At 42.0% G+C, this 141,226-nt stretch overlaps 6 protein-coding genes across 15 annotated transcripts; 5 read left to right on the plus strand and 1 right to left on the minus strand.

The window, feature by feature from the left end:
* Positions 1-1,195: 1,195 nt before the first annotated feature.
* MVB12A (multivesicular body subunit 12A) lies at positions 1,196-6,511 on the plus strand. Of its 2 annotated transcripts, XM_074261227.1 has the most exons (9): positions 1,196-2,273; positions 3,125-3,238; positions 3,722-3,818; positions 4,065-4,191; positions 4,417-4,533; positions 4,669-4,766; positions 5,122-5,183; positions 5,805-5,861; positions 5,998-6,511. In XM_074261227.1, the coding sequence occupies exons 1-9, from the start codon at positions 2,184-2,186 to the stop codon at positions 6,058-6,060; spliced, it is 825 nt and encodes a 274-aa protein (XP_074117328.1). In that variant the 5' UTR covers positions 1,196-2,183; the 3' UTR covers positions 6,061-6,511. The 2 variants fall into 2 exon arrangements, with proteins under 2 accessions (XP_074117328.1, XP_074117339.1); XM_074261238.1 differs by lacking the exon at positions 5,122-5,183 and having other exon boundaries at positions 1,204-2,273.
* Positions 6,512-7,229: 718 nt separating this feature from the next.
* Positions 7,230-16,821, minus strand: NXNL1 (nucleoredoxin like 1). Of its 3 annotated transcripts, XM_074261267.1 has the most exons (4): positions 13,070-13,690; positions 12,587-12,640; positions 8,522-8,912; positions 7,230-7,901 (listed from the first exon to the last, which is right to left on the minus strand). In XM_074261267.1, the coding sequence occupies exons 1-4, from the start codon at positions 13,143-13,145 to the stop codon at positions 7,601-7,603; spliced, it is 822 nt and encodes a 273-aa protein (XP_074117368.1). In that variant the 5' UTR covers positions 13,146-13,690; the 3' UTR covers positions 7,230-7,600. The 3 variants fall into 3 exon arrangements, with proteins under 3 accessions (XP_074117368.1, XP_074117377.1, XP_074117360.1); XM_074261276.1 differs by lacking the exons at positions 12,587-12,640; positions 13,070-13,690 and adding an exon at positions 16,504-16,821; XM_074261259.1 differs by lacking the exon at positions 13,070-13,690 and having other exon boundaries at positions 12,587-12,810.
* On the plus strand, positions 15,447-33,504 carry SLC27A1 (solute carrier family 27 member 1). 2 transcript variants are annotated; one of them, XM_074261177.1, is made up of 13 exons: positions 15,447-16,079; positions 18,172-18,339; positions 20,985-21,379; positions 21,892-22,053; positions 22,223-22,292; positions 22,625-22,716; positions 22,825-22,934; positions 30,595-30,804; positions 31,048-31,174; positions 31,296-31,433; positions 31,704-31,868; positions 32,014-32,160; positions 32,290-33,504. In XM_074261177.1, the coding sequence occupies exons 2-13, from the start codon at positions 18,173-18,175 to the stop codon at positions 32,445-32,447; spliced, it is 1,941 nt and encodes a 646-aa protein (XP_074117278.1). In that variant the 5' UTR covers positions 15,447-16,079; position 18,172; the 3' UTR covers positions 32,448-33,504. The 2 variants fall into 2 exon arrangements, with proteins under 2 accessions (XP_074117278.1, XP_074117268.1); XM_074261167.1 differs by lacking the exon at positions 15,447-16,079 and adding an exon at positions 16,924-16,968.
* A 429-nt stretch (positions 33,505-33,933) lies between these two features.
* On the plus strand, positions 33,934-40,668 carry PGLS (6-phosphogluconolactonase). Its single transcript, XM_074261247.1, has 5 exons — positions 33,934-34,316; positions 37,541-37,648; positions 39,587-39,688; positions 39,930-40,070; positions 40,324-40,668. Exons 1-5 carry the CDS (start codon positions 34,014-34,016, stop codon positions 40,459-40,461), a joined length of 792 nt encoding a protein of 263 aa, XP_074117348.1. The 5' UTR covers positions 33,934-34,013; the 3' UTR covers positions 40,462-40,668.
* Positions 40,669-45,161: 4,493 nt separating this feature from the next.
* On the plus strand, positions 45,162-93,805 carry NIBAN3 (niban apoptosis regulator 3). Of its 5 annotated transcripts, none has more exons than XM_074261321.1 (14): positions 45,162-45,671; positions 48,061-48,191; positions 49,676-49,801; positions 52,992-53,088; positions 53,451-53,618; positions 54,874-54,989; positions 55,336-55,440; positions 56,546-56,708; positions 57,003-57,193; positions 60,372-60,530; positions 60,723-60,839; positions 61,615-61,722; positions 65,381-65,492; positions 93,604-93,805. In XM_074261321.1, the coding sequence occupies exons 1-14, from the start codon at positions 45,617-45,619 to the stop codon at positions 93,621-93,623; spliced, it is 1,668 nt and encodes a 555-aa protein (XP_074117422.1). In that variant the 5' UTR covers positions 45,162-45,616; the 3' UTR covers positions 93,624-93,805. The 5 variants fall into 5 exon arrangements, with proteins under 5 accessions (XP_074117422.1, XP_074117415.1, XP_074117400.1 ...); XM_074261299.1 differs by lacking the exon at positions 93,604-93,805 and adding an exon at positions 76,491-80,044 and having other exon boundaries at positions 45,165-45,671; XM_074261289.1 differs by lacking the exon at positions 93,604-93,805 and adding an exon at positions 76,485-80,044 and having other exon boundaries at positions 45,166-45,671.
* A 2,025-nt stretch (positions 93,806-95,830) lies between these two features.
* COLGALT1 (collagen beta(1-O)galactosyltransferase 1) lies at positions 95,831-132,817 on the plus strand. 2 transcript variants are annotated; one of them, XM_074261335.1, is made up of 12 exons: positions 95,831-96,367; positions 96,459-96,569; positions 96,854-96,971; positions 100,565-100,699; positions 101,189-101,393; positions 101,620-101,739; positions 109,132-109,208; positions 109,310-109,416; positions 110,653-110,785; positions 113,616-113,743; positions 130,110-130,316; positions 131,128-132,817. In XM_074261335.1, exons 1-12 carry the CDS (start codon positions 96,093-96,095, stop codon positions 131,393-131,395), a joined length of 1,884 nt encoding a protein of 627 aa, XP_074117436.1. In that variant the 5' UTR covers positions 95,831-96,092; the 3' UTR covers positions 131,396-132,817. The 2 variants fall into 2 exon arrangements, with proteins under 2 accessions (XP_074117436.1, XP_074117444.1); XM_074261343.1 differs by lacking the exon at positions 131,128-132,817 and adding an exon at positions 116,074-116,152 and having other exon boundaries at positions 130,110-130,313.
* The last annotated feature ends 8,409 nt before the right edge of the window (positions 132,818-141,226 follow it).

Consider the following 141,226-nt stretch of genomic DNA (forward strand, 5'->3'; position numbering starts at 1 on the left):
AAATTTGAATGGTGCAAAACAGAGGAGAGGTTGCTGAGTGATGGTGGTAGGAGAGTGTAAAGGCAAGAGGAATAAATATCCTGATTCTCTACCCTCAAGGAGTTTACTATCTAATGGGAGAGATATACACAAATATATACAAAGCAAAGTATATACAAAAATAATTATAGGAAATTAGCAGAGGGAAAACACTAGAATCAAGAGGGAAAAACAAGAAGCTAGGGGATGTCTTAGTGCATAGAGCACCAGGTGTGAAATTAGAAAGATTTCATCTTCCAGCTTCAGACATTTCCTAATCATCAGTTTCTCCTCTGTAAAAATCAGCTAGAGGAGGATATGGCAAACAGCTAAGAAAATCTCCAATGGACTCACCAAAGAGTAGGGCAAACTTAAATGACTGAACAACAGGCAAGATAGAAGTAGGAGCCTGGGGGACGGATGGAATTGGCCTCTACAGTAAGAAGGAAGGCAGAAGAGGGGGAGTTTATGAGGTAAGCTAAGAGTCCACTTTAGGTATACTGAGTTTAAGAAACATACTGGACTTCCAGCTTGAGATTTCCAAAAGGCAGTTGGAGATGCAAGACTGGAGCACAGCAGGTTTGGGGCAGAATGGGTAGATTTTGGAATCAACAGCACGGAGGTGGTAAGTCCACTGGAGCTCATGAGATCAGCATGTGAAGACTGGAAGAGAAGAGGGCCCAGGACAGAACCCTGAGATAGTTGGAGGGCATGATCTGGAAAAGGAAAAAGGGCAGAGGAGAACAAGCAGGCCAGTGGGGTCCCAAAAACCTAGAGAGAGAATCGAGAAGTAGTGATTAACCGTGAGAAAGTCAGCCAAGAGGTCGGGGAGAGTGAGTGGAAAAAAGGTCCTGATTTGGCAGCGAAGTGATGCTGGGTTGTGGGGGAAGGAGGCATCCAGAAGCGGCGTGGTAAGGGATTTAGGGGAGAGAGGTACGGGTTGCAGCCGGCCCCATCGCTGATGGCTTAGTCTGGTGGGCACGGGCCCCGGGGCCAGCACCGGAGTCTGGAGGTGGGCTGCTTGGCTCAGGTCTGAGGGGGGTTTTCCTGGGAAGTCTCCCGGGAGAAGGGGCGGAGTGGTTCGGATGGAGATTTAGGAAGGATTCCTAAAAGGATTCTAATGCTTGACTTGCATCCCGAGAGCGTGAGCGGTCACACCCCGATGTTCCGTGGATTATTGGTGGTAGAACACGGGGCGCTCCGAGTGGTCGGACCCGCCACAGGCAGCCGGGCGGGAACAACTCTTGCCCGGGGATGGACACCCCCTGGGCGAGCCACGTGAGCTCCGGGCTCCCCGAGAAGGCTCGGAGGGGCCCTGCCCTCTTGCACCGCCGGCCGCAGGGAGCGTGCGGACGGGTCGGTGGGAAGGGGAGGTGCGTTACTAAGAAGGCTGGGGAACGGATCCCAGGGGAGGCGGCTCTGGGGCCCTAACGGCGTCGGAAACGGGGAGCCGAGAGCGGCCCTCGAGCACAACCTGCAGGCGGGCCCTAGTCGGCAGCTTAGCAGCAGATTGGGCTCCGTCCCTCGGCGCGGGAGCAGCGCAGCTCGGGGCGGGGCGCTTGGCAGCTGAGGGAGAGTTCTCGGAAGAGCGGGACTGCAGGCAGGGAGCGGCGGGCAAGCGGCAGGGGCAGGCCGGGGGGGGCGAATCCCCGAGAGCGAGCCCCGCTGGAATACACTCGGAGGTCCCTATCGCAGGAAACTTCCCGTCCCTCGGCTCCGTCTCCTTCCGCGCACAGTGCCGGGCGCCGGCCGGAGCCCCGGGTTCCCGGAACGGGCGGTGGGCCGTGGGCAGGGAGGTTTGCAAGGACCTCTGGACAATGGAGTTCTTTCCGGACACATCTCTAACACGTCGACGCGTCCCAGGAGTTGCGCACGCGCAGGACGCTTTACGCCGGAGCTGTGCTTTCTGAGCGAGTTTTCCGGGGAGTAACTTGGGCTGTTTGGTTCGGTAGTTGCCGTACCTCGCAGGCAGACGCCAAGGACTTATGGGAATGTTTGCGCAGGCGCGCCCAGTTCGCCGAGTTGATTTCTGGTCGCTGTAGTTCCTCCGGCTACGGACGGGCCCGAAGTCCGGCGAGCTGTGGGCGGGACCCCTGGCCTCTCGCTTCGGTGGCCCTTGCACCTCTTCATTCCGCCTCCTTTTGCCTCGATCCGCAGCCCATACGATGGATCTCGGGCCCGGCCCTGACGGGTCTCCGATAGCCGGCCTGGGCTGGGCTTTGGCTTCGGCTGTGCCGCCCCGGGGTTACAGCGCGGTGAGTGACGCCCGGCCCGGCCCGGCCTCCGCTCCCTCCGGCCTGCGTTTCCCTCGACCCTGCGGGCCCCGTTCACGTGATCCTCTACCCCCCTACTCTCCTCCGTGTCCCAATGGCGCCACCCCCCACCCCTCTGACCTCTGCCCCTCCGCTCCCACCTCAGGCCTCCTCTGGCCTTTCCAGCCTCAGTTTCCTGGGGCTTTTCAGCGATCCTTGCCCCTCCCCCTCAGCGCCCCTGAGCCTCCTCCAGGCTCCCCCACCTCTGCCCCTCTCCCTCTAGCCTCAGACTTCCTGTCCTTTCCTGCCCCTCCCCCACGTTCACACCTGCCTGTATCTTCTTCCTGCCCTGGTCCCCATCTCTGTTCTCTGCCAATCTCTTCTTGTGCTGCCCCTCCCCCCACTTCGCCTCCTATTCTCACTCGTGCCCCTTTCCTTCCCCCAGTGTTCGCCTCTTTGCAGGGACTTCTCCTTCAGTGGCCGCCCTCCCGCCCTCCTCTGGCTTCTCCAGCCGCCCCTGTGCTCCGTTCCCACCATCACTCATCTCCCGCCTGACTCCTCTAGCCTGGGTCCCTGATCTCACCCAGCCCACGGGGCTATCCTTGCCCTCCCCCCCTCCCGCTCCCCTCTCCCCCCATGGGCTTCTTTTCCAAGCCCGACCCCAGAGTTTCCAGGCTCAGTATTCTTGTCCAAGGCATTAGTGGGGGAAGTGGGGGTCTGGGGCCTGGGCATTGAAAGGCAAGATTCTTTTGACTGATGGGAAAAGCCACGGAAGCCCAGGGACCAAGCTTGGGCCACTAGTGCTGCCCCCCCCCCAAGCTGCCCGTCAGTGACCTGCTTTCTCTGACCCCTAGATCACAAGCACAGTGGAGGGGACACCTGCCAACTTTGGGAAGGGATTTGCACAAAAGTCGGGCTACTTCCTGTGCCTCAGTCCTGGGGAAGCTGGCACTGGCAACGGCGGTGAGGTAAGGAATAGTAATAGGGGTCCCTGCTCCCATCTGCTCTCCCCACAGCAGTCATGGCTGGGCACTATGGCTACTAGCCTCATTTTGCAGATGGAGAAATCACTGACTAGCAGCTAGAGCTGGGCCTTGAGCACGTGTCTGGGTGTCTAATGTTCTCAGCTACACCCCGTCAGGCCGACATTCACTGACAAAGACGTGGCTCCTTATCCCTGTGGCACCCTGTGCTCCTTCGTGCCATCCCGCACGGGGTCTTTTCTAAGCCCAGGCTGCCAGGGCCCCTTTCCTGGCTGGCCTTACTTTGCTCAAGCTGCCCTTTGTCCTGGGCTTTTTCTCCACCTAAAATTGCCCTGCCAGTGGTTTTAAATTACAGCTTTACAGGACATTCTGCTGCCCCTTCCACAGAGCAATTGTGGGTTCTCCCTCCTCCGGGCTGGCTGATCCCTAATTCTTTCAGAACTCCACCTGCCTTTTTTCCCTTCCCAGACTCTCCAAGAAAATGTGGTCACAGATATCCAGATCCTAAATGAGAAAACCCCTCTTCCCATGGGCTTCACCTACATCAGCGAGTTCCTAGATGCCAGTAAGGTCATTCTCTCCATTAGGGAGGGAGGGAGGGAGGGTGTGTGTGTGTGTTGTATGTGTGCGCGTGCGTGCGTGTGCGTGCATGTGCTCGTGCTCGCGTGCATCTGGCACACTTGGGGCAACGGCCACACTGTGAACCCTGAGCCCTCATCCCATGGGAGGGCAGGTGCCACAACTAGCCAGGGATTCAGTTGACCTAATGGAGTTCGATATGGACCTCTCTTCTCCTTCCCCTCCTGCCCAGAGGCATCAGTATCAAAAAAGAAACGGGTCTGCATGAAGCTGGTCCCCCTCGGAGTGGCTGATACGGCTGTGTTTGATGTCCGGCTGAGCGGCAAGAGCAAAGTGGTGCCGGGATACATTCGCGTTGGGTAGAGTTGCCCCTCAAGCCTCCTTCCACTCCTGCTTCCCCTAACATGATCCCATATACACAACCCTCTCACCCCAATAGCCCTTTTCATATCCCTTTAACTGCCTCTAAGATGCTCTCACACACACCCTCTTATCCACAAAGAGGAAGCAGTCTGGGTCCCTAAGGCGTTTTCTTCTTTGGGCATCAATGATGATTTTCTTCTAAAACATGTCTTACTCTCTAGGGAAATAGGTGGCTTTGCAGTTTGGTGTAAGAAAGGTAAAGTCTGCAAGCCCAAACCCCTTCCTAAACCTCGGAGCATCAGCTTGGAGATGAGAGGCCTGTCCCTGGATAAGTCCAGGTGAGGCTGGCAGGAAATGGGGATGCAACCAAGACCTGGACTGGAGGGGAGGAGGGATCAAAAAACAGCATTTTACTGGAGGTTGGGGTGACCATCCCTGCTTTCTACATGGGCATGGGTTGTGGCACCCCACAGTGACAGCCCAGGGAAGCACTCCACATTGAGCTCAAGACAAGGGACCATCAGGAGGAGTGATTCCATCTACGAGGCTTCTAGTCTGTATGGCATCTCAGGTAAACTAAAACACTGCATTCCTACTCAGCTTTAAAGGAGCAGAGATGGGCACATGGGAAGGGCAGGGTCTGGATAGTAGCAGAGTTGACAAGGTACCTCGAAGTACCTTATGGATGAAAAAAGCCTTAGACTGGGAAAAACCCAAGTTCTAGTCTTGACTCTGCTGCTTGCCCACTTTGTAGCACTCCCCTCCCGACCTCCCTTCAGTGCCTCACTTTCCCCTTCTGTAAAACAAGGAGTTTAGACTAGAGAATATCTTGGGTCCTTTCCAGTTTTAGTATCCTTGGGGAGTGGGAGGGCAGTTCTGGTTTTCTTGCCATTATCCTTCAGCTCATTGGCAATGTTTTTTCTCAGCCATGGATGGGGTTCCCTTCACCCTGCACCCCAAGTTTGAAGGCAGAGATAATGGTCCAATGGTGAGTGGGCCCCCAGGAGTGAAGCAAACCTTGGGTTTACTATTAATAAATAAGTTTGGTGATACCTCCCACGAACATGTAACATTTGAGGGTTTTAAAAAGAATTTCCTTACAATATATTGTTATGGGCCCTCATGCTGAGAGTTGCCCCACTTTTGCATTAAACTCCTCCATCCCATGAAGCAATCACTAATACCATTGTTGGACCCAACTTTCCTTGTGTCATGAGATCTTTACCATCGCCTTCATGACCCACCCCCATGACACGTGACCCCAGTCCCTTTCCCTTGCTCGCATCACAGTGTCACCTCATAGACCCCTTGGGCGAAAGGTAAAGAAGGTTGAGATGGGGTGGGTGCAGAGGATATCAGGGAGGCTCTGAGAGGTATGAAAAAAATCTGGGGTCCCTGGGCTGGCTGGGGGCTCTGCAGAATAGCCTGAAGGCAGGGGAGAAGGGGGTTGTGGCAGGCTCACTGGAGACAGAGGGCAGCCAATCTTCTAGATTTATGCTCCAGCATTTGTGACTCCCAAAGAGTTCTGTGTTTTCTTGTGTCCTCTGAAGTTTTCAGAGGCAGGACTCGACCTGCCTTGGGCTTGACTCTTCTCTGGCTCTTCCCCCAGGGCTTCTCTTCCTTTGCAGACCTGACCATTAAATCTCTAGCGGACATCGAGGAGGAGGTAAGACCTTTGCTCATCGGTCCCATAGCCAGGTCTTCAAGGTTCCAGGAGACAGTGGGAGGTAGGGGCTGAGGTTAGAGCTCCCGTGTCTGTTGGCCTGAAGCTACCCCATCTCTCATTTTGTATGTCATTCCAGTATAATTATGGCTTTGTGGTGGAGAGGACAGCAGCAGCGCGCCTGCCTCCCAGTGTCTGTTAGCTCCCGCTGGAGGAGAGATCAGCCTTCAAGATTCTGGGATGGCACAACAGTGTACTGCTGATGACCACAGTGCCTTTCTTCTTCATCTTGCCTTCTCTGCTTCTTGGGTGACACTACATTCCATGGTCCCTTCTGATGTCTGGAAGTCTACAGCCTGTCCCAGCATCTGGGACAGGCAGCTCAGCCCCCTAACAGGAGCCTGAGAGTTTGCCACTGAAGATGCCTGGTGAAGGTGTGGGGAAGGGAGGGATCCTAAAACTCTTCTGCCAAATACCAGAGGTTATGCTCTGGCACAGGGATCTCAGAGGGTTCCCTGCCCTTAAGGGCCTTAAACTGACATCAGGCTCTGGGAGGCAGGGAGCAAAATGTGTGCCTTGGACTTTTTTTTTCTGGTGATAAGCCTGCAGGACTGGCTCAATTTGCTCTTAGTAATAAAAACTTCTTGATCCCATTATTCTTGTCTTTGATAGCCTGCTATGCCCTCCCCCTTCATACCCTTCGAGAGAGAGAGAGCGGAGCATCTCCTTCTGGCCCTTAATCACAAAATTCAATGCAATGAGATGAAACCATTTCAGGTATATGAAAGGCAATTCATAGACATCTAGTGGGTTTGTTCCCAGAGGCTATGAGCAGCAAAGGGTAGGAGTTGGAAAGAGGCTAATCAACTTTAAGGCTTGATGTCAAGAAAGACTCCCTGAAATTTAGAACTCTTTCCCAAGTGGGATGGACTGTTATTGAGAGACCCTTTCTAGAAGGTCCTCAAAGGCTAGAAAATTGCTTAGCGGGTACTTTGTCCAGGAGATTCTGATTCAAGTATGGGTTAAATTAAATTATCATTAAGTTCCCTTGCTTGTTGTTTAAAGGTTGGTGTTACAGATCTACTTTTTCATTCTCATCTTCTGCCATGAACTGCTTGTCTTTAGGGGAATTTTGTGTTAAGCCAATTTTCTGTAATCTACTAGTCTGAGGGAAAGAAACGGGTCCTGATGTGAAGACTAGAGTTCAGGTGTCATTCACTTATTTGTCTTACACAAGTTGAAGGTGTATCTGATCTTCTTGCTCATATTCCCTTCAGGTTATATTCATTTTGGGGAGGGGGGGGGCTGTGATAATGTGACTATGGTCTTTGTGCTCTTTGCAGAATTGTTAACCATTGTCTTAGCCATCTCTAAGAACTGTTTCCACTATTTATTTTTCCTTCTCTATAAATATGGGCCCGTCTTATATATATATATATTGGTGTTGGAGTGTCAGCCCGTGGCCTCTGAAGCTCCAATGGTATCTCCCTAGGAACAGTCATGTCCCTTTGGGGCCCAATCCTGAGAGGAGGAGGTAGGACAGGAAGCAGGCAGGAAGGGAAGACTGTCCCCTGAGATTTCAAGGTTCATTCACTCTGCTGCTTGCACCTCTGTTCAGTGTCTTTCCTGCCTCTGCTCCTACAAGTTTCTGTAGGAGCCCAAACATCTAGCAGTCAATAGGCAATTTCCTCTAGGGTTGGCACCTTCCAGCCAGGGCCCATTTCTGAGCCCACTCAGTGGGCTCAGAAAAAGGCTTTATCCTCATGTTCCTCCTCTTTCAAATCATCTTTAGAAGATTCCTTCTCTATCTTGTACTTGAGTCGTCGGATGGGGTCAGTGAGGCTCCTGGGTGGCAAGTCATCAAAGTCTTCAGCTAATAGGAAGTTTCGGTCTATGACCTCGGAGGCCTCCTGCCAGTTCCAGAAACAGGCGGGCCCAAGCCGGCCAATTTCCTCCACAGCATCCCTGGTGACCACCTCGCCACTAGGCTTCAGCACTACTACCATGGGGACGTGGTCCACAGCAAACATCCGCCCAAGGTCCCTGCAAATAAGTTGGGGGGAGGCCTTATGTCAGGAGTGAGATGGGACAGGACAGATACAACAAAAGCCCCTTTCCTGCTTACAACAGGGCCCTGTGGTGAGAGGAGGGCCCCTTAAAGAAGAGAGCTGCTAGTGGAAGAAAGGGAGGGCAGGACCTCTGGGCTCCTACTTGTGCCCTTATAAAGGGCACCCCCTTTATAATGAAAGGGAGCATGGCCTCCATGCCTCTTAGGAGGTGTTAGGTAGGGCAGCACAGGACAAGAGAAGCAGCTAGATTGGCCCTACATTACTGGGCCATAAATATGGAGCTCTCTGCTCAGGTCTGAGCCAGGACCCTAGGTCCTACAATATAAATTGTTAAATATTGATCTCTTTTCTGTTCCCCTGCCTTGTTCTTCAGCCCACTTTGACAAAAGGCCTGATTCTGGTAGCCTTACTTCAGGAAGTTTCTGTTTCCCTGGACCTTCTATTGAGGGCCATGAAGGGACAAAGGGCAGAGCAGCACTGAGGGGAGGGGGCGTCTGAAGGGCCCACTCTGGAAAGGCTGTGTCCCCTGCCCCAGCATGGCATCCTTGCCCGCCTCTCTCTCCCCAACAAGGGTCCCTAGCCACTAGGGCTTACCTTTTCAGCTCATCCTGGAATGGCAGAAACAACCACTTCCTGGGCATATCTTTGAGGAATGACTCCTGTTGCTCTTGGGTCTGGTCCTGGGAGATGTACACCAGTGCAATCTGTGAGGCCCTGTTCACGTAGAACTCATCCGTGAGCTTCACAAAGAAGTCCTTGAGGACAGGGGCAAAGGCCTGGCACTGAGGGCACTCCCCAGACCCAAAATACAGCAACAGCACCTTGTTGTCCAGCCTGATGCTCAGCTCCTGCTCTGTGTCCACCTCGTCACAATCACTGTTGTTCCTTATCAGAACTTTTCCGGTGAAGAGAGAAGACATTCCTGTCCTTTGGGGCTCCCACCGGCAGCTCCGAGTCAGGCCCGACTGAATTTTTGCCAAAGCAGCTTGTGGGTAAAAGCAAGGAGTAGGATCTGAGGTGGTTTTTCAAGAGCTTGGTAGGGGCCCCTCTATGAATAGAATGGCTTTGAGAGGACAAGTCCTCTGCAAGGTTAATCCCTCTAAACCTCTGACCTCTAGCTAAGTGAAGGTAGAAAAGGCTCTTATGAGCTAGAGGGAAGAGGGACTCATGGTAAGGGATGATCAGCAGCAGTGGGACTGAGTTTTTACCCCTGTGCACCAGTGAACACCTTAGTTTGGGCTCTTATCTTCCTCCAGTGAACCCTCCTTACCCAGGTCAGCCCCTGACTTGTCTTCCTTTTGGGCTCCAAACTGGGTCAAACTTGCTAAGCCTAAGTCCTTGTCCTTCAGAAAGCAATATCTGATTCAGTGATATAAAAGGGTATTTGGTACAGCCATCTAACCCCAGAGAACCACAAAGTCCTCATCATTAAAATGTTAACTTTCATTATAATGTGATTCATCAAACATTTACTGAACCCTTACTATTGGGCAAGGCACTGAAGGTACTCTGCATTTAAGGGTGAAAATGACATCCATTGCCTTCATTAGCTTAGTCTCTGAGGTCCAAATTAACACAGTCCAGGGTAGTATGTAAAAGTGAGGTAAAGCACAATGACAAATTGGAGGAAGGAGCAATGGGGGTATCGGGCACCTGGTTCTGGAAAGGAGAGATACTTAACAGAAGCAGATAAGGAGGAAGCTTTCAAGTATGAGGGATGCCATGACCAAAGTCACATGGACAGAAACTGGACACAAAAAGAATCCAGTTTAACTACAAGAGTGAGCTAGATGTTTAGGTTGGAGCCAGATTGTGGAAGGCCTTAACTGCCAGGATTGCAAATTTAAATCTTTGAGTAGATATCTCATAATCATGAGGTACACATTGGATGATTAATGAGCATCAGAGTGAAGGATAAACTGGAGAAAGAAATGCAGCAGGAAGTTGAGTTTAATGAGCTATGATATTAGGTTAGGTAAGGAGAGACAGAGGCCTGTAGGGCTGGGGGAGGCGGACATGATAGAAACTGGATGCCTGAGATAATTATAGAAGCAATAATGTCAAGACTTGGCAACCCACTAGATGTGTACAGTGTACAGTGAGAAGTTTCAGAATTAGTTGCAAGGTTAGGAACCAGGGAGACAGGGGAAATGGTGAAGCCATCAGAATGAGGACAGAAGTTGAAAGGAAGGACACACCTGGGAGGCCACTGTTTAGAATTACAGGATTTGAGAGTTGGAATGGACATCATTGACCAACTCGTCCAATGCCTAAAAGGAATCCCTCCTAGAACTTACTTGTTAAGTCTGTGCTTCGAGACCTCCAAGGAGTGGGGACAAGCTGCTCTAAAAACAGCCTACTCCACTTTGGGATGGCTCTTATTTGTCTGATTTTCAGAAGAAATTGGAGCCATTTCTACTCATATGAAAAGGTGCTCTAAATCACTATTGAGCAGAGAAATGCAAATTAAGACAACTCTGAGATACCACCACACACCTCTCAGACTGGCTAAGATGACAGGAAAAGATAATGAGGAATGTAGGAGGAGATGCAGGAAAAACTGATGCAGGGACACTGATACATTGTTGGTGGAATTGTGAGCTGATCCAACCATTCTGAAGAGCAATTTGGAACTATGACCCAAGGGATATGTAATACCCTGTGATTCAACAGTGTTTCTATTGGGCTTATATTATATAAGAGATCTTTTTTTATTATAGCTTTTTATTTACCAGATATATGCATGGGTAATTTTTCAGCATTGATAATTGCAAAACCTTTTGTTCCAACTTTTCCTTTCCTTCCCCCACCCCCTCCCCCAGATGGCAGGTTGACCAATACATGTTAAATATGTTAAAGTATAAATTAAATACAATATATGTATATATGTCCAGTTATTTTGCTGTACAAAAAGAATCGTACAATTAGCTTATGAAGGAAATCAGAAATGCAGGCGGACAAAATTAGAAGGATTGGGCACTCTATGTAGTGGTTCATAGTCATCTCCCAGAGTTCTTTCACAGGGTGTAGCTGGTTCAGTTCATTACTGCTCTACTGGAACTGATTTGGTTCATCTCATTGTTGAAGAGGACCATGTCCATCAGAATTGATCATCATATAGTATTGTTATTGAAGTATATAATGATCTTCTTGTTCTGAAATCATCCTACTGATCATTTCTTATAATATTCCATAACATTCATATACCCCAATTTATTCAGCCATTCCCCAACTGATGGGCATCCACTCAGTTTCCAGTTTCTGGCCACTACAAAAAGGGCTGCCACAAACAATCTTCCACATAAAAGTCCCCTTCCCTTTTTTAAAATCCAAAGAGATCTTAAAGGAGGGAAAGGGCCCCATAGGTGCAACAGAAGGATTTCAGAAAGGGCTGGAGAGACTTAAATGAACTGATGCTGAGTGAAATGAATAGAACCAGGAGATCATTATATCTGGCAACAAGATTATGTGATGATCAATTCTGACATGACTCTTTTCAACAATGAAATGATCCAGGCCAGTTCCAATGATCTTGTGAGGAAGAGAGCCATCTACACCTAGGAGAGGACAGTGGGAACTGAGTGTGGATCACAACATAGTATTTTCACTCTTTGTTATGGTTTGCTTAAATTTTATTTTCTCATTTTTTTCCCTTTTTGATCTGATTTTTCTTGTGCAGCAAAATAACTGTATAAATATGTATGCCTATATTGGATTTAACATATGTTTTATATGTTTTCACCATGTTTAACATATATTGGATTACTTGCCATCTAAGGGAGGAGTTAAGGAGAAAATTATAACACAAAATTTTTAAAGGATCAATGTTGAAGAATTATCCTTGCATATGTTTTCTTTTTTTTTCTTGCATATGTTTTGAAAATAAAAACTTCAATAAATAAAAATTTTAAAAAAGAAAGATTTATCTGATGTAGTCTCTTTGCAACTTTTATTGCTCCATGTTTTCAGCCTTCTAGCACCAAATGGGATAAATCTTAACAATAGCCCTTTATAGTTACTATGTACTTGGAATCTTTTCTAAGTTAAACACTCCCAGTTTCTTCAACTTATCTTCAAAATAGATGGACTCAAGGACTTTGTCCCATCAACTTGTGTCCTTATTAAACTGGTGTCCAGAACATAATGCTCCAGATGAGATGCCAGAGTGGCACAGGGGGCTTGAGTACTACAATTGGTGTCACAGAAAACCTGAATTTAAATCCAAACTGTGACATTTCCTATCTCTGTCACCCTGAGCAAATCAATCTGTTTCCTCATCTATAAAATGGGGCTAACCATAGCACCTACTTCCCAGGGGTTTTGTGAGTATCAAATATTTTTAAAGTGCTTAGCATAATGCCTGGTACATGGTAGGCATTATAAAAGTGCTAGTTATTATTGGTAGATGGGTCTGACCAGTACTATGGGACTATCACCTCTTGGAAGCTGTACTTCTCCTAATGCAGCCCAAGATGCTGCCACATCAACTGCTGACTCAATGAACCTACAATCTACAAACATCCCTAGATTTTTCTCAAACTGCTGCCTCACCATAGATCTTCATCTCATAGTGGTGAAGTCAATATTTTGTTTTCAAGTGTTGGACTTTTACCATTATCCCCTTTACATTTCATCTTATTAGAGTTAACCTAATCTTACCTGTCAAGATATTTCTGTCGTCCCATGTTTGCCTTCCTCCCGGCATCATGTCAACTGAACATTTGGGAAACATTTCGTCCATCATTTTAGCATCAATTAAAACCCTAAAGAGCCCAGGGCCAGTCCCAGATCCCTGGAGGATTTTACCAAAGACTTCCAGGCGCCTCAACTCTAAACAATTAACAACTCTTTTTTGAGTACAGTTATCTAGTCATCTCTGAATCCATCTAACATCCAGTCCACATCCATTTTTCCATAAGAATAAAAAGAGATATTTATCAAAAACTTTACTAAAATCTAGACAAACTATCCCTAGCATTCCCCAAACCATTTAATAATCCAATCAAAAAAAGCAAATGAGATGGTCTGGTATGACCTGCTCTTGATGATGAGGCTGTGCTGGCTGGCTGAATGTAGATGCTCATCAATTAGCTGCTTATCCGTCCTAGAAATTTCCCAAGACTTGAAACCCGGCTCACTGACCTCTCCTCAGCAGATGGCTCTGTTTTGTTTTTTGAAAATGAGGGCAGTTGCCCTTCCACAATGATGTGTCTCCCATTTTCCACAGTCTTTCAAATAATCCTTGCAGTAGCCTTAGAATGTGAGGGATTCCCTGACTCTAGTTCAGAAGTACTCTCATGCAGTTGGGAACAGAAAACTGGGTGTCTGGGAGAGCTGAGGACAGAGAAACAGTCAGCTGGGTGCATGGGTGCAGAACTGAAGTTAGTAGGTATGAGGTCACTACAGCGAGAGAAGAGGGTCTAGGATGGACTCTTGTGGAGATGAGGCAGCAAAGAAAATGGAAGCCCTCTTCCACTGGGCCAGGAACCTTGTTATGCTCTGAGGGCTATGGCCCTGTGCCCCGAGGGATGCCCATCACCTCCCTTGGGTAAGTGCTGTCTGTCACTATTAATAGAAGCAGCCATGGAGGCTTAGGCCAGAAGAAAATTCCTGGTGCTCAAGTCTGGATCCTGTGGGAAGTCTGTGAGGAGCCAGCCTGCCTGTGCTGAGAGGTCAAATAATATCACAGAATTTAAGGTGGAGGGGACCTTAGGGTTATCCGGACCAAGTTCCTTATTTTAATTGAGACTCCTGAAGAGCGAATGACATTCAAGAACACAGAGGTAATTAGTGCTCCTGCCTCTCAGAAAGAGCCGAGTCAGTCTTTCTGGCGGTGCCATGCACTGTGCTAGGTACAGGGATTACAAAGAAAAAAAACGAAACAGTCCCTGCTCTAAGTATGAAAGCCTTTGTCTGAACTTCCTCCATGGCGTGCCCACTGACTATGAGTGTCCCCCCAGCTCTGTTCTGGACTCTTTTCTCTCTCCCCTTTTTTTCAGCGATCTCCTTATTTCCCATGCATTCAGTTATCTCTATGCTGAGGGTTCCCACTTTGGCACAGCTGTCCTGCTTACTCTCCTTATCACCTGCCTTACTGGAACTTTCAAAACGGATGTTTAAAACGCCACATGGCCAAAACTGAATTACGCGTTTGTTTTCGTTCCTTAGTCCCATTCCATAGAGCCAATCATTTGCCAAATTTTGTCATTTTGATCTCCATAGCATAGTCTATCACACAGCCATTATCTCTCATCTAGACTATAATAACAGTTTAATTGGTCTTCCTGCCTCAATTTATCCTTCACACAGCGGCCAAAATGATTTCCTAAACCATGGGTCCGATCCAGCCTGTTCCCTCCCGGCCATTCCCCAGGCCGTCCAAATTGTCTCCCTGTTATCTCCAGATCAAGTACAGGCTCGTTTGTCTGGCATTTACATTTCTTCCTGATCGGGCCCTGTACGATGCTTCCGGCCTCCATGCCCATTATTTCATTCACGCCCTTGACGGTCTGGCCCCACTGGTTTACTTGCTATTCCTCCCCCACGATATTCCATCTGCTGTGGAAGATGAGCGCTCCCTCTGGAGAACGGAAGGTCTGGGTTCAAATACTACCATCCTGGGCCAGTTCACTTAATGTCAGCACCAAGGGGTTGTACCTGGTGGCCGCCACGACCTCCTCTGGCTCCAAATCCGTGTCCTTGCCTTAGCTGTCCCCGGGCCCAGAAGGCGTTCCACTTCTGAGAACCCCTGGCTTCCTTCCAGACGTTTAACCATCTCCCTCTGCAGGCTGCTTTCCTAGTTCCACATCTTGTACGGATCTGTCAATCTGCGCGTTGATCTGCCCATCGGGATGGAAGCACTTTAAGGACCGGACAGTGCTTGGGGAAAGGGCTTGCGCTCTGTCACCAGGGTTAGCCCAGGACGAGTGCTTACTGATGGTTGCTTGATCACAAGGGCCTTACTTCTGCCAGGGGGAATCACGTATGTACACGAATACAAGAAAAAAGCTGGTGAGGGCAGGTGCGAGCAGTTGGGGGCACAGGGAGGGGCTGCCAGGAGGGCTCCTGGGAAGAACGCTGAGCATTGTGGTTTCACTTATAGGAGCCAAGTTCAAGTGCTCGTCTGTCACTCACTGCCGGGTGGCCCTGGGCACACCACTGGATTACACATTGGGGATGTTTGCTCTAGGTGACCTTTGGGTCCCTCCGGGCGCTCAGTTTGAGGTCTACACAGGAGCACTACAATTCCAAGCCGCCAGGAGGGGCTGTAGGGCGAGCCGTTTGCCAGGCTCAGTTTCGTTGTTTTGTGGAGCTGGGGGAGGAGGGGGCACTCGGTGCAACAGTTTCCATGTAGTTTTCCCCACTCCACCCTCCCTCAAGCTAAGCTGCCCACACTCTAGGGACCAATAGGAGGCTATGAAGTGTGCGCCTGTCAGCCCCCTTCTCTAAAGGGCACTGGACCAAGGCCAAGGCTGCCTCCCCCGGAAGGGAAACTGGGGGAAAGGTCATAGATCTTGTTTGAAAACAAGCATCCAAAGGATCGGGGCGGAGCTGGGGGGCGGGGGTAAGGGCGGGTTGGGGGAGAGGAGCCCGTACAACTTTGCCAGAGAACTTGAAATTGCGGAGTGAGGGCTGGGAAGGCTCTTCCAGGCCAGGCGGCACCCAGGGTTGGGGCTGGTGCTTCGGGCCGCCATAGGTGCCCCCCTCCCCAGATGCCTAGTGCAGCACCACAGGAGCTGCCGGGCTAGCGGAGGCGCAGGCTGGGGGAGGCCTGGAGAATAAAGCGGCCTCGGGGACATCCGCTCGTGATATCGCTGAAATCCTGCAGGGAAGTTGCAGCCGGAGGAAGCCGGGATTGCGCCCTTCTCCAGCGGGCTGGGCGCCCTCAGGACCAGGGATGGAGCCCTGCGTGTGCCCCGGGCTGGAGCCGAGGCTCCCCACGTGCGGGCTCTGAGGCCCCCTGCTTATCCACAGGCCTCGAGGAGCTAGCGCGCCCCAAGGGCGCCCGTGAGTGTGGAGGGCCGGGTCTGCGCCCGTGCGGAAGGCGATACCTGGGGCGGAAGAGCCGACCTTGCAGCCGCGGGGACTGCCTCCGACCGAGGGCCTCGGCCCCTGGCCTTCCCTGAAAGCTGCGCTGCAGGACTTCTAGGAGGTGAGTGATGCAGGAGCGGGAGGAGCGGCCCGGGCCGGAAGCGCCCTTCCTTCGGCATCAGGGTACTCCGGCGCGGGATGTCTCGGTCACGTTATCCCCGAGACTGGCGCCGGGGCGCAGGGGCCTCCCGCAGTCATCCCGGAGAAGCGGCGCTCCCCTCCCCGGGTCCGAGCGAGTGCCGCTGGGAATGGCTGGGAGCGCGGGCTCCGGGGCAGGCCGGCGGCGCCAGAAGCACTTAGGGAAGCGCTCCATCTCAGGCGGGATTAGTGAATGTCGGGGTCTGCGTTTCCCCGCCCGTCCAGGTTCACAGCCTGTGGGCTCCGCCGGAGCTCAGGCGGTTTCTGAGAGGGGATGGCCGGGGTCGCCGTGGCGCACTCGGAGAGGTCAGGGAGGACGAGGGCTCGGCGCGGACACACGGACTTACCCACACCCGGCCCGGTGCTTCCGCGCTGTCCGCCGCCGGACTAGCGGAGCGCACACACCTCCGCCAGCGCGGGCTCATTCATTCTCTGAGCATTAGGGGGCGGCCGCCCGCAGCGTGCGGGCGGCGAGCAGCCTGGACCCCCGCGCGGGGAGCGGGGGCGTCGGGCCAGCGTCCACCCCGGACCTCAGGGTCCATCTCTGCCCTGCTGGGGGAGGGGGAGGGGCTGGCGAGAGAGCCGGTGCTCCGCTCTCGTGAGAGGCCCCCTCTTATACCCTCCCCCCTCTCGGCGCCTGCCTGGCGGCGGGTTGCCGTGGAGACGAAGGGTAGCTGCAGGATGACTGTTCTAGCCGCCGGATCTCGGAACCGGCCTCTCTGGCCCCCCAGGTGCTCTATGATCCGGACCTCCGGAAGCCTAAGAGGGGGAAGGGAGAGGGTGGGGGGCCTGGGGGCGGACCTGGGAGTGAGGTACGTGTGCACGCGTGCGGGTTTGTGTGTGTGTGTGTGCGCGCGCGTGACACGGCGTGTGTGACACTGTGTGTGTCACTGTTTGTTCCAAAGCTCTCATTGTTCCCTCATCGATGCCCCTTCCCGTCCTCCCCTTGTTCCCCATCCCCTCACTGGTCCTCCTCACCCTCACCGTCCTCCCTTCCTGTTTCCAGAGAACCCCTGTAGCTCCCGCCCCCACCCTCGCCTCCCGAAGCCATTGCGGGCACCCTCCAGCGGGGAAGAACCTCAGAGGTCACCTCGGAGGTGTGCCAGAAGCTCCTGTCTCCTCAGTGCTCCCTCACTGTCTCCCCAACTGTCCCTCCAGGTCCCTTTCACTTCCTTCTCACTGCCCCCTCCCCCACTGCCCTCACTGCCCCTCTTCCAGCCCCCCTCAGCGTTCCTTCCCACTGTTCCCCATGCTGTCCCCCACCGTCCTCCCCCCCACACCGCCCCTCTCAGTGCTCTCCCACTATGGTTACCCCTCAGGGTCCCTGCCCTTCCTCCTCCCTGACCCTCTGCTCTTCCTCTTCACTGCCCCTCTCACTGCCCCTCACAGCCCCTTTCCACTGGCTCCCTCTTCTCCTTCCCAGCCCCCCATCGGTGACACTGGCGATTTGGCATCACTAGATCAGTTAGAAAAGACCAAAGATGGTCCTCCCTCCAGGCACGCCCCCGCCCGTCCCAGGAGTCACTGCAAAGCTAGGGCAGATTTCAGAGGCCACGGGGGTCCCTGACCTCCTCCCCTGGGCCCCTGCCCCCTCCTCGCCGCCGCCCCCGTGCCCCCCTCGGGTGTGCCATCTTTCCCTCCCCCCCGCACTGTCCCCGTTATTTTGTCCCCACTGTTTCCGTCACCCCCTTTTCCTTGTCATGCTCTCGCTCTCACTGCCTCCTTCCGGATGGTCTCCCCCTTGAGTGCTTCCCCTCCCCCCACTCTCTTTCCTCCTGTTCTGCTTCACCTTTTCCGTCTCTTGTGCCGTCCTCCCTCCCTCCTCCCCCTCCCTCATCACTTTCCTTCACTCTCCCTGAACGTTCCCTCACTGCGGGGCTTGCTGTGACTTCTCCCCGCTCTCCCCCTCCCGCCATTCTCCGGCTCTCTCACTGTCTCTCTGCTTCTCTGTTCACTGCCTCCCCTCCTGCCCCCCACGGTTATGGCGGGGTGATGACTCTGCGCTCTCTCCCCAGGATGCGTGCTGCAGGTCTCTGTACCGCTTCCCTGGCCTCCGTGGGCTTCCTCCGATTCCTGGGACTGCCCTGGTCGTGGGGCCTGGCGGCTGCTCTGACGGTCTATGTGGGCACCGGCGGCTGGCGTTTCCTGCGCATCATTTTCAAGACAGCGCTAAGGGACCTTTTGTAAGTGAAGAAATGTGAGGTGCCAAAGGCGGTGGGGGGCGGGGACCCCGAAGCGGGCGAGGGGGCGTGACGGGGGCAGGTGGCAGCCTTCCATGCAGACTTAGCTCCGTGGCCCTGGCAGAGTGGGTTTGTGCAGCTCGCTCTGCCTGACCGCCTCGCTTCTCTCGCCCTGCGTGACACAGGGGCCTAACCTAGCTCAGCAAGAAGCGGTGGCACGGGGGAGATGTGCGGGCTTCGCTTAGTCTCCCATATCTTCCCGGAGACACTGTGGCTTTTTCAAAATGGAGTCTGCCCTTGGAAGAAGCGATTCGGAGGGGGGGGAACCGTGTCTGGGGCCGGGCCAGAGAGCGGAGAAAGGTCCTTTTATCCGCTACAAAGGAGTGTAGGCAGTCCCTGGGCGCCTGATGCCAGCAGATGGTTCCCTGCCGACTGGGAGCGAAGATCTGAAGAGAGGCTTGTTCCCTCCGGAGGGAGGTGAAGGGGCAGTCCCAAGGGGGGGCAGGAAGGCGGCGGGAGCCGGACTCCGAGGCTGCCCCCCGACGCCACGTGCGCTCAGAACCCACCCCGGCTTCCTCCTGGCGGCTCTGCCCGTCCACAGGGTGCTGCAAGGGAAAGGGGCGTGAGGAGAGGGACAGAAAGTCCGGGCATGAAGATGGAGAAGGCAGGGGAGAGGAGCATGGGGTGCAGGGGCTCTCCCCGAAGAGCAAAGTGCCCCAGCCCCAGGACCCTGCCTGCAGGTCACTCACATGAGCTAGTGTCCCCACCCATCCCCCTCCTGGGCCCTCTGCTTTCAGGGGTGCTTGGCCTGGGCTAAAATGTAATGGCGCTCGGGGTGAAGGAAGAAAGGGGTGAAGGCAGAGAGGAGAAGTGGAGCTGGGACAGCTGGTTAGGGGGAGCAGACGTGGGAAGGAGAGGGAAGCTAACGCCAGGGGAGAGCTGAAGCTGGGGGGCAGAGGGAGGAGGCAAGGCAAGGGAGTCTCCTTAGGTCTCCCAAAATAACTGAGCCCTCTGAGTACTCATGTTACAGCACAGAGTATCTATATTCTTTCAGGGCCTTTAAAACTTGATTCTCCCTCATCAAATATTTAATCAGTTTGTGGGCTTTTTTGTTGTTGTTCCCTATGGCCCACCTCCACCCCAACCTGTAGATAGCTTTTAGCCCTTGTACATCTTCTTTCCAGCTTTCGTTGATCCGAGGCATGGTCTCCCAGGTTGCCATCCCGATCCCTCCTGTAATTAGCCCTCCTTGCTGTTCTCCTCATTCTCAGTAGTTATTTATTTCAGTCACTGAACTAGAAATTTTGATCTAGTTTATGTTTTCTACACACATTGAAGTAAGTGGGAATGCATGTTCTTCATGACTCAAAAGAGAAAAAGATGACCATTTAAATGACCATTTAAAATAGGAATTTACCAATATACCCTTGTAGATCGTCCATAAACTATCTCAGAAAATTGAGTGATCATTGGTGGTTGTATTTAGAGAAGCTCGGTAGCATGAATTCCCCTGCTGAACAGGTTAATCCTGTATTTGGGGATGCATCCATCAGAACAGTACATGTCCCCAACATGACATTTACATTCTTTGGTTTAACTAGAAACACCATTATTCAGTCCTCAGAAATCTATCCCTCACAATGTTTTCTAGACTGTTTGGGTAAAAATGCTCCCTCTCCTGTTCCTGCTCCTCCTTGCATTTATCTTTATATTCCTCCTTCTTGGTCAGACCTACTTCAATCCCTATCATTCAACAATCACTTAAGTCCATGACATTTTTTTTTTAAAGAATTGAGGACTTAACCATATATACATCCTTTCAGAGAGTCAGGAGAGCTGAAAGAATGTCACCTCTCGTCTTCCTGTACTGTAGTTTAGAAGCTTGTCCTCTGGAAACACAAAGTGTGAGAACCAGAGCCATGTACCTCTTAGTTTAATTCTTCTGCACTGAATGGGTTCTAACTAAACAAGAGAAGATATCTTTAATTATACTAAATAAACTATAAAGGAGCTTTTGTAAGTCCTAGAAGGTTGGTCCTCAAGGTAAGACTCTTCTCTGAGATTTACAGAAACATAGTACCTTGAGTTGTATGCAATTAGAAATTATATTATGAAACTTTCTTTGAGTAAAAGATCTCCCTGTGGAACTAGGAATATGGTAATTAGATACTATTTGACTACACAAATATATGTCTTATACTGAAAACATTTTTCCATTTTTCATATCAAAACATTTTAATTAAAATATAAGATATTATATACAATTTTAAAATTTTATTTATCTACCCAAACTTATTCAATGGGGTCAATCAATATGTGTTTCTTAAATGCCTTCTACATGGGCGCTGTATTAGGTCCTAAGAATACAGTAACAGAATTGAGACAGTTTCTGCCTTTAAGGACCTTGCTTTCTGTTGGAATTCCTTTTTTGTTTTTACTTGCCTCATTACTCCCACAAGATGGGCCAATTTCCAGAGGAAAAAAACTGAAGTAGAAGCTGCTCCAGTCCCGTGGCAAAAGCTGCGGTGGCCCTTGCCTTGCCCTCCCTTGCCTTGCCGCTCGGCCTGTCCGATGCAGCCCGGCCCGGCTTCGAGGCTGCTGCTCCGGCTCCTGTTACAGGCTCTGCTTGCTCTCTTCTCCCCCTGCAGTGGTCTCTCAGTGCTGATCAGTGTGCGATATGAACTCCGGCGGCACCAGCAGGCCAGGCACACCATTCCCTACATCTTCCAGGAGGTGGCCACCCGGCAGCCCCAGAAGGTGGCCCTGGTGGATGCGGTCAGTGGAAAGCAGTGGACGTTCCAGCAGCTGGATGAGTACTCCAACGCAGTGGCCAACCTGTTCCTGCAGCTGGGCTTCGGGTCTGGCGACGTGGTGGCCATGTTCCTGGAAGGGCGGCCGGAGTTTGTGGGACTGTGGCTTGGCCTTGCCAAAGCAGGCGTGGAGGCTGCCCTGCTCAATGTGAACCTGCGGCTGGAGCCCCTCACCTTCTGCCTCAGCACTTCGGGGGCCAAGGCCCTGATCTTTGGGGGGGAGCTAGCAGCCGGTGAGACTGGGAGTAGTGCAGAGGGCCAGGCCCCACAGTAACAAGACAGAGATTGCTTTTGTGGTCTGGGGGAGGACTTTTAGAGGTAGGAGGAGGGAAACCATGGCCAAATCTGGGGGTCAGTGGGGTCTTGGGTGGGAGGGAAACTGCCTGGGCAGCTCCAGCTTTACAAAGCATTCCCTGGCTGGACTATTTAGGCAGGGAAAGGGATGGCTTGTGCTCAGGAGAAAAGGCAATTACACACCTGTCCAGGTATGTCTGTAGCCCGGGGCGGACAATCAAGTTGGTAAGCTAGTACTTGCAGGTATGTCTGGGGCTAGGCCTAAGAAGCAGGTCTAGTTTTAGAGCTGGAACATGTCTGTTGACTGAGGGTAAGAGGCATGTCAGTGGACTGAGGAGTGTGTCTGGAACTAGTGCCCGGAGACAAGATGCCTTCAGGCCAAGGTTCTCAGGAGGGCTGGACCGAGGTGGGCCAGGTTGGGGCTAACAGGCGGACTTTGCATATGTTCCAGCTATTTCTGAAGTGAGCATACAGCTGGGGAAAAACCTCGTAAAGTTCTGCTCTGGGGACTTTGGGCCAGAAGGTGTCACCCCTGATACTCACCTTCTTGATCCTATGCTGAGTGAGGCTTCCACAGCACCCCCGATGCAAGTGCCCCATAAAGGGATGGATGGTGAGTCTGTTTTCAGGGGTTCCCCGAGAGTCCCTGCGGGTACCTTTAGTTTTGTTCTATTTCTGTTTGCCTTTTCCCTCTCCTACCTCCACCCCGTAGTCCCACCTCCACCAACAGTACCAAAGGGTTCCCGGCCCCTCCCACCCCTAATACTTCCCTTTCCTTCCAGATCGTCTCTTCTACATCTACACTTCTGGCACTACTGGGATGCCCAAAGCTGCAATTGTAGTGCACAGCAGGTGGGACCGAAAACCGAGTAAGGGTCTGTAGTCAATGGTGTGTGCCTGCTCCTCCAAAGTTTCCCTTGTGCTTTCTACTTAAGCCCTCTCTACTTTCCTAATTTATCAGCTGTACTTCCTCCTGTTCTTACTCATTCCCTTCCACACAATCTTTACCCTCCTCTCCAGCCCTAACTCCATTTCCACCCCGCATCCCTCTTGGCTTCTGCCCTGTGATTTCATGGGTCTGAAGCATGAGCCTCATCCTTTCCCCATTTCATAGCTCTCCACCCTTTAGCCCTCTCCACATCTTCCCAGGCACCCCTCCAGCCTCGTCTCCCTTTCTCATCCAGATACTACCGAATCGCAGCCTTTGGACACCACGCCTACAGAATGAAACCCTCGGATATCATTTATAATTGTCTCCCTCTGTACCACTCAGCAGGTACGGAAGGAGGGAGGCTCACCAGAGTGGAGCTTGGACAGAAGGACAGGAAGGGGGTGAGCAGAAGGGTCTGATGACACTTGAAGCCTGATCCCAGTCTCTCTGCAGGGAACATCATGGGGGTGGGGCAGTGCCTTCTCTACGGGCTCACAGTCGTCATCCGGAAGAAGTTCTCGGCCAGCCGCTTCTGGGATGACTGCATCAAGTACAACTGCACGGTCAGTGCCCCCAACAGGCTGGTGCCCTATCAACTCTCTCTACCGTGTCTGTTTTCCCCTTAACACCCCATTTGGCTTATTCCTTCCGTGTCTCTTCCATCTCCTCTGCACATAGCTACTACCATTTCATCCCTCCCTACTTTTTCTAGCTTCCTTGTCAGTACCTGTAAAGGGCTAGAACTGAGCCGGATGTATTTAACCTAGATGCAAGGTAATCTAGCACTTAGGGCTAATTACCAATTGGACAATTCTCTATTAACATGTTTAGAGGATGACCCTACTCAACTCCATGCTGGCTTGATCTGTGGGTGTGGTGAGAGAAGGGAGGAGAAATCAGCGGGTGGAGGAGGAGGAGGAGGATCATTTTTTTGGGGGTAGAGAGAGAGGAAGGTGGTGTGGAGATTGCTAGATCTAGTCCCCTGACAGTGACCCCAAAAGACCAAGAATAAAGACTTTTGCTTATCCTGACTCTGGCTGATTCTAAGATATCCAGGGTCACAACAAGTAGCTGGGACCAGCTGCTGATCCCAACATCTGGGGATCCTGTGCAGTCCTGGATTGGACTTTTTCATTTGGCCCAGGGATTAGTCCACCAGCTCCTCTCTCAATTACTATACCTTTTATTGCTGACTGGCCAAGGCTTCCATCCTGAAGGGCAGTGAGGCTTCTCAGATTTTCTTCTGCTTTCTCCAAAGTAAATAGTCAGTCCTTTTGAGGACTTTAAAGGTTTTCTAGAACCCACAAGAGAACAGACAATGGATAAAATAATTAGCATAAGGAAGGTTCCTCTTCTAAAGCTTTCTTCCAGTGTCATGTTATAATATGGAGGTGCCAGGTTTTTGAAGGCTTTGCCAATGGAACATAAATTCTGGCTTTTTTCCCCCCTGTCATTTTAGTCTTGTCTGATTTTTCATGTCCCTATTTGGAGTTCTTTTTAGCAAAAATACTAGAATGGTTTGTCATTTTCTTCTCCAACTCATTTTACAGTCAGGGAAATTGAGGCAAAGAGGGTTAAGTGACTTGCCTAAGTCATAGAGCTAGTAAGTATCTTAGGTCAGATTTGAACTTAGAAAGATGAGTGAGTCTGACCCCAGGCCCATGTGCACTATGACACCACCTAGCTGCCCTTAAGCTCTAGAGAGCTTACCAAGCCAGAAAGCCTATGACTAGAGAGCTTCATCACCAAAAGGTTGGCCACCAGGTAATAGATGATTTTAGCCACAGATCGTGGAAGAGTACCTGCTAAGGGAGAGAGGAGGGTCGGGTCGTAGCTTGTGCCAGCAAGGGGAGTGCTTCCAGGGAGAAAGTCCGGACCCTCAAAGTATTGAAGTAGGTGTTGAGAGAGTTAAGAGAAGTCTTCAAGCTCTCCCAGGGAATGTCCCCAGGATTGGCTTCTCTCTTGGCTTTCTCACCAGCTTCGTTGCCCCTGGCTAGTGGAATAATCTTGCAATCCAAAAGGCTAATGTCATAGTAGATTGTGCTAAAAGAAGGATGAGCATACTATCTACCACATAGTAGGTGTTTAGTCAGTACTGGCTCCTTTCCTCTTCCCCTTCCTGTTCTACTTAGCCTTGGTCAGATGACAGCCAGAAGCTGAGTTCAGTGCCACATTTTAGGAAGGCTCTCTGTGAGCAAGGAGGCAACCAAGTTGGTGAAGAGCCAAATGAACATAGGTTGCCTGATAAAATTGAAGAAGTTTAGCTTGGAGAAGAAAACATTTAGGCTGGGCCTTGATAGCTGTCTTCAGACATTTGAAAGGCTGTCCTGGAGCAGAGGTATTAGATGAGTTCTGTTCATTCCCATAGGGCAGAATTAAGAAAATAGGCAGAAGCTGGAGAGTCAGAAAAATTCCTAATAACTAGAACTGCCCCAAAGGGAAAGCCCTGTCTCTGACTCACTAGAGGTCATCTCTAGATAAAGACTTGGGGATCATGTGTCACATTCGGGGTCAGGTGCGGACAGCTGCACGAGATGGTCTCTGAGACTTCCAACCCCCTGGCTCTGTGACTGCTCTCCTGGGTCATCCTTCCTTTAATCAATATGTCCTCCTCCTTTTACAGATAGCAAACTGAGGGCCAAAGGTGTGAAGTAATGTGTGAAGTTGGGAGACCAAACTCAGTTAGGTTGAGGACTGCCAAATCCATTCTTTGAACATTCTCATTAGTCATCTGATAATCTAGCTGAAAAGTAGTAGTACACTCTGTTCTGGGAGTGGAAAGGTCTAGAGCTCTTTTTTTGAAGGTCAAGCAGTTAAAATGCTTCTTTGTCTTCAGTTGCTAGTCTACAAATACTGTATTTGCATACTCATGGCCTTCTCCAAAGTATGTTGTTAATATGACACTTTCTAAGAAGCAGAAGTTGAAAGGTGCCTCACAAATAGGCTTTGTGTTTTGGGTAAGAGTTGGACCTATGAGGGCCTTTTCAGCTCTAAGATTTTATAGGCCCCCATTTTGTGTTTTCTCCTGCCTTCTGTCTTGTCACTAATTCCTGTAGCATAAAATACAGGTGTCAGGGCTGCACCTTTGCATTCACAGGCAACTGAAGTGAGCGACAGCAAATGTCATACTGTTTCCATCCCTACATGTTCATAGGAAAGTAAAGTTAGATTAGTTGCTGGATACCACACCATCACTATGTGTGTTTCCTATCCCCTCATGTCATGCTGAACTAATGTAATTTGAAGATGGGTTTGTTGGGTTTCTTTATCTCATTAAAGCATTTGAAGGGATTGGGGTATTAGATAAAAGGTTAAAAGATTTCTAAGATCTCTTCCAGGACCTAGAATATGAAAAAGTCTCATCTTCTTGTAATTGTTATCTTGATGTGTGGACTGGATAATAGGATGGATAAATGAATTCAGAGCTGGCTGAACAACTATTCTGATAGACAGTTGCCTAATCAGTCATTGTCAGGCATTGGTTACTAAATAGGATTTTTTTTGAGCTATAACAACTCAAGAAAAGAAATAATACAAAATAACTCCTTTCTGCTTTGTCACCCGGTGATGGAAGGGGAACAAAGGATCCTAAGAATCCCAGTTCTTAGATTGCCTGTAAATATTAGTTTACTTGTTGGATCTTTTTATTGGAATTATACATTCCAATGACCAAAGTGGCATACCGCTTGAGCAACTGAGTTATATCTCTGTTTATGTCAACAGATTAGGATGGACTTTTTGAGAGGTATGATCTCTTTGTTGTACTTCACCTAGTAACTGAGAGCTAAACCCAATCCAATCAAATGAGTGGGTTTTTATCCTACTAAATACAACCTTCTCATCCTGTGTTATCTCTTTTAAGCATACCATAGGGCATTGATATAATATGTTGAAGGCCTTCCTTCCTTCCATTTTCCCAAGTACATGCAAAGATACTTTTCAACATCCATATTTTTCTCCTTCCCTCCCCCTTCCATTTTCCAATAGATAGCATGCAATCAGATATAGGCTGAACATGTGGAATTTTTCTAAAGCTATTTCTGTATTTGTCATGCTGCACAAGAAAAATCAGATCAAAAGGGGGAAAGAATGTTAGGTTCTTATTAAGTGCTAAGTCAGTACTTAACAATTCTCTAGTTCCGGCCTTTAGGGGAGTTTTACTCTGGCTGGAGTACTCTGGGACAACAAGTGTCTGCTGTGACAACTCAAATCTCTCTGATAGATTCTTCTTCCTATAGAGAGCCCTTGTCTCCAGACAGTTACTGCCAACTCTGGTCCAGAGTAGTGACTTCTTCCTCTGGAGAGCGGCCTTAAGTCTGGCCCAGACAAGAGAGTCTCTGACTCTTGAGTGCCGCCCTCTTTTATCCTCCCAGAGAATGGGCGTGGGATAATGCAAGGGCTTCTGGGAAAAATTACTTCAACCAATGAACTTGCTCCTCCTAAGCATGCAAGCTCCTCCCCAGGAGTTCACAGATTTCCTTGAATAATCTCATTGCTAAAAAGAGCCAAGTCCATCACAGTTGATCATCATATAATCTTCTTATTGCTATGTGCAATGTTTTCTTGGTTCTGCTCACTTCACTTAATATCAGTTCATCTAAGTCTTTCCAGCTTTTCTGAAGTTAGCCTGCTCATCATTTCTTACAGAATAGTAATATTCCATTATATTCATTTATCTGGTCATATTTTTATGTGATATCTTTTGTTCTCCAATTCCTCAATTTCAGTGAGCCTGTCACATCCACTATGTACCTCTCAGTTGCCCTCTGGATGAGCTTTACTTTTTAAGTCTTTAGACACTGTAGTATTCCATGATTCACTGCCATATCACTGGTCCATTAATATTTTTTAAAATGATAGAAAATTATACCAGAAAACATAAAGGTACAGGTGAATGGAAAGATGATTCACAGGTTCTCTTTGGAGAGGGAAAGGAAGGAGTTGGCAAAGTTGGATTAAAAATACGCCTAAATGAAATCAACAAAAAACATAGCTTCATAGGATAGGTTGGGGTTCTTACAATGAATTAAGAAAACATCCCCATGTAGACAATATTGCTTTTGTTCCAGCCTTTATTGCAGATAGTAGAATAATACAGAACTTTATGAAGAACTAGATAGAACTCTCCAAATTATGTATACACATACTTTGATTTAATATATTGGATGCTTTTAGTGCAAAGATAGACAGGGCAGATGATGGCGAAAACATTTTTTGAAAATAGTTTGAGATTGAGAAATTGGATACCTTATACTGCAGATTCATGAATTCTTTTAGATGGGTTGAAAAGCTCTGGACATAATGACATTGAAGAACATCATAATACTTTAAAAAAGGAATGAATTGATGATCTTTTTTATTAAAGCTTTTTATTTTCAAAACATATGCATAATTTTCAACATACACTTTTGCAAAACCTTGTGTTTCAAATTTTTTTCCCCTCTCCCCACCTCCTCCCATAGATGGCAAGTAATCCAATATATGTTAAACACGTGCAATTCTTCTATACAAATTTCCACAATTAGCATGCTGCACCAGAAAAATCAGATTAAAAAAAGAAAAAGAAAACAAAGTGAAGTAAACAACAAAAAGTGAAAATACTATTTTGTGATCCACACTCAGTCCTCACAGTCCTCTCTGGGTGCAGATGGCCCATCTATATCTACATCCATCACAAGGCCAGAGTCACTTTGCTATTGAAAAGAGCCACATCCAGCCCTTTCATAGTGGCTAGAAGCTGGAACATGAATGGATGTCCATCAATTGGAGAATGGTTGGGTAAACTATGGTATATGAATGTTATGGAATATTATTGTTCTATAAGAAATGACTAACAGGAGAAATACAGAGAGGCTTGGAGAGACTTACATCAACTGATGCTGAGTGAGACGAGCAGAACCAGAAGATCATCATACACTTCAACAATGATACTGTACGAGGATGTATGCTGATGGAAGTGGATATCTTCAACATAGAGAAGAGCTAATCCAATTCCAATTGATTAATGATGGACAGAACTACATCCAGAAAAGGAACACTGGGAAATGAATGTAAACTGTTATTTTTACCTTCTGAATCCAATTCTTCCTGTGCAACAAAAAATTCGGTTCTACACACATATATTGTATCTAGAATATACAGTAATATATTTAACATATATAAGACTGCTTGCCATCTGGGGGAGGGGGTTGGGGGAGGAAGGGAAAAACTCTGAATAGAAGTAAGTGCAAGGGATAATGTTGTAAAAAATTACCCATGCATATATACTGTCAAAAAAAATGTTATAATTATAAAATAAAATAAAAAAAAAAAAAAAAGAAAAGAGCCACACCCATCAGAATTGAGAATTGATGATCTTTTGAAACAGGAGATGACCTGATTCCTAATAAGGGCATCATTTCAGAACAGTTGTCTTTGTATAGTCAGATAAGCTGATTAGAGAAAGGTCAAAAATCAATCTTGACTCTGCTACTTGTGTGATCTGTCAGCTCAATATGAAGAACTGTTATTTAACAAGTGAAGACAAAGGAACAGGATTTGAGTAAAATAATGAACTCCCAGGTATTAGAAACAGTCAAATGGAGGCTTAATGGCCATCTTTAATTGGACTGGATGATCTCTAAGGATCCTGCTAACTGATCTTCTCTGAGGGTGTCTGCTCATGTTTGGGGCTTCATTGGGTGCTAGAGAAGATGCTCCCTTCCTTCTCTATCCCCAAGCTGGCAGAGAATATAGAGCCCCTCATGTTTGCTACCCGTCCCTTGATATTTTTTTTATTAATTTTATAATTATAATATTTTTTGACAGTACATATGCATAGGCAATTTTTTTTTTACAACATTATCCCTTGTACTCCCTTCTGTTCTGAGTTTTTCCCCTCCTTCCCTCCACTCCCTCCCCTAGATGGCAGGCATTCCCATACATATTAAATATCTTATAGTATATCTTAGGTACAGTATATATGTGCAGAACCAAATTTTTTGTTGTTGTTGCAAAGGAAGAATTTGGAAGGTAAAATAATCTGGGAAGAAAAACAACAACAACAAAAAAATGCTCACAGTTTACACTCATTTCCCAGTGTTCCTTTTTCTGGGTGTAGCTGACTCTGTCCATCATTGATCAATTGGAATTGGATTAGCTCTTCTCTATGTTGAAGATATCCACTTCCATCAGAATACATCCTCATATAGTATCATTGTTGAAGTGTATAATGATCGCCTAGTTCTGCTTGTTTCACTCAGCATCAGTTGATGTAAGTTTCTCCAAGCCTCTCTGTATTCCTCCTGCTGGTCATTTCTTACAGAGCAATAATATTCCATAACCTTCATATACCACAATTTACCCAACCATTCTCCAACTGATGGACATCCATTCATTTTCCAGTTTCTAGCCACTACGAAAAGGGCTGCCACAAACATTTTGGCACATACAGGTCCCTTTCCCCTCTTTAGTATTTCCTTGGGATATAAGCCCAGGAGTAGCACTGCTGGGTCAAAGGGTATGCACAGTTTGATAACTTTTTGGCCATAATTCCAAATTGCTCTCCAGAATGGTTGGTTTCTTTCACAACTCCACCAACAATGCACCAGTGTCCCAGTTTTCCCACAGCCCCTCCAACATTCATCGTTATTTGTTCCTGTCATCTTAGCCAATCTGACAGGTATGTAGTGGTATCTCAGAGTTGTCTTAATTTGCATTTTTCTGATCAATAGTGATTTGGAACACTCATATGAGTGGAAATTGTTTTAATTTCATCATCTGAAAATTGTCTGTTCATATCCTTTGACCATTTATCAATTGGAGAAAAGCTTGATTTCTTATAAATTAAAGTCAATTCTCTGTATATTTTGGAGATGAGGCCTTTATCAGAACCTTTAACTGTAAAAATGTTTTCCCAATTTGTTACTTCCCTTCTAACCTTGTTTGCATTTGTTTTGTTTGTGCAAAAACTTTTTAATTTGATGTAATCAAAATTTTCTATTTTGTGATCAATAATGGTCTCTAGTTCTCCTTTGGACACAAATTCCTTCCTCCTCCACAAGTCTGAGAGGTAAACTATCCTATGTTCCTCTAATTTATTCGTCCCTCGATAATTAATGTATCTTAACTCTTTTGTTCCTGCCACATCTCCAGGACCATATTCATGCCCTTTGCTGGGTGTGTCCCCCAGCGAATCTCTCTCCTGCCACAACAATTTCACTCCTGTTTCTTCCCTCCGATCAGGTGGTGCAGTACATTGGTGAAATCTGCCGGTACCTTCTGAAGCAGCCTGTGCGCCCAGCAGAGAACCAGCACCATGTGCGCCTAGCTGTGGGCAATGGACTCAGGCCTGCCATCTGGGAGGAGTTCACCTGCCGTTTTGGGGTCCAGCAGATTGGAGAATTCTATGGGGCAACTGAATGCAACTGCAGCATTGCCAACCTAGATGGAAAGGTGGGGAGGGCAAGTAGGAGCTGGGGAGGCATGTGAGAACCAAGGGGGTAGTGGTGGCAAGACTGGTCATGAGCATATGGAGCATGTGAAGGATCAGAGAGAACTCTGATCATGGTGAATATATTTAATTCTGGCATGAAAGATGAGTGCCAGTGCCTGTGGGCCAGAACCTCTCTCCCCTCCCCACCACCAACTTCCTTATTCAGTTTGAGAACATCACATTTTCTCTCCCATTTGGCCTAGGTGGGTGCATGTGGTTTCAATAGCCGGATCTTGCCCAATGTGTACCCAATCCGCTTGGTGAAGGTGAATGAGGATACAATGGAATTGCTGAGGGATGCCCAGGGGCTCTGCATTCCCTGCCAGCCTGGTGAGGGGGAAAGGAGGAGTATCCACTCTAACATCCAGTGAAGTCCCCATGTACTAAACCACCCCCCCTTGCCCAAAATCCCAGATCTATACTGTGGCTGACATTTGCTTCTGATTCCTAGGAGAGCCTGGCCTTCTAGTTGGGCAAATCAATCAGCAAGACCCACTTCGCCGGTTTGATGGGTATGTCAGTGAGAGTGCAACCAACAAGAAGATAGCATATAATGTGTTCCGGAAAGGAGACAGTGCCTACCTGTCAGGTACTGCTAAACTTATCTCAGAGGTACCTCTCAAACCCATGTACTTCTCATGTACTCCTTAAGTCATACCCACTTTTCAGGAACTGTTTCTCTCTTCCTCATGTACTTCCTTATATACTCCCGAGATACTGCCCCACCTACTTCTTTGATATTTCCTGAGAATGGTACCCTCAATAGAGACTAGTCTTGAATAACTAGGACAGGGGTTTGGGCATAAGGTACCTAGCAGTATTCCACAGTAGTTCACCTTTTCTATCTCCACCTCAACAGGAGATGTGCTAATGATGGATGAACTTGGCTACATGTATTTTCGGGATCGGAGCGGAGATACATTTCGCTGGCGTGGAGAGAATGTCTCCACAACTGAGGTGGAAGGCGTCCTGAGCCGTGTTCTGGGCCAGACTGACGTGGCAGTTTATGGGGTGGATGTGCCAGGCAAGGAGCCCGGGTGGGATAGGATCTGGGTGAGAGTTGGGAAAACAAGATGAAATGGGAAGTGGTTTGGGGAAAACTTGGGGATTGAAAGGCCTGGAGAAGTCTAAGGGCCTGAGAATGTTCTCAGCATATAACCACATTGTAGGAGTGGAGGGCAAGGCTGGAATGGCTGCTATTGCCGACCCCCATGCTACGCTGAACCCCAACGCCTTGTACCAGGAGCTTCAGAGAGTACTTCCACCTTATGCTCGGCCCATCTTCCTACGCCTCCTGCCTCAGGTGGACACCACAGGTATATTCCCATCTTTTGTTTCACTTCATACCATTGTGACTTTTAGCTCTAGGGCCTTGCCTTGTCCTGGGGGTCTCATTCGAAATCATCATTTGCTGGTTGTGTAGTTGTTATCTCCACATCCCACAGGGACTTTCAAGATCCAGAAAACACGGCTTCAACGAGAAGGATTTGACTTGCATCAGACATCAGATCGACTCTTCTTCCTGGACCTGAAGCAAGGGAGATATATTCCCATGGATGAAAATGTCTACAATGGCATCTGCACAGGAGCCTTCTCCCTTTAAAAGAGCCTGCTGCCCCATCCCTTGCCCTCTTTTTCCCTGGCAGTGATGGATGGGACTGAGGACAGCAACCATAGCCTTGCCCTGCCCTACCCTGCTTTGGATCTAGCCAGTCTCCTTCTCAAAGAATGGGTGTGGTGGGGGAAGGGCATAATTTGGTCTAATGGGATTTATCAAAATTGCTTCCTAAGCCCCTCCCTGACCCTTCCTTCAGGTCCAGGGCTCCGCTCCATACTGGAGCTGAAGTTGGACTGGACTTGAAGAGGATCCGCAGAGGATTCTCAGGGTTGCTGGAGTATTTGAAGATTGGGTTACAGCCAAGACAAGGTTCTAAGCATTTCAGCCCATATGGTTCCTTGGATGTTTCCCCATCGTAGGATCCTGAGTTTGGATGTGTCTGGCTCTTCTCCCAGGCCTTCTGGGACTCCTGACAGCCCAGGGGGTGGGGTGGGGCAGGGTCTGGGGAGCTGCCAGAATTAGTCAGCAAGGGTCATTTCTCCCCTTTTTTTTGCTCCATACACTGCCCCAGACAGGGCTACAATGTCAATGCCTCTTTTGCACAGAGGGGACCATTCCTGCCCATTTGATTGGTTGTGCCTTAAGGAACCCTCCGTCATTAAGTCACTGTGTTCCAGTACTAAACTTTTAACTCAAGTTTAAGCTTCAGGAGTGGACTTGCCTCCATTCCCTTACTCAGTGCTGTGAGCCGTGGGGACAGTGCTCCTGTGGACAAGAGTGGATGGGCCTGAGAGGCTGCAGGCCAACATAGGGGTTTGTGCTTAATCCAAGTTAACTGGAAATCTCCTGTAGCTGACCTCTGACCTCCAGAGGAAGCCTCCCTCCCAGCCCTGCTGCCAGTTACCTTCAGAAGCCCACGCTTGGCCCTTCTGGTAGTGACTATGCAGATAGCCTGGTAGCGGCCAACTGATGATCCAAAGGCTTCCCTGGCTGGTGATGAGTACATGCTATTTCTTGCAAGTGTTTTCAGGCATGGCAATTTTATTTTTTAGTTTTGAGTTAAAAAAAATAAATAAACTTGAGAACAAGCTCTGACAAAAAAGTTCAGCCCCGGATTTTGTGCTATTATAATACTCTGGGATTCTCGGTCGGCTTTTCAAACTTTATTCAGAACCCACCCGAGTGAGAGAGGGCGGAGAAGAGTAGATGGGGTGGGGGGAGGTGTCGGGAAATGAGCCCCAGGCTAAGTGCGACGGGAGGATGCGGGTCCCAGGAAGGCGCTCCGCCCCCCCGCCCACTGGAGGTGCGTCTCCGAGCTCTTGTTCAGAAAGGGTCAGAGACGACGCCCTGGGATCCTCTCAAGAGCTGCCGAAATCGATGGCTGCTCAGGGCTGCGGGTTGTGACGGCTCGGCTCGCCCGACACACACGAGCCCCGCAACGGTTCTCTGGCAGTGCCGCTAATAGTGCGGAAGCGTTGAGGGGCATCTTCCGCCCAAACTGGAGCCACTTCCGCCCGGGCGCTGAGGCCGCGCCCCACGCCGCGCGCCGCCGGCTCCCCTGCCCGCACCCCCGCCGCCGCCGCCGCCGCCGCCGCCGCCGTCACCGCCGCGATGCCGGGGTCAGGCTCCCGCCTCATCTCGGTGTTCCCGAGCCCGCAGGAGCTGGGCGTGTCGCTGGCGCAACTGGTGGTGCAGCGGGCGGCGCAGAGCCGGGCCGGGGCCGGGGGCGCCGGGGACGGGGCTCGCTTCTCACTCGGGCTTTCGGGGGGGAGCCTGGTGCAGCTGCTGGCTCAAGAGCTGCCTGCGGCCGCCGCCCCCGCCGGGCCCGCCGCCCCAGCGCACTGGACACTGGGATTCTGCGACGAGCGCCTCGTGCCCTTTGACCACGCGGACAGCACGTTCGGCCTGTACCGGGTGCGGGAGGGATGGGGGAGGGGCCTATCCCTGAAAGGGGGGAGGGTGATCTCTTTACAAGGAGGGCGGGGAGCCCACGGACTTGCGCCTCAGTGTTCTGTGGAGGGGGGGGAAGGGCCGGTGGGAATATTATGAGCCGGGGGGGGGGGGGGGGAAGTGTAAAAAGAGAGCCTCGAATCTTCGTGGTGAACTCTCGGGGTCACGTGAGACCCAGGGTGCCGGTTATGATCCTAAGGCAGGCATAAAAAGGCATTTGTTAAATGCTTTCTGCGTGTCAAGTACTTCTCTAAGCGCTGCTGAGCGTCCCTGCCTTCAAGGAACTTGAATTCCCGGCAGGGGGGGCGCGCACGTGGAGGAGCGGGGCGGGCTGAGAGCTTCCAGGCCCACAATCACAGACACCCAGTCCTAGAGCACGGAACCCCGGACTCGATCCTGCAGGCGCCCCGGACGGGTCCTTGCAGGCCAGGGCTTTGGTCACTGGATCCAGTCGGGGAGTAGCTCATGTGGGAGATTGATGGCGAGATGCCTTCTTGGGACGTGGTGCGCAGACTCGCTGGACTATGGAGGCCGCCCCTGGCCATCCCTTTTCTCTGGGACTGGCGGGGCCTGTGAGGAGTGGGTGTGGTGTCCAAGGTCTTAAGCGTTCCTAGGGCGGGGCCTTTGAAGGGCTGTGTTCTTTATGTACCTGTCTGGGTCTGAGATCTTACCGGTGCAAGGAGGGGATGGATGCTCCCCTCTGAGTGGTCAGCGCCTCACCTGGGAGGGGGCGCTCAGGAGCCAAGCAGCTCCCCGGTCCCCTGTGGCTCGCCACTGCATCTGGTGGGAATTTTTCCTGCAGTTTCATGCTGATGTCTCAGTCCGGTCAATTTCACTTTTGGTGTTTCACTTTGGGAGCCTGATTTCAGAGAGAGACCAGCCTGTAGATGTCCCAACGGTGCTCGCTGACATGGCCCCGCAGGGCGCTGTGTCGGGCTCCCCAGACAGTCTTCTGCTGACTGCAGGAAAGTTATCCGACTGCACCGTCCAAGTCTCAGGAGGGGCTGTGCCGGGGTGACCCAGACTTGTGCTGGAAGTCACTTCATGATCCTAAAGGCCTCAGGCTTTCAATTTATATTCTAATCAGTTGGTGACCTTGGCTCCAGATAGTTTTAGAGCTTCTGTTCTTTTAAGGGTAATTTTCTATCGTTAATTAAATTTCTACAATTTACCGTTGCACATGGTAGAAACTAGGCTCTTTGCTATTCTATCTCATGGAGAAGAGTCTTTATTGAAGCAGCCCTTCCCCCACAAGATAGCCTGGTACACAGGTATAAAACTTCACTTGAGACTAGAGAAGACTTTTGACAGTTCTCTTAGCAGAGGTTTTCAACCATTAAGATTTGTTGGCTCCAAAATGAACTAAGAATTATGTTGACATAAAACATGTCAGGGCCTGACAGGTAACATCCCTCCCCATGTGGATCACACTTAAGAGTTTGGCTGGCTTTCCTTAGTCCGAGTGGTAAGACGCATCTACCTAGGGTGATCTAGAGAAGAAGGGGGTGCATAGGAGGCCCTGCCTTTGCGTGTGCCCAAAATTGTGTTGGACCCTCTAAGGTCGATGGCTGTGTGATGGCATGAGAGCAGTCGTTGTGTTCACCAGTGTTGAATCCAACCTGTCCTTAACACCTGAGCACATAGTTTCACCCTAGCATGAAGTCACATGTGAATGGCCATGTGTGGTCGTTGTACTTATAGCCACTCTTCTCGTCCACCCTCTGCTCACCCCAGAGTGGCTCCCTTTCACCCTCCACCGCATGGTCTCGGCTGTGGCAGGGCCTTTGTGAATTTTCTCAGTTCAGCTCTGTCTGATCGTGCCAGTGGGTCACTGGTGGTCAGAATAACTGATGAACGCACTCTTTGGTCCCCAAGCCATATTGTTGTGCTGATACAGAATAGCTGAGCTATTGGTTGGAGTTTGTTCCTCTTTCCAGTATTTCCTGATGCATTGCCTAAGACAGCTGTAATCACTTGCAGCCAGCTCTTGGCATCTCCTGATATTCCTGAGCTCTGATCCCAGAACATCTGCAGTTGTTCAGTCCAAAAGAGATGGAGTAATCATCCTTCCTCCCTCCCCCCAATATAAGTTGTTTGTACTATCAGCCTACTTCTAGACACACTGATCTGGACATTGTGGGTTTGTCAAGAAGCCCCTATTCTCCTTCTTCCTCATCTAACAATCTTTCTTCTGATTTCATATACCCTTAACATCCTTTTCCACCATTTTCTCCTCTACTTTAGCCTCTGATGAAGTGACCACCCCTCTTACCTAGGCCTGTGGGAGGAGAAGGAGTTTTAGGAGAAGAGAATAATTTTAAGTCCACGACCTTGTCAGCATAACAGAGAGGTTGGGGAGTGGGGTGAGCCATAGATATAAAAAGACCAAAAATGAGTAATGAATCTTTTGCCTTTTTTTTTTTTTTTTTTTTTTTTTTTTGCCCTTTTGCCCATATCTGGGCTTCTCAGGACCCATGAAGAGGCCAGCCTCTTCCTGGGGAGAAGGGGATCGTAACCCTGGCCTTCTCTTTCCCCTTTCCCTAATCCTAGAAAGAATAGTCTGGATGTTCACCCTGCTTAAAGTCACCAACTCAGATTCTTCAGATGAGATAGAAGGTCTTTCTTTACTCCCTGCCTCTGTCCTCTAGATCTGAAAAATTCAGATCTTTTCTCCACTCCCACGCCCCACTTCCTGCCATCTTCTCTGGTCTGCTAATTCATCCTAAGGACCCTGGATCTCTCCTGGCCTTTTGTTCCATCTCATTCTCTTAATACTGCAGGAAATTCCACAAGTTGTGCCCTTGAACTCCCTTTCATCCTCTCTTCCCTAGTTTAGAGTAAGAGCTTCTTGAAAGCAGGGACTTTTCACTTTCCCAATTTTATCCACAGTGCTTGGCATGAAACACGTAATGAATGCTTTTTAATTTATTCATTTAGGGATGACCAGATTGCAAACTGTGGAAGTTACTTGTTCATAGTAACTTTTTCATCTCAAGGCAAAATGAGTACTGCCAAATCCATGGTGCATCTAGGCCTGGAAAGTGGGAAACTTTAGGGGTAGTAGGAGTGGAGGAGAGATAAACTGTGGCCACTGTCGAGAAACAGAGAATTGAAGCTTAGACATTAGTGGTTGTGGCGGTTGTGTCTTGGATGTGGGTGTAAAGTTGGATTTTCTTTATCTGCTATAGACTCATCTTCTTTCCAAACTGCCTATCCCAGAGAGCCAGGTAATCACCATTAACCCTGCACTCCCAGTGGAAGAGGCTGCCTCAGACTACGCAGAGAAACTTCAAGAAGTGAGTAGTGGGGTTTATGGCAGGGGGAGCCTAGGAAAGGCCCTTGTACCTTTTTTGTTCCTTTTCTTGGGCTTCCTTTCCCCAGGGGACTCTGCTTGGGGACATGGGTACAAATGGGAAAATGATTGCTTGCAGTCTGAAATTCAGTAGTAGTGAGGCAGGTAATGAACAAGCTCCTGGCCAACAGATGTCAAAAGAAATAAAGTAATGAGCCAAATCTGGAATAATTAGTATAGAATTCACAAAATGATAAGGAAAAAATCATCTTACAATTATCATGGTACTAGACATTAGACAATTGATGATCTTACTCAGTATTGAAGCTTATGCAAGCCTAAACTGTGCACATAACTTTGTAAACTTGTACTTCAGGGATTTGAGGAAACAAGTTGAACCAACCAGTTGCCTCCCTGGCACTCCCTACAAATTTCCCTAGAACAACTCTCCAGAGATTCTTGCAACCTATGTCCTGCTTCCATTCTAATTTTTTGGTTTTAAGCACTTCAGAGAAACTCTGGGAGTTATGTGGTCTGATTTTTATTTTTGTTTTTGATTTTTGGTTTAATTTTACTCAGATCCAGATTGGATCTTGGCCCTTTTCCCCAGTAGGAAATATTGTAGTGAATACACTCTTAAAAGAATAAAAGTTCTCAAATGGGAAAATACAGATTTGGATTTTTTTTAAAAAAGCAGAAATAGAAGAAAATTTGGTAAAAGAGAAATAAAAACTAAAAATACATATAAAAGTCAAATCAACAAACCTGAAATGAGCAAACATCTGTTAAATTCTTGCTTTGTATTGGATGCTGGGAAACAGTCCCTGTTTTCCAGGAGTTTATATTGAACCTTTAAAAAATAGGGGTAAAAGTGCTGAGTACTTAAAAGGACAAAGGTAACTTAAAAATCATGGCTCTCCTAGGAGAACAAGATAAATTAAAAACCTAGAATACCACACTTCAGGAAAAAAGCTAAAAAGGCTGCCCAGAGCTTTTGACTAGCCAAATTATTAAATCCACAGATTACCTCAAGAGAAAACCACCCTTTTTAAAACTTTGAAAAATGTAGTAGTTAATTACATGGTTTTTATGCCAAACAAAAATTTTTAAAGGTAGCCAGGAAAAAGACCTTCCATTGGAATTAAGATTCAACAATGATATTCTGAAGGATATTGGGTTAAAAACCAAATCATCATAATAATTATGTGAAAGAGAATGATATTGATGGGATAAAATTTGGGGAATGTAGCTAAAGCAGATCTCCGAGAAAAAAATTTAAATGTATGAAAAATATGCTTTAAGAATATAGAAGGAAATCAGTAAGCTGAGTATGCAGTTAAAAAAACCTAGAGAATAAACAACTTAAACTCCAAAAAGATACATAAAGGAGGGGAAAATCTAAACAATTGAAGTAGATAAACTGGGGAAAGGAAACGATAAATAGAACTGACAGCTGCTTCTCTGATAAAGACTAAGATGACCAGGTAGTCCACAGCCTTGGCTATGAGGCAGCAGCACAGCCTGCCTGGGCCCCACATCCCCTCTTCTTGACCTGGCTCTCAAAGGCCAGATGTGTCAGTGGGTTAGACGGTAGGCTCTGGTGCAGAGGAATTCGTATATTGCCCCTGTTGGGTCTTAGCCCCATGACAAGTTCTTTTGCCCCCTTTGAATGTTTCCTTCCCTGTAAAACAGGCGTCATTACTGCACAGGCCCCAGTCTGCAGGGTTATAAGTCTCACGTGTGAGGTCTGAGACATGCTCACGGACCCCTCAGAGAAAAGCTGACTCGGGAAGTTCAGAAGCATCGCAGCCCCTCGTCTTCCTGCACACTCTGCTCCTGGGACACCACAGGCCTTGAGTCAGAGTCTCTCATTTGGCAGAGCTGGGCTGGTCATCTGACTGGGGCGGGTCTGGCCCTTCTTGTGTTTGTTTCTCTCCTTCAGGCTTTTCAGGGTGACACGATCCCAGTTTTTGACCTTCTGATTTTGGGCATTGGACCTGATGGGCACACGTGTTCCCTTTTTCCCAATCACCCCCTCCTGCAGGTAAGCCATCTTTGGTATTTGGGCTCATCTGGGCTTATCTGCTGAGCTACGCCTAGGGCTGGGCAGTGACTTCCAAGATGCCCAGGGCACCAAGATGAGGTTGGAGCTGATCAGCCCCTTTACAGGCTCTGGGCATACTTGGATTGGGAGCTTTCCAAATTCAGAGTTTGTTTGAGGTCTGTGGATTATTTCCTCTGATATCATCTGCTTTATTCTTACTATTTGGACTGATTTCCCTTAGGAAAAGGAAAAGATTGTGGCCCCCATCAGCGACTCTCCAAAGCCACCCCCTGAAAGGGTGACCCTCACTCTGCCTGTACTGAACGCAGCACGAATGGTAGTGTTTGTGGCTACTGGAGAAAGCAAAGCAGCTGTTTTGAAGGTAACAGGCACAGTTTGGGTTCTGCGATAGTAATGAGGAGTGGGAGTTGGGAGGACAGGATGAGCACTGTTCAGATTAAGTTCCCTGGTGTGGAAGTTTTTGAAATGGCAAAGTCCTAGGATCTCCCATGTCTGAATGATCCAGGTCGGGGGGAGGGCCCTGCAGTGCCCTCATGATTCCCTCTCCTGGGAAATGAATGGGGCTTGGGGGTAGGCTTAGGCCTCATGAGCTTTTTCTTGGGATGGGGAAACAGCGCATCCTGGAAGGTGACGAAGAGAATCCACTTCCTGCTGCGCTTGTGCAGCCCCACACTGGGCGGCTCTGCTGGTTCCTGGATGAGGCTGCGGCAAAAGAGTTGACCATTCCATTTGAGAAGCATTCCATTTTGTAGCAGATGAGCCCAGATGGGCCCAACCCAGAGTTGACCTCTACACACTGCTTCCTTCTCTTTCTCCTGATATTTTTACAAAGACCAGCGGGTATGGGGCAGCAGAACTCTCTCCTGAGGAGGGAGTAAGTGAGCTTGAGAACAGGCTCATGAACTCTGTATGGTCTCTCTTGTGTGACCACCAATATTAAAATGTGAATTTAAGCCCCATAACTGTCTCTGAGACTCTTGACTGCCTATGACAAGGATTGGGGGAAATTGTGGGCTTTGGTGGGGGGGTTGATTACTGCTCTGGCTGGCCAGTGGGTGCTACTTAGCCACCAGAAGGTCCTCGAGGTGCTATTCCATCAGGTGATACCTGGGCACTGTGCCGTGGATGGGGTTCTTAGGGTCAGGTGGACAAACCCTAATTGGGTGCCTCCTGAGTCACATTCTAAAATAGATTGAAATACAAATATGAAAAACCACATAGTTCTGGCCTTCAGTGAGCCCTCCTCCCCCATCCAATAAGGGGTCTATAACCTGTAAATAAATATTTACTGATGTAAGGAAGAGGATGGAGGAAAAGGAAAGACATTCTGACTGGAGAGGAGAAAAAAAGATGAGGCTCTTGGCTGTTGGGAAGGAGGGAAGCCTCATGAAAGAAGCAGTATCTCAGCTAAGCCTTGAAGGAAGCTGTGAATGGGGAGAGATGAGGGGGATATGTTGCACTGAGAGGTCAGGTAAGATTGGGAATTGAGTCGTTCAGTTTGGCTGAAACAGTGCATAGAGAGGACTAGTGTGAAATGTGGTGAGGAAGTTAAATTGGAGCCTGAGTTTGGAGAGCTTGGAATGCCAGGATAAGAAGTTTGTATTTGATGCTAAGGGCAGTAGGGAGCTATTGCAAGTCTTTCATCAGGGAAGTGATGTGGTCAGACCATTAGGAAGATTACTTTAATAACTTGTGAAGGCTCAAGTCGAGAGACTGCCACTGGGAACACGAGTTTAAGATGCTATTAGAGTAATCTAGGAAATTTTCAGTGCTATAGACTGACCTCCACTTTGTCCTCTCCTCTTCTCAACACTTTGGTAATTTTGAAAAAAGTTCTCTTAAATTTGGAATCATTTCTGACTCTTTCCTCCTAGCCACCCCTCACACTTTGTCCAAAATAGGTGTTTTTTTTTTTTTTTAAACACTTTACTTATTTGATCCTTACAATTTACTCCACAACATAGATATCACCATTTTATAAATGGAAAAAAAAAAAAAAAAAAAAAGGAAAGAAAACCAAACTCAAAAGTTAAATGCCTTGCTTAGAATCATATAGTTAGTAATTTGCCAAATGAGATTAGAAGTTCTATTTCCTGACAACACCCAATACAGTATTTTCTTGTTTGCTATTTTATATTTCCCAGTTACATGTAAAACAGCTTTAATATGTTTTAAAAACTTAAAAGTTCCAGATTTTTTCCTTCCTTCAACACCCCCATAGAGAAGACACATGTGAAGTTATGTAAAACATTTCCATAAAATCATGTTGAGAAGAAAATATATATATGTCCCCCGCAAAAAAAAAAAAAATCCTCAGGAATAACAAATTTTTTAAAACTATGTTTCAATCTGTATTTAGATACAATCAGTTCTTTCTTTGGGTATGAATAGAATTTTTTGTCATAAGTCTGTCAGAATAGCCTTGGGTCACTATTACTGAGAATAGCAAAGTCATTCACAGCTGATCATCCCACAACACTATTACTCTGTACTCAGTACATTTCATTTTGCATGAGCTCATGAAAGACTTCTGGGTTTTTCTGAGAGTGTTCTGCTCATTATTTCCCACAGAACAATAATCCATCATAATCACATATCACAATTTCAGCCATTTCTTAATTGATGGGCATCCCCTCAATTTCTAATTCTGCACCTTGAAGAGAGCTGCTGTAAATATTTTTGCATACATAGGTCCTCTTCCTTTTTAAAAAAATTTCTTTTGGGATACATACCTTGTGGTGGTATTGTTAAATCAAAGGGTATGCATAATTTTGTAGCCTTTTGGTCATTGTTCCAAACTACAGAATGACAGAATCAGTTCACAGTTCCACCAACAATGCACTAAACTAATGTCTTATTTTTCTCACATTCCCTCCAACATTTGTCATTTCCCCTCCTCTAACCTATTAACCAATCTAATGGGAATAAAGTACCTCAGAATTGTTTTAATTTGCATTTTTCTAATGCCTCTAGATAGTTTTTTTCTTCTGAAAATTACCTTGTTCACATCTTTCATCATTTTATCAATTGGAGAATGACTCACATTTTTAAAAATTTGACTCAGTTCCTTATATTTGAAAAATAAGTGCCTTAGGAGACACTTGCTGTAAAATTTTCCCCAGTTTCTTGCTTTCTTTCTAATCTTGCCTGCATTGGTTTTGTGTGTACAAAAATTTTCAGTTATCCATTTTACATCCCATAATGCTGTCTATTTCTTCTTTAGTTATAAATTCTTCCCTTATCCTTAAGTCTGACAGATAAGATATTCCATGCTTCTCCACTTAGTGATATTTACCCTTTATAGCCAAATCGTGTACTCATTTGGACCTTACCTTGGTATATAATGTGAGATGTAAGTCAGCTTTTCTTGGTTTTGTTTTTTTTTTTTCTTATCATGGACACCTTTGACATTTTTAATGAACCTTAGAATGTTTGTAAGTGCATAAAATAAAATGTAGATTACAAAGGAAGCCAGAGGTTAATGAAAATAAAGAAGTACTTTTTTTCTCTTGGTAAACCCCAAGATAAGAAATCCTGAATTAAATGATCCCTGAGATTGCTTCTGGTTCTCTATGATTAATTAGATAAAAAATTACCAGAGCCCAGACCAAGATTGGCCAGAAGAGCACATATAAAAGGGGAGGATTTGATTGATAATTATGTAGGCAAGACTTGGCCAGGGACAGGGCTGTAGAGTGAGGGACTGAGAGGGGAAAGAGGCCCAAGAGTATTGTCCCTTGCCACTGTGATGGGAAGATGGACCCAGAAGAGCTTCATGGAAAATGGAAGGGTAACATAGCCTTGGTCAGTGCTGGAACATCCTGATAACGGCATCCAACACAAGGATCCAAGGCTTGCAGAGAGATAGGTGTTAGGATTACTAAGTGAGAACTCAGGTTGTCTGGATGGTGACAAGGTGAGAATTCAGGTTTTCTGGACAATTACAAGGTGAGAACTCAGGTTGACTTGATAGAGGGGGCAAGCTCATTGGCTGGGGTGGTTCTTCCCAGAAGCCCTTGCATTATCCCACGCCCATTCTCTGGGAGGATAAAAAGAGACAGCACTGGGCGCAGAGAGCAGATCGGCCTGGAGAAGGATAGGAGCAGATCGGCCTGGAGAAGGATAGGAGCAGATCGGCCTGGAGAAGGATAGGAGCAGATCGGCCTGGAGAAGGATAAGAGCTGGAGGAGATTCAGAGCCAGGATTCAAGAAGAAAGACTCTGAATTGTATCAGGCTTGACGGGGCTCTCTGCAGGAAGGGAAGTCACTTCTTTGGACAAGAGTTAACAGCAACTGCCTGGAGACAACGATTCACTACAGGAAGAAGAATCTGTCGGAGAGATTTGAGTAGACACAGCAGATCTCTTCCCAGAGAGCGATCCGGCAGCTTCTAGAGACGACAGCTCGCTACAATAGGGAGGAGGGGAGTTACAAAACAGAAGGGACATTGTCCTGGTTATCGTGGGAGGAAGATCATTCTGGGAAGGTCACAAAACACAACTGGAGGTGGGGTGGATCATGGACACAGTTTTAGGGGTAAGGGCAGGGCAGGTCACCAAACAGAGGGGGTACTGTCCTGGTGGATAAGCGCAGAGCCCCCTGAGCCACCCTAAGCTGCTTGGTCCTGCTGGAATTCTCAGAGCTGTGTTTGTTCATGCCCCATTGGCAGATTCCCGGTGTTTTTTGAAGGACTGAGCTGGTGGGCATGATGGTACCGTTTGAGTTCTGCTCACTTTCCTGGGCACACTCATACCAAGGGAGGCATTTCAGTCTCCGTCCCTGCTTGGGTCCAGGTTTGTCTCTTGAGTGTGGACTGGAGCCAGTGACAGCTCACTGGTCTCCTACTCTGCTACTTTTGTTTCTTCTTTCTCACATCTCTTTCCTTCTCACTTCCTTTTGCCTCTTCCTAATTCAGGGGCACACATATACACACACAACCTGGTCTTTTCTCTGTAAACCATGATAACCCAGGTCCTATGCTTTGGATTAGTCCCTCCCCATCTCTTAAAGGCCTTTGCCCATCACCAACAGGCCTCCTGATGATGGGCTGGTCATTTGGCCCCACGAAGATGGACACGTGGTCACAACCATCTGTGGAAGATCTCCACCCTGCAGGAGATAATCTTGGCCTTGGAAAATCTCTAACTGAAACAGAGAACAGGTGCAGGGTGGGGCTGGAGGCATTTCCCCGGAGCCGATAAGACCAAAACACGCTTCCGTTTCACCAAGTTTAGATTAAAAATTGCCCTTTCATCCATCACACGTTCCCTTCTCTATGGTCACCTTGGACACTGCAGCTTCCATAGGCAAGTACTCAGCCACAGAGCCAGATAAGAGGGTTTGGAAGGAGACTGAGAAGCCAAAAGAAAGCTTTCAACCTTTATCACAAATTCTTTTTCTAAGCACATGGGTGCTCTCAGTCGCCTGTGGGTGGAGGTGTGGCCAGAGCATCCCCTGATGAGAGCCAGTGCCCCACTACTTAAACGTTCCTCTCCGACATGTCTCTGGAGAATTAACAATTTTCAGAGTCCCCCCACCCACAACACAAGGTTCACTTCTCTCATGGAGTGGACCAGTTTTTTTTAGTGCCATCAAAGAGGGGTTCAGTTCCCCTCCACGTCTTTCTTGTTGCAGAGTTGGCTCTGCTAGGGTGATCTATCAGGACCTGGTGGCTTAGAGTCACAGGACTTTATAAAAGATTGCTAGAACTGATTTCAAGGAAGCCTGCTCTTTATGATATTAGAGTTTATTTGGATTGCAGGAGCTGTTCAATCCCAGAGAAATTCCCTACACATTTAATTTCTCTGAACTGCCAATTAGGAGGTGCCCTCGGGGCTGAGTGGGATTCCCTGAGCAGCTATTCTGTTCTCACCAACCTTCCTGCAGGACCTTTGTGGAAAAAGAGAGATGGGGGCCCAGAGCTCGAGCCACCTGGGGGAGAGACGGCGCCAATACCTGAGAGGTAAGGACGGGGGAGAAATTTGCATTTCTTGTCACAGGTTATTTCTGGAGTCCTTCTGACAGCGGGAGACGGTATCTAGCACCTCCTCAAACCAGTAAGTGTTTCTTTTCCCTTCCCTTCTCTTTTCCCTCTCTCCTCTCTCTCTCTTCTTTCTCTCTGTTATTTCTGCATCTCTCTTTCCTCCTCTCTCCTCCCCTCCTCCCTTTTCCCCCTTCCTTTCTCCTCCATCGACATTTGGACAGTGACTCAGAACTACCATTCAACACTGCCTCGGGCCCCATTATCTGCAAAGAGTTGGCCCCAAAAAGAGAAATTCCTTCAAGTACCAAACCCTGGGTGTGACTATAGTTAATGTGCCATCCACATGTGGACCACAGGATTCTGTCTGAACTAGTCCCTATTAGCTTATGGATGGGAAGGAGCGTTTTAGAGCTTTGGGGGAAAAAAAAACAGAGAATTCATTTTTCCCTTTTTCCCTTTTTGATCTGATTTTTCTTGTACATCATGATATTTGTGGAAATTTGTATAGAAGAATTGCACAAGTTTAACATATATTGGATTATTTGCCATCTAGTGGAGGGGATGGAGGAAGGGAGGGAAAAAATTTACAACACAGGATTTTATAAGAGTGTATATTGAAAATTATCCATGCATATATTTTGAAAATAAAACCTTTAATTAAAAAAAGAAAAGGACGGAGAATCACAATTCTTTACTGAGTCATTTGAGCAGAAGAAGAGGTGGGTTAGAAGGGAGAAGTCATAGAATCTCAAGGTCTGAAAGGGTGTTAGCAGTCCCTTAGTCTGTCAACAAGCATTTATTAAAAAGTTACGATGTGCTAGGTATTGTTCTAAGTACTGGAGATGAAATTACCCATAAAAAGAAAGTTCCTTGCCTAATATTCTTGACAAATCACTTAGCTGAGGATATTGGATTGTGTAGAGTAGGTATGTTGGAAATTCCCTGCCTATATCCTTGACAAATCACTTAGCTGATTATATTAGATTTTGTAGATTATGGGGTTATTGCTAAAGCAATACTGGCTAATTAGTCTTTCCTCAAGCTTACTCTGGTTTTGGGGGATTTGTGGCCCTAAATATACAGCTCACCCTGTCAAGAATGAACAACCAGCAATGAACATGTATGTTGCTGATCACTTGCATTCTTTGGTTGTCTCTGCTGGCCTGTTCTGGGAACGAAGAGATATGAAGATGGAGAGAGAGCTAGAATGGAACTGATGGCCCAGAAACCAACAGAGCTTGAGCTCAGAGCCAAATCTGGTTATGCTGTGTGTTAAAAATATATAACGGTTATACAATATACAATTAAAATAATAATAATGGCTACCATTTATAAAATGCTTTATAGCTTACCACCCTTACTTTCATATTTCTTTTGAGTCTTAACAACAAACCCTGTGAGAGAATAAATATGTTAGTATCCATACAATGGAGAGGACGAAGAAACAGAAGCAGAGAGAATATGACTTGTCCTGTTGTAAATAAGTGATGGAGTTAAGATTTGAATCAACTAGGTGGTACAGTGGCTATAGTGCTGAGTCTGGGGTCACAAGGCTTAAATTCAAAGCTGGGATCACATTTTTACTGGCTGTATGATCCTGGGCAAGTCACTTAATTTCTATCTCAGTTTTCTCAACTGTAAATTGGTATCTCATGGGGATGCTGTGTGGGGCATGAGAAAATATTTATAAAGTGCTTAGCATAGTGCTTGAAACATAGTAAGTGCTTAATAAATGTTTGTTTTCCTTCCTTTCTCTAACTTTACTCTCAGTAAAATTGGTTTTCTGTGATTTTCCTCTCCTTTCCTCCTTTCCCAAATACTTTGTGATTCCAAGTGTAAACGAATTGGAAGAAACTTTTGTTTGCTCTATCTCTGTCTCTGTCTGTCTCTGTCTCTCTGTCTCTGTTTATGTCTCTGTCTCTCTCTGTGTCTCTCCCCACCTCTCCCTGCCCCCCCCCCCGCCCCCGCCATTGGGATCCCCATCCATAAGCTCCTTTGCCCGGCTCTCCTGGTGCTTCTCGAGGATACTAAGGAGAAAGATTTGAACTCCAGTCACCTTTATCCAACCTCTCAGATCTCTGGGAGCAAAACAACAATTGGGGATGAAAGCTGCATGGGAGCAATTATCTTTCACATGCACTTAACGCCTCCAGATTCCAGGTGGAAGGTGTTTTGCCCATCACTTGCTTCCCTAATTCAGACTATGTTTATTCAGGTGTGTTTTACAGATCTGTCAAAAGCAAGAGGAATCCAAGGGTGTGGTCCTGGGACCTATGAGGGGACTTCCACCTCTTTCAGAATAAAGTGAGATCAGCTGGAGGGAAAGGAGACCAGCTCCTGTTTGTGCTTGTTCTTTGTCCCTTCCCAGGCCGGACAGAAGCTTTCCTGAACGACTTCATGCCATATTACCGAAGGCAGCTTGCTGCAGCCTTTCTGAGGCAAATCTCAAGAGAACTGATGCCCCAGGGAGAGCCAGGCTTCCAGCTATTGAAGAGTGAAGTAGGTGCTGGTATAGCGGAGCTTTGACATTGACCCTGAGAGTGTCACCGGCTGGGATAAAGTGTGGTTTTCTGCCAGCGGCCTCTTTTCTGAGTCTAACACAAAGAAACTGGAGATCACATAGAGTCCCAGCATAGTCTCCTGACATGGAGAGGAAAAGGGAACACTGAGTGAGGGCTCCAAATCCACCCTCAAATGGTAGAGGTTTTAGAAGATGAGAGAATGCCCTCTTCTATACTGAACTCTCCTGTTTTGTATCTAGTTGTACTTATTCTATTCCTTTTTTTAGCTTAAAAAAACATCTTTGCAAGTATTTCTTATCTATCTCTTTCCACTGCCCCTACCCAATGAACCATGAAAAAGGAAAAAGGGTCCTCAAACAAATAAGCATAGTCCCGCAAAAGAAATTCCCACAACGGTCATGTCCAAAAATGTGTTCCATTTTAACAGGGCCATTGTGGGGATTTGTTTAGCTGGACTATGCTTGTCTCATTTTGCATTTTAACCTCATCATTTTTCTCTGGCAAGAGGTGAGCAGCATGTTCAGGCCTGTGACCTCCAGCTTTATCATTGGCTCAATATTCTCAAGCCTTTCAAAGATATTTTCCTCTATATAATGTTGTCGTCATATGATTTGTTTTCCTGTTCTGCTCATTTTGCTCTTGTCCAATTTCCTCTGAAACTGTCCTTTTCATCATTTCTTCTAGGAAAGTGATATTTTAATCTTATGGCACATTCCTATACCACAGTTTCTTTAGCCATCCCATTAGGTCTTAGCTCTTTGTCACTGTAGAGCTGCACTCTCTCTCTCTCTCATATATATAGATATATAGATATAGATAAATATAGATAGATAGATCTATATATAGATATATTAGGTTCATATGATTCCTTTTCTTTTCCTTTGATCTCTTCTGGGGTAGATGTCTAGTATTGGTATCACTAATGTTCTTTTCTTTCTATGATTAGAGCAAGTTGTTGGAGATGATATTTGTGTAGCTTGTAATGTGATTGGAGTCCCCTGCCTCCAAAAGGAAAGGCTGACTCAGGAAGACCCCAAATGGCTGTTCTTTGAGACCTAACACCTTGGTGGAAGGGGGAACCAAGACCCTCCTTCTTCTAGGGTCCAAAAAAAGCGTATAAATCAACCATTACCTCACAAAGGGCTGTCCTTTGGTTGTGGGGATGGATGTTTAAAGTGAAAGTCAAGTGAAAGTTCTGTACCTTCATGCACTGCTGCTTCTGCCTCAGATCTCTGGAGAGATGGTGGATGCACTGTCCTTAGCTCAGCTGTCTTTAAACACTCACACTAATAGCCTCCATGTGTTTGGAAAGCTACTGGTGTGCAGCTGTGGCAGCCCCAGGGAGTCTGTTGAATGTGGGGGAACAGAATGGAAGGCATCTCTCTGTGTAGTGCTGGAGTTTTTTTCTTAAAGAGATGTCACTTGGTACAATGCCATTTTTGACCAAGATTCTATTCTCAGAAGCCTCCCCGGGACGTGATGCATGAGGGGATTCTGACCCACTTGCAAGGGAACTCCCCGAAGTGGAAGGAGAGCTACTGGGTCCTACGTGGAGATTCTTCTCTAGACTGGTTTGGCAGTAAAGAGGTACAAGTGTCTGCCTTATTTCCGTTGTTTCCATTCAAATCTGCCACTTCCAATGTCCTAATCCCAATATTTCGGTCAAGTTGAACATTTCTTTCTAGATCCTTTGCAGTTTTTTACAGAGATAATAGTAGGAAGAATGCTAGACATAGAGCTAGCAGTAAATTTGCTCCTTGTTACGGAATGACCTTGGGGAAGCCATGTCAGAGCAGAAGTCAGAGTGAATATGAATTTATCAAGTACTTTGTATGTGCCAGTGCCAGGGACCTTGCCAAGTGCTGGAGAGACAAACAAAGGCATAAGATGCTATCTGCCCTCTGAAAATTCACATTCGAATTAGAGAAGAAGCTGGAAGGGGGAGGGCCATAAAGTCATGGAAGAAAATGATCTAAAAAGATAGGAATTTCCAAGTTGATTTTATCTTGCAGAATGATGAGTTCCTGGAAATGATGGCATTCAGGAAAGTAGCTGGGTGGGAAATGCTGAAGAGAATTCTCTGTGTGCCGTCTTTAAATAGTGGAGAATCTGGGAGAAACCCTCCAATGTCCATCTTCCATCCTCTTCCATGAGAGAGAAGGAGGGAGGACCTCCTCTCTGGGACCTTTTTGGCCTCTCATCTCCATTCCAGTTCTGATTTATGACCTTGTGCACTGGCTTTGAGTCTTAGCTCTGATATTGCCCATTGTGTGCCCCTGAGCAAGTCAATCTCTGGAAGCTTCACTTTCCTGGTCAATAAAATGGGAAAACCATATTTATGCCAGCTACATCATGCAATTTTGTGAGGCAACCACTTTGTAAACCTAAAAGTTATCTTCTAATCCTATGAATTTTGACTCATTAATTTTTTGTACTAATTGTATAGCTATCCCCTTCTTCTTGCCTCAGGCATTAGGTTCCTAGGTTCCCCTTAGCCAATATGAGGAAGACATGAACATTCACAGGATCCTAGAAAGTCAGAACCTGGAGAACTCTTAGAACTCATTGATCAATCCCCTCACTTTACAGAGAAGAAAATTTGAATAGTTCTTGTCATTGGTTGTATTTTCTATTTTGAAAGGTCACCTTGGTTTTTCTAGAAGTTCTCTGCCATTTCAAATAATTTCTGAAGAATTTTGAACTTTGCAGTCCCAAAAAAATCAATTAATAAACATTTATTAAGTGTTTACTTAAGCCAGGCACATACGAAGATAAAAGGAAATAGTTCTTGCTTTAAAGGAGCTTATATTCTAGTTGAAAAAGTAATAGTGTGTATGTAAGCCCACACAGTTCATATACATGTCAAATACTGGGTAACCAGGGAAAGGAAAGTATCAGCAGCTGAGGGGACTGGGAATGGCCTTATGCAGAAGGTCAGTTCATATTGACTGAGCATTCTGTGGAGTTGTATTGAACCACATATTCAGTAACTCAAACCAACATGGCATTTGGAGCCCACTAACCATGTAACTTCCCTACACAAAGACCTCCAGAAGCTCTCCACTACTTCTAGGATAACATGAAGATCCTGAACCTTCCTTCAAGATTCAATGAAAGGACCGCACTCTCCATGAAGCCTTCCCTTTTCTTCCCTTTCTTCTAGTAACTTGCACACCTTCCTTCTTTAAATTACCTTGTATTATGCTTAATTTATGTACATAATATGATTCTACCAGCACATTCAATAGAATATAAGCTCTTTGAAGGCAAGTAATGTTTTCCTTTTTTTTTTTATTCCCAGCACCTGGTAGAGTATCATATACATGATAGCTACTTAATAGATTTTTTTTGGTTTGACTAATATTGATAAGAAATTTAATCTAAATTAAGATATAGATGCTTAAAGTATGTCATTATATCAAAGGTGGAGGGTACCATTGCTATGGGCACTTCAGGGTAGGAAAGAGAGGTTCATAGAGTATAATTAATTCCAAATATCTGTGAGGAGGACAGCCAGATAAGAAGTTTGCTTCTCCCACCATCTTTGTAACTGCCATTTTTCACTAGACATAAGCTGGCTTGCCCACACATCCCTTTTCACTCCCCATTTCCAAGTTACTTTGTCTCCATAGAAACTTTAGGTTAACAGGACACCAAGTCTTGTATTTAAAATTGGCAAATGTTTAAATTAATCTTTAAAGAGTGGATTTGAGGTAGAGGACCTGAGTTGAAATACTGAGTCTTCTATTTACCGACTGTGTGATTTTGGGCAGGACATCCACCATCTTTAGTTTTAGTCCTAGATTCAAGTTCTAGTCCTGGACCAATAGCTAACTTGTTGAGTAGCCTTGCACAAGCCACTCTCCCATCCCTGCATCTCAGTTTCCTCATCTGTAAAATGAGTGAGTAGGACTTTTGAGACTCCATTCAGCTCTAACTCTAGATCTTGGGATCTTGAGGAACAGAGGTGATGGGAAGCTTCAATAAAAGATGGTCTCTGCCTTCATGGTGGTTAGAGTCTAGCCAGAGTATAATTATTTTAAAAATAAATGATGAAATCATTGGAAAGATGTATAAACTAACATTGAATTCTTGATGCCAGAGTACCATATAAAGACTGAAATTGTTTCCAACTGGGAAGAATTTATAAAAATGTCCTCCAGGAGGTAGCATTTGAGTTTTAAAAGATTTATAGGAATTTACAAAGGTGTTCTAGGAGGAAAAGTGGGGCACTTTAGGGTATGTGCAGACATAGTCCAATTTGGCTGGAGTATAGTGTACATGGGTGGGGTATTGTTATTGTTATTGTGATTTGTCCTTCATTCTTGAAGAGGACTGACATCAGGAAGGTGATTTATTACAAATCAATTGGATTTAAGTGAGGGAAGGCTGTGCAAAAGTCACCACCTTTACTCTCTCCTCTAGAGCCATCTGGGTCCAGTGGCAAAAAATGTTGGCGCTGGCAGGGCCTAGACCATTTAATTCAACTCCTTCATTTTACAGGTGAGGAAACTGAGATCTAGAGATTGGGGAGTGACTTGCCGAAGATGACACAGAAAATTATAATCCTTCATTCAGGTCTGGGACTAGAACTGAGTCTTCTGATTCCAAGCTTCGTGCTAAAGCACCATGCCTCTGTGATGCTTCATTGAAAGTGTTTCATGAGTGGATATTTTGGGGAGTTCTTGCTTCATTAGCTGCTAATCTTTCTAAGTTTGGGTGAGAACAACTTGTAGTGGAGAAAATTTCTGAACATATCTTTTGGGTATTTTTCTAGGAACAGAAATGTGGCGATGAGCCACAGGGGTCTGTTGCTTTGACTGGTTACAAACTAGTGACCTCATGGAAGGAATGTCTCTATCATGGTTCCACAGGTAAGACTTTACTACTAGAGAATAATCACAACTGCTCACAGTCACATGGTGCCCCTTAGGTTTCCAAATCCCTTTCTAACAACAGTCCTTTGAGGTGGGCAGTGCTAGGTTATGTAAAGAAAGAGCATCATTCCTTGGTTCTAGGTTCCCTCAGCAGCCTCAAGAGAAGAGCATTCTGAGGCTTAGAGATCCCTTTTCATAAGGAGAGAGATAAAAGGTCAATCTTTTGAGCAAAATGGCCCTCAATTCCCCATCCTTTGTAGATAAGGATATTTATTCTTGATTTGTCTGAGACAAATCAAGAATATCCTTCAAGAAATTTTCTTGACTCTAGACAAAGGTGAAATCTTTCTCTTTTCCAGGGAACCATCTCATTCAGGATCCAGATCCAATCATTGAGCCCCCTTTGGGATTTCCCATCTATCTCTGTCACCCTTTCCGACAGCCCCTTTGCTTATGCACAGACACAGTAGAATCCCAGGACAGCTGGAAATCTGTCCTGAGAGATGGGATTCGGCGCCGGGGTACAGGTAGGCCTGGGCCCAGCCCAAGAGAGATGAATTCTCTCAGGAGCTCAGTCAGAATTATGTCTGTGTCCCATGAGTTGGTCCTTGCATCATAGACAAAGCCTGGACAAGTCCCTGAATTCTTTCACATACACCTGAAGGATGGGACAGTCTCTCAGGAAAGTGCTCTGTCACTATGGAGTAGTTCATTCAACAACAGATGGATGACATGGTATTAAGATGACCTACTTTATCTAAGATCAGAGAAATCACAGAATCATGGACTGAATGACTAAAAGGGTCTTCAGAAGCCACCTAGTACCATCTTCCCATTTTACAGATGAGGAAACTGAGACAAAGGCAGGATAAGTGACATATCCAAAGTCACACAGATAATAACAGATCTGGGAATCCCACTCTCATATGCCTAACAAGTGATCAGCCAGTCCTTCCTTGAAGATCTCCAGAGGTGGGGATTCCTTTGAGAAATGGGTCAAGCAGGATAGTCACTGAGATCCCTCCAATACAAAATCATGATGTAGACTCCTTGCTTCCCAGCTATGTTATTTACTACCCATGATGGACTAGTCACTTAACCTCAGTTTCCCCATCTGTAAAATGAGGGAGGGCTTGGACTCTGACCAAATGTCTTAATTTTTAAAAAATTGTTGGGGGTGGGGGAAAAGATAATATTTTTAAACAACTGAATTTGCTTGCTTGGAAAATTCTAAACTGTATTATGTACCGCTTGAGGTAACATCCTATTTTCAGCGCAGCTCTTGTGGTTAGAAAGTTTTTCTTGATATCCGGCCTAAATTATCTTTTTACAATTTCCACCTCTGGGGTCAAACAGAACAAATCTAATGATCCACAGAGCAGTCCTTCAAATACTTAGACACCCCACCCTCAGCTCATGCCCAAACTCACCCCCCAGGCTTCTCTTCTCCAGGCTAAATATTCCCAGGTCCCTCAGTCAGTCTTCCTGTGTCAGACTCCAGGCCCTTGGTCATCTTTTTTGCTTCCTTTTATCAGTGCTCTTCACAAGCTGTAGTGGCCAGACCTCATGGAGCTCATAGTCAAGGAGGATATGACACAAACATAAAATTAATGCTGATGATGTGTGACCAGTAGATTAAGGGGGGAGGTTTCTTTGAGATCAAAGGAGGTTGCTGGCCAGGAAGATCAGGAAGGTAGGATTTCAGTGCCAATAGCAACCTCTTTGAGTTGACTGCCATGTGCAGACCAAAGCATGGAATAATGACAATAAAATGGGCTTCAGTTTTACAGAGAAGAGAATCCCCCGGCATGGAGGCTTTTCTGGAGGCAGTAAAGTCTTACAGGCAGAAGAAAGGCATTTATGGAGTCGACAGCCTCCTTTTGGGCACAGATGCAGAGGTTTGTGAAATAAATGTTGCTGGGTATATACATATATTGTATTTAATTTATACTTTAACATATTTAACATGTATTGGTAAACCTGCCATCTGGGGGAAGGGGCCTGGAGGAGGGGAAAAGTTGGAATAAAAGGTTTGGCAATTGTCCATGCTGAAAAATTACCCATGATATATCTTGTAAATAAAAAGCTATAATTAAAAAAAAGAAATTAAAAAAAAAATAAATGTTGTTGGGAGGTGGTTATCCCCCTCTGCTTGTAGGGGCTGTGACCCAGGGAGGAACTGCCAGGGGAGAGCCGGTCTTCTCCAGCCATAAAGCAGTTACCTCTGCCTTCCTTTGGCCTTAGGTTCTCACCAATCTGCTGATGCGGGATCTGTTGCCGAAGCTTCGTGCCCAGAAGCCAGCCATGCTCAGGGGTGTGGGAAGTCGGAGGAAATGGGCCTGGAGGAAGGTAACTTCTCCTCTCTGCCTCCTCTTATGCACAGAATTGTCATTGCTTGAGCCCACAGGTTTTTGCCTCTTGCTCAAGTCCAGTGTCTTAGGGTTGGTGGGCAAAGGGTAGAACAGGGCTTCTTTAAGATCTTAACCGTGGATTGACTTTCTGGGATCCGTGGATTCATGAACTTATACAAGAACAAAATTACACCTTCATTTTCACTAAACTCTAACCAAAATTGAGCATTTCCTTTAATTAATTAAAAGCATCATTCTAAGAAGGGATCCATAGACTTCATCCCCAAAGAGGAACCATGGCACAAGAAAGGTTAACAATTCTGCTGTTTGGTGATCCTGTTGGTGATTTGTGGGAGACCATACACAGAAACCCCACAGCTCTCAGAGCTTCTCTGGTGGGGCAGGCGCTCGGTGCCTTCAGGGTGTCAGCACTTGGGATTGTGGGAATGAATGGATGCTATGACCCCTCCTCTTCCCTTTCCAGTCCAAAAAAAAAAAAAAAGCAAACAAAAAGAACTACAACCAACATTTTTGCTATGCGCTGGCACTGTGTTTGTTAAGTCAGCACTTGGGAACTTTGGGAGTAAGAAAAAAACACTTAGAAAACTGACTCTTTTCAAATACTTCTGCTGTGATCTATATATAATTTTTGAATCCTCTCTCCTCTCTCTCTCTCTCTCTCTCTCTCTCTCTCTCTCTCTCTCTCTCTCTCTCTCTCTCTGTCTCTCTCTCTCTCTCTCTCTCTCTCTCTGTCTCTCTGTCTCTCTCTCTCTCTCTGTCTCTCTCTCTCTCTCTCTCTCTCTCTCTCTCTCTCTCTCACACACACACACACACACACACACAAACCTATTTCCTTTATTTCCTTCCTTTCTCCCTTTCCATCTTTCTCTTCCTCTCTCTTACCTTCTTTCTTACTTTCTTTCTCTCCCATTCTTTCTCCTCTCTCTCCCCTTCCTTTCTCCCCTTATCCTTCTCCCACTTTTTTCCCTCTTTTCTTTCTTCCCCCTTCCCATGCCCCTTTCTCTTTTTCCTCTGTTTCCCTTTTCTCTCTTTCCCTCACTCTTTAATTCTCCCTTTCTATCTATCTGTTGCTGTTTGAACAGTTCTTAGATGAAGTTTACATTCTAGTATTAAAGCTGGTCTCCTCTGAACTCCAAAATTTCTATCAAGAAAAGGAAGAACTCCAGAAAGAGTTGGAGAAGAAAATTCGTCCTGATGCAGATCAGATGCTTGCATTAAGCAATAAGATTGCTCAAAAACTTCAAAGTGAGAATTGGTTGGAGGAGGAAGACATTGCTTTGGCCTGGAGCAGACTGGCAGATGGGCAAGATTCAACTCCCAAGTGTCTCTGCCACCCTTCCCACCCCAATCCCTGCCTCCCACTTCCCTTCCTCTTGTTTGTTCACTTCCCAGGCTGAGCCAGGACCTTATTGATGAGTCAGGGAACAGACCTGTGACCCTGTGTCTCCCCCCCAGATCCCAGATACCTCCTCCTTCATGCTTCAGCCCAGGCTTTCTGCCAGGCGTAGGGCCTCATAAAACATTCTGTTCTTTCTTCAGCAATGGTATGTGGCCCTGTTGAGGCCTCCCTCAGCCAGGAAGTAGAGCCTCAGCTGGCCTGGGTGATGGAAGAGCTACTGCACCCTGTTCACCAAGGGATTGGTATGATTGGCACCCTCCTTGTCCATCGAATGGACAGTCTGATCAGAAATGTGCAGAGAAGTCGGGTTGTTGCTGTGCTGAAAGAGGAGGTGAGACTTTCTCATTTGGTCCCAGCTTATATCCTACAAACTTCCCTTTTTTAATTAAAATTTTTTAAATTATGAAAGCATTTATTATTTCTCCTTCTTAAAAATCGAAAACCCTTGTAACACTTATAATTAGGAAAAAAATTTCCATATTTTCTACCTCCAAAAATGTGTTTCTCAATCTATACAATCTTATTCTCAGTTCAATACCTCTGTCAAAAAACAGATAGAATTCTTCATCAGGATTCAGGGTGAATCATTGGATTGACTAGAGTTTTTTTAAGTCTTTCAAAATTATTATTTTTCCAGTTTTGTTATAGTCGAATTTGTTCTCCTGGTTCATTCTGCATTGTTCATATAAATCTTTTTCCAGTTTTGTTATAGTCGAATTTGTTCTCCTGGTTCACTCTGCATTGTTCATATAAACCTGTTCGTTTCTCAAAGCACAGTACTGTTCTATTATATTCATACTGCTATTTGTTCAATCATTCCCCAACTGATGGACACCAATTCATTCCATTTCTTTGCTACCATAAAAAATTGTTATAAATATTTTTCTATGTTTCCTCTTTTTGTTGTCTTTAGTTTTAATTATTTATTTTCTAAATTACATTTTATTTTTCAATTAATGAAAACAATATTTCCTCCCTCTCATTGAGAAAAATAAAACCTTTATTATGAATATACATAGTCAAACAAAACAAATTCCTGAGTTGTCCATGCCTTCCCAACATATATCTTGGTCTGTACTCTGAGTTCAAGACCTGTCAGGAAGTGGTAGCATGTTTCATCATGAGTCTAACAGGCGTGGTCTTTGGGTTGATGAAAGTTCCTAATTCTTTCAAAGTTGTACGTCTTCACTAGACTATTGTCCCTCTAACATCTTTAGTTTTTCTTTTCTGTCAGTTTTGCCAGCTTGATAGATATGAGGCATAACTTTTGTTTTAAATTCATGTTTTTCTAATTATTTGTGATTTGAAGCATTTTTTTCCATTTGATTATAGTTTGGATTTCTTGCTTTGAGAACTGCCTGTTCATATCATTTAACTTTTACCTGTCAATTTAACTTTATGAATATCAGTGCTAGTCCTGGAGTGAGGAAGGCCCAAATTCCAATCTGGCCTCAGAGCTAAGAACTACATAATTTCTATCTGCCTTAGTTTCCTCAATTGTAAAATGGAGATAATAATAGCAGCTACCTCACAGGATTGCTGTTAACCTATTTTAAAAAAAGACTTAGGCACATAGTAAGTGCTTAATAATTGCTTATTCCCTCCCCTTCATCCCAAAAGCTTCCTTTCCAGGGAGCCTCATTGCAGTGGGAAGGTATCTGATAGATATCTTTAGACTGGACATTGTCCAACTGGATGCCTAAGGAGTTATAGAGGCTTAGGGCCACAGCCTCTGATTACTGTGACTGAGTCAGGCAAGAGTGATCAGGCAAGGTTCTTGTTACTCTCTGGTTCTCGCTTAGTGCATCCTTGGCTTGATCCACACTTCCTTCAGCTGTTCTGTAGGATGCCATCACACATCTTGTGCTTATCCTGAGGGGAGCTCACATTTCCTAGAGCTAAATAAGATAGCAGAAAGAGTGCTGACCATGAAGGCTGTTTGGGGCACTTCCTTGGCACAGAGAGGAAGTGAGTTATAATAGGAAACATGTAGAAATCTCCTTCCTCTAAGGGCCACAATGTGAAGAATCACTCAGGCTGGAAGGGAGCTCAAAGGGCATTTGTTGCTTAAACAAGAATCTCCTCTAGCCCCCTGACCTTCAGTTTGCATTGAAGACCTCCGATAATTGGGAAATAAGTACTTCTAAAGGCCACCCAGGTCACTTTTGGACAGCTCTAATTGTTAAAAATTTGTCTTTGACCTTAAAGTTCTTTATAACTTCCATTCAGCCTGAGGCCACAGGGAACAAACAAGCCTATTCTTCCACTTGACAGCCTCTCATATTCCTGGAGAAAAATTTCACAGACCCCCCTCACCCCAATCTTATCTTCTCCCTAGATCCTTCAATCAATGGTAGCAATGAACTCGAGCCTCTCATTGTTCTTCCTAGAATGTGGGGCATCTAGGACTAGACAGACCCTTCCAAATATGTTCTGAAGTGGGCAGAATACTTTGAAACTCCAGCACTATGTTACTTTCTGTAACATTAGAATGTAAGCTTTCTGAGGGCAGGGACTATCTTTGTTTCAAATGGCTTTTGTACCCTTAGTGCTCAGCACAATGCCTAGCATATGCTATTGTTGAGTCCTTTCAGAACCGTCTTACTCCTGGGACCTTTATGGAGTTTGGGGGGCAGAAATACTGGAGTGGTCTACCATTTCCAACTCCAGCTTATTTTACAGATGAGGATACTAAGGCAAACAGGATTAAGTGACTTGTCCACGGTCTCACAGCTGGTATGTGAGACCAGATTTGAACTCAAGATGAATCTTCCTGACTCCAGGCCACCTAGTTGGCTTTCTTTAAATCCCAGCTAAAATTACACCTTGTACAAAAAAGTCTTTCCCAATCCTTCTTTAGTTGATTAACTCCAATTTGTTATATCCATGTCTCCTTTGTTATTGTTTTTTCTCTCTTCCCTCCCTTAATAGTACTCTATTTTTTCCAATTACATGTAAAGATAGTTTTCAATCTTCATTTTTGTAAAATTTTCAGTTCTAAATTATTCTCCCCCCTCCCCAAGACAGCAGGCGATATCTATATTTTCTTTGTACATAGCAATTCTGACCACCCTTGGAATATGAATTCCTTGAAAGCAGGGACTTCCCTCACTCCCTTCTTTCTTTCTTTTTCTTTCTTTTCTTTTTCCTTCCTTGCTTTCTTCCTTGCTCCTAGCTTTTCTTTTTCTTCCTTCCTTCCTTCCTTCCTTCCTTCCTTCCTTCCTTCCTTCCTTCCTTCCTTCCTTCCTTCCTTCCTTCCTTCCTTCCTTCCTTCCTTCCTTCCTTCCTTCCTTCTTTCCTTCCTTCCTGTCCCTCCAAAGCCAGTTTCCTTGTAGCATGTAGATTTCTACCCTGTCTCTGAACTCTAAAAGCAGTTCTCCCCAATCTTGGGAATGGCTCTCCCAAAGGGCAGGATGAGGGACCCCCATTATCTCTTTTTGAATGACTGCACTAGATGGGGCCTAGCAGGAAGGGCCATGACTTCTTCCCCATGTGCTACACTTTTACAGGTTCGCTCACTGGGAGATTTGCCCTGGGACTTAGAACTGATGCAGCCATGCTACCAGAAAGCAGAGCTCTATTGGGGCAGTCTTCAGGGTTTGAAGGAGAGATTTGGTTTCCATGGCACTAAAAACCTTGTCTTTAGTGCTCAGAATCTCATGCAACAGGTACCATGAAGGGTCAGCAAGGAAAGCCAGTGTGAAGCTCTGGGCCTGTCTGGGGGGGAGTGAGAAGGAAGCATGGAATACATCCTGGTGATTTTTCTCCACCCATGAGGGGGATAGGAAAAAGCAGCCAGAGGTTGAAATCCACACAGCTTTTCCATTTCATGTGCCTTTTTCTAATATTTCCATTCTTAGCTGATGGAGAATGCCGTGTACACCTTCCAACAGCTTTCAGCCCAACATGTGTCCTCAGCCACTCGCCGAAGACACGTCCTCTGCATGCTGGAGAAGGTCAAGGGGCGTGTGTTAAAAGTGAGATTCTCTTTCCTCCCAGTCACCCTTGTTCTTGCTGTGACCACCCTGCCACAATCTGTATGGCTTTTCCCCACACCTAACACATTCCTTCCTGACCTCTACCTCTTAAAATCTCTGCTTCTTATCAAGACTTGGTTCCATGGGTCACCTTCTACATGAGGTTTTTTCTGGATCCTTTCAGTGTTAATGCCTTCCCTCCTAAATCACCTTATATCTCTTTTGAATTATACCCCTAGACACACACTGTGGGACAGCTAGAGAAAAGGCCTCGAGCCAAGAGATAGTGTTCTGGGGACAGCATGGGGGCCGATGTCACTGGATCAAAGAGTATGTGGAAGGAAGAAGACCAGAAGGGTGGGGGTGAGGAGTGAGATCACGGAGGACTTTGAACAACAAATAGGATTTTCTATTTGTTTCCTCTTAGTAGACTGTGATGGTGCTGTGGCTACAATGCTTCCTGAAGACAGGAAGACCTGTGTTCAAATCTGGTCTCTGACACTTACTAGCTGTGTGACCCCCAAGTCATTTACCCCTATTTGTCTCAGTTTCCTCATCTGTAAAATGAGCTGGAAAAGGCCATGACAAATTACTTGCCAAGAAAACCTCAAATGGGGTCACGAAGAATCAGACATGACTAAACAGGCCAACAGCTCCTTGGGGCTCAGGGATTATTCCCCTTTTGCCTTCAGGATCCCCAGTGTCTAGCACGTGGTATATGTTTGTTTCTCAGTTGAATAATCAACAAAGGCTTGTTGCCCAACTGTTCTTTCAGAAATTCGAATCTGACTGCAGATTTGCTCAGAAGCGTTTTGTTCAAGAGTGGCTTATCCACATTTTCCTTCCTTTCTTGCTGAGAAGGATGGAGGTGAACTGCAAACTGGTGAGTGTAAAACCCCAGGGGCAGCCTCCCCTCAAGTCTGAGCCCCACTGCCTTTGTTTGTTCAAAGAAACTTCCAGCCATGGAATTGTTGAGAGGTCTAAATGATGCCATTGATCTTTATGATGATAGTGACAGGAGCAGTTATCCCCATTTTGCAGAAGAGAATACTGAAGCTTGGGAAAATAATAAGTATTTTATACTTAGCAAGTTTTAGGACTGAAATCTAGATTTTCTGACTCTAGAACCAAGACTTTTCCCACAATACTATTGTATTGTTTTGCCTCCTTAGATGTCTTAAATTAATGTAGTTCTGAAGTCTATACTAGAAAAGGTCCTTGAGGCAGAGGATGGAGATTTTCTTGTTGGGATGATGAAATCCACTCATCTCCAATCTCTCCCTATTTGCTCTCTTCTTTAATCTCACCAACATGCTCATCTCTCCCATTTTAAGGATATTGTCCCTTTACTGAAACTTGACACAGTTTTTAAGATATTGGGGAGGGGGGTTGGTGGATGAGAAGAGAGTATCTGACCTATGCAGAGGCAAAATATGGGCCATCATGTGTGCAGAGCACTAACCAGGCCAGGCTGTCAGGAACAAAAGAAGGCAACAAGCATTAAGTTCCTACTTTGTGCCAATCGCTGTGCTGAGTATTTAAAAATATTATTTCGTTTGATCTTCACAACAACCATGGGGAAAAGGTGCTATTATTATCCCCATTTCACAGATGGGAACCTGAGACAGATAGAGGTCAAGTTACTTGCCCATTGTCACACAATGAGTGACTGAGGCTAGATTTGAACTCAGTTCTTCCTGACTCCACTATTTAATCACCTAGCAGACTCCCTGAGGGAGGAGAATAATATATATTAAGACAGGTTGGAGCCAGAGTATGAAGTGCTTTTTAATGTCAATCAAAGGAATTTGTGCTTGATTCTATAGGCATTAGGGAGTCCCTGGACCTTTTAGGATGGGACATGATCAGACCTGCTCTTCAGGAAAATATTTTGGCAGCAGTATAGAGAATCTTTGGAGGCAGAGGAGGAACTGAAGGCAGTGAAGTCAATTAAGAGATTATTGAAATGGTTCCGGCCAGAAATGATGAAGGTTGAACTAAGATGGTAGTACTGGAAGTGGAATAAACAAAATAGATGTGACATATTGAGGAGCTGATAAGACTTAGGAACTCATTGAATATGTGGGGAGAAAGAAAGGGGGGCAACACAGAGGAGAAGAGAGAGACAGACAGACACAGTCACAGTCATAGAAACAAAGATATACAGAGAGACAGGGATATCCAGAAACAGAAACACACACAGAGAGAGAGAAAGACACAGAGAGAGAAAGGGGGGGGGGGAGAAAGGAGGGAGGGAGGGAGAGGGAGAGAGGGAGGAAGAAAAAGGAGGAGGGAGGAAGAAGAAGGTGGAAAAAGGGAGAGAGGGAGGGAGAGAGAGAAAGAGAAAGAGGGGGGAGAAAGGAGGGAGGGAGGGAGAGGGAGAGAGGGAGGAAGAAAACGGAGGAGGGAGGAAGAAGAAGGGGGAAAAAGGGAGAGAGGGAGGGAGAGAGAGAAAGAGAAAGAGGGGGAAAGAAAGAGAAAGAGAGGGAGGGAGGGACAGAACAAGCATTTTGGAAATGGGATCCCTGAGTATTAGTGGGCATGACATAGCAAAAGACACTGAGAAGAGGCAATCAGACAGGAAGAGAATCAAAAAAAGCAGTTTCATGAAATCCAGAGAGGAGAGAGATTTTAGGAGGGAAAGAGTACTCAACAACAGCAGGGATTGCAGAGCAGTTGAGAAGGATGAGGATGGAGAAGGCCTTTGGATTTGGCAGTTGAGCTCATTGGCAATTTTGGAAGGAGATATTTCTGTTGAGTGATGAGGATGGAAGCCAAATTACAAGGGACTAAGTAGTAACTGAGAGGAGAGGAAGAAGAGGTAGGCAGCATGGATAATGTTTTCCAGGAACTAGTCTGTGAAAGGAAAGAGAAAGAAAGACTCAAGCTCAAGGAAATGACAGGATAAGTGAGGATATATTCTGGATGGAGGAGACTTGGGATTGTTTGCAAGTGGCAGGGGAAGGATCAGGCTATCTCTAAGCCCATGCAATCCTTACATGCTTCCCAGCTTCCTGCTGATATCTCTCCCAGAATGTTGCCACTGGTTCCTCAATTTCAACATGTCCAAAAATGAATTTAGTATCATCTTGTCCCAAATCTGCTTCTCCTCCAACTATTGTTGGCACTCAGTTAGCCAGGCTTTTGGCCTTGAAATTATCTTTGGGCACATTGTAACTTGTACATCTTAATACATGAATATTTGTTGAATTGAATCCAAGTAAAATAGAGGCTGGGCAAATTTAGTATAATTATGTAACAATGGAAAAGACAAGTAATACAGTCTGTATGATGTAGGTCAAGAAGAGCCATCTTCAAGCTTCAGCTCTGGTTTTCCTAGCTAAGTGACCTTGGACAAATCACAATCTTTGATGAAGAAATCCATAAAAGTGAGATAATTAATATCTATCTTCTAGAGCTAGGATGAGTCAAAAACTTTGTAAAGTCTATACACATCTAAGTAGTTTCCCTCTAGTTTTTCCCCTAGATGAATCAACTCCATAAAATATTTCCCCTAAAGTCTAGTAATATTTTGTATTCACTAGGTGTTTAATACATGCTTATTGCATTGAACTGAATCAGAGTGAAACATACCAGCCCTTTTCTCAAGAAAAACCCTCTTTTCCTTGGTTAAGTACAAATTACTTAGTTTAACATTGATTATTGTATATTATTTCTCTATACACCCTCTAATTTAGCCCAGATGGTCTCTTTGTTTCCAGTATACAGCTTTCAGTTTCCTTTCTCTGTGTTTTCATTTGGGATGTGTCCTGTACTTGGAATGGGGTATTTTCTGACCTTTGCTTCTCAGAATTTCTAATTTCTTTCAAGACTCAGCACATGTGCCAGCTCCAGCAAGAAGTCTTTTCAACATCCCTAGTTATTAACACCCTTGCCTCCTGCAATTACCGGTATATAATGGTCCATTATATATTGTTCCCTCCAATAGAATCTAGAAAATCTTGCTCTTGAGGGCAAGGGTTAGTATTTCATTTGACTTTAGATCTGCTTACCACACAAGTAGGAGCTTAATAAATGTTTGTTGGATTAGAATTGTTCCATCATAAGAAGAGAGAAGGGGATCTGTAGGCAGAGGAACTGAATTTCCCTTAACACAATTTCATCTCCTTATCTCCAATTTTATATTCACCAAGGAAGTTTAAAGATAGGGGATTTATCTTCAGAATTATAGGGAGTTATAGGACCTCCACTTGGCTGTCCTGCTGGTGTTCTGCTAGGATACAGGTATCTGCTAAGTTTCAAAGGCATGATGTGTCACTCAGTGTGGTCTGCTTTGTAAGCCCATTTCTTGGGAGTGGGTAGCATGAATTAGTCTAAGAAAACTCAATCACCCTCTTGCCCCTGGTAAGACAGTCTAGAATTCAAAAGGTAAGGAACTAAGCAACCAGACCTGTGAGTAGAATTTATCACTTTGAGGTGCAGGTTTATATAGTGTAAGCCCAATCGGCCCCTGGAAATGTTGGCCAAGGAAGTTTGTAGAGACACCTGTCCTGACTTCTCTCTCCATATCTTGGTTCTAGGAGTTGCATAAGTATGAGAAAGATGTGTTTGCAGATTATAGTCACATCATCACCATTGAAAATATTTATGAAGATGTAGTACTGAATTTCCTGAACCAAAAGGTGAACACAGGTGAGTAAGGTATACTCCAAGAATATAAGTTATCTCCTCCTTAAGTAAGAGACCCCCCTATCCCTTCCTCCTCCATGGGTATGAGATGCTAGGTTCAGAAATGGTTTTATTTTTTAAATTTTTTTCATTTTTACATACTATTTTATTTTTCCAAATACATGTAAAGATAGTTTTCAATATGCATTTTTGTAAAACTTTGTGTTCTAAATTTTTCTCCCTTTTTCTCTTATCTCCCCCCTCCTCAAGACAGTAACCAATCTGAAATAGGTTAAAGATGTACAATCCTTTTAAACATATTTCCATATTTGTCGCATTGTACAAGAAAAATCAGACCAAAAGGGGAAAAAAGCCCACAAGAAAAACAAATAAAAAGATGAAAATACTATGCTTTGATCCACATTTAGCATCCATAGTTCTCTCTTTGGGTGTGATTGCCACTTTCCAAACCAAACTTTCCAAAAACAATGTTTGGAATTACCTTGAATCACCACATTGTTGAGAAGAGTAGGGTTGGTTTTGGAAGGAAGTAGAACCAACTTCAGAACCAGTTATAGAGATTATTGGCAAACCGGGGAAGAGCCTCTAAGGACACACCATACAAAGTCAACTCTCAGTTATCCATGAGAAAGATGATCCCAGTTCTGAGTGCTACAATTCAATGAAGATTTTTTTATATGCTCAGTTCCAAGATCAGGAAACTTGGGAGATGACTGTTGTTAGTATTTCCCTACACCTGCTCAAAAGGTGAATGAAGAAGGGTCAGCATTGTGTGGGGAGAAGTATAAGACTACACACTCAGGACTACAAACCAGTGGTATAGAGTGTGAATGGTATAGTAAATGAATGAATAAATGACTTAATGGAAAAAAAAGCCACAATAAAATATTTGTTAAATGCTTGCTGCACCAGACACTGTGCTAACACACAAGCAAGCAAGATGTTCTATGCCATCAAGGAGCTTCCATTTTAACTGAGGGAGATGATAGATAGGGAGCCAGTAAAAGAGTGTTTTATGGAGGGAAATCAGTGGGAATGATATTTGGAGATGGAGGGCAAAAGATCAATAATTCTTAGAACTAGAGTTAGAAAGGGATGGAGAGTAGTGGATCTTGTAGGAACCAGTCCCAGGGTAGGAGCTGGAGTTCCTATTGATTATGTTTTCTATTTAAGGGAGACTGATTAAGTCTTTGATTTTAGGGAAACTGAGGACTTGACACCGAGTAATAATCATAGCTAACATTTATATAGTGTTTCCAGTTACTGTGCTAAGTCCTTTAGACTTATTAATCTCGTGATTCTCACAATAACTATCATTTTACTAATGAGAAAACATAGACCAACAGGGTTAAGTGATTTGTCCAGCCAGGAAGTATCTGAGGCTGAGTTTGGATCCTGTCTTCTTGATTTTAGACCCACTGTGCTATGTACTGTGGCACATGGCTGCCTGGTACAACATTAATTCTCATTTTTCTAAGACAGTAGAGCCTTTGGCACTATAGATTTTGACAAATAGAAAGTTCATTTATTATTAGTCTGTATGAATTAGCTTCACCAATAGAGGGGTTATTTAGGTCAAGGAGCAGTCAGGGTTGATGGGAATATTTTGAAAGAATTTAAGCAAACACTTAAAGTTTGCCTTAGGAGTATACCTGTGTTTGGGAACTTGGTAACTGTAGCAGTGTAATAATAACTCTTTGCTACATTGGAAAAGGGAATGGGTTTATAAAGTGTATAATGAGATACTTAATGACACAAGAACTCCCAAGTAATGACTGGGGCTCGCTCAGAAATTGTGGGTCCATATGGGATGCCATAGTCTTTTTAAAATTTAAAAAAATTTAATTTTTTGAAAATTAAAAAAACAACTTAAATAGCATTTTATTTTTCCAATTACATGTAAAGATAGCTTTCAACCTTCATTTCTGTAATATTTTGAGTTCCAAATTTTTTTTCTGCTTTCCCTTTCCTCTCTACCTTCAAGACAACAAGCAATCTGATATAGGTTATACATGTACAATCATTTTATACGTAATTCTATATTAGTTATGTTGTGAAAGAAAAATTAGGACAAAAGGGAAAAAGCACAAGAAAGAAAAGGCAAACAAAGAAAGGGGTGAAAATACTATAAGCTTCAATCTGCATTCAGTCTCCATAGTTCTCTTTCTGGATGCAGATGGCATTTTCCATCCCAAGTCTATTGGAATTGTCTTGTATTGATGTATTGATTGGTGAAAAGAGCTAAGTCTACCATAATTGATCATCACATAATCTTGCTGTTACTTTGTACACTGTTCTCCTAGTTCCACTCACTTCACACAGCATCAATTCATGTCTTTCCAGGCTTTTTTTCTGAAATCATTCGTTCATTTATCATCATTAGAATAACAATATTCCATTACATTCCCATACTATAACTTATTATCGATCATCCACTCAATTTTTAATTCCTTGCCACCACAAAAAAAGCTGCTATAAATGTTTTTGCACATGTGGGCCCTTTTCTCCCTTTTATGATCTCTTTGGGATACAGACCCAGTAATGACACTGCTGCATCAAAGGGTACACACAGTTCTATATCCCTTTGGGCATAATTCCAAATTACTCTCAAAAATGGACAGCCTTTGCTTTTGATGTAGTTGGTGTCTCTGATTATTTAGCTCATCATGCTTTCTCTATGACTGAATAAAGAACTGTAAAAATGGAGGTAGTAGAGACTCAAACTGGACAAGGACAGGCTATCAAGGAACCTAAGTCTCCCAAAGTATGGCTATACCATATTTGCTAGTGTTAGTCTGCCCCAAGTAGGAAGCTTAGTCTTTTGGTCTGGTGATACAGGCAACAATCAGCAAGGGAGGGGTGAGGGACCACCATAGCAGAAAGGAAGCCCTGGGCTTCAGTAAGTCTAGTCCCCTGTTTATAGATGAAGGAGGTTGTGGAACAAGATGAACAAATCTTGACTGATCATTTGTGATAATGAAGATGGTCAATCTCATGTAGCAGAAAATCACCGAGGTCAAAGTTAAATAAATATTATTCATCATGAGAGAAACCATTGTGATACTGGAGGGATGGTAAAAGCACATGACTAAAGAGGGAGAAGAAGTCCTCCAGGTAAGGAATCAGCCAACCCTTATTGAACACTAGTTATCATGCTAACTCTTGGGGAAAGACAGGAGTGTGGGGTGAGTTTGAGGAAGGGAAGGGAGAATCCTAACAGAAGGATGAAAAATTCTCTGCAATAGAGAACAATTAAGGACTGAGTTGTCTGGCACTTAATCCAGGAGTTTAGAAAAGGGAAAAATTATCAGGAGTTAGAATATTTCAGGAGGGCTTCATGCAAGAGGTAAGGTAAGGCCTACAAAGATGAGGAAGGCTTTGTTATTGTTCAGACAGTTTTTCCCCAGTTAGTCAGACACTTTTGACCACATTTTGGAGTTTTTTTGTTTTTGCAAAAATACAACAGTGGTTTGCCATTTCCTTCTCTAGCTTATTTTACAGAAGATGAACTAGAAGCAAAAAGGGTTAAGTAGTCTACTCAGAATCATACAGCTAATGAGTGGGTGCATATGAACTCAGGTCTTCCTGCCTCCAAGCCCACTGCTGTATCCACTGCACCACCTGCTGCCCAAGTAAGATTTAGCTAGGTGCATGAGAAGGGGAAGGATACTTCAGGTCAATTAATTGACTAAGCACTCACTGCATACTAGGTATTGTTCTAGCACAAAGATGGGGATACAAAGAATGAAACACCTTCAAGGTTTTGTGTTCTAATGGTACATAACCCTGAATCAGAGGCAAAAATGAACCTGGTTTGTGCTGGAGGATGGAGAAGACAGAATGCCCTGAGAGTGCATGGTAGGGAGTTGTAAGGGTTTTGGATCAGTGCCAGATTCCTAGAGATTTATATTCTCTCTTATGATTAAAAAAGTGTATTGATGTCTTGTTTTTATATTACCTTCATCTCTAAAAAATCCCTTGCCTCTCCTCTATTCCATCCCTTGTAAAAGAATAAAAAAGAAAAAGAAGCCATTGAAATGAATCAGCACATTAAATGTCAATAAGTTTATTTAGTGTTCCATATTTATCATCTTCTACATTTCCAGGGTTAAGCTTAGTCATTTTAGTTTCACAACTTTTAGTTTGTGATTTGGCTATTTGTTTTTAATGTTTTTCTTTGCATTTACATTGATGTCATTGGGTGCAGTTTTCAGGGAAGGTCCTATAGGTCAAGTAGAGGATTGGAATACTTAAAGTGGTTGACAATGGTCAACTCTCCATAGGTTTTGGACTAGGGAATGAGAAGTTTTAAAAGCTGGACTTCAGGAAAGTTAGTAAAGGTGATTCAGAAGCAGAAGAAAATTCTATTAATGCAATAGTATGAGCTTCAGGGGGCAGAAGTACCATGGTGGCATTGAAAATAGAAGGCATAGAAACTGAGAACCAGAAGAGTGCTCCCCCATCCTACCCTCACCCCCACCCCCCAAAGAGTGTATCAATTAAAAGTTGAAGAATATTCAGAATAGAGAAGCAGCAGGATTTACCATTTGGAAACCCTTATCTCTGGGAAAAAATGTGGGAGAATTAGAATTGTCCATTTTGGAGGAAAAAGCTAAGGGTCAGAGACACATTAAGTATAGCTAAGAGCATAAAAGATTTTTCTGAGGAGTATGTGGACAAGATGTTCTGCTTGCTGGCAGAAAGTCTAGGCAAGAACAATGAGTTTACGTAAGAGAGAGTCTCTTTGGTCCTAAGCACAGTAAAACCCTTTGTTAATCTGATAAAACCATGGAGTGAGTGGCCATAAGACTCTTTGTTCTTAGAGATTTTGAAAAAATAAAATTAGACAAGAAAGTAAATGAATGAATGAACAGATGAAAGAAAAAAGCATTTATAATGCACTTATAATGTGCCAGGCACTCTACTAAGATGAGGCTATGAGTACAATTGCACCATAGTCCCTTCCTTCAAGAAACTTAAAAGGGAAAGGTGACACATTAGAGGTGTGATGGCTAGAGAAAGGTATTTTGATCTGGAGAGTTACCTGGATAATGAGAGGTCAGTTGATTCTTGTCTTTTCTAGAAGCAATGGTAGAGTTAGTTTGATTGTTGTAAAAGGGTAACAGGACAGGAGAAAGGTATATATGTAAGGCAGTTTGTTGGAAACTGACCTTTGTGAAAGCGCATAGTTAGATCTGGTACCAGCTACATCTAGTGAGGTCTCAGCAATAGTACCAGGAAGGTCAAAGGCAGTATTGACAGCTTCCTCAGGTTGGACAATGATAAACCCCTTCCAAATGACAGCCATTCAATGTGCCCCCTAATTCTTTTCAGGGGTACATTATTGCATTGATGGTAGAGTTGTGATTTGGTACAATCTTTCTGGAAACAACTTGGAATGATTTAAAATAGGTGGCTAAAATGTCCATATCCTTTGACCCAGGGATTTCATTGCTAAACATATACCTCAAAGAGGCCACTGACCAAAAGAAAGGTTCCATGTGCATCAAAATATTTATAGCAGCCCCTTTTATAGTAGCAAGCAATTATAGATTAGCAAGCAAAATAGATGCTCCTTGATTGGGTAATGGTTAAATAAATTGTTGTTTACACGGTTCTTTTTTATTACAGCTTTTTTATTTACAAGATATATGGATAGGTAATTTTTCAGCATTGACAGTTGCAAATCCTTTTGTTCCAACCTTTTCCCTCCTTCCCCCCACCTCTTCCCCCAGATGGCAGGTTGACCAATACATGTTAAATATGTTAAAGTATAAGTTAAATACAATATATGTATACATGTCCAAACAGTTATTTTGCTGTACAAAAAGTCAGACTATGAAATAATGTACAATTAGCCTGTGAAGGAAATAAAAAATGCAGGCGGACAAAAATAGAGGGATGGGAATTCTATGTAGTGGTTCATAGTCATCTCCCAGAGTTCTGTTGCTGGGTGTAACTGGTTCAGTTCATTATTGCTCTATTTGGTTCATCTCGTTGTTGAAGAGGACCACATCCATCAGAATTGATCATCATATATGTTTACATGGTTCTAATTGACTATCACTGTCTATAAAAAACAAGGAATATGATGAATATAGAGAAGAATGGAAAGATTTACATGAACTGATGCAAAATGAAATGAGCAGAGCCAGGAAAACAATAGACAATGATTACCACTAAGTAAGTGGAAAGTACCATGGTTATAAAACAATTAAAGATGAATGCTGTGACATTATTAAGAACAATGAGTGAATTATAAAGTAAGGAAGATTTAGACTTCCTATGAGGAAATATTTCCTAAAAATTAGAGCTCTTTAAAAGTGGAATAGACTGCCTCAAGAGATAACAGGTTCTACCTCTTTATTTGGGAGCTAAATGACCTTTTCAGGTGTTGCAGATGAGATGTGAGGATAGAATGATCTTGAAGTTCCTATCCTAGGATCCTGAGATTCTAGAAAGGGGGACTTGCCCAAGATCACATAGCTAGTTGCAGAGCTAGAATTGAACCAGGTCTCCTGATTCTCATCCAATACTCCTTTCATTTTACTTCGGGAAGCTGGTGATACAGCATAGAGTGCTGGAACTGAAATCTGGAAGATCTGAGTTCAAATCTGCCCTCAAATACTTATTAGTTACATAACCTCAGGCAGGTCACTTAAACTCTATTTGTCTAAGTTTTCTTAACTATAAAATAGGGTAAATAAGAGCATTTGCTACTCAGAATTGTTGTGAGGATCAAATGAGATAATATTTATAAGAAACACTTAGTATAATGCCTGGCACAGAGTACCCACTATAAAAGTTTTTCTTCCTTTCTTCTCTCTCCTCTCCCCACTGTACTTGATATTTCTAAATGTTACTGTGGTTATGAGGAAGAAGAAAATTTGGCTGTTGTCAAAATAAACAAATCAACAAAAAGTGATTCCAAATCTAAGAAGACTGGCACATATCTGTGAATTACAGAATGATGGAGACAGGGACTGGAGTTAAAAGTATAAGACTCTCCCCCTTGTCCACTCCCTCACCTGTCACTGAAAGTTTGAGTCCCTACATAGGAGACTGCTATTGTGAAATTCCTAGACGTAAACATTTCTAAAACTAGTTCATTAGCCCCTTAGTGTTTCTTTTCCATGAACAATCATCCAAAAGACATAATTTGCTCAAAGGAAAAGTATTCACTAAGATGGCAAGGTAAATTATAGAACATTCTCCCCAGAAACCTGAGATACACTTTACCATAAAACATAGTGTCCTTGATAAAAGTTGTACTTAGTATAATAGTAATGATATACATGGGTAGGGACTACATATTGCCAAAATTATTCACTTCTATAGTGAACTGTTAATTTTTCAAATTATGACATGAACTGGTTCTTTGGATACTTATTGGGGAAAGACCATGATTGGCATCAAGGAATGGGATGGCAATCATGCTTTAATAACCACAAAAGGTGTGAGAAAATACTGAGACAATACTAAGAGCACAGAAAATATTGAGACAAATGGCAAAAAGTGGGGAGGGATACAGATGAAGATGGTAGTATGAGAAAAGGAAATGGGATGGAGAAGTAGATCAAGCAGCGTGGGGAAGAGGATGGAATGGGGAAGAGGCAAAGAATATCACTTCTGTAACCATGAATTAGACAACTCTAATTGCACTAGGTACCATGAATCTTTAAGCGTTCAGGGGCAGGAATTCAAGGTCTTATTTTAATGGATTTTTAAAGAGGAACAGACCAACTTCTACCTATGTCCCCTTGGGGTTAGTTCATTAGCATATCTAAATTATATCAAAGTTATCAGTAAAAATTCAAAGTCATCATCTTAAAATTAATCTCCCCCTTTTGATGTTCTGCCAATTTGGAGTTGTGGAGATCTGAATTTTGTACAGAATTTACATATCTTAGAACTAGAAACCTTGAAAGCAATGTCTACAAGGCCTCCCCTGACTCAGTGCATATTACCAGAATGTGAATTTTGGTTAATATATAATACAATTTGTAAATTATGCTCCTTTGATCTCTGGGACAGTTTGTACATGACTTCCAAGGTCCCCTTTGCAATCTCATTGCTACTTAATAAACTTACTATACTGACTAAAAGGGAGGAGGTGGTCAGAGAAATCAGAACAAGATACAGTTTTAGCACATTTGGTACTATAGGCTCTCAAAGATCTTTCTCCCCCTAGGGGAATCCTCATAAAGCTCCCCACTGGATAGGCACCTCAGTTGGGCTCTATACTCTGCTCTTCTCTTCAGTTTAATTTAATTATTAGAGGTAGTTCTTTTCTGAATCCCTAACTGCTTCTCTTATTAGTATAAGAGGTCTCATTCCCTGAAGCTACTTCTATATTTGAGTAAGTGCTTTTCTGTGCAGAGTCAGTCTATGCTTCCTCATCTGCACCTTTTATTCTCTGTAGCCAATTCTGCAAATATTGGATGGTATTTCTCTCCCAGGACAAGTAGTCCCAATAGCTTTTTCTCAATCCTCACTCTCCTTTGCCTCTCTGCAGCTTTTTACTCTGTTATCACTGTCTCCTTGATCCTTTCTTCTCTTTAGTTTTTTTTGGGATACTCCTCTCTCCTGGTTCTTCTAGCTGTTTGACCATTCACTAGTTCTCTTTCTCTTTTGCCCGATCCTCCTCTAGATTACACATTCTACTAAATATCCTGTAGGGAGTTGTCCTATTCTCTTCTCCCTCTACATTGCTTCACTTGGTGATCTCATCAGCTCCCATGGATTTTAATTGCCATCTTTATGCTGATGATTCTCATATCAATTCGTCCTACCCATAACTCTCTGATAACCTTCAATCTTATCTTAAACTCACAGTATCCAAAACGGAAATCATTCTCTTTCCTCCTAAACCCTCCCCCATCAACCTTCTTTGTCACTGTAGAGGGAAAGCCTATCCTCTCAGTCCCACAAACTCACAACTGAAAAGTTATGCTGGAGTCTTCACTACCTCTACTCCCCTTGCCCCATATTAATCTGTTGCCAAGGTCTGTTGTTTTACCTTTGCACTATTTCTCCTCCCCTCTGACATGGCCATTACTGCTCTAGCCCTTCATTATTTCATACTTGGATTATTGCAAAAGCCTTCTGTGGTCTGCCTGCCTCAAGTCTTTCCCCACTCCAATCCATCCTCCATTTAGCCAACAAATCAATTTACCTAAAGTACAGGTCAGACCATAACCCAACTCAAGAAACTCCAGTGGCTTCCTGTTGGCTCCAGGATCAAATACAAAATGCTCTATTTGGTATTCAAAGCCCTTCATAACCTACATTTCCAGCCTTTCTTACATCTAAATTCTTAACATGTTCTCTTCAATTTAGTGATCCTGGCCCCCCTGGCTGTTCCACGAACAAGAACTCCATCTTTCCACTCTTGGTGTTTTCTCCGGCTGATCCCTATGCTTGAAATGCTGTTTCTCATCCACTGTACCTACAAACCTCCACCAACTTCGTTTAAGTCCCAATTAAAATCTCATCTTTTACTGGAAGCCTTCCATAATCCTTCTTAATTCTGATGACTTCCTTCTGTTAATTATTTCCTATTTATCCTGTATATAGATTGCTTTGTATATATGTGTTTGCATGGTATCTCTCCCATTAGATTGTAAGCTCTTTAAGGCCAGGGATTGTCTTTTGCCTTTTTTTTTTTTTTTTTTTTTGTATCCCTAGTGCTTAGCAGGGTATCTGGCACTTAATAAATGTTTATTGACTGATTGATGAAATAGGAGAAAAATGACTTCCTCTCCCTCCTTCAAGTGAGTAGCTCAATTTTTCTCCAACTCTTTCTTCATCTTTCTTCAAATACTAACTGTCTTTAAGGATTAGCTATTTAAAGGTTTCAAAGATATGGCCAGCTTTTTGGCCATTGTTTTTTTTTTTTTTTTTTTGTCTGTTCATTTATCCAATGGCCAACCACCCTTTAGTAACATCAGGGTGAGGTATTCACTCTTCCCAAAAAGATGAGTACATGCCATTATCTGTCATTATATTTTGTGACTACATCAAATGTCCCTCACAAACCCAAGTGACGCTCAGCTCCCTAACGGCAAACACAGTTGACCTTGAGGCGGAGGCACAAACACTTCTGGTGAGACAGACAGTTTCTCTAAGCTGACTTTGGCCTCTTGGAGACCAGTTTCCAGTACCACCGTTGCTCACTTTGAGCAAGGCACTTTTCTGTAAGCCTTGGATTCTTTGGTTATCAAGGAGGGATAAATAATAATAGTTAACATTTATCTAGTACTTTAAGGTTAGTGCTTTTTAATATTTTCTGTTTCATTTGATCCAGAAAATACAGAAATAGATGTTGTTATTACCTCCATTTTACAGATAAGGAAACTGAAGTTTAGAAAGCTATGTGACTTGCCCAGGATTATACAGCTGGTATATAACTGAGATAGGATTTTAATTCAGGTCTTCCTGATGGATAGTGCTCTGTCCTCTGTGCCACCTAACTGCCTGTAAGACACCAACACTTGCTTTATTTATCTCCAATGGTGGTTGTTTGAACGAAATACTTATGAATTTCTTTATAGCTTCAAAGCTGGCATAGTTTCATGTATCTTTGTTATGCAGAGACTGGCTATTTATGAGCCTGAAATCTGCTTTGAAGTGAACAGTCGACAAGAGGAAATGTAAATAACAAGAAGTGAGGAAAATGACATTAGACTGAAGAGTATTCAGAAGGGAAGGAGCAATGCTAAACTAATTTTATTCTTTTTATTTTTTCCTTTTTTCTTTCTTTCTTTCTTTCTTTCTTTCTTTCTTTCTTTCTTTCTTTCTTTCTTTCTTTCTTTCTTTCTTTCTTTCTTTCTTTCTTTCTTTCTTTCTTTCTTTCTTTCTTTCTTTCTTTCTTTCTTTCTTTCTTTCTTTCTTTCTTTCTTTCTTTCTTTCTTTCTTTCTTTCTTTCTTTCTTTCTTTCTTTCTTTCTTTCTTTCTTTCTTTCTTTCTTTCTTTTTCCTTTTGTTCTTTTCCAAGGAATAGATGCAGTAGTTGAACTAAGGGCCTTCCATCCTGGGAAGAAGGAGGTGACTGCAGAGACATGTGCTCATGTTGCACTTTCCATGTGGAATTTAGAAACCATTCATTCTTCTCTGCAATGGGACTTAGACCCCTGCCAAGATCTCCAAAATTCCCATTGTGAAGGAGGTCAGGAAGAAATAGGAAGAAGTAGTAGGAAAACTGCTCTATTCAGTGGCCACCTGAATTGCTGGACAAGGACCCAAATGAGACTGAAAGAAGCAACCTTTTGGAGGGGTTAACTATAGACATGGACATGGACATCTTCCAGACAGATCTGTTAGAAATGGATATGAAAGAGAAGGGCAACATCACTGAATGGAGCCAGCCCACAGAGTTTTTGAAATCCCAATGTCCAGGACAGCCAACAGGGAGTGACAGTGAGGCAGGTGACATACAAACACAGCTGATGGTGGATGGCATATACTCCAATGTTGCTGTAAAGACTTTACATGGAGGAGTAAGGAAAGGAAAGGCAGTGGTCATGGAAACACTTAAGGGAGAAATATTATGAAAAAGAGCCATATTATCTATCCTGGAGGAAAGGCATCCAGCCTTCTGTTGATGGAAATTAGGAGACATCTATCTACTCTGAAAACCAAAATTCGGAGCAGCCTCTCCTAAGCTCAGGGACAAAAACAAAAATAATTTCATGGGATTCTACTTCTCTATACGGGAAGGGAAAATGTCAAGGTCAAATAGTGATAAAGGCTTTGGAATAATAAACACTTTGATACAAGTTAAATAATTTAGTATTTCATAGCATAAATCTCATTGGAGTCCTCCCCTCAGGATTTCACAGAATCTTAGAGAAAAGAAGGAAATAAGAAAAAAATTAATACTTATGCCAGGTATTATGATCAGCACTTTAATGGTATTATCTTATTTGGTCTTCACAATAATCCTGTAAAGTAGGTGCTATAATTATCCCCATTTTTTGCCAATGGTTTGGCATTTCCTTTTACAGCCCATTTTATAGATGAGGAAACTGAGGTAATTGGCTTACCCAGGTTCACACAGCTAGTAAGTGTCTAAGACAAGATTTGAACTCAGGTTTCTCTGACTCTAGACTTAGTCTTTTATCCACTGTGCCAACTAGCTACTTCTGAAAGGAGGCTGGGAAAGAGGCTGCATATTTAAAAAAGAATCTTTTCTACTATATTCCAACAAGTGGTTATACAACTTCCAACTGAAGATTTCTTAGGAAAGAGAATCCTTGATGTCCTAGATTTTGGCCAGCCCTAATCATTTAGAAGTCCTTCCTTATATTGAGCTGAAATCTGCCTATGGGCAATTACGTGCCCCAATCGATAGAGTATCAGACCTGGGTTAGGAACATTTCATCTTTCTGAATTCAAATCTGACCTCAAATATTAATTAGCTGCATGACCCTGGGTAAGTCGCTTAACTCTGTCTCAATTTCTTCATCTGCAAAATGGGCTGTAGCTTTGCCAAGAAACAAAAACAAAAAAACCCAAGTGGCACCACAGAGAGTCTAATGTCAAAAAAAAAATCTGCCTCAGTATAATTCCCATCGCTGTTCTAGTTCAACTCTCTGAAGTCAAAAAGAACAAATCTTACCCTTTTCTACCTAACATCTCTTTAGATGCATGAAGATAGTGATCATGACTCACCTCCAAGCTCAGTATTCTCAGTGCCTTCAACCAACTCTCCCATGGAATGGACAGTAGTTTCTTTGCTTTCCTGGCTGCTTGCCTCTGGACGTGGCACCCTGTCAATGCTATGCCTAAAATATAGTGCCTAGAATAGAATACAGTTCTCCAGATATGACCTGATCACCTGGACCTTCTATCTCCTGAGCCTTAGATACTGTGCTTCTCCTGAAAGTCACCCCCCCCCCCCAATCTGTACATTATACTTCATCAAGATACCACCTAACAGCATTTTAGGATTTTTGGTTTGTTTTTGGCTGTCAGGTCACATTGTTGACTAATAGAGATTAAGTTTTACTGCCCCATTCTGTATGCTTATCTTTTTCACTTTTTTTTTTTTTTTTTTTTTTTTGCAAATATGGAGACTATCAAGGAGATTTCCACTCTTCAGATTTATTCTAGGCAATCCTTCCCACAACAGAAATGGGCTTTTTGATTATATTAGTCCATTATGCCAGTATATAACCCAAAACCCAGGGTCTACTTGCCGGTACAAGACCCTTCACTTGCCAACATTTAGTCACATCTGGGATAGACAGACAGTCTTGATGGTAATTAGCCCTTCTATGTGTAGGTTACAGATTGGCCTCCTTGGCAGATTTCTTGACTCCTGTCTTAGATCATCATTAAAGATACCACCATTCACTTTTCTGTTCCTTCCCAGTGAGGGGGATTGGATGTGACTTTCATTTAAATATTCCTCAGTCACATTTCCCTCTTTTGAAGTACAAATTACCGGTTTCTTTCCTTATTCCCCTTTCCTTGGATCAGTAATTTTCCATTCCTGATTCAATGAATCCCACCATATCTAAGACATTACCTGTCATGCTATTATTTTCAGTTTTGAGGTCATTCTTAATTAAGTTTTTTGAGTTCCAAATTAATTGTTTTATGCCACCATTAAGGCTTTGCCACCAGGTGACAAGAAAGGTGGCAGACGTTTCCTAATGGAGATGGAACCATCTGGCCATCACAGGAAGATATAAATGGAACCTGCAGAGATGGCATAAGTGAAATTCAGAGACAGATTCTCAATAATAATGAAGGTAACTACTCAAATTAAAAAAAAAATTGCACTAGATATTTTAAATCAGATAATGTAGAATATAAGATAATACAAGGTGTCCCAAAAGTTTTAGTACCGTTTTAAGCTTTAATAGATCAAACTGTTAAACTGTTAAATAACCTTTAATATCTTAAAACTGCATTAAGATTTTTGGAGTACCTTATATAGGCAACCAACAAAAACATACAACTAAAAGCCTCAAGAGATAAGTAGTCAAAGGATGTGAGCAAATTCTCTAAAGAGTTGCAAACTATTACCAACCATATGAAAGAATGTTCCAAATCACTAATAATAAGAGAAATGCAAATCATCTTAACACTAAGGTTTAACTTCACATACTACAAATTAGCAGTGTTGGGAACAGTGTTGAAAAAGGTATAGAAAGATAGGCAAAGCACTGATCTTTTGAAGCTATGAATTGGTACAACTTTTCTGGAAGACAATTTGCAATTATGCTAAAACAGTGACTAAAATGTCCATATTCTGATCCTTTTCACATACCACAAAAAGGTCAATGACAAAAAAGGCCTCTTGTATACCAAAATATTTAGAACAACACTTTACAGGAGCAAAGATCTAGGGGGCTAAGTAGGTAATATGTGAAATAGCCAAACCAGTTTGAATATATGCTTGTAAGAGAATATTACCAAGCTTGTTGTAAGAGACAAATATGCTGAATGCAGGGAAGCATAGGAGAATGAGAAAATAAATGCAAAATGAAGCAAGCAAAGTCAAGAAAACAGCATATATAGTGACCAAAATGGAAAATGGGAAGAAAACAAGACAAAAGTAAGGCCATGAAATTATAATAATCTCTGGCCCCCCAAAAAGAGTTATGAGTTAGTACCTCCCTAACTTCTTTTTTTCAAGAAGTAGGGGGACTGTGGCTGTAAAACAATGTATATTATGCCAGAATATCTCAATGTTTTGGTTTTTGTTGGACATTTTTTTCTTTATTCTTTGTTACTGAAGATGGGAGAGAGGGATACATTAGAGAATGTAGATTTTATATTTATAGCAAACTGTATTTTAAACAAATTATAAATTAAAATTGTGCAAATACAAAATGTCATGTAAAACAAATTTTTAAAATGATGTTAAGATAGATTTTATTCACAACCCCATAGAAGTGTATTCTGTTCATAATCTCCATTTGCCATTCTTACTCTCTGATACAAAGTACTGGCATTAATGTGTCATCAGCCTAAGGGACAGTTTTGGGTGGTGAATGCCTGGCATTTGTTTCTAAGGTCCTTTCAAATCCTAAGAGTCTGTGATTCCATACAATTCTTTCTTAGCAAAAAACCTAAGAGTGACTAACCCAAAGATCATTCTGGTAAGCTTCTTCCCTCTTTCCAAACTCCAGAAGGTTTACCTTCCTGAGCCCTCTGTGGGTTAGATGTTTGATATTAGAATTTGTATTTCCTGGATAGAGTCCAACTGAATAAGAGAAGGAGGTGGTATGGGAAAGTTGGGAGGAAACAAGGAGAAACCAACTTGTCTCAGTTATCAGCCATTGTAGAGACAAAGTATACAATCATCTTGGAAAGAGAATCAGTTGTAGACTTTGTATCTGTTTTAGAAACATTATTATTCAGGGCAAAGGGACTGAAACAAATGTAGACATTCAAGTCTATATGTCCTGAATGCACATACAGTTTTGAATTAAATTAAGACTGGGCACCATCACCCTGATATTGCTACTCATATGCTACACCCTGATATACTCACTCTCTTATGCCTGGATTATTGAAATAGTCTGCTAGTGAATCTTTATGTATTACACTTCTCTTTATCCAATTTGAGCCTTCATTCAGCTACCAAAGTGATTTTCCTAAGGTGCAGATCTGACTATGTCAACTGCCCTACAGTAAGCTAATGACTCCCTCTTTCTAGGTTCAAAAATAAAGTGCTCTATTTGGCATTCGATCCCTTTATAACCTACTCCCACCCTAACTTTTCCAGACTTCTTATACTTTCCCTCCTGCCTCATATTCCTTGATCCAGTGGCACTGATCTCCTGATTGTACCATGAAAAAGACACTCTCTCTGCTCCATCTCCCTCTCTGCTCCAGGCATTTTCTCTGTCTGTCCCCCATGCCTAGAATGCTCTTTCTCCTCTTCTGACTACTGCCTACCTTCAAGTGTCAGCTAAAAATCCCATTTTCTAAGAAAATCTTCCCGAATCCATTTTAATTTTAGTGCCTTCTCTCTGTTAATTATTTTCTATTTATCCTGAATATAATTGTTCACATTTGCTTGTTGTCTCCCCTATTAAATTGTAAATTTCTTGAGAACAGGGACTGACTTTTGCCTTTTTTTTGTATCCTCAACGCTTAGTATAGAGACTGACATAGAGTGGCAGTGATACTTAATTATTATTTGACTAATTTTTAGTATATTAACTAAAATAAAAACTAAAGTTGGGAATGAAGTAGGATATGATAAAGTTCATGGACTTCATTTCTTAAAGCAATTTCTGAAAACCTAGGAAAAAACCGATTCTGAATGGCTCTTATAAGAGTCTGAAGAGCAAAATACTTGAGGGACCCCAAGCTTCTCTGTTCTTGTCTGCTCTAACATGGAATAATTTTCCTGATCTAAACTTGGAGGCCTTCATCTCAGGAGCTTGATCCCAATTTGTAGGCTTACAGAATCCTTTTCCCTTGACTGTATGCTGCTGGCTAAAAGATAAACATCTGCTTTTTTTTTTTTTTTTTTTTTTTTTTTTCCCCTGACCACTTTATTCAGTCTCAAGTCAGGAACCCTGCCAGCTCTTTTCCAAAGTAATTCTCATGAGAGGGAGCGCCTTCTTTGTCTTCCCTTCTTTGGAAAGCCCCAAGTGAACTTCCCCAGTCACATCTGGCCTTTTCTGCTTTTCCAATTTCTTGGTCTCCCCCTATAGTCCCACTTCTCTCCTTTTTTCTAAAATTGGCAATTGACTGCCTTGGGCTGCTAGATTCCTCAGAAACTCAATGTACTATGTGGCTGTTATCTGCATTAGACACAGAGCTTAAAGTCACAGCAATCTTTGTACTAGGAGAACAATGATCCATCATTTGGTTTCATCCCACTCAGAAATGTAGTTTAACCAGATTCTTTTCTTGGAGTAAAGGACCTTGTCACTGCAGTGATTCCTGTCTCCTGGGTTGCTTGTCACAATCTTGATTTTAAGAAAAGAAAGTGATTTTTTTCTGGGTTTCTCTGTTGAATAATCTGTTTACATGTTATATACATTGAACAGGCAGCATATGGTTTTGGATATTATCTTTTTTTTGCTTTTTTTATTTCATAATACTTTATGTTGTTGAAACATTTTTAATCATTAAAAAAATCTGATTAAGCATTTAAAACTAGCATGTATGAGTACTTTTCTAAGGATCCTAAAGGCAAACTAAAATTTAAAAGGAATTATGGAATCAGAAAAAATTTAGAATTGTCCAAACTTTCTTCTTAAAATGAGGAAACAGATTGAAATAGTTTAAGAGACTTTCCAAGTCATTTAAACCTCTCCAACACATTCACTATGTTTATTCAATTTACAATGTCATAACCTGGGCTTCAGGAACCAGCCTTCCTAACTAATTCTAGTGTCAAGTAAGTTTTTTCCTTATATTTTTATGAAAATAGATTCTAAAATTTTCCTTGACAAGCCTATAATATGTGAAAATTATGTACATACACACACACACACACACACACATAGTATAGCAAGTACCTATCCAATGAATTATATTTTGAAAAACACTTATGTTTTATTTAAACTACTGGCTAATAAAAATATCCAACATTTATCTTTTGCTTTAAAGTTGCAAAGCACATTACAAATGCCTCATTTCAATCTCACAACAATCCTGGGGAATAGGTCCTATTATTATCTCCATTTTAAAGATAAGAAAAATAAGACAGGTTAACTAGGCTGTGGTCATTCAGCTAAAAAGCACCTGAAGTCCAATTTGAACTCATCCTTCCTGAATGTGGGTCCTGCATGTTACCTATTGCACCACCAACCTAGGTGTATCATTTACCAAGAGATAATCAGCTGAAGCCTCAGAGTACAATTTCCCAGAGAATAATGACCTGAGGGATAGATATATTTGGGGAGATAATTCTGGGAGAAGATTGAACTAATTAGTATCCTTTCCCCATCAGAATCCAATCAAGTCTGTAAGGAAACCCTTCTGGGGACCTTATCCTAGAGTCATTTTAGGTACCAGTTTGTGAAGTATTTTAGGAGAAGGGAAATCAAGTGGGTCAAATATCAATTGTTCAGCCTGAACCTGGTGACTTCTCTAAACTTTGAGGAAATTCTAATGAAGGTTCAACATGGAAGCCCCTAGGATCATTGACTTTGAATCAGTAGCTCCCCATAATGCAGTCTTTTCTCAGGTAAAAGCCAGTTTAGCTCTCTCCTACGAAATACTGGTTATACAAAAGATAATCAGGGATAGCTAGCAAATAACATTTATCTAAATAAGTGGTGAAACAAAAATTAGTGCAGTTTATATAGATTAGGGAAGACAATAGAATACACAAGAGCAATACCAGGAATGAGACAAAATCTCAGTTCAGCCAAGGAAAGAATGATCTCACCAGAAAAGTCTATTAGCAGTTTCTGGGGATGTAAGTGCTGGAAATCAAGATACATGTTGGGGAGGGCTGACTTTGCCCTCATGTCTGTGACTACCCAGTATTCCTACTAGCCAGTCCAAAATTTGCCTTCTCTCATGTAGCTCTGAGTCAATCAAGAATCCTATCTTTCTACATATATAATAGGGCTGTCATTCTGGGAATTGCCCTGATCACTTGGGGTATCAGCAAATAAATTATTAAATGCAACCCCGTGCAAGTTACCATGATAGGTATTCAAAATAAAAAGACAAAAAGTCTCCGGTTCTCAAGGAATTTAGGTGCGGCTAGGGAAATACACCATACACACAAACAGATGAGTAAATAAGAAGTAATTTGAGGGGGAGGGAAGAACAATGGCAACTGGGAGGTCAGCTAAGGTTTTGCATAAGAGAAAATATGATAAAGATGCTAAGAAGTAGAGATGAGGAAGGAACACATACCAGGAATTGAGGACAGCTTGTGTCAAGGCCTAGAAATAAGTGATGGAATGTTAACTTCAGGGAATAACTATTAGGTCTATTTGACTGGAATGTGCAATGCATAAAATAAATCTGAAAAGGCAGTCTGTACCAGATGGGAAAAGCTTTAGATAACAGGCTGAGAAGGTAGTATTTTATCTTAAGAGGAATAAGGATCCCTAGATAATTTTTAAAGGAAGTAACATAGTTAGGTCTATGGCTTATGAAAATTATTATGATAGTATGTGAGAGGGGAGAGATTGGAGACAGACAAATCAATTAGGGAGCAATTATAAAAAGACATGGAGAAATGATGAACTAGAGTGATGGAGAGTAGAGAGAGATGGATGCAAGAGATGCTATGGAGGTAAAATGTACAGGAGTTGGCAACTGATTGGAGAGGGAGTATAAAGGAGAGGAAGCATCTGGGATAATTACAAGGTTTTTAAAATTTAGTGACTAGAAGAATTATGATATAGGTTTATTAGGGGGAAGAAAATTAATTCTGTTTTGGACATGTTGACCTTGAGATATTAATGGGACATCCAGGTGGAGATGTCTGATGAATGTTTGGCAAAGTGAAACTAGAATTCAGCAGATTAAAGCTGTATTTATAGATGTGAGAGTTATCTGCAGATAGATGATAATTAAACCCATGGGAATGAGTGAAATTAAAGAAAAGAAACTTGAGAGAGGAGAGAAAAGACCTAGGACAAAACTCCGAGAACTATTCATAGTTGGGGGGACTTAATGATTTTCCAGAGTCTGAGAGGGAATGGTTTTTAGACAATAGAAGCTGAAAAAAGAAATATCTTGAAGATTCTGGGAAGGATTGTTTGAGAAGACAAAAAACTGTAGAGAGGTCAAATAGAATAAAATCCATCCAACTTGGTGAGTAAGAGCTCACTGATGACTTTGGAAAGAATCATTTCAGTTGAGTGATGAAGTTAGAAGTCAGGTGGCAAGGGGCTAAGAGTCCCTAGAGTAAGCTAGAGTTAGAGAGAAAGCTTTTTCTAGGACTTTGTTTGAAAGAAAGAGAAAAGAAATAACTTGACAGGATGGCAAGATAAAGGAAGGTTTTGTTTTTGTTTTTGTTTTTTGTTTTTTTAAGATAGAGGGAGTCCTGGCCAAGTGTGTAGGAAACAGTATAGAATCCAGTAGCTGAGTAGAAACTGAAAATAGAAGAGAAGATTCATGAGCAAAGGAGGAAGCTTTTTTTTTTGCCAGAGGAGAAAAAAGGGGGAGGGGATCAAGGGCATACATATAGGGGTTGGCTTTGGCAAAGAGGAAGACACAGTTAGCATGGTTAAGTAACTCCCTCCAGTGGCATAAAGCAGGATGTGAGTAAAAGCAAAGAAAGATTGTGGAGATACCCAAGATTAGGGGTACTGTATGGGTAGGGACAGGTAAAGGGAACAAGGGGCAGTGTGAGATTCTACTGGTCAGTTATAGGGTCAAGACTATGGTTGTAAAGTTTATTTCTCTCAATAGTTTTAGGAGAAGTACAATAGAGGGAGAGATGGAGAGACAGAAAGCTATGATCAGAGAGAAACTTCAGTTTCAGAATCATGGAGGTAACATATCAATGAGATCCAAGGTATGACTATCCCTGTAGGTTATTGATATGGAATAAAGACAACATGTCTTTTTTGGTTTTGAAGATGTTGAAGCTGATGTACTGAGAAGTTAGGATATTTGAGAAGACATAAAAATCTACGTTGAAATTTCTAAGTATTAGGGCAGAGATTGGAATGAAGAACACTGTCTCAGTTACAATCACAAATTCTTGGAAAAGGAGAATAGTACTCTGGAATCCAGTGGATGACAGGATCTGAATAGGGTGATTGCTATTGTTCAATCATTCCCAATTCTTTGTGACTCCATTTGGGGTTTTCATGGCAAAGATACAGGAATGGTTTACCATTTCTTTTTTCAGAGACAAATAGGGCTAATGATTTGCTCAAGGTCACACAATCTAGTAAGTGTCTGATGCTGGATTTGGATTCCTGATTCGAGGTCCAGCACTCTACCCGTTGTACCATTTAGCTGCCCTAATAGAGACGGTTGTTTTTCAATTGTTCAGTTTTTTTTTTTTTAATTTTATTTTATTTTATAATTATAACATTTTTTAACAGTACATATGCATGAGTAATTTTTTACCACATTATCCCTTGCACTTACTTCTATTCAGATTTTTTCCCTTCCTCCCCCAACCCCCTCCCCCAGATGGCAAGCAGTCTTATATATGTTAAATATATTACAGTATAATTTAGATACAATATATGTGTGTAGAACCGAATTTTTTTGTTGCACAGGAAGAATTGGATTCAGAAGGTAAAAATAACAGTTTACATTCATTTCCCAGTGTTCCTTTTCTGGATGTAGCTGGTTCTGTCCATCATTAATCAATTGGAATTGGATTAGCTCTTCTCTATGTTGAAGAAATCCACTTCCATCAGCATACATCCTCGTACAGTATCATTGTTGAAGTGTATAATGATCTTCTGGTTCTGCTCGTTTCACTCAGCATCAGTTGATGTAAGTCTCTCCAAGCCTCTCTGTATTTCTCCTGTTGGTCATTTCTTATAGAACAATAATATTCCATAACATTCATATACCATAGTTTACCCAACCATTCTCCAATTGATGGACATCCATTCATCTTCCAGCTTCTAGCCACTATGAAAAGGGCTGCCACAAACATTTTGGCACATACAGGACCCTTTCCCTTCTCTAGTAGTTCCTTGGGGTATAAGCCCAGTAGTAGTATGGCTGGGTCAAAGGGTATGCACATTTTGATAACTTTTTGGGCATAATTCCAGATTGCTCTCCAGAATGGTTGGATTCTTTCACAACTCCACCAACAATGCATCAGTGTCCCAGTTTTCCCACAGCCCCTCCAACATTCATCGTTATTTGTTCCTGTCATCTTAGCCAATCTGACAGGTGTGTAATGATACCTCAGAGTTGTCTTAATTTGCATTTCTCTGATCAATAGTGATTTGGAACACTCTTTCATATGAGTGGAAATAGTTTTAATTTCATCATCTGAAAATTGTCTGTTCATATCCTTTGACCATTTATCAATTGGAGAATGGCTTGATTTCTTATAAATTAAAGTCAATTCTCTGTATATTTTGGAGATGAGGCCTTTATCAGAACCTTTAACTGTAAAAATTTTTTCCCAATTTGTTACTTCCCTTCTAATCTTGTTTGCATTAGTTTTGTTTGTGCAGAAACTTTTTAATTTGGTGTAATCAAAATGTTCTATTTTGTGATCAATAATGGTCTCTAGTTCTCCCTTGGACACAAACTCCTTCCTCCTCCACAAGTCTGAGAGGTAAACCATCCCATGTTCCTCCAATTTATTTATGATTTCGTTCTTTATGCCTAAATCTTGGACCCATTTTGATCTAATCTTAGTATGTGGTGTTAAATGTGGGTCCATGCCTAGTTTTTGCCATACTGATTTCCAGTTTTCCCAGCAGTTTTTGTCAAATAATGAATTCTTATCCCAAAATTTGGGATCTTTGGGTTTGTCAAAGATTAGATTGCTATTTTTATTCACTATCTTGTCCTGTGCACCTAACCTATTCCACTGATCAACTATTCTATTTCTTAGCCAGTACCAAATGGTTTTGGTGACTGTTGCTTTATAATATAGCTTTAAATCAGGTACACTTAGACCACCTTCCTCTGACTTTTTTTTCATTAGTTCCCTTGCAATTCTCGACCTTTTATTCTTCCATATGAATTTTGTTGTTATTTTTTCTAGGTCATTAAGATAGTTTCTTGGGAGTCTGATTGGTATAGCACTAAATAAATAGATTAGTTTGGGGAGTATTGTCATCTTTATTATATTCGCTCGGCCTATCCAAGAACATTGAATGTCTTTCCAATGATTTAAATCTGACTTTATTTTTGTGGCAAGTGTTTTGTAATTTTGCTCATATAATTCCTGACTCTCCTTTGGTATCAATTGTTCAGTTTTGACTGGTCCTTCCACTATTTCATGTTCATTGTTTCCATGATACTATTTATAACTCACCCTCTACTATTCTATATATAACTCATCCTCTACTATCCCATATTCCTTCTTTTATTTTTATGGGGTCTTTTCCAGTGAATCTTGTCTTTTTATCTTGTGACCAAAGCTTTTGCTTCAATATAGATCTGTCTGTAAAAGAGACTTTCTAAAGTCTTCTCCAGTAGCATTTCTTTTTTTTTTTTTAATGCAAGGCAATTGGGGTGAAGTAACTTGCCTTCCTACCCAGGTAGGAAGTGTTAAGTGTCTGAGGTCCTCCTGACCCAGGACTGGTGCTCTATCCACTGTGCCATCTAACACCCCCATCCAGCACTACAATTCAAAAGTGTAGCACTCAACTATCCTTATAATACAACTCTTGATGTCATACATTGCTATGTACAAAGCTATGGCAAAACCATAGCTTTGACTATATGGACTTTTGTTGGCAAGGTAATGTCTTTGCTTTTTTCATGCTGTACAGATTTATCACAGCTTTTCTTCCAAGGAGCAAGAATCTTTTAAGCAGTCACCATCTTCTGTGATCTTTGAGCCCAAGAATATAAAATCTGACACTGATTCCATTTCTTCTCCCTCTACTTATCAAGAAGTGATCAGACCAGTTGCCAAGATCTTGATATTTTTGATGTTTAGAATAAAAAAGAGATCTTTTCAAGAAAATTAGAACTATCAAGGGAAAGTTTCGTGTGAAAATGGGCTGACAAGGCACAAAAATGTTAGGAACTTAAAAGAAACTGGAGAGATTAAGAGAAAATGGCAAAATATACAAAAGAAAGGCCTTACCATCACTAACAGAGATGGGGTCAACTTCTAAAGAGGAGAGGGTCCAAAGAATAGTTGAGTACTGCAAAACTGACACTTTTGAATTGTGGTGCTGGATGGGGGTGCTAGATGGTGCAGTGGATAGAGCATCAAACCTAGGATAGAGTCAGGAGGACCTGAGTTCAAATGCAACCTCAAACGCTTAACACTTTTTACATGGTAGGAAGGCAAGTCACTTAATCCCAATTGCCTTCATAGAAGCAGAGATACTATTTAGAGTGAGGAGCAAGGAGTATGACATACTTTTCTTGGCTCAGTGGATTTAGAGTAAGCAGTAGGGATGAGAAGAGCATTCAGCATTGAGGAAGATTGATATGCATGTAGCATCTCCTGGAGGTGATTAGGTTTTTTTGAGTACAGAAAGTTGGAAAGAATGTAAGAAGAGGTCTAGGTTTAAGATGAAAGAGAATTTGTTCATCATAGAAGTACCAGAAGATACAATAGGATAGCAGAAGATAAAAGAATTGGGAGAGACTGGAAAGAATTAGATGGACCTGAGAAAACAGGCATTGGTAGCATGTGAGATTTTTACCTCATACACTTCACACCTATCAGATTGGCTAAGATGACAGGAAAAGATAATGATAAATGTTGGGGAAAATGGAACACTAAAGCATTGTTGGTGGAGTTGTGAAATGATCCAAACATTCTGGACAGCAATTTAGAACTGTGCCTGAAGGGCTATAAAACTATGCATACTCTTTGATCCAGCAGTTCCCCTACTGGGTCCATATGCCAAAGAGATCATAAAAGAGGGGAAAAGACCCACATTTGCAAAAATGTTTGTAGCAGCTCTTTTTGTGGTATCAAGGAATTGGAAATTGAGTGGATGCCCATCAGTTGGACAATGGCTGAGTAAGTTGTAGTATATGAATGTAATAGAATACTTATTGTTCTATAAGAAATGACAAGCAGCTTAGATAGGCCAATCGAATATAATAAAGATGACAACACTACCTAAACTAATCTATTTATTTAGTGCTATACCAGTCAGACTTCCAAGAAACTATTTTAATGACCTAGAAAAAATAACAACAAAATTCATATAGAAGAACAAAAGGTCAAGAATTTCTTTTTTTTTTTTTTTATTCATTTTTCCAAATTATCCCCTCCCTCCCTCCACTCCCTCCCCCCGATGACAGGCAATCCCATCCATTTTACATGTGTTACAGTATAACCTAGATACAATATATGTGTGTAAATACCATTTTCTTGTTGCACATTAATTATTAGCTTCCGAAGGTATAAGTAACCTGGGTAGATAGACAGTAGTGCTAACAATTTACATTCGCTTCCCAGTGTTCCTTCTCTGGGTATAGTTATTTCTGTCCATCATTGATCAACTGGAAGTGAGTTGGATCTTCTTTATGTTGAAGATTTCCACTTCCATCAGAATACATCCTCATACAGTATTGTTGTTGAAGTGTATAGTGATCTTCTGGTTCTGCTCATTTCACTCAGCAACAGTTGATTTAAGTCTCTCCAAGCCTCTCTGTATTCCTCCTGCTGGTCATTTCTTACAGAGCAATAATATTCCATAACCTTCATATACCACAATTTACCCAACCATTCTCCAATTGATGGACATCCATTCAACTTCCAGTTTCTAGCTACAACAAAAAGAGCTGCCACAAACATTTTGGCACATACAGGTCCCTTTCCACTCTTTAGTATTTCTTTGGGATATAATCCCAATAACAGCAATGCTGGGTCAAAGGGTATGCACAGTTTGATAACTTTTGGGGTATAGTTCCAAATTGCTCTCCAGAATGGCTGGATTCTTTCACAACTCCACCAACAATGTATCAGTGTCCCAGTTTTCCCACATCCCCTCCAACATTCATCATTATTTGTTCCTGTCATTTTAGCCAATCTGACAGGTGTGTAGTGGTATCTCAGAGTTGTCTTAATTTGCATTTCTCTGATCAGTAGTGATTTGGAACACTTTCATATGAGTGGAAATAAAAAGGTCAAGAATTTCAAGGGAACTAATGAAAAAAAATCAAATGAAAGTGGCCTAGCTGTACCTGATCTAAAACTGTATTACAAAGCAGGGGTTACCAAAACCATTTGGTATTGGCTAAGAAATAGACTAGTTGATCAGTGGAATAAGTTAGGTTCACAGGATAAAATAGTCAATAACTATAGCAATCTAGTGTTGGACAAACCTAACGATCCCAACGTTTGGGATAAGAATTCACTATTTGACAAAAACTGCTGGGAAAACTGGAAATTAATATGGCAGAAACTAGGCATGGGCCCACACTTAATACTGTACACCAAGAGAAGATCAAAATGGGTTCATGATTTAGACATAAAGAACAAGATTATAAATAAATTAGAAGAACATAGAATAGTTTACCTCTCAGATTTGTGGAGGAGGAAGGAATTTGTGACCAAAGAAGAATTAGAGATCATTACTGATCACAAAATAGAAAATTTTGATTATATCAAGTTAAAAGCTTTTGTACAAACAAAACTAATGCAGACAAGATTAGAAGGGAAGCAATAAACTGGGAAAACATTTTTACAGTTAAAAGTTTTGATAAAGGCCTCATTTCTAAAATATATAGAGAATTGACTTTATAAGAAATCAAACAATTCTCCAATTGATAAATGTTCAAAGGATATAAATAGACAATTTTGAGATGATAAAATTGAAACTATTTCTACTCTTATGAAAGAGTGTTCCAAATCACTATTGAACAGAGAAATGCAAATTAAGACAACTCTGAGATATCACTACATACCTGTGAGATTGGCTAAGATGACAGGAAAAGATAATGATGAATGTTGGAGGAGATTCGGAAAAACTGGGACATTGATGCATTGTTGATGGAGTTGTGAATGGATCTAACCTGGATTCTGGAGAACAATTTGGAACTATGCTCAAAAAGCTATCAAAATGTGCATACCCTTTGATCCAGCAGTGCTACTACTGGGCTTATATCCCAAACAAATACTAAAGAGGGGAAAGGGACCTGTATGTGCAAAAATGTTTGTGGCAGCCCTTTTTTTAGTAGCTAGAAACTGGAAGTTGAATGGATGCCCATCAATTGGAGAATGGTTGGGTAAATTGTGGTATATGTTATGGAATATTATTGTTCTATAAGAAATGACCAGCAGGATGATTTCAGAGAGGCCTGGAGAGACCTACATGAACTGATGATGAGTGAAATGAGCAGAACCAGGAGATCATTATACACTTCAACAACAATACCGTATGAAGATATATTCTGATGGAAGTGGATATCTTCCACAATGAGAAGATCCAATTCAGTTCCAATTGATCAATGACGGACAGAATCAGCTACATCCAGAGAAGGAACATTGGGAAATGAATACAGACTACTTGCATTTTTATTTTTCTTCCTAGGTTATTTTTACCTTCTGAATCTGATTTTTCTTGTGTAATAAGAGAACTGTACAGATCTGTACATATATATTGTATGTAAGATATACTTTAACATATTTAACATGTATAAGACTGTCTGCCATCTAGGGGAGAGGGTGGAGGCAGGGAAGGGAAAAGTTGGAACAGAAGTGAGTGCAAGGGACAATGTAGAAAAATTGCCCATGCATATGTTCTGTCAATAAAAAGCTATAATAAAAAATTTTTAAAAAAAGAAAGAAATGACAAATAGCCTGGTTTCAGAAAAGCCTGGAAAGACTTGTATGAATTGATGCTGAGTGAAGTGAGCAGAACCAAGAGAACACTGTACACAGTACCAGAAAGATTGTGTGATGATCAACTATGATAAGACTTAGCTCTTTTCAGCAATACAATGATCCAAGACAACTCCAGTAGACTTGGAATGGAAAATGTCATCCCCATCCCCAACCCCATTCAGACTGAATACAGATCAGAGCTCACTATTTTCACCTTCCTCTACTTTTCATATATATTTTTTCTTTTTGTTCTGATTTTTCTTTCACAATATAACTAATGTGAAAATGTTTAAAATGATTGATTGTACATGCATAACCTATATCAGATTGCTTGCTATCTTGAGGAAGCAGAAGGTAAGAAGGGAAGGACAAAAAAAAAAAAGGAATTCAAAATCTTACAAAAATAAATGAGGAAAACTAAATTTACATGTAATTGGAAGACAGAAAATACTTTTGTTAAAAAAAAAAAGATTTTCACCTCAGCAGACAATTACTTTATATCACAAGTGTATGGTGAGGAGGAGGTAAGAATTTTCTAGTCACTGGATAGGAAAAAATCTCTAACTAAATCTAACTAAATAGTTAGTGATTCTAATCTATAGATTCCTGTAGAGATGGAGAACAGCATTAGCTTGTTTCTCTCCATAAACAAGGTATTAGAGGGTAGAAAAAACATTATCAGGCAGTAAATATCTTGTAATTGATTCCACAGGAACCAAAATAAACCCATGATCCTTGCCATTTCTTTTACATCATTCCACTACAGTAAAGAGGGACATATAGAAGATATGCTGAGACTTTCAATCTGATTTGTGCTCTGAGATCCTGGCCCTGGCCCCTCAATCATTATAAAGGACTGGCATCATTTATTAACTGTGTGATTTTAAGTAACTTACACTTACTAGTTGTGTGATCCTGGGCAAGTCACTTAATTTATCTGCCTCAGTTTCCTCTTCTTTAAAATGGGAGTAACAAAAGTTCAGAGTTGTGAAATTAGAAAGGAAGCAACAAACTGGGAAAACATTTTTACAGTTAAAACATCTTTACAGTTAAAGGTTCTGATAAAGGCCTCATTTCCAATATATAGAGAGAATTGACTCTAATTTATAAGAAATCAAGCCATTCTCCAATTGATAAATGGTCAAAGGATATGAACAGACAATTTTCAGATGATGAAATTGAAACTATTTCCACTCATATGAAAGAATGTTCCAAATCACTATTGATCAAAGAAATGCTAATTAACACAACTCTGAGATACCACTACACACTTGTCAGATTGGCTAAGATGACAGGAAAAAATAATGATGAATGTTGGAGGGGATGTGGGAAAACTAGGACACTGATGCATTGTTGGTGGAGTTGTGAATGAATCCAAGCATTCTCGAGAGCGATCTGGAACTATGCCCAAAAAGTTATCAAAATGTGCATACCCTTTGATCCAGCAGTGCTACTACTGGGCTTATATCCCAAAGAAATGCTAAAGAAGGGAAAGGATTTGTGCCAAAATGTTTGTGGCAGCCCTTTTTGTAGTGGCTAGAAACTTGAAATTGAATGGATGCCCATCAATTGGAGAATGGCTGAGTAAATTATGGTATATGAATGCTATGGAATATTATTGTTCTGTAAGAAATGACCAGCAGGATGAATACAGAGAGGCTTGGAAAGACTTACATGAACTGATGCTGAGTGAAATGAGCAGAACCAGGAGATCATTATATACTTGTATTATATACAACAATACTGTATGAGGATGTATTCTGATGAGAAGATCTAATTTAATTCCAGTTGATCGATGATGGACAAAATCAATTACACTCAGAAAAGGAACACTGGGAAATGAGTGTAAACTTTGCATTTTTGTTTTTCTTCCCAGGTTATTTTTACCTTCTGAATCCAATTCTTCTGGTGCAACAAGAGAACTGTTCAGTTCTGCACACATATATTGTACCTAGGATATACTATGACATATTTAATATGTATAGGATTGTCTGCCATCTAGGGGAGGGGGTGGAGGGAGGGAAGGGAAAAATCGGAAAAGAAGTGAGTGCAAGGGATAATGTTGTAAAAAATTACCCAGGCATATGTTCTATCGATAAAAAGTTATAATTAAAAAAAAATTCAGAGTTGTGAGAATTAAATCACATAACACACATAAAATGCTTTGCAAACATTAAAGCCTTATGTAAAAGCTATTATATCATACAAAATCTCTCTGGGCCTCTGTTTCCCTATCTGTAAAAAGAGGAGGTCCCTCCAGATAATCCCTCAGGCCCTCTTCAACTCTGGAGCCATGAGTTAAGGACATAGCTCAGTCCATTTGGTGAAGTTGGTTAGAGTAGCTAGAGTTTCATCACACGTGGCAGTGGATTCTAGAACGAGAGGTCTCTAAACCCCGTCGCTGAGAGGGAGTGGAGTTGTAGTTCAAACCTTGACTCCATAGATAATACGAGGAGGGATAGATGCAAGAGCTGGGGCCGAGGTGTAAGTAGCATCCCCCAGCTAATTGGGGCTACTCACTGCTCATAAGATAAAGAGGCTGCCCTTCCCCACTTCTGAAGTTCTGTGACTTCTAATTGAATGAAATACCCCACCTAAAAGTCATTTCATTTGGAGAGGCACAACCCCAGCATTCAGATGCACTGGATGCAATGCTACGTGCAGCGGGAGTGTCTGGGCATTGGGCCAACCCCTTAGGACCGGATGGAACAACCAACCGGTATCCAGCACTCCAGCTGTGGTGGGGTCCGTCTGTCGAGCCCAATCCCGTAGGGCACAGGTCCAGAGTCCTTCCTGGGCTCCTGCTGGGACACACAGTGAGCCTTTCACCAGGCCGCCAGGTCTAGGCTCAAGGGGCGGGTCCCTACCAGGCTGGGTTCCGTGGCCGGGCGGTGTCTGATGGGGAAGGGGCAGGTCTGGAGAGGAGGGCCCACCCCTTTAAGGCTAGAAACCGGTGCTGGGGCGGGGCGGGTCCCGGTTAGGGGATTGGGACACGAGGCCCATTCCTTTAAGGCCGGATCCGGGCGCTAGATTCACACGGAGTGGGCCAAGAGCTTCCGAGGAATCGGCGCGGCGGGGCTGGCCGGGACTGGCCTTGCCTGGCCTGGCTTGTGTGCGGAGCGGGCGGTCGGAGGGCGGAAAGGCAGCTTAAAGGCGAGGCGCCGGGCATTAGCGGTCAGGGACCGGCAGGATTCTCTCGCCATGGGCACAGCCTGGGCCGGGAGCCGGAGCCGGAGCTCTAGCCCCAGGGCCGGGCGCCTGCTGGGCCTGGCGCTGTGCGCCGCCGCCGCGCTGCTTCTGCGGGGCCCGGGCAGAGCTGCCGCCTACTTCCCCGAGGAGCGCTGGAGCCCCGAGTCTTCTCTGCAGGCGCCGCGGGTCCTCATCGCCCTCATCGCCCGGAATGCGGCCCACGCGCTGCCCTCGACTCTGGGCGCCCTGGAGAGGCTGCGGCACCCGCGGGACCGGACTGCGCTATGGTGAGGATCCCCATCCCTGCTCCCTCCCCTTGCCGCGGGCCCTTCCCAGCCCGGCCCCAGCCCTGAGCGCCGCTTGCCCGTGCCTTTGCAGGGTGGCCACAGACCATAATGTGGACAACACGTCGGCGGTGCTGCGGGAGTGGCTGGTGGGCGTGAAGAGCTTGTACCACTACGTGGAGTGGCGACCCATGGAGGAGCCGAGGTGAGGAGTGGGGAGGGATTGTGCAGAAGGCGGGAAGCTGGCTACGGTGGCCTGAGGGGCTGGCCTAAGCTGTCAGCCAGCCTGCTGAGGCTGCTGGGGGTCAGGATAACCCATTTGGGAACTGGGACAGAAAGGGCCAATCGCCGAGATAGCCCCCAGATAGAGTTGGATTTCCACGCTTACCCCCCCCCCCCTTTCCCTCCCAGGGATTAGTCTGTTATTTGATCTGGGAATTGAGTCTGGCTCTGGCTCTAACTTTTAAAAGTAATTGTTGCTCCCCACAGGTCCTATCCCGATGAGGATGGCCCCAAGCATTGGTCCAATTCTCGCTATGAGCATGTGATGAAGCTCAGACAGGCAGCCTTGAAATCAGCTCGAGATATGTGGGCAGACTACATCCTGGTAAGAGGCACTGACAGCTTCCCATCCTTCCCCGTCTTCTCTCTCCTCCCTCCACCCCCATTTCAGCCTCCTATCCCCTTGGGTTTATGAGAGAAGAGGAAGTTGCTTGTCACAAGTTAAAGCTGAATTAATGCTGATTCAAGAGAGGCAACAGGAGTGTTGAACTTGAATTCCCCAAAATCATAGTTTAAAATCTACCTCAGACGCATTGTGTTATTTTACCCGTCTCTAAATCTCTGTTTCCATTTCTGTAAAATGAGAATAGCAATATTCCATCAGCTAATATATGCTCTGCAAGTTTGAAGTATTTGTCTTAACTCCTGTGATTTCATTGGTTAGAGGCTGGGAGAGCCTGAGAAAATTGCCTGGAGGACTGAAAGAAAGGACCTCACAGATGCAGGATGTTTCCCAGTCTATACTTGAATCCTTGTTCTGGTTGACTTTGAAGCCAGATCTCCATTTACTCTTTGCCACGTGGCCTCTGGAAGTGTTATATAAAGGTCAGAGGTTCTATTTATTTGCTTATTTTGGACTGGCCCTATGTATAAAGAACTCTCAGAAGAAGAAACTCCCTGTTCCAGTGCAGTTCAATCTTCACTTTTCTATTCAGTTCTTTGCTTTACTATTTATAGTCTTAAGAGAATTGCCTGAAATACTAAGATTTAAAGTCACTTGCCCAGGATCACTTAGATAGGATATCTCAGAGGCTATTCTTGAACTCCTTGACTCTAAGGATGCCTCCATCCACTATATCACAGTGCCTCTCCTTAAATCAATCATGATCAGACTAGCATCCAAACTGTGACTTAGCACACTGAGAACCAGAAATCAGTGATCCTGGTATCACTGGGGAGTTGATAGATGTTCCAGGGATTATTTGGTCCTTGGTAGGTGAGAGTGAGTGCTTTCCATGACAGAATCATCAGGAGGCAGAGCAGAATTAGGGTTGGGAGTATGACCCCTTTTTCCCCTTGGGCTGAGAGACATACGTTTTACAGGAAGAAGGAGCAAGACAGGAGAAAAGGATACAGAAACCAGAAATAGCTGACATCACAAGTACTTCTTGCTTTAAGCAAACTTGGCATGTGATCATCTAGATTTATAAAATAGATAAATTAGTTCCTTTCCTTTTGCAAAAGGATTACCACCACCCATCCTTGCCACATCCTCACCCTAACCTTTCTTAAAATAGCAAACATTCTAGTTTTTGCAGCCTTTGTGGATGTAAATACTGAAGCACCCTCTACTGAGGTGGTCAATGTCAGTACCCAGAACAATAATAGTTTTTATTTACCAGATATATGCATGGGTAATTTTACAACATTGACAATTGCCAAAACTTTTGTTCCAATTTTTCCCCTCCCCCCTCAGATGGCAGGTCGACCAATACATGTTAAATATGTTAGAGTATAAATTAAATACAATATATGCATACATAACCAAACAGTTGTTTTGCAGAACAAAAAGAATCGGACTTTGAAATAGGGTACAATTAGCCTGTGAAGGAAATCTAAAATGCAGGCGGACAAAATTAGAGGGATTGGAAATTCTGTGTAGTGGTTCATAGTCTTCTCCCAGAGCAGAACAAACTTTTAAAGGATATTATCTCAGCTTCAGTTTGAGTCCTAACTCTACCTCTGACTAGCCATATGACCTTGAATAAGCCATGTTATTCAGATGGGTCTCAGTTTACCTTTTTGTAAAATGAGAAGATTGGTCTAGATTTTCCCTTAGATCCTTATCAATACTGATATTTTGTGTCCTAAAAATAGATCTTGGGGAATCTAGGTGTTGAAGTAGATAGAATGCTAGGGCTAGGGGTTAGGAGAACCTGAGTTCAAATCCAGTTTCAGACACATACTAATTGTGTGACCTTGGATAAGTCATTTAACCCTGTTTGCTTCAGTTTCCACTTCTGTAAAATGAGTTAGAGAAGGAAATGACAAACCAATCCAGTCTCTGCAAAGAAAACCTCAAATGGGGTCACTAAGAGTTGGACACAACTGAAACTACTGAACAATATAACAAAAATAGATCTTAGGTTAAAACATCTGACCACTAACTATCTCAATTCATTTTCATGATTACCTCTGTCATTAAAAATATGAAATTGGAAAACTACTCCTAAGCCAAAAAGCAAATAGATATTCAAATCTATCCTCAATTCTCTTTATTGAAATGATATTATGGAGTCATGATCACTGTTGCAAATGGCATTTTGTCTTCTATTTTTTACACTTAATGTCACTTAGACATGTTTCTGTCTTACCAGTGTCCCTATGTCCCTTTTCACTGCTACATAGCCATAGTAATAATAGTTCTCATTTCTATACTTTTTCAAGGTTCACTGATCCCTATAAGGTCAGTAGAGAAAAGATTATTATTTTCATTTTGTAGCTGAAGAAACTGAGGCTCAGGGAAATGGAGGAATTTGTCTACATTCACACAACTAGTGAATAAGTGTTGAAGCTAGTCATTCATCCAATCGAGGCTTCAGCACACCAAAGTCCAGTCCACTGCTCTTCCTACTTCATCAGTCTCCCTCCTGCCATCAAGCCACTGCCTGCCTAACACCCTGTTCAAGAGAATTAGGGATGTGTTGGCAGCCATTCAGTTTTGAATGCATGGCTGAGAATGTCTTTGCATAAATTTCTTTTTCATTTTGGAGAGTGGACTCCCAGAGAGGAATTTCCAGACCAAAAAGTATGAATAGCTTTGTGGCTTTGGCTTGTGCTGGAAGAGTTTGGGAAATAGATCACAAGTCTACTGAAATGATGGGGGATTTCAATTTTTTGAGTATCTGGTGACAGTCTTCCTTAGGCCAAAGCAGAACAATCTCGACTAGGATTGGAGAAGGTCAAATGTCTCTATTTTTAAAAAAAGAATCCTTAGAGAAAGAAGCAAGAGCTATCATAGCTTTGTCAATAACAGATTATGCCAGACTAACCTCATCTTTTTAGACAGGTTTATTCTACTACTGGATTAAAGGAATCCTATAGATAATTAGCCCAGATTTGGGGAAACATTTGCCTAAGATTCTCATATTGTTCTTGTGGAGGAGATGGAGATATGAAGATCAGATGATAGATGGTAGTCAATAACCATACAGTTGGTCAATATGATACTATGGTTAGTAAGTAACAGATGGCTGGTCAAAGTCAAGGTGTCTTCATTAAGGTTTGATGACCACTTTAAAGGAGGTTGTTGGCCCTATGCTGACTGACATTTTTTTTTTTTTATCAATGACATCATATAAACTGACCAGTTGAGAGGTTAGTTTTTCTGAGTTGCTTTCCTCCTTTTAAAATCTTTTGGTATAGGAGATGGTATAGGGTAAGGAAGAGAGGAAAAGGATTATATTTGAAAATGAAAGTGATAGAAGAACACAGGCTATCAATAAAATGTGATTAAATAAAGTATCTGAGTTGACTGGGACTTAAAGAGTGCTGTGCTGGCTAATGTGAAAGAGGCTGGTAGGTGGGAGGAAGACAGCTGGGAAGTATTATGTCCTGAGAACTTTGGACAAGCCACTGGGTGATGGCTGCCTCAGTCACATGATGTGAATTCTACCCTGGCTCTCTTCTGCTTTTTAGTTTCTGGATGCAGATAATCTCCTAATAAACCCAGACACTCTCTCCCTGCTGATCGCAGAGAACAAGACAGTCGTGGCTCCCATGCTGGACTCCAGAGCTGCCTATTCCAATTTCTGGTGTGGAATGACTTCTCAGGTAGGCAGACTACAATTTTCTTACAATGAGTGATGATGACTATTAGGAACATAAAGATTATCTCCCAAGGTCTTTATATAGGATTTTGGTGACCCTGATTTGCTTGGTTTCTGCATTGGTCATTTAAAAAATATCAGGATTTGTCTTCCTTGATTTTGCTTTTCACTGAAATGTAAGCTCCCTGAGGGCAGGGACTATTTTTGCCTCTCTGTATACCTAGCACATAGTACATACCTGGCACATTAGAAATTACTGAATGATTTAGTGATATAATTACTGAATAAATGCTTTGTGATTGATTCACTACCAGTTCTGGCTTTTTCTGTATTTACATTTTTTTTTTTTGTACAGAAACATAAGTGTTGTTTTTTTTTTTTACTGTGCATGATCCTTTTCCTCTTGAACTCATCTTCTAGGGGTCTGAATCTCTCTTGGGAGCTCCCTGGGTATTCCCCTTCTACTCTGGGACTTGGTTGTCTTTCCTCCCAGGGCTATTACAAAAGAACACCAGCATACATACCCATCAGGAGGCGGGATCAACGTGGCTGCTTTGCTGTTCCCATGGTGCATTCCACCTTTCTGATAGACCTCAGGAAAGAGGCCTCCCGGGAACTCTCCTTCTACCCCCCACATCCTGATTATACCTGGTCCTTTGATGACATCATCGTCTTTGCTTTCTCTTGCAAGCAAGCAGGTGAGTGTCCCCTCAGTACAGACTCAGATAATCCATGTGACATTAGATAGGACCTCCAAGGAGTTGACACAGAATTACAGAATGTGCAAAATGTCACATTTGCAAAAATATCCCTGCCAGCCCATCCACCTATTGTGGTCTTTGAAGCCACTTGGTATTTGAATGTACATGTGTTGTTACAGCCCACTTACACTCAAACTTCTTTTCTGGTTTTTGCTACTTGCAGAAGTGCAGATGTTTGTCTGCAACAAGGAGGTCTATGGCTTCCTCCCAGTGCCACTGAGGGCCCACAGCTCCCTTCGAGATGAGGCTGAGAGCTTCATGCATGCTCAGCTTGAAGTCATGGGTAAGTCCAATCCCAGCCATGCTGAATTCTCTGTACTCTTCACATTTGGAAGCTGTCTCTGGAATTGACTGTCTTCTTCTTCTCTCATCTTCACATTCTATATTTCAAAATTTCTGTGTCCTTTGAGAAATCCCAAGAAAGCAGTTCCTGTGGACCACAGTTATTCCCTTCTCCCAAGTCTAAATTAAACAGAATGGAATTAGAAAACTACATCTCTCTTGAGATCAGATCTCTTTCTATTTAGAACCTAACCCATTACTAAGCTTCTTGTGAGTACAGGAATTCTTTGTTTGGTCATTAGGAGCCAAGGCTCCTAATTTCAGAGATAGCTATTCAAAAGATTGATGTCGATGAGGGTTATAGATAGTGTATTGAAATTCAAAGGAGGAAGTGATCATGGTATGTAGGAATAATCTGGGAAAACTTCATGGAAGACATAGGGCATAGTTGGGTAGGATTTGAATCAGCAGAAAACAAGGTATGGAGGTAAAAATGGGCAAGGAATGGGAGCATAGGATTTATTTAAACTTAATTTTATTTTTATTTTATTTTTTAAAGCTTTTTATTTTCAAAACATACGCATGGATACTTTTTCAACATTAACCCTTGCAAAATCTTGTGTTTCAATTTTCCTTCCCCTTCTTACACCCCTCCCCTAGATGGTAAGTAATCCAATATATGTTAAACATGGTAGAAATATATGCCAAATCCAATATTAATGCTATTTTAATAGCATTTATAGAGCTTTTCAGGATTTGCAAAGCATTTAACAAATATTAGCTCATTAGATCCTTATAATATCATGAAAGGTAGATTCTATTAAAATCCCAATTTTACAGATGTGGAAACTGAGGTAGATAGAAGTTAAGTGACTTGCTCAGGATGCCACAACTAGTTATGGCCTTAGGTTGAATTTGAATCCAGGTCTTCCTGACTTAAAGTACAATGCTCTATCTATCATGCCATCTAGCTTATAGTCATTTCCCAATTTACTTCCCATCCACCCATTACAATCCTCTCTTGTAATAAAGAAAAACAATTAAACAAAACTAACCATCACAAGAATTGTGTCAGATAGCAAGAGCAATACTTTATATCAGGAGTCCCCCACTTTTTCACCAAGAGATAGGAAATATAGTTTTATCATCTATTGTTGGAATTAAAATTGGGCATTCTGTTTAGTCAGAACTTAGCTGGGTTTTTTTGTTTATTTATTTTGTTTTGTTTTGTTTTGTTTTATTTGCATGATCATAGTAGTTGTGAATATTGGTTATTTTTTATTTTATTTTTTTATTTTTTTATCATTATAGCTTTTTATTTACAAGATATATACATGGGTAATTTTTCAGCATTGATCCTTGCAAAACCTTCTGTTCCAACTTTTCCCCTCCTTCCCCCCATCTTTTCCCCCAGATGGCAGGTAGACCAGAATATTACTTCTTTTGGTTCTGTTTTCTCTGTTCTTCAACAATTCATCAAATCTTATTAGATTTCTCTGAATTTCTCATTACTAATATGTTCAGCCATTGCTTAATTGATGGGTACCTACTATATTTCCTTCCTCCCTCCCTCCTTCCTTCTTTCCTTCCCTTCCTTGCTCCCTCTCTCCCTCTCTTTCTCTCTCCTCTTGCTTCCTCCCTCCCTCTCTCCCTTCCTTCCTTCTTTCCCTTTTGTTTTTGGCTTTCTAAAAAGTGTAGCTATATAGGCCTCTGCAATTGCTCTTCTATGTTCAGTAGTAGGATTAGTGAGTCAAAATTTAGTGACTTCTCTTGCATAATTCCAAGTTATTTTCCAGTATGGTTGGTTAGACCAGCATATAACTCTGCTAGGTAATAGTCTATCTGTAGATGTATCCCCTCTAAAATTCATTATTTCAGCTTTTAAATAATCTTTGTCAGTTTGATAAATTTGAACTAAAACATCAGAATTGTTTAAATGTGTATTTCTCTTATGACTCATGATTTTTTGATCACTTATTCAGTAATAGTTTATATATTTGCATCTATGCCCTATGTATCTTGGATACCCAGAGATAATAGCAAAGATTTCTACCTCGACTCCCCCACTTTTTCAGTTTTTCTTTTATCCTAGTAAAATTGATTTTGTTAGGATTTAGAAATTTTTATACTACCAAAATTGATTATTTGGTCTTTTGTGATTTCCTTGGTCCCTTATTTGATTATGAATTCTTTTTCCCTTCTCTAATTTTTTATTATGTGATCTTTTGTGTTTAGGCCACTTGTTATTTTTGAAGCTTATTATAGTATATGTTATAAGATGGTGATCTAAACCTATTTTCTGCTAAATTATATCAATGAATTTCTCTCACTATTGGTTGCTCCTGGTTCTGTTCTATCCCATTTAATAGAAATGCTGGTGGGTTTAGTGCATTTATTTTATTTGACTACTTTATTGAAGCTATTAATCACTTTGGTGATTTTCTTTGCTAGTTCTCTTGGTTTTTTTCAGTAAATTATTATGTTTTCTGCAAACAGAGTTATGTTCTTAAATTTTTTTTGCTAATATTTTTACCTTTAATTCCTCTCTTTTTTATTGTAATAGCTAATATTTTTAGTAGTTTTTTTGGGATAACCTTAAGATTTAAAGCTTGAAAAACCCTGAAGGATCTCAAAATAAAATCCCCTCATTTTATCTGTGAGGGAGGTTAATTGCCTTAATAACACAGCTAATAAATTATAGAACTGGAATATTTTAGGACCCCAAATTGGCTAGAACAGATAGTTTGTACTGGGAATCAGTAGAAGTATAAAGCTAGAAAGATAAAGGCTGAAACTAATGAGGACTTTAAATGCCAAGTTCAGAAGCATGGATTTTAAGGAATGGGAACACTGGATATTTTTGAGAGGGCTGCAATGATATAATGGATTTCACTGCTGTTCAGTCATTTCAGTCATGTCTGACTTTTTGTGACTCCATTTTGGGTTTATTTGGCAAAGATACTTAAATAGTTTGCTATTTCCTTCTCCAGTTTATTCTATAGAAGAAGAAACTGAGGCAGAGTTAAGTGACTTGCCCAGAATCACATAGCTAGTAAATATCTGAGGCCAGATTTGAACTCAGGAAAATGAGTCTTTGGCCTGATAATCTGTCCACGTGCTACCTAGTTGTTCATGATATGATAGGATGGAACTGATTAGCAAAAATAATCTGTATGCACAGGGTGAGGAAAAGAAAAGACTAGTATCAGGGAGATGGGTTAGAAGGCTATTATAGTAATCCAAGAAGATGAAAATACATTTCCTACCTCAAAGTAGTAGATTTGGAGATTGTTCAGCTTAATTAGCTCAATTTCCTCATCTGTCAGGTGAGTCACAGAAAGAAATGGCAAACCACTCTAATATCTCTGCCAAGAAAATCCCAAATAGGGTCATGAATAGTCAGATGTGACTGAAATATGTTATTAACAAAATAAATGAGCTGGGCATTTTTGGGATACACAGAAATGTAAAAACATCTTCCTTGGCTTCAACAAACTCCAGTGAAGCAGACAACATGCATATTGCTATGTACATATAAGATATATGAATGAATGAAAGATACAGGAATGAAAGCAGTCTCAGAGGGAAGGCTCTAGCTGCGAGGGAGAAAAAACTGGGAAAGCCTCTTTTAAAAAGATGGCATTTGCAGTGCGTGTTGTAGGAAGTCAGAAAAACTTGAGGGTAGAAGGGGGGAGGAGACAGTCAGTGAAGATGCTTAGAGAGAAGACATGGAGGGGTCATATTCAAAGACAGCAAAAAAGTCAGTGTTACAGAATCATGTGGGGAATAAGGTGCAAGAAAATTAGAAGGTTTAGGAGGGCCCAAACAGCTTGTGAAAGGCTTAGAAAGCCTAGCAGAGGAGTTTATGTTTGATCTTGGTGGTATTACAAAGCCATTGGAGTTTGTTGAGTTGAGGGACAAGGTGATACGAACAGACTTTTGCTTAAGGAAACACCATTTAATTCTTTAAACTAGAGCCAAGGTTTGTTAATAACATGAGTTGGGACCTGAAATTACTCAGTGCATATAATAGGAAATGTTGGCTTCTAGAGAGACTCTGAGGATGTTGTAAAGCAGCAGATCCTGTGGGCACAAATTGCTCCTGGAGAATAAAGCAATAAAATTCTGCAAACACAGAAGAGCTATAGTAGAATAAAGCATCCTGGCAGTCCTAGGCTTTTTCTTTTGGGAGCCTTCTGTTGGAAGTCTGGGGAGCTGTGCTATCACTGAATATGTGGTGAAACCGGCATTAAACAGGAGGGGTAACAGGCAGAAAGGAAACATAAAGGAACACTCTGAAGGAATAATCAGCAGTGTTTAGTGACTAGCCAGGAGATAGTGGGAGAATGAGAAGTCAGAAATGACCTAGCATTCTGGCCTGTGTGCCTGAAATAATGGTGCAGCCATCAATGCAATAGAGATAAAGAAGGGGAGGAATGCTTTAGGGGGAAAGTGCTTGTTTGGGGACAGCTGAACTGGTGGGATATCCAAGTAGAGATGTGGATCTGGAGCTTAGAAAGAGATTAAAAGGGCTGAAAGCAGAGGCCATTAACTGAAGCCATTAGAATGCTTTATGAGTAAGTAAAGTGAACCTTAAATCTGCCTCTTGTTTGTCTTTGAATTTCTAAGCCCTGGCACAGCACCTGACACAAAGTAAAACATTTCATCAGCGATTGCTAAATTCAATTGCTTGTTGGAGAATATCCTTCTTTGGAGTGGGAAGAAATAAGACAGAAGTGAAAGAAAAGAACCCTGGAGAGTTGTGATAAGGGAGAAAGTGGTCACAGGACAATAGATTAAGAATTATTAGTACTCTTAAATATTATCTAATTGCCCCCCCCATTTTACAGATGGAGAAAGTGAGGCCCAGAGAAGTTAAATAGCTCACCTACTCTCTATAATTAATAAAGTCAAGAATCAATTAATCAGGAAGTACTTATTAAACTCCTACTATGTACCATTACTCTGCTGGGTGGTGGGGGATATAAAGACAAACATTAAACACAGTCCATGCTTTCTAGGAATTTACATACGAGGTAATTTTGAAGACAAGATACTAGCAGGGAAGAATTTCATGTAGAAAATGGTGTTTTAACTGAAGAAATTAGGGATTCTTGGAGTCATGCACAAGAAGAGGGAATGAATACCAGGCTTGGGGGACAGCCTATGAAAAAACATGGAGATGGGAGTTAGAATATTATGTATAAGGTATATGTCATTGAATGTATGAAAAGGAGTTATGAATAAACTGGAAAGGTAGATTGGAACCAGGTGGTGAAGAGTTTAAATGTCACATTTCAACCTCTGTCCTTTCATGTCAAGTCCATTTTTTTTTTCCCACATGGCACTATATAGTCTCTTAATAATGTAAAATATCATAGAGATTTCAGGGAAAATGAGGAAGGAGGAAAGGGTATTTTACAGGTCACTAATGACTTGGAAGGAAGCAGCCTTTGAGTCAAAAAGGAATTAGATTGCAGAAGTTGAGGAGAGACAAAGGAAGTTGGGGACATATGAGCCCAGAGGGGAGACCCTTCATTGGAGGTGCTTGGCAGTTTGGCTCCTGCTGGTGGTTCCTACAGCTGCCTTCCTGTTCTGGCTGGAGGCCAGTCCATAGCACAGGCTAGTGCCTGTTCTCCCCCTCACATTCCTTGGGAAAGGTTCACACTATGTCTTTGTCCTGCTCCAGAACTGAAGGTCCGGAGAAGTCAGCTCAGCTTTCAAAAGGCCAGGTTCCTGTCCCCAGGTATTTTTAGTGGGGAAAGCAATAGCTCTAGTCTGTGTGGTGTTCCAGCCTCCCTCCACAGTCAAACCCCAGCTGCTCCAGCTACGTCCTCCTGCCCTGGAATGCTTGTCTGCCCACCTCTGCTAACTTTAGATTCTTCTTAACTCTCTCCCCCTCCCCCCTCTTCCTCCTCCATTGAGATTTTCCTGCCTGACCCAACCTGAAAATTCCAGACATTTCCTGGTATCCCTACAGCATGTACACAGAATGATTCTCCTTCTGAAGTTGTTTTTCTGTTCCATTGTTCTTACATATATCTCATGTATGGTCTTCTGTGCATGTGTATCCGTTTTACTTGTGTGTGGTATGTTATGTCTATATGTGTTTGGGGAGGGAATCCTTGAAGGTAAGAATTATATGTGTGGGTGTTTGTGATTGTTGGATTTGAAACCACATTTCTGACAGTCTGAGATTAGACCAGTAGATGTACTATCACACATGCATCTTTAAAAACTTATTGATATCTTTTTTTTCCTTAAAGCTTTTTATTTACAAAACATGTACATGGGTTATTTTTCAATACTGACTCTTGCAAAACCTTCTGTTTCAAATTTTCCCCTCCTTCCCCCCACCTCCTTCCCTAGATGGCAGATAGCCCAATACATGTTAAATATGTTAAAATAGGGGCCCCTAGGTGGCGCAGTGGATAGAGCACCAGCCTTGAATTCAGGAGGACTCGAGTTCAAATCTGGTCTCAGACACTTAACACTTCCTAGCTGTGTGACCCTGGGCAAGTCACTTAACCCCAGCCTCAGGGAAAAATAAATAAATATGTTAAAATATATATTAAATTCTTATTATATCTTTTAAAAATCACCTTAATTTACAAATATATTCTTTTCTCCCTCCCTATTCAGAGAGTCCTTCCTTGTAATAAAAATTTAAAAGAGGGGGGAAATCAATTTAATAAATCCAACTATTAACCAAGTTTGAAAGTATATGCGGTGTTCTGTATCCAAAATCCCCCATTTCCTCAAAGAAGTACATTTTTTCTTTTGGGCCAAGTGTGGTCACTATTGTGATATGTTGTTTCCATTTAAATTGGTTGTCCTTGTGCGTATTATTTACCTTATTCTTTTATTTTGCATCATCTCAGTTCATATAATTCCCCATCACTTTTTCTTCATATTCACTTTTTCTTACAGCATAGTAATATTGTATTGAGTTTATATATACAATTTATCCATTTAGCAGTCAATAAATATTTATTAAACACCTTCTCTGCACCAGGCACTTTGCTAAACAGTGAGTATACAAGTATGAAAAAGGAAATGCCTATGTTTAAGAATCTTAGTCATATAAGGGAAAACAATATATTTAAGGAAGATGAAAAGTGGAGGTGGGGGGAAAAGGAAGGGGACCCCTCCTATGCTTGAGAGCATAAATTCCAGAGGAGTACAGGGAAGGAAATGAAATGAAGAGACAGCTCTCTGCTTCACCCTCCATTCAGAGTGGTCCCAGGACCAGATGATTCTGACAAGGTGTGATGTAGGATGATGAAGTTTCTGGGGCATGATGGGGATAGATAATCTACTTTGTTTCTGCTTCTTTGATACCACAAAAGATGTCATGCTTGGTTTTTTTTTTTATCTTTTTATTTTCCTGTAGTAAAGTACCCCCCAGTGGAACCTTCACATTTTACCTCCGTCCAGGCCAAAGTACCTGATAAGATGGGCTTTGATGAGGTGAGATGGTTACTGGGCTTGGGGAGGACCAGGCTTGGGAGGAGGAGAGAGGATGGAGGGAGGCTTTGGAGTTTGAATGTGGTTTGTGTTTGGTCTTGTAGGTCTTCATGATTAATCTTAAGCGTCGATCGGACAGACGTGAACGTATGCTAAGGACTCTCTATGAGCAAGAAATTGAATGCAAAGTGGTTGATGCAGTAGATGGAAAGTAAGTGCCCATCTTAAGTAGTTAGGGGATCTGGGAAAGTCCTGGGTCTTAGTGACATTAAGGTTCCAGGAACATGGGCTACCACAACGCTTGTGATGAACACACTCTCTCCTGAGGATTATAGAGAATTTCTCAGCCCTGAGATGGGGTGTGGGGCAATTCCTGCCAGGGTACAGCCAGTTTCACCTTTCATTCCCATAAGAATCCCAGGTCTTGCTCCATGAGGTATAGTATGCTTCGCATGTTCTTAACCAGTTCTGTGAGAGCAGATATATGATCAATGGACCTCCTCACTGGGCAGATGCACAGCTGTGAAATGCTGGGTAGCTTCTGGTTTAGAATTGGGGTATCTAAATGAAATTAGGGTTTAATTGAGGTCTAGTGGCAGATTCAGGGTACAGGGAGTCAAATAGAGCTCCCCTGTAACCCTTTTGCATTCAGCGCAAGGATACAGAGTTAAATGAGGTCTAGTAGCAGTGCAAGAGTCCCCTGTAAAGGAATTTACAGACCCGAAAACCTAGATTGATAAAAGAGGTTTATTATGGGGTTTGGAAGTAAGGTTAGTAAAAGGTGAAGGTAGAGATAAGAGGGTACCGGAAATAGGATTTCAATAGACAGAGAGTCTTTGGTGTCAGGCCTGGTGATGGCATGTTTAGACCCTCTGCAAAGAGAGACTCCAGCTTGGCTCTTTTTAAATAGGGGGCTTTGGCTACAAGCTGAAGCAGGGCTTGTAGGAGGAGTACCAGGTTGGCTCCAGGCTGGGTTTCAGCCTTAGAATTTGAATTGAATTCAATGGCTTTCAGGACTGAACTGATCCCACCCAGATAACAGAGATGAAGTTGTTTGTGCTTGGAGAGTAGAAGGAGGTTTTCTCCTTTAAGGATTTTTCAGGGTTTTGGAGTTTCCTCGTCATTAGGACTAATTAGGGGTCACAAGCACTGTAGTTCAAATCTGGCCTGAGTCACTTAACTAGCTGCATGACCCTGTATCTCCATTTGCCTTAGTTTCTTCAACTATAAACATGGGAATACTAACACCACCACCTTGGAGAGTTGTTGTGAGGATCAGATGAGATGATATTTGCAAAGTGCTTAGCACAGTGTCTAGCACTATAGTAGGTGATGTATAAAAGTTTATTTCCATCCACTTTTCCCCCATGTACTTTCTGCAGCTGGCTCAGCTATCATCTGTACTCTTGAATAGCTTAGGGAGTAGTTCTGTTCATCTTCCTTCTAGAGCCATGAACACAAGCCAAGTGGAAGCTCTGGGGATTCGGATGCTGCCAGGTTATCAGGACCCCTACCACGGCCGGCCACTCACCAAGGGAGAGCTGGGCTGCTTCCTCAGTCATCACCAAATCTGGAAGGAGGTGAGTGCCAGCGGAAAGGGCTCCCTTGGCTGGATGCCACAGTGTCTCAAGAGAGATCATCTAGACAGCGTATGGATTTCCATGTCCCCACCAGGAACAGAATGGTATTTTTAGCCTATAGACCAGGGTGGGAAGGAAGGGAAACCTGATAACTCTCTTCGAGGATTTGGAGGACTTGTCCTCTGGAGGAAGGATTCAGCTTGCTCTGTCTGGCCCCACAGGACAGAATTAGGAACAACGAATGGAAGCCAAAAAAAGATCTGTTTGATGAGGTCAGGATGTACTTCCTAACATCCAGAGCTTGGGAATGGGCGGCCTTGGAAGGGAAGGAGGGAGCTCCCTCTTGTGGCAGATCTTCAAGCAAAGTAGGGTGGACTGATGTGTTGAAGAGCAGACTTTTCCAGTCATGCTTTGTACTTGATGGTACCTGAAATCCCTTCTAACTCTGAAATCCTGAGAAATCCTAGGAGATTGGAGTCATACTTATTCCCAGGGTTGGAAAGACCCCTAGGGACACACAGTCCAGCCCAAGGAGGAATCCTCTCTTAGGCATCTCAACAAGGGGGTCATTCATTACAATCCACATAGAGCATCGACATCACAATTACCTTCTGATCACCAGGAAGGGCACGTGGTGCCCAGAAAGAGTGGGCTTGCAATCAGACCTGGCTTTAAATCTCAACTGTGTAGACAGAAATAAGTCAATTTATTTGAGACTCATTTCCCTCATTGGCAAAAATGGAGATAATAATATGTCTACTAAATATCTCATAGAGTTTTTGTAAATAAAAGCACTTTGCAAATTTCAGGTGCTATCGCAATGGAAGTTAATTTTTTTTTATTAATTTTATAATTATAAAAATTTTTTGACAGTATATATGCATGAGTAATTTTTTTAATAACATTATCCCTTGTATTCATTTTTCCAAATTTTCTCCTCCCTTCCTCTACTCCCTCCCCTAGATGACAGGCAATCCCTTACATTTTACATGCGTTACAGTATAACCTAGATACAATATATGTGTGTAAATCCAATTTTCTTGTTTCATGTTAAGTATTGGATTCCGAAGGTATAAGTAACCTGGGTAGATAGACAATAGTGCTAACAATTTAAATTCAATTCCCAGTGCTCCTTCTCTGGGTGTAGTTGTTTCTGTCCATTATTGATCAACTGGAAGTGAGTTGGATCTTCTTTATGTTGAAGATATCCACTTCCATCAGAATATATCTTCATACAGTATTGTTGTTGAAGTGTATAATGATCTCCTAGTTCTGTTCATTTCACTCAGCATCAGTTCATGTAAGTCTCTCCAAACCTTTCTGAATTCATCCTGCTGGTCATTTCTTACAGAACAATAATATTCCATAACATTCATATTTATTTAAGATTTTAGCATCAATATTCATTAAGGAAATTGGTCTACAATTTTCTTTCTCAGTTTTCGATCGACCTGGTTTAGGTATCAGTACCATGTCTGTGTCATAAAAGGAGTTTGGTAGGACTCCTTCATCCCCTATTTTTTCAAATAGTTTATATAACATTGGGGCTAATTGTTCTTTAAATGCTTGATAGAATTCACATGTAAATCCATCTGGTCCTAGGGATTTTTTAATGGAAGTTATTTTTACTGTTGCTGTTCCATTTTGGACAGCTCTATTTTTTCCTAGTTTTTCTCCTACATTGAGCTCAAATCTTACTCTCAGTAGCATATTCCTAATGCCACCCTCTGGGCCCAAGGAGAAAAGCCTTCCCCATCCTCACCTCTCACATACTTGGAAAGCAGCTCTGATGTCTCCCTGCAGCTCCTAGCTTGCATGGCATAAAGGGTGGTTATGGGCCTTGTAGCACAGAGACTGGGGAAGCCTAGCTACGTGTTTCCACAACTGTGAGCTGTGGGGAGGGAAGAAGGGGCACCCTGGAGGTGAGAAATGTTATTTATCCTTAAGAGCTGGATGCTTCTGAAATAGAAGATATGTTTGTGGTTAGTTAGTTAAGAAATGTCAGGGTAAGTGACCTGGGCCAAGAGGGAGAAAGAAGGCCCCAAATAGCAGCAGACACAGACTGATATACAGACCTTCTGTCCTTGCCTAGATTGAGGAGGACGGCAGGGTACTGATGGCAGAACCCGGATTCTTTCTAGTCTTTTAGCAGAGCCAAGACTCGTGGCTGACTTCTTCCTGGTGGGACCAGTCACTTAACTCCCCTTGAAAGGACTGAAGCACTGGCATTGGGGAACAGAAGAAGAATAGGGAAGGAATGGGAGAAGAAAGGCCTTTTTGTAATGATGTTTGGAATAAGTGGGGGTTAAGAGCATCATCTTGGGTTAGTAGGCAGGATTCTGCCTTCTCTTTGGGGGACTAGAGGGAAGATGAGATAGTGAAGCAGTCCTCTCAGACCCTCAGCTGCTTCGAGACTATCAGATTATGTAGTGGAGCCTGGGGATGAACATACCATTGGCTAGAGAAGACACGTGAAAGAGGAAATGCTCCCATGAATCTGTGGCCAGTTATATTTCTGTATGTCAGCATTATGTAAAAACGTGTGCGTGGCCATATCTACATATGTGAAAATAGCTTATTTTTGTCCTGAGAGATAGGTGTGTGCATGGACAAGTGTGTCCCCCTCTGTCATATTCAAATCTTTTATTTCTGGTGCATTCTGAGTCAGCAGGCTTGTGATTGTGGGTGAAGCAGGTTGGAAAGCAGCTGTTTCAGTGGTGGTACCATGGGGGTGACTGCCAAGAGGCTCTGGGGTTCTCTAGGTCCCAGCATTTGTGGGCTGGGGTTTCAATTTTTCCTGCTCACCAATGTCACCTCGTTCCATTGTCAGGTGGTGGAGCGCGGGCTGGAGAAATCTCTCGTGTTCGAGGACGATCTCCGCTTTGAGATTTTCTTCAAAAGGCGCCTGATGAATCTGATGTATGACATTGAGGAAGAAGGCCTGGAATGGGACCTGATGTGAGTACCAGGACTGGTGTCCACTGGGAAGAGGGTGGTCATAGACAAGACTCAGGACCTCAAGCTTTCAGCCTCCTAAACAGAGGCTCTCTTGTGACCCAAACACTCAGGAGAACAGAATAGCTAATGACTCATTTTATCTGGTGGACTCACAGGAATCTCAACAGCAAAAACTTTTATTCTATACTTTGGGTTCAAGAAATTAGCCTCCCAAAGATGAGGTTGAAGTAGCACAATTGAGGAGGTTTATCTGGAGAAGTAGACCAAGTCCAATTTGAGTCACCAGTTTAGTTCAAAAGAAACTAAAGTGAGCTTGGTCTACTTTAAGAGACATGTGGCTTCTAGGAATAAGGATGTGATAGACAGCTAAGTGGTGCCATCCTGCACAGAGCTCTGGGCCTGGAGTCAGGAAGACAAGTTCAAATCCAGTCTCAGATACTTACGAAATATGTGACCCTGGGCAAGTCATTTAATCCTGTTTGCCTCAGTTTCCTAACTGTAAAAATGAGAAGGAGAAGGAAATGGAAAACCACTGCAGTATCTTCCCAGGAAAACCCTAAATGGTTAATGAAGAATCATATACAACTCAAAGCAAAAACCAATTCTTTTTTATTCTGCCCTTTTCAGACTATGTCTAGAATAGATAGTGAAGGGTCTTCATCTGTCAAGTGAGGATTAGTTGAAGGCACTGGGGATTTTAAACTTTAAGAAGAGAGGACATGAGCATTTTGGGGATGGCTACTTTTAAATATTTGAAAGGCTGCCATGGAAAGTTGGGAATAGACTTTTGGTTTTACCCTAGAGGGCAGAACCAGAGATGATGGGTAGATATTGCAAAGAGATAAATTTAGGGTTTTTCTAGGAAAAACTTCCTAACAGTTAGAGCTCTCCCAAAGAGGAAGGGACTGACCAGAGAGAGGGTAGGTTCCCCCTCCTTGGAGGTCTTTAAAGAGAGGTGATCCTTTGTCAGTTATGTTATTGTTAAGGATTCACTTCTCATTTGAATTAGACCAAAAGGCCACAGCAGCCCTGTCTAATTCTAAATTTTGTGAAAATAGCAGAGATATCTTCTTCCCTTCTGTCTATCCTGTTTGAATCTATACAGCAAACACTTTAAGAATGGCCCACGGGGTTCCAGCAGAGGCTTGAACTAAGCCTAGAACATCTACAACAGACTTACTGGCTACAGAGTTTAAATACAGTAACACTTCACTTATCCGGAAATCAGTTATCCAGCAACCTGGGGAATATAGGACATAAATAAGGATTTAGGAATACACTCGAAACATCCTTTGGTGGACATCAATGTGATAATGCATATAGGGGAGAGACTTACATCTTCACATGAAATCTAGTAATTTAGCAGCACTCTTAACAAAAACAAACAGAACTTTTTAAAAAAAACCCACTATAATAAACATACATTTTAGTTAAGGACAATAACAATGTATTCCCATCTGGGTTTCCTTCCCATCTTTGTCTTTATATCTGTATTCATAAAAAAGTTTATTTTCTTTCCTTTATCCAGCCAGTCAGTGTACACATTTACTCTCTCTCTGGTTTTGCTAATTTTTTTTCCACATGACTTTTTTTTTCTTCTGTAAGTCTTTCATTATTTCAATACTTAAAGTGGATTTGTGACCTTGTTACCAATCCTTCCCATAATCCATCTGTACTTTCTCAGCTCAGATGTTGCTGTTTTTCAGTGAATCCTCTGGAAAGCTACCTCATGCTGCTAGAGATCTTTCTTTGGCTATTTTATTTCATGGATACCACTGAAACACTCAAGCAGCTCATCTTTGTTCTTACCAGGTGGCCAGCCTACTTCATTTTTCCATTTATGCACTGTCCATCTGTCATCCTTGTTCTTGCCGTTTCCTTTCCTAGTCTTGTATGTCCTTTATGGTGTCTCTTATGCCGCTTCTTCCAAGCCAGTTATTACTGGTAACGTACCATTTATACACTTGGTGGGTTCTTTGTAGTTCTTTGAATTACTTATAGGTATGACTTAAGATTCCCACACATGTAACTATAATCAAGAGAACACTTGTGTTTAAAGAGTTATGTGATTTCTCAACAGTTCCTTTCCGGGCCCACCTCTGTGTTCATCTGTAGTATATACTCAAATATATGGATTGATGGACTACCTCAATGGCTATCTGTCCAACTGTATGTCATAGTCTGGGCAGTATGCATTCTTCATCCACTTTGTTTTTATAGTATGGATTGCTAGACTAATCCTTTTTTTTTGAGTGGCTGTGGACCTCGTTGAGGAGGCACTGGAGTGTTCCAGGGCTCGATGAATTCATCAAGGTATCATTCACAAACAGGAGCATCGGGAAAGCTTCTCTGTCAATAAGGAATCCCTCTTCTCCTTGGGCTTTGCACAAGACGTCCTCTGTGACACAGGTGAACACCTTTAGTCTCCCTATTTTATGTCTTAGTTGATGTTGACACTTAGCAGGTCTCATTTTTCATAGATATAATAGTATGTCTTATATGATATAATATATGCATGGGAGACATTTTCTAAAAGGAGAGCCTTTAAGGCCACATTTTTCTCAATGGATTAAAATGCTTTTTATTTAAAAAAATCAACATATAATAAATAAAGTATAATACAGTATTCTCTACTTCCGTAAATTGTATGAGGGTAAAGATGTGATCTTGTATAAAAAATAATTTAGGGAAGTTGCCCATTTCCTTGAGGTCAAGGTGGCTTGGTTTAGTCGGCCAGGGATTGCATCAGCTTTTAATCCTAGAGAGGGGATAGCTCATGCGTGAAGGACATCCTCTGATGAAATAAGCATTCGAATTAGAAGCTCTATAGGTAGAACTACTCGATTATCTACTTCTAACAGTCGAAATTGACTGGGGAATAGGTCCTGAGTTGGGTTTTCATCAGTTCCATTCTTGAGATATATATTTATATTTATTCTATTCTCATTAGAAAGTAGATAAATCAGTTTGTAGTTGTTGCTCTCTTCTTGTTGCCTTCTTTTGTCATTAGTACTATCTCTAGTCCTGTCTTTCTTTTGGAACTTTTCTTCTTTGAGAAATCTTTAAAAAGTGATTCCTCTAGTATTTAAAAATTGTGGCTCATCCAACATCTGGTCTGGCCCCTGCCTGCTTTTTGACTTTGTCATCTTAAATGCCATTGATGTTTCCCTTTAGCAATATTGTAACGAGATGGCAGAGTCTAAGTATATTGGTTACACTCTAATTATTGATGGGAATAGATTACTAGAGAAACACTGGCAGATATGCTCTGTTTCCTCATCTTCCTTCTAGTTCCATTTATAAATGTTGTTAGAGTGATGTGATTTCATTGGGTTTCTTGCCAAAGTTTCTGAAGGCTTGTCTTCCCCTCAACTCCTTTTTCTACTTGTTCTGAGCTCATAATCATGTCCCTTCATGATGTTTCATGAATGAGTTTGTGTCTTGGGTTGATGGTGTCCTCTTCTGCTCTTGTCTGATTTTATCTATCTGCTTGGCAAGGAAATCAAGTATTTGTTGATTAGGCTATCAGAACTCTTTTAGTCTCTTTTTTGGTCCAGATTTCTTTGCATCATTTAAAAAATATCTCTGAAATAGTAATAGGGTCATTATCTTTACTTTGATCTATTTCCCATTCAAACTGACAGCGTGATTAAAAATCCTGGTTAGATTAAGGTAGATCACAACAAAGTATTTTCACGTTTTTTGTTGTTGTTGGCTTGCATTTTGTTTTTGTTCTTATTTTTTTCCCTTTTGATCTGATTTTTCTTGTGTAGCATGATATTTATGGAAATATGTATAGAGGAATTGCACACGTTTAACATATATTGGATCACTTGCTGCCCGGAGAAGGGGGTGGAGGAAAGGAAGGGAAAAATTAGAACACAAAGTTTTGTAGGGGTGAATGTTGAAAATTATCCATGTATATATTTTGAAAATAAAAGGCTTTAATTAAAAAAAATCTTGGTTAGACTTACTCTAATTGCATTTAGTATTATTGTCTTCTCATCGTTATTTTTTTTTCTGAATGAGTATTGGTTTTTGCCATTACCCTAACTTAAAATTATTAACATATTTTGGTTTAATATCATTTTAATTTTCCCCATGTCCTTTTGCTTTCTCTTCCCATTGTAAGAAAGTTAACCTTTACAACAAAGAAGGTTATAGAACAAAAAAAGAGAAAAAGAGTTTTCTAAGTTCTCAATGAATTAAAAAAAATGTATTCATTGATTCAGTTGGAACATACTATGGCTTATGGAGCTAAATTCATGTTTCTCCATCCTATAAAATAATTTCTCCAACAATTCCTCAATTTCCTGTGTTTAGTGTTCTTGGATTAATTAAAAATAAATGTTTGTCAAACAATTAACATTTATTAAATATTTGCTCTGTTCCATTAATCTATTTATCTGTGTTCCTCCCCCTGCCCTGGTATCCTAGAAATTATCTCTTTATGGTATATTCTGAAATTATCTTTCTTTAACTTCCTCTGCCCACAGATTCCCTTTTTTATAGTCTTACCCATTTATTTTTCAGCATAAACTTCTCTACTCTTTTATTCATTTCTATAAAATAATCCATTGGTATTTTACTTGATATTATAATGAATCTAAAATTAATTTGAAATGGTGTGTGTTTTTATATACTTGGTGTACATTCACAATCTCCTTGGTGTTGGTACTTCCTTTACTGATATAAATTATAGCCTTTTATGGTTTTTCATGCTTCATAATTTTGGTCTGAGTTTACAAAATGACAAAAAGAATTAAGCTCTTCATAGACATTCCCTAAAGAAGCCATCAAACATGGTAGAGAGTTTTTTCTGATTCCTTTTGTATCTTAGAGATGTGTCAATGTAATACCCTGGTCTGTCCATTTGTTGATATTTGGTTGTTTCATGGGGTCATGGCTTCATGTCTTCATGACCCCATTTTGAGTTTTCTTGGCAAAGATGCCAGAGCGGTTTGACATTTCCTTCTCTAGTTCATATTACAGTTGAAGAAGTTGAAGGCAAACAGGGTGAAGTGACTTACCCAGGATCATACAGCTAGTAAATGTCTGAGATCAGATTTGATTTCAAGAAGATGAGTTTCCTTGACTCCAAGCCTGCCACTCTATTCACTTTACTACCTAGCTTTCCTGAGTGTTGGGGTTATTTATATTTTGTCTTTTATATAGATCTAGTAACATACCATTTATACATACCTGGTGGGTTCTTTGTCGTTCTTTGAATCACTTGTAGGTGTGACTAAAGATTCCCAGCCATGCTATAATCAAGAGAACACTTGATTTTTGATCTTTAAAAAGACTATTATGCATATCATCTTTGTATCTTGATAATTTGTCATATATGTGCAATTTTCCAGATGTAAGTCAGCTCAGTCTCATGATCATAAAAATAACTAGCATTTATATAGGACTTTAAAGTTTGCAAAACACTTTACAAATGTTATTATGTTATTTTATCCTCAGGTAAGGTGCCATTATTATTCCTGTTTTAAAAGGATGAGCAAACTGAGGCACACAGAGATTAAAGGACATAGCCAGGATCACACAGTTAGAAAATGTCTAAGGCAGATTTGAATTTGAGTCTTCCTGACTCCAGCTCCAGTACTCTATCCACATGTTAGAGTGCCATTAAGCTGCCAATGTGATCCAACTTTGTGCTTTTCTTATTATCCATTTTAAGTATCTATTCTAAATAGGCTACCTGATGGATTAACTCAGCTTTCTACCCAACTACATGTCATAATCCAGACAATATGCATTCTGTATCCATTTGATTTCCCCCCCATGGATTGCTAGGTATATCTCTTCCAAGTCACTATGGATTGCATTGAGGAAGCCATGTAGTGTTCTGGATCTCAGTATAGTATCTTCTACAAATAGGAGTGTTTGGGGAACTTAGGGAATCTCTGTTCTTTTGGAGATTGTGCAAGATAGTACTAAGAATCACAGTTCACTTTTATTTTCTTTAAGGGCAGAACTAAAATAGAATAGTATAATTTTAGAATGAGTATGTACATCCTACACTTCAAGAGGAATCCCTCCTGTAGAATCCCTGAAAAGTGGTCATCCATTCTATTTATAAAGATCTCCAGTGACAGGGAGCTCACTTTCCTACAAGGTATCCCATCCTACTTTTTTAGTGGCCCTAATATTTGGGAGGTTTTTCTGATATTAAGCAGATAACTTCCTATCTAAAACTTCTATCTGTTAGTCAAAGTTCAGACTCTAGGAACTAAGCAGAAAAATCTTAATCCCTCTTTCATATGATAGTTGTTCAAATCAATAGAAACATCTGTCTTTTGTGCAAGTGCATTTCTTTTTTGTTTCATAGATTTCCTCACATGTATTTCTTCTTACATATACTTATGTTTGTACAGCTAAAAATAATTCAACAATTGGTAGTCAACCTTCTGATACGTCTTATCCTACTTAGCTACATTGGTTCTTTTATCACAGTCTGTTGCTGAGTCTATAACTGAAATCTTTCCAGCTTGGTAGAACCTTTTAAGAGCTTGTATCTACTGTCACCTCCACACCATTCTGAGACATCAGTAGAAGACTTCTGTGGAGTGGTTTTAAAATGTAATATGTAAAATTTCCTCCTTTTAAAATTTATTAGTTTTAAGTGTCCCTTTGTGACCAAGTTAATTTTCTTTGCCAATGTTCCATATATACTTGAAAAGAATGTTGTATTTATGATGTTTTTTCCTTTATGTTCTTTCTATATAACTATTATATGCAGTTTGTTCAGAAATCTGTTCAAGTATGTATTTTTGAAAATTTTTTGCTTAATTTTTTATATTCTAGTAGACACTGAGATCTATAATTATTAATTTTTCATTAGTTCCTTTTTGTAAGACTGTAAGCTTTTAAGAATTAATTTAAATCCTGGATTTTTAAAACAATATGCATACTAAAATTTTTTTCATGAATTATAGTTCCATCTAGCAAAATGGGGAAAAAGTCTGAGTATTTTTTAGTGCATTTTCGTTTAAGACCTCAGTTTTTTCAGATATCATTGCCACTTCATTTTTCCTCATTGCTATATCTGCACATATGTATACATTAGATAAGCCTTATAATTATAATCCAAAAGAATCTTTTCTGTATGATCCATTTTCCTGAAGACAAGATATTGCTACATTCTGCTTTATAATCTATTCTATAACCTTTTTTTTAATTGGAGAATTCAGTCTTTTTCTGCTTTATGTGACAATGGTTAGATTTGACTTATTCTCTACAACTTTTAGCTACAATTGTTATTTATGAGAAAGGAATGTGAAGTGTAATCTTTAGTCATAAGTTATGACTGTTCTTTTAACTAAACCAAGCTTAATAAGACTAAGTACAATTCATATATATTTGAAACCATTTTTGCCCTTCTGTTTCTTTCCCCCCCTTCAAATTTAATCAGAACATTCAACATTTTAACCAATACAATATTGCATTTTGTAAAAATCTCTTTTTGGAGGCTTCTTCTCTTACGCAAAGTGTGATTATGACTATTGCCTAGTTTAAAGCACCATGTTATTCTGTTAAGTGTTAAAAATTTTATCTTAAATCCCATTGAAATTTCAAGCTCAGAATATCTCCAAATGAATTTCTTTTATTTCTCCTAAACTTGTTCTTCCTTTTGATTTTAGCATTTTCATTAAGGTACTGCTATTTGCCTTGTCTTCTCATATTTGTAACCTTGGGGTTACATTTGATTCTTTGCTGTCCCTTCCTTTCCCCATCTATCAGTTATCAAATCAGCTCTATATTATCTTTCCTATTCATCCTTCCCTTATGCTATTCTTGTAATGCCCTTGATTCTCTTCCTTGCCTTTGAAATCCAACTCCTATTAATGCTGTCCCTTTCAGGAACCTTTTCTTGATCTTTCTGGTTGGTAATGTTTATACCTTTTGTAACCCACATATCACTTTAATACTTCAAGAAAGAAAAAAAAAATTAGTCTATGAACTTTATGCCAGTGACAAGGATGTCAAGTCTTAGAAAAATTCTAGAATGAAACATTAAAGGGATAGCTGGTGAATATCTAGAAAGAGAATCAGTAATTATAAAGAACAAGCATGACTTCATCTAAGACAGGCCATGACAGATTAATCTCATTTCCTTTTGACTATTGCCAAATTTACAGATGAGGGAAATTCTGTAGATATAGTCTACTTAGGCTTTAACAAAAAATTTAATACATATACTGTTCTTGAAGAGAAGACAAAGATTTGTAGATGAGATAATAGAATTAAGTGGATTCAGAACCAGTTGGATAGCCATACTTAAAAAGCAGTTATTTATACTTGATTATCCATTGGAAGGAAGCTTCCAGGGATTTGTGCTTGGCTCTCTGATGTTTAACATGATTTAGATAAAGGTACAAATGGCATACTCATTAAATTTTTACATGACATGATATCTGGATGGCCCCAAAAGAGCTTGCCCAGATTAAACATTGGGGTGAATAAAATAAAATGAAATTCAATAAGGATAAATGTAGTCTTGCACTTAGGTTAAAAAAAAAATAAATTTCACAAGTATAGGATAAAATGGTTAGACAGCAATTTGTCTGAAAAAAGATCTATTGTTCTAGTGGGATTCCAGTTCAAGTATGATGTGGCAACCAAAGATAAAGCAATATCTTAAAAGAGGTATTACTTCCAGGATTAAGAAGATGAAAATTCCACTTTTCTCTTCTCTTGTCATGCTCCATCCAAATTGTTTTGTTATTCCCTTTTTTACTGTATTTAAAGCAGTTTACGAGGAACATTGATAAACTAGAGAGCATCCAGAGGAGGACATTCAGAATAGTGTTGAGTTTTGATTGAAGGAGTGGAGATGTTTAACTTGAGGAAGGTGAATTTCAGTGTGGACATAACAAATATTTGTAGAGCTGTCGATTGGAAGAGGATTTAATTTGTTCTGTTTAGCCCTGGGGACTGAACCAGAATGAAAATTACTGATGAGAATTCTAAATCAGCTTATTCTCAGGAATTACTAACATGAATCCATTTTGTTTCTATTATCAATCATAATCAGGTCACAAAATTGTCTTAACTTAGAATGATGTGAAGCTGGATCTCTTAAATCAATTCATCTGGCCTCCACTGTTAATCCATACTGTCTCTAGCCTCAGAAACTGTCTTATTAGCATATCTTTAGACAACAAAACTCCTCCCTGGTTCCTTCCTTTACTCCCTATACCCTGCTCTCATCCCCTACCCCCAGACTTTAAAAAAATTCCCCCCAAAAGCATGTTGCTCAATCAATATGATTCTGCTTCACTTAGTCATATTTCATTGAACCTGTGAATTATTTTATGTAATGAATGGGAAACCTTTGTAATCTATGATAGATTTCTTTTTCATGAACCATTACTCTATTATACTATTTTTATACTTCTTATAACATTATGCTTTCCCAAATCTATTTTGTATTTCTACTTCATATTTCCACTTTAGTTACAAAATGGCAAATGTCAACTTAATAATAGGCAAGACTTCTTAACAGGGAAGCAGGCTGCTTGAAAGGTGAAAAGGTCCCTCTTTTTGGAGGTATTCAAACAACTGGGTAAATATTATTCAAGTATGTTATAATAGGGATTCCACTCATGTGTGGATTGGCCTAGAGGTCCCTTCAAGTTCTCAAATTTTGAGATTCTATGAAAACAGACAAAATCATTATGTGTAATTTAAATATCTTTGGTTTGGGGCAAGGAGATGGCACAGTGGATAGCTTACCAACCCTGGAGTCAAGACAACCTGAATTGAAATCTAGGCTTAGACACTTAACATTCATTAGCTGTATGACTTTTGGCAGGTCACTTAACCCCAACTTCCTACCCCATCCCACCCCAACCCAACAAATAAATAAACAAATACTTATGGTTGGCAAATTCCTTTACTGTTATTTAAGTTCCATGAGGGCAAGGACTGTAACTTACTTAAAACTTTATATCTTTCCTAATACTTCATCTAGTGTTCTGCACACACTAGGCACTTAAGAAATATTTGTTGAATAAGTGAGTGAAGAAATGGATAACAAAACCTTTTTAGTGGCTTTAAGGGTCTTGAAGGGTCTTTGAAATGGAAGACTTTTCTCTATGAATTTACTGAATTCTCTAGTTTTTAAATATCTTTCTTTTAGATGGAAAATGGACACTGTTTATGTGTTATATTCTAATTTTTCCATTCTTATCTGATTTTTATGGAGAAAGCTAGAGAGATGCTGTTTGGTGTGTTTTGATATGGGATTTCTCTATTATGAGTGGCTTGAGGGATTTTTCTTTATGTTACATCTTGAAGGTTGATTTTGATATAACTAGATGAGTTGAATTTTTGGTTTTCCTTGTTAGATTTCTGTGAGTTCTTTTGATTTTTTTCTTGCAAGAACATTGTTTCTTGGTATGATTTTTGAATGTTTTTTTTTTTGGAGGTATAATAATTTGATTCTTTTTTTCTATTTTGTTAAATTCAGAGATACCTGAATTCTAGTTCAAATTCCTAGATTGCTTCTCTGGATCTTTTTCTTGCATTCCTTTAAATTATTTTTCCAGTTCAGTAATTTTTCTGAACTTAGTCTTCTAGTTTGATTGTATTATTCTACCCACTACATTCATGCTGCTTTTAAATTTTATCTTGTCTGCCCCCCCCCGTCCAATTTATAGAATAGTTTTTAATTACTGCTTTCTTGAATATATATATATATATACACACACACACACACACACACATACACACACATCTATGTTTGCTTCATTCCAATGATCTTCTAATCCTTCCTTGAATTTTTTAAAGAAGGTAGAATCTTTCTTTAAATTTTTAAAGGTGCTTTTATCTAGTGGATTTGATCTTTCAGAAACTTGGGGGATTGACCCTAGTATTTCTTTGGTTTTCATTTTTTTCTAGGTGTTATCCCTTAATTTCTTTTTCTTTCTTTTGTTTTTTAAGTTTTATTGATGTCTTTTTTTTTTACACCATAGTTACTTTGTTTTCTTCCCATTGAACCTTTCTAAAAGAGAATCTATAAAGAAAAATGTCTAAGTAAAACTATTAGATAAAATGATACTGTATGTGGCATTCTGCCCTCATAGTCCCCCACTTCACTACCAAAAGGAAGGCAATGTATTTCATCAACTGTTCTCAGGGATCAGGATGAGTTATTACAAATAATATGAGTTTGACTGCCTTTTGCCATTGCTTATTTTGTACACATTTATTCATAGCAGGTTGTGCTATTAATTCTTTATAGGCTTCATTTTTTAAATAAGGAAATAATGTTTTATTACCCTTGCAGACCACAATTTGTTTCACTATTCCAATCACTGGATGGCCTCTGTGTTTCTTTTTGTCTTTGACATTCTTGGGGCTAGTAGTGTTCCTTAGTTTTCCTCAAAATGCAACATCATGTTAAATAGTTTGGATTTTTTGTTTGTTTGATTGATTCATTGTATTTGTTAATAATCCTAGAACTTTTTCTTCTTTGGGGCATTTCAGTGGCTGATTTTGAGGAAGATGATGAAAAATCTCCTTGTGACATCATCATAAGAGTTAGTATTTGCATAGTGCTCTAAACTTTGCAAAATTCTTTACAAAATATTACCTCATACTAGCTCACAACAATAGGTAGGGGCTATTATTTATCAGATTTTACAGATAGAAAATAGCAAATAGATTACTTGCCCAGGGTCACACAGCTAATATCTGAGACCAGATTTGGATTCAGGTCTTCCTGACTCCTAGTGCTCTGTGTTCTTCTCAGCCAGGAATTTAACAAGCATAGCTACCTGATCTATCAACCTGCACAATGTTAAAAGTAGTCAGTTAGAAAGAAGGACAGTAAGAACAGAGATGTGAAAGCTAGACAATACAGATTTAAGGGAATCCAGGTATTAAATGGAAAGAGGTCTAGGAGTAGAACAGATCTTGTTTGTCTCTTTTTCTGCTCTTAAATGTGTGATTTTCAGGATGTTACTTCCCTTCACTTAGCCTCAGTTCCTGTATTTTTAAAGTGAGAGGATTAGATCAGGTGATTTGTTTTTATTCTGTAAATTTTTTACCTGGCTCATTTTTTATTTTGGTATTTTCTTCTCTTTTTAAGAAATAATTAAATTAATTATTAATTTTGTTGGTCCTAAAATAGTCTATAATTTTTTGGTTTTCATATTTTGTTTCTTCTCTAATTTTCTTTTAATTTTCTAATTTTTTGGGGGGTGATGAGATAATTTCTGAGTGCCTTCCAGTTCTAGCATTGTTTGGGTCTTTTTTTTTTTCAGCTGTTCTTAGTCTTTTTGAGCATTAGATCTCCTTTTTATTTTTCAAAATACATGCAAAGATAGTTTTCAACATTCACCCTTGCAAAATCTCGTGTTCCATATTTTTCTTCCCCCATTCTTTTCCTTCCTCCCTTAGACAGCAAGAAATATAATATAGATAAAACATGTACAATTCTTCTAAATACTCCACATTTCTCATGCTGCATGAGAAAAAAATATCAAAAAGGAAAAAAAGTGAGAGGAAAAAGAAGTAAGCAAACAAAGGGTCCTCTATGAAGAAGCATAGAAGTATGGGACATAGAGTTTTGGGATAAATAGTTTCATTCACCTCATTAAGCCCTGAAAGCATCAGGGGAAATAGCTGGCATGTATTGATTATCCTAGGTCACTAAAAAAAGGATCACCATCTTATTCCATGTGCTCTGTTGAAGAAGGTTGCCATTTGTATAACATAATTTATATTTCCATCTAAAAGAGTTGTTTGTGTAACTTTTCACAAGAAGGTTGGCAACCATGTGATAACTATTTTGGATCCTGGCAACTCATGGGAGCCATTTCCTCGGGTGTGAAAGGGCTTAATGAAGAGTGTTAACCACATTTACAAAATCACAACACTAAAAATTTTTTTTTAAACATGTTAATTAAAATTTTGAATTCCAAATTTTATCCCTCCCTCCTTCTTTCTACTCCTCCTTCTCTGAGATGGTAAGTAATCAGATACATATTATACATATACAATTACATAAAATCTTTCACTATCTGTCACTTTTTACAAGAAGATTTGAAAAAAAGGAAGAAAGAAAGTAAAAAAATAGTATGCTTCAATTTCCATTCAATCAATATCAGTTCTTTCTCTGGAGACAGTGTGTTTTATTATTAGTCATTTGGATTGTCTTGGATCTTTTTATTTCTGAGAATAGCTAAATCATTCACAGTTCTTTGTATAGTGCTCTCCTGGTTCTGTTCACTTCACTATGCATCAGTTCATAAAGTTCAGGTTTTTCTGAAATCATCCTGCTTGTCATTTCTTATGGTACAATACTATTCCATTACAATTGTATATCACAGCTTGTTTAACCATTCCCCAATTGATAGGTATCCCTTTGATTTCTAATTCTTACCTACCACAAAAAAGGACTACTATAAATATTTTTGTACAAATAGGTTCTTTTCTTTTTGGGGGGATATAGACCTGGCAGAATCACAAGACTTTTGAAGTGTGTTGGTGTTTTAAACGAGGGCCAGTCAGTGTCACTGAAAGTTCTCTGTACAAGTTCTCAAATTTGATGACAAAGGCATCTCCAAATGAGGCCACTCAGCATTTGCCCAGAAGAGATAAAAGGAGAAGGCATAAGACTAAGGGATTTATTAAAAGATATTCTGTCCAGCCAATGAATGGCTCAGAAAGACTGAAGATGCTACAGTCCTATAAATAGGCATCCAAATTAGAGTGTAGTAGCTTTAAAACTAGTTACCTAGTTTCCCTTTGTTCTGTGAGAAAAATCCTATCCCTATGCTTGTCAGACATTTTTTCTCTTTTTTCACATTCCATCGATGGTGACTAGTAAAGGGAAGAAATCACAAGCTGCCTCTGTTTCCTGTTTCATAGTCTAGGATCTTTGAGCACAGTTGAGGGGGGGGTACATTTTCTGATTTACTCAAGGTTAGCTGGCAGGGGAGCTATAGAAGATCTTATCTAAGATGCCAGGTATATATTCTGGGGCTGCGTGAACTCAGCTAGAAGCTTATTTGTGAAAATGTTATTGGAAAAGAGGGGGAAACCTTCTTTGTTACTTCAGGGGTGAAAATAAACGAAATGAACAATGAAAACTTAAAGGACACTGATTAATATGGTTATAAGTCTTAGGGAGTTTTTCCTCCTGAATGGCCTAGTTAGTGCCTGGAGAATGGTCTTGTGTTCTGTCAAAATGAGAACTCAAAAGGCTTGATCAAGGTGGTTTTGGCTTCCACTCCCCACTTTGGGATTCTAATTTTAATAACCATAGCTAACATTTATGTAGTATTTATTGTGTGCCAGGTACTATGCTAAATGCTGGGCAAACAAATGAGATAAAAGACAGTCCCTGCCCCTTCAAGGAGCTTAAAATGGAATGGATAAAAATAGCTAGCATTTATATAGTACCTATTATGTCTAAGACACTGTGCTGTTTTTTTTTTTAAACAATCATTATTGCATTTGATCCTCACAGCAATTCTAGGAGATAGTGTTTATTTTTATCCCTATTTTACAGATGAAGAAGTTGATGCAAACAGAAGTTTAATGACTTGCCCTAGCATATACTAGGGTACTAATAAGTGTCTTAGATTAGATTTGCATTCAGGTCTTCCTGACTCCAGGCCTAGTACTCAATTCACTGAGCCATCCAAACTAGACCATGCTAACTTGGAGTTTAGAGGAAAGGGGAAAGAAACCCAGAACACAAGAAAATACTAAAGAGGGCTTTCAAAAATTATTAATAATGTAGCTATGCATAAATGTATACATGCATGTATCCATATATATTTTGTGACAAGATGGACTCATTTTCTTCCCAGTATGAGAAAAAGAGAACTTATAATTGTAAAATTATAAAAAGCAAAGTCATATCCTTATATACATAAGAACAAAGGGTCATGTTCATGATGGAAAATGCTATCTACATCCAGAGAAAGAACTGGAATCAGAATACAGATAGAAGCATATGATATTCCCTTTATTTGTGTGTGTTTTCCTTTTTTCTCTTTCTTCTTTCACAACATGACTGATATGGAAATATGTTTTCCATATGTTTAGATAACATATCTAATTGTTTAGGGATTCAGGAGGGGAAGGAAGAATGGACAAAATTTGGAACTCAAAATGTTACTTAAAAAAAGAATGTTTAAAATTGTCTTTGCATGCAATTGGAAAAAAAAATAATAAGAGGAGGTCATAGAGAGCACAGACTCTATAAAATGGGGGTAAATCTTGGATTTTCAAAAAAAATAACAGTTATTAAGAATCATATTTCCTGGTGTGCCAATCTAGACTTCAAATGTTCTGGCCTTTATGTCAGATTTTATTAATAAGATAAAATAATTGTTTTGGGAGAGCTATAAATCGAATCAAAACTTTTTGAAAATTATATTTTGTAAGAACCAGTTCATCTAGGGAGGCAGCCTACCATGGTGGACAGAGCACTGTTTTGGAGTCAAAAAAATTTAGTTTCTTGCCTCTTGAGCTTCAGTTTCCTTATTGGTAAAATGGGGTTAATATTAGCTATTGTACCAGAGATCTTCTAAGGCTTATACAAGCTAAATGTGTATAAAGCAGACACATATGAACTATGTGGCTAATTATTACTATTGCTGTTATTATTATTATTTTGGGACTTATACCTTTACTAAAGCAGATTGGTATTTGCACTGACTTAAATACCAGTGAGTTACCTGGGATACCAGGATATTAAGTGACCTCAACATGGTCCTACAGTCTTTCTCCTGTCAGAGGAAGATCTGAATCCAGGTCTTCATAAGTCCAAGACTAGCTCTCTTCCAGGATACCACACTGCCCTTCATTAATAATAAAATGAGCCAAATTTGGAGAGGAGAAGCAACCTTCTCTCTTCTGAGGTCACAAATAGGGGGTTGTAGGAGCAGAACAGGGCAGATGCATTAATTATGTTGGTTGTTTTTGTTGGCCTCTGGACAGCAAGGGCCCTTAAGGACATTAAAGAGTGTGAACTGACCTAAAACCAAAGTCTAGATCTGGGAACTGCTGATCGAACTTTCCCAGAAGCAGTTCCCACTCCTCTCTATTATTCTACTTCTCATTCTGTCTTCCTCTTTTAAGAGGGCTATGACATCCCAGATTGCTTCTAATTCAGAAGTTTTATGAGATATCCAAGTCTCTTTCCTTTAGGGTTCTACAATTTAACAAAAACAGCCAACATAATTAGTGCATCTGCCCCATTCTGCTCCCACAACCTCCTTCTTGAGGGGATGACCCCCTTATGGTTTACTCTGGACAGTTTCAAACTTCCTTCCTGCCAGGGTCCTGAGTGCTTTCCTGGCTCCGGATTGGGGCCATTTGTTTTTTTTCTCTCCAGCTACGTGGGCAGGAAGAGGATGCAAGTGGAGCACCCAGAGAAGGCAGTGCCACATGTTCGGAACCTGGTAGAAGCTGACTACTCCTACTGGACCCTGGCCTATGTCATCTCTCTCCAGGGAGCTCAGAAGCTACTTGATGCCCAACCTCTTTCTAAGATGCTGCCTGTGGATGAGTTCCTGCCTGTGATGTTTGATAAGCATCCAGTGTAAGTGTGTGGGCCTGGGGGTGGGACAGGGATGGTCCTGTTCCCTCTTGGAGGAACATGGGAAATGTAGCAAACTTGATCTTCCTTGACATGTGTCTATGGTGGGGAGACAGCCCATGGAGATATGTGCCATGCTAGGAGGTCAGAGCTATATGTCTTCCTAGCTGGTATGGAGTGGTGAGGGATAAGGTAGAGTTATCATTAGGGAGATGGCCCTCCCCAGTATTTCTAGTAGGGAAGAGCAGTGACCCTCTGCTGACTTTCAAAGTTGTTTCAGTAAAACTAGAGTCTATGTGGCTTTTTCTGTGGTCTTAAAAGAGGGCAGGATCATTTAAGAGTCTGGCAGTACCTGGCTGATTGGGGCATTTTATCTATTACCTACCCACTATAGCCCTGCAATGTCCTTCAGTGCTCCAGGGTAAGCTGGGCTGTCTGTCTTTAATAGGGCTCTTTGGTGCTGAGAAGAAGGGGTATAATATCAGATATATTGTAATAAGGGTATATCATTTGACTTGATCCCTCTTTACCCAAGTTGGGGCTTGGCCTTTTGGGGGATGGGTACTATCATCTTACAGAGTTTCCATCCCAGGGTTCGAGGGAAGAGCTGCCCTAGGCTGGTGGAGCCTCCATTAGTATGAGGTGGGGAGGTACGAAGATGGGCAGAGTAGGAACTCAAGACTGAAAGAGCTCAGAGTACAGTGAACCCCCTGAGATGAAGGGTGCTGAGAGAGGAAGGGAGGAGTGGGTAAAGGATGCAAAGCAATAAAGGGGAGATGGCAACTCGGCTTTTAAAGAGACTCATTTTCTGCAGCTCTGAATACAAAGAACACTTTGAGAAGCGAGACCTCCTGGCCTTCTCGGTGGAGCCCCTGCTTGTGTACCCCACTCATTACACAGGGGACGATGGCTACATCAGTGACACAGAGACCTCAGTTGTTTGGAATAATGAAAAGGTGAAGACAGACTGGGATCGAGCCAAGTCCCAGAAAATGAAAGAGCAGCAGGAGCTGAGCAAGGAAGCCAAGAACTCAGACGTTTTACAGTCCCCGCTTGACAGCACAGCCCGAGATGAGCTGTGATCCAACAGAGCTGTGTCTCAGAAGCTCCGAAGGCCTGGCATCTATTGGGAGCTGGTGTGGGCACAGCAGAGAGGGATGGGGAAGGGGAGCAAGAGCAGAGCCCAGGGAGGGAGAACCTGGCAACAGAACTGTGTCTCATTGGCACCTCAGGCTCTGGGGAAATGAATCCCAAGATCTTAAGAGCCCCATGCTCAATTTGGGGGAAACGTGGTAGCATGGACACACAGTGGGAGCTTAATAAGTACATGATTGATTAATCCTGCAATGTGCCCTGCTGGAGAATATTTTGTCTTCTTCCTTTGAGTCAAAATCTAGGGACCTGAGGGTATGGAAGAAGCGGCCTGAGAAGTTTGAGGTTTTTTTTTTAAAAACACCATCTTTTTGAGGTTTCTTACACCAGAAAAACCTTCAGAGACCATTGCATTTCTGAGAAATCAGTGGGAGCAGGGCCTTCCCTTGACTGCAGGAAGGACCTCATTTCTACCAATGTCCGACGGGGGTTGGGAGGTGGAATTTACCAGCCCTAGAGATATTCTGAAGGTCAGAAAGCCACATTTTCTTAGCCAGGCTTTGTCCCTGGAGGATCATCAGGACGCTGGCCTATCAGCTGACTTTCTGCTCTAATATTCAGCATTACTCAGGTGACCCTTTTGGTCTGGCTCAGGTATTATAGATGCATATGGAGGGATAACTGGGCTGCTCTGAAATGAGGGAGCTGTTCCACAGGCCTTGCAGCTGGCAGCATGGCTAAAGGGGCCCCTCTGAGTGAGGGCTCTGGGCAGTGGCACCTTCCCGCCCCCTCTGCTCTCCTGGACTTATGGTGACTTTATCAGCTTGTGACCAAAACTAACTTATCTTAACGTTAAGTTTAATTTGTACCTTAAGGAAAATTGGCCTTATCATTGCTGATGTCTGAGATCCTAACTTCAGTCCTATGATCCTGGGTTCCCTTTGGCTTCCTTACTGACAGAACATGTTCATCTTTTATTTCCAGTGGGTTGTCTATCCTTTCCTCTTTGCTGTCAGCCAGCTCAGTGAGGTGAGGTGATCAGAGCAGACTGATGGTGCACACTGCCTTACTGAACTGGTTTCAAAGGTCTCCTGATAGGGGGATGGACTAGTTTATTTGTCCTGTTTCTTCACTTAATTTCTCTGTTACATACTTGACCCATCAGTCACCAGAAATTCGGAGGTGATGTGATGTCCTTCTTGCCTTCTGACCATATGGCCCTTCTTTTTGAGGCGCCTGGTGTGCCTTCTTACAAGCCCCCCATTCCCTCTCCCAAGTTGTCTTCCCATGAGCCCAGATGAAACAGTGTTAGGCTGGGAATTGCTTGTTTTCACTGCAAGTAATTAATTTTTGTACATTGTTTTTGTAAATGTTTCTGTACAATTTTTTAAAAAAATAAATTGCTTTCTTGCTGTTGTCTTTTTTTTCTTGCAATAAATGTTTGCTTATGGGATTTTGTTGGGTGGGGTTGTTCTAAGGCTAGGATTATGAATCTATCTATCTATCAGTCAATAAACATTTATTAAACACCTACTATGTACTAGGCACTTTACAAAGCTCTGGACGTAGGAAAGTAAGCAGCCAAAAAAGTAAGGGGCAAAGAATTGAGAAGTGGTTAATGGCCATTTTCTGTGAGAGAGTGATCATGGTAGGGATTTGTTTAGAGATGATTTCTTAGCTGAGTAGGAGAAGATTTAGGAGAAAGGAACATGTGGTCAGAGGTCATTTCATTTGGGAACACTAGTTCCGGGAAAGGATGATAGATGGTGAAATAATTTACTAGGATGAAGATCCTATTCCACTTCCCATTCCCATCAGGTGAAGCAGAAGTTTGATTGAAGGGCCATCCACTGTACATTTTTCCTCATCATATCTTATCTGGACTATTGCAACATCTTTCTGCTTCCACACTGTATTTCCTGCTTTACCTTGTACAATGATATTCTCAAAATACTGATCTGCTCAACATTCAAAACATTCCAATATCCTAAAATCTTCATTGGCTTCTTGGTCTCTCTAGGTTAAAATAGAAACCCAGCATGGCCTTTAAAGCTCTCCATCACAGGTTCCCATCTATCTTTCCAATCTTAATTCTTCAAACACTTGCCCATCAGTCTGGCTTGCTAGCTTTCTCCAAATATGATATTGAGTCTCCTGCCTTTCATGCCTGAATCTCACTCTTTTCTCACCTCAACCTCTAACACTCCTTTTCTTCTTTTAAAGTCCAAATGAGGTCCTTTCTTAAAATGCCTTTTCTGTTCCCAATGGTTAGGATTCTTTCCTTTTTGAAATTATTTTGTCTGTATTGCATGCCCCACAGAACATAAGCTCTTTGAAATCAAGTACCTGAACTCATAGCTTTCTGGGGCTGTTTGAACTTCCCTAGCAAGGACATTCCCAGGCCTTTCCAGAGCTATCTCCCGCCTGAAGTTCTGAAGGCAAAACTTCAGAGTTTTCTGAGGCCACAGCCCCCTCCTTTCCCTTTCTTCTCCAACCCCAAGTCTTCCTTGGTGGCTAATTCTACCTTCCATCATGTCCTTTTATTAACTCTTTTATATTAAACATTTCTCTCAGGGAAGGAGGGAAGACCCCAGGATTCAGTAAGTGAGATTTATACTTAGGTTTCATCTAGGACCACTTGGCAGATGAAAGAAGGCAGACACTGCAGTTTGAAACCTTGGAACAAAAACCTCTAATTGATTCCGAGTCCTGGGAAATAACCACTGGGTGACAGCACTAACACGGTTCTTGCTTCAGCAATGTGACTGCCAGGAAGGCACAGTTGTGATCCCAAGTGTGTCCACAAGGTGGCTCATAGGTGTGAGTGAGGCTCAGAATAGTTTGTCCTTTTAGAGATTCAGGAGAATCCTTAACCCAGGTTTACTATTTACTAGGGACAACTAGGTGGTGATGCAGTGGATAGAGTGCCAGGCTTGGAACGGGAATCCTCATTTTCCTAAGTTCATATCTATCTGCTCAGATACATAGTAGTTGTATGATCCTGCAAAAGTCCTGCTTGCCTCAGTTTCCTCATTTGTGAAATGAACTGTGAGATGCTTTTTCTATCCTAAATTGCTACACAATGCTTCTGATTGACTGTGTGCTCTAAGTGAGCCTGAAAAGTAATAAAAAAAATCTGTACCCAAGAAGGTGACTGTACTGGCAGCAAGCTAGTAGTCTTGCTTAATATGCGAATTCATTTATTTGCTTTAAGTTTGACTTTCAATCTTTAACCCCTAACCCTCAAACTGCCTCTCTCAAGAGGTCCCTTTGCTCTCAGACCACAGAATTCCCTGACCATCTCATTCCAATTCTTCAAGGCTTTTGGAGCAAACCAGAAGAGAGAAATGTCAATTGCCCTTTGGAAACTCAACTGACCAAGTGCAACAACCTGAAGGCCGAGAGAGCACAGAAGTGATGCTACACTTATTTATGTATATTTTGTGGCATTCCATCTCCCCCATCCCATGTAAGATCCTTGAAAACAGGGACTGACTTTTTTTTTTTGTCTTCAAATCCTCCAGACCTAGCCAAATGCTTGTTGAATTGAGGAGCAGAGCAAAAACTCAACCAATATTCATTAACATATAGTAGCAGCATCCAGCTATTGTGCCCTGTTATTGTTATGCCCTGAAGAAAATTATTATGGCCACCCCCCTCTTCCTTACTATTAGGACTGGGAGAATTGAGTCAGGAAAATCCTTGGCATGCCATTGAGTCATAAAATCCAGGTGTATTATCTCCATCCTTGCTAGGATAATTCCCCCTCTATTTGAGTATTGCCTCTCACCTCACTGTATCCTGCCCTCGACCTTTTTATCTTCACCCTTATCCTGCCAGGATTAAGTTATGATCCTTTCCTGGAATTATGACTTGTCTGCTCACCCAGTGTATCCTTGTTTCCTCTATAAGATTGTGTACTCAGGTTTGTATTTTGTTTGCAAACCCTGTTTAGCTAAAACCCTATAAAAATTCCCTGCCTCAGTTCCTCAGGGCCAAATGATTTTTGAACATGAGTTCCATTCAGTTGGCTAGCCTAAAACTCTCCACATTAAAAAATTAAAAATCAATCTCTGTCTTGCCTCAGTTTCTCTGGCATTACACAGCAATGCCTAGAATGGAGGACTGATGTAACCAAGAAAAATCATTTATTTCAAATAAAATTTGGTTAAATTTCTTTTGGTTGCAGGATAATGGAGAGGTAATGTGAGAAAAAGCCAGTCTTACTTGAAATCTGCACCCCTAGGGACCACTCCAGATAGCATTTGTCACCTCCCATCAGCACAACATAAATCCTATTTTATTTGTGTCCCTTCCTAGGGTTGAAAGAAGATCTATTTTTCATTGAATGCAGGATTCTATCTTCTTCCTGATTTCCCTCTTCCCCTCCCTTCTTTCCTCCCTTTCATTCTCTTTCTCCTCATCTCTCCTATCCTATCCCTAAACTCCCCTTTCATCTTCTTATTCCCTCCTGTCCATACTCTCCATTTACCCTTTTCTCTAACTCTAATCCCTATACAAAACCTCCCCAAAGCATATCCTGCTAATGTCATGTATATACTTTGTCATCTACTCCAATTTCCCATGTCTCTGCTAGACTCAGGCTATCCTGAGCCATCCCCTCACTCTGTCCCCATTTGCTCCTCAGGCCTGGTGAACCTGGGTTCATCCCAGTGAAAGCTAATGCCAGTGAGGCCATAGCTGTTGTGGTGCCCACTGATATAGTTCACTCCAGATGTGGCCATACTGGTAATGGATGCTATGGAGATGGGGGGTGAGAATAAGTAGGAAAAGTAGCCAAGAAGGATCAGGAGAGCAGAAGTATTCCAAGTACTCTTAGAATGAGCTAATGGTTTCACACTAGCACTATAAGAACAAAGGGCAAGTGGGAGAGGGAGATGGGGAAGGGGAGAAGGAGGAAACTTCCTTAAGAGTAAGTTGGGGAATGTAATAGTAGGAGGTGTTAAAGGCCTCAAGTGGACTGGAGGGATCAGGGAGGGGAGGAATCCTGGGGGAGCAGACTGGATAGTCATGAATTCAAGGGAGGCACAATTGAAAGTCATAGGGTAGGGAAATGACAAGGTCATAGAGGCTGCTGTGAGCTCCAAATCCTTATCTTGGATGATCCCACTGCATTATTCATGGATTTGAAATCCAGTTATCTTATCCTTTCAGTGCTTCCCTGAGAGTGCAAAGCTGGTTCTCTCTCCATTTTCATATTCTCCAGAAAATGAGGACTTTCATATTGACCTTGAAGCAGGAAGGGGGTAAGAGATGGACAATCTTTAGTCTCTATCATATATATATCTATATATGTTTAATCATCACATATATATCTATATAATATTCATGACCATCTGTCTATAGATACATATACATATGTATAATATATAACATATATACACACATGTGTATACATATATACATATATGTATATATATATCAACAATGCATAAATATTTTGCAAGTATTATTGGTCCCATTTTATAGATAAAAACACTAATTCTAGAGAAGTTTAGTCTGAGAATCTATAAAGGCTATAGACTAGATATACTACCCCTCCCCTATACCTCAGGTACAGGCAAATTGCTTGTATCTGATGTTAGTTTCATTTCCTTAAGCATTTCTCTAGGATGCATTTTACATATTCTGAGAGTTGGAAGAAACTTTAAAAGACACTTAAAAATGTGAATTATCCAGTTAGTGAGCTAATTCACACTCATATAAATGATTGATCAGACTACAGGTGCAGGTACTGGATTCTCCATTGCATGCAAGTTTCACAACCCTTCAGGTGATTCCTAAAACTGAGAAGGAGATGGGGGGGAGGGGAAGAAAGGATTGATGATGTCAGCATTGAGATCAGCATTTAAAGGTAAGTTACAGGGATCAGAGATGAGGGCCAGGGATTGGGACCTGTCCTGAGAGGTGAATCAGACACAGGAGAGATCACATTAGAGCAGTGGGATTGAACCAGTAGCAGGCAGAATTTGTTATAGAGGCATCAATCAGCATGTTCCTCAGCAGTGACTGTTACTGGAAGGGTGAAAAGGAAGAATATTAGCCCCAGCATGATCTGAGGCAAGGAAGAAGTAAAGTCAAAATTGCCCCTCAAAACTCTTCCCTCCAAATCTTTATCTCCTCTAAAGCTAAGAATGTCAAGAGAAATTTGAGGGTAGAATACCAGTAGGAACACCCCTCTCCCTAAGAACTTTAACTAAAAGATGAAAGAAGGGGGTCATCTTCCTCTAGAAATATTTAGGGAAGGGGAGGGGTGTCATTGTAAGTCCTATCCAGAGAACTTTGGGAAGACTGAGAGAATCAGTGTGTCCTTTTTCCTTTGAAAGAGTGTTGATGAAGGCACAGAAACCATCCATATAATAACTCCTGCCACAGAAAGGCCTTGGGAAATAGGTTCTCTAGGGGGATTCTCCCAAGATTAGGAAGATGATGTAGTTGGTGTGGCCCCACCCGAAAGACAAGAGTTGAGAGGGGAGAGTCAATGTAAGCTTCCAAAGATTTCAGTGGGAAAGTTGATGTGAGCTCTTTGAGAATTTCAGAAGGGGGTCAGTGTGAACTATTTCATCTCTGCCTATATCCCCCCTCCCCAAGAATTGGTGATAATTTTAATGACAGGATGAAGTCTTCCCCAGGAGATATGATCTCTATGTTAGTTGCATGATGACAACTAGAAAGCCCCTACTTTCCATTCCTGGTTGAATATCCCATGTTCCTAGACCAGGGATAAATTAGTACCACCCTGATAATTGTTTCTGAGTGATAAAACGATTATAAAAAATGTGTCACTCTGTAAAGACCTTCTGCTACAATGAAAGATCATGTAATGCAACATAGTATAATGTAGATCAAGGTATGTAATTTTGTATAATATATTATGATAGCACAATGTAGCTCAATGTGATACAATATGGTTCAAATTTGCACACTCTATCAGCATTTTCTCCTATGATCAGACCTAACTCTCCTGAGCTTATTTATTTTATCTTACACCTTATAATTCCTTCCAAATTCTCCCAAGATTAATCTTCTAACCCATTATTATTTGTTGTGGTTGTTGTTGAATCATTTTTTAAAGTCATATCTGAGTCTTCATGACCCATTTGAGGTTTTCTCGGCAGAGATATTGGCATGGATTGCCATTTCCTTTTCCAGGTCTGTTGATAGATGAGGAAACTGAGGTAAATATAATTAAGTAACTTTCCCAGGATCACACAGCTGGTAAGGCCACATTTGAATTTAGGAAGAAGAGTCTTCCTGACTCCAGGATTACTACTCTATGCAGTGTACCACATAGCTGTTCCTCTCAATCCTATTAACAACATGTCAGAGTATGTGCCAACCTGAGAAAGAAGAGAACTGAATTTTCTTCACTCTTTCTGACAGTCCTCAGAGCTCCAACAAATGTCCAGGTAAAGTTCTCTCTGCCTCCTTAATAGGAACCCACTCAGTCCTGACAGTTATCCAGACCTACAGAGTCAATCCCTCTGTTGGTTCATTTCATTTCTTCATCCATATCTTAAGTCTTAGTACTCCTGAGTTTTTGATTAAGAAAAGCATTGAAGGGACAAGACCTAGGCATGGGGCTCCCAAGCTTGGGAGAGAAATAGGAGGGAAGCTAGAGCTTCATGGAATCAGAGAATTGGGGAATTTAAAGAAGGACATCCAGCTCAATCCCTACCTGAAATATAATTTCCCTCTCTAATATCTCCCACTTATCCTGTCTCCTGCCCCAACTAGTTTCTGCTAGAAGACCTCTAGTGACAAGAATGACTCACTGTCTTCCATTTCATCCTGGGATGTTTCCTGATTGCTAGAAAGGTTTTCTTTTCTAGTTTTCCTTATATTAAACAAAGTCAGTCTCTCTTCAAATTTCATCCCCAGCATTGATCTTAATTCTGTCTTCTGAGGCTAACAGAATAAATCTAATATCCTTTTCCCATGAGTAAAGTGCTTAGCACATAATGCCTGGCATATAGTAGGTGCCTGATAAATTCTTAGTCCTTTCTCTTGTTCCTTTTTTTGGATCTTAATAATAAACAACAATAAAATAGATCTGAGGCTCACTGGGGACAAGAGGCAAGACAGACTTCTTCACTGAAAGCTCCAGGGACCTACTAGGGCCTTTACTTTTTTTCTTTTGATTGATTGATCCTTCTATACTCCTCACTAAAGTCACATGATGCCATCTGGAGAGCCACAGCCAAGAGAGTACCAATCAGAAATCTGTCAGATCATTAGATGTCAATAATACCGTGTTTCCCCGATAATAAGACACTGTCTTATTATTTTTTTGGGACTAAAAAACACCAGAGGGCTTATTTTCAGGGGAGGGCTTATTTTATCCTCCATCATGCCCCTTTTATCCTCCATCATGCCCATTTTAGCCTCCATCATGCCCCTTTTATCCTCCATCATGCCCATTTTAGCCTCCATCATGCCCCTTTTAGCCTCCATCATGCCCCCTGAGTGCTTATTTTATTCTCCATCGCTTACTGAACTTACCGAGTTTTTAGATGGTCCTGTCTCAGCTCTACTCCGCGGCGCTGCTCTCAGTAGCGCCAGCAAGCAAATCACCAGGGAAGAAGAGGATGACGCGCTCACTGCTGCAGCTCTGATTGGATGCAGCTCGGACGCGACGTGCGTTTCACCCGGGAGGGGAGGGCGGCGCTGCTTACTGAAGGTACCGCTACGCAGCATATAGCGCAGGGGATCACCATGATGACCGTTTTCATAGTAAGTTCGATAGGGCTTATTTTCGGGGGAGGGCTTATTTTAGCGGAATATTAAAGAGTATGTGGGTGTCTTATTTTCAGGATAGGTCTTATTATCGGGGAAACACGGTAATTTATTGAGCCCCATTATGTGCTAAGTACTGTATTAAATGTTGGATATACAAAGCAAGGGAAATGACCCTGTCCATGAGGAACTTAACCATCTAACTGAATCATCACCTAATCTAATCAACAAGCAACTATATATATATATATATATATATATATATATATATATATATATATATATATATATGTACATATTAACAAAATAGATACAGGATAAATAGGAATAATTAACAGAGGAAAAGCACTGAGTTGAGAAAGGCTTCCTGTAGAATGATTTGAAGGAAACCCAGAGAAAATGCAGAAGGAGAACAGCATTCTAGGAATAGAGATAAACCAGTGAAATTTCTCAGATATGGGAGATTGAGTGTCTTCTGAGGGAGAGATGGCAAGAAAGTTAGTGTCATTAGATCAAAAAATATGTGAGAAGGGAACAGGGATGTAAAGTATAAGAATAATGGAAAGGTGGGAAGGCAGGTTTTTAAGGGCTTTGAATATGGAAAAGGGGATTTTATATTTGATTTTAGAGATGATAAGAAATCACTGATGTTATTGGGGTTTAAGGTTATGAAAGGGACATGATCAGACCCACACTTTAGGATGATTACTTTGACAACTGAGAGCAGAATAAATGGAGTAGGGAGAGACCAATCTGAAGGTTATTGCATAAGAGATGAAAAAGAGATGAAAGGAATTAGAGTAGGTAATGAGGAAACCAAATTATCACTCTTTTCAGATGATATGATGGTATACATAGAGAACCCCAGAAAATCAACTAAAAAGCTATTAGAATTAATCAACAACTTTAGCAAAGTTGCAGGATACAAAACAAATCCACATAAATCATCAGCATTTGTATTCATCACTAACAAAGTCCAACAGCAAGAGATACAAGAGAAATTCCATTTAAAATAACTGTCGATAATATAAAATATTTGGGAATCTGTCTGCCAAGGAAGTCAG

This window comes from Sminthopsis crassicaudata, chromosome 1, assembly GCF_048593235.1.
Source record: "Sminthopsis crassicaudata isolate SCR6 chromosome 1, ASM4859323v1, whole genome shotgun sequence".
Taxonomy (NCBI): Eukaryota; Metazoa; Chordata; class Mammalia; order Dasyuromorphia; family Dasyuridae; genus Sminthopsis; species Sminthopsis crassicaudata.

Excerpts from the sequence above, each read along its gene's own strand:
- MVB12A (XM_074261227.1), top strand. The coding sequence starts at position 2,184 with ATGGATCTCGGGCCCGGCCCTGACGGGTCTCCGATAGCCGGCCTGGGC. Across the intron at positions 3,819-4,064 it reads CAGCGAGTTCCTAGATGCCA|AGGCATCAGTATCAAAAAAG; the intron begins GTAAGGTCATTC and ends CCTCCTGCCCAG. Across the intron at positions 5,862-5,997 it reads TAGCGGACATCGAGGAGGAG|TATAATTATGGCTTTGTGGT; the intron begins GTAAGACCTTTG and ends ATGTCATTCCAG.
- NXNL1 (XM_074261267.1), bottom strand. The coding sequence starts at position 13,145 with ATGGGAGACACATCATTGTGGAAGGGCAACTGCCCTCATTTTCAAAAA. Across the intron at positions 12,641-13,069 it reads GAGCCATCTGCTGAGGAGAG|TTGACATGATGCCGGGAGGA; the intron begins GTCAGTGAGCCG and ends CCAAATGTTCAG. Across the intron at positions 8,913-12,586 it reads CGACAGAAATATCTTGACAG|CTGCTTTGGCAAAAATTCAG; the intron begins GTAAGATTAGGT and ends TTTACCCACAAG.
- SLC27A1 (XM_074261177.1), top strand. The coding sequence starts at position 18,173 with ATGCGTGCTGCAGGTCTCTGTACCGCTTCCCTGGCCTCCGTGGGCTTC. Across the intron at positions 21,380-21,891 it reads TGGGGGGGAGCTAGCAGCCG|CTATTTCTGAAGTGAGCATA; the intron begins GTGAGACTGGGA and ends CATATGTTCCAG. Across the intron at positions 32,161-32,289 it reads GCCTCAGGTGGACACCACAG|GGACTTTCAAGATCCAGAAA; the intron begins GTATATTCCCAT and ends CACATCCCACAG.
- PGLS (XM_074261247.1), top strand. The coding sequence starts at position 34,014 with ATGCCGGGGTCAGGCTCCCGCCTCATCTCGGTGTTCCCGAGCCCGCAG. Across the intron at positions 34,317-37,540 it reads GCACGTTCGGCCTGTACCGG|ACTCATCTTCTTTCCAAACT; the intron begins GTGCGGGAGGGA and ends TATCTGCTATAG. Across the intron at positions 40,071-40,323 it reads GCAAAGCAGCTGTTTTGAAG|CGCATCCTGGAAGGTGACGA; the intron begins GTAACAGGCACA and ends ATGGGGAAACAG.
- NIBAN3 (XM_074261289.1), top strand. The coding sequence starts at position 45,617 with ATGGGGGCCCAGAGCTCGAGCCACCTGGGGGAGAGACGGCGCCAATAC. Across the intron at positions 53,619-54,873 it reads GATTCGGCGCCGGGGTACAG|TTTTACAGAGAAGAGAATCC; the intron begins GTAGGCCTGGGC and ends AATGGGCTTCAG. Across the intron at positions 57,194-60,371 it reads TTGCTGTGCTGAAAGAGGAG|GTTCGCTCACTGGGAGATTT; the intron begins GTGAGACTTTCT and ends ACACTTTTACAG.
- COLGALT1 (XM_074261335.1), top strand. The coding sequence starts at position 96,093 with ATGGGCACAGCCTGGGCCGGGAGCCGGAGCCGGAGCTCTAGCCCCAGG. Across the intron at positions 96,972-100,564 it reads TGTGGGCAGACTACATCCTG|TTTCTGGATGCAGATAATCT; the intron begins GTAAGAGGCACT and ends TCTGCTTTTTAG. Across the intron at positions 109,417-110,652 it reads GTTGATGCAGTAGATGGAAA|AGCCATGAACACAAGCCAAG; the intron begins GTAAGTGCCCAT and ends TCTTCCTTCTAG.